The sequence below is a fragment of the Molothrus aeneus genome, chromosome 6 (genome assembly GCF_037042795.1).
Source record: "Molothrus aeneus isolate 106 chromosome 6, BPBGC_Maene_1.0, whole genome shotgun sequence".
Lineage (NCBI taxonomy): Eukaryota > Metazoa > Chordata > Aves > Passeriformes > Icteridae > Molothrus > Molothrus aeneus.
This window is the reverse complement of record NC_089651.1, coordinates 35,836,833-35,971,861: the sequence shown is the minus strand read 5'-3', so window position 1 is coordinate 35,971,861 and position 135,029 is coordinate 35,836,833. Positions and strand designations below refer to the sequence as shown.

The window sequence follows — 135,029 nt, the reverse complement described above, 5'->3', positions numbered from 1 at the left end:
AGAAATGAGAAAGGTGGTTTCAGTAGTTAAATTACCCCAGTTGTATGGTGTATATGGTAGGTCTGTTGAATTTAAATGTAGTATATAAAGAGCTAATAATATTCATGGAGGTCCAGTCTTTTTTGGTGAGCTATTACTTAATAAACATTGCTGGTATTGCAAGACTTTGGAATTCTTGTTTTCTGTAGAAACATTTGTATCTTATGTGCTTTTATTCCTAACATTGATCTTTATATTAATTATTTTCCTAGAAAACTGAGTTCTTAACATCCTTTATACAAAAGCCTGGAGCAGCAGAGAGACAGTTTTTACAATGAGGAGAAATAATCTGCTAGGTGAGTTAAGTGCCAATGTCTGACAACAAACTCTGATCTTTTCATAGGGAAAACAACTGTGAGTTGTAATCCTGAGATGGGCATGTAAATTGAGTAATTTGCTGTGGTTGTAGGTGGTTTTGATATGGTAGATATTTGAACAGGCCTTGGGTGAGGGGAAAAAAGGAGCATTTGTGACTTATACATGTCATTTTCATGCTAAGCAGTGATGAAATTCTACACTTAATCCTACTTTTTTTGGTATGTTTAAAAAATGTGAGGATAGAGATAAATTCTGTGAGTATTGTAGGAGAGAGATAACTGATAAATTGTGAACTTCTATGTACCTAGGCAGAAAAAAATATGTAGAGGTATAATGTGCTATGTATATTTAGATATGCTTGCCATTTTATAGTGTGGTATTTCAGGTAGATTTGAAGTGACAGTTCATGATGATAAATTAAATGTGAATTTATTTTTTTTTGTGAGTAAATTTTACATAAAAATGTATAGAAAGTGGTAAAGGTAACCTTCTGCTCTGTGTTTGATGACAGCCTGCTGAGTACTGAATTATTTACCAGTGCTTTGTATTCTCCATCTACTACTTGAAGGATCACTTTACACTATAATATTGTTACTGCATAGGAAAAACTATGTTCAGCAGTCTTAGTGACCTCTGAAAAGGATAACTTGCTTGGGAGTTTAAAAGATGGTTCACATGTTACCAGAATCTCCCTGACTGTTTTTATTTGTGAAGCCTACAGAATATTCCATTTCATATTTTGAGGCTATTTTATATTTTGAGGCTATATGGCATTTAGATATTGTAGGGGGAAGATATAATTACAAGTATTTTCCATCTTGGTTTACTTATCAACAATGTGGAAGTTCTCAAAATAGTCTGAGAGACAAAAGTAAAACATAGCTTCTTTAGAACTTTGAGTTTTGAAACAATCTTTTCAGGTTTGGGTTTCGGGTTTTTTTTCCAAAAGATATCATTAAAGGTTTGCTCAGCAATGAAATTGTGGAGGCGTTTTATGCCTTGCTTGGCAGTGAGAATACTGAAAGTGTTTGAATAATATGTCAGCATTTATATTTGTGAATATAATTAACAGGAGTTTGTTCATTGTTGGTTGCAGCTTTTGCTGCTCTTTGTTCTTGATAACAAAATCATTGTGTTTGAGGTCAGTTGGTCATTACTTTCAGGTATATGATTAAGGACTAGAAAACTTCACTTCATGCAAAACAAGGTGAAGGAAAATCAGTCCTGATATATTCAGATGTTTATTTAACGTCAGCTGGCATATTACATCAATACCATTATCTCATTTTCAAAAACACTTGCTATTACTAAGAATATCTAAATAAAACTGCTATAATTTCCTTTCTATGTTAGGCTTTCCTTTGAAATTTTAATTTTAGTGAGTCAAACATTAATATTATATATGATGTGATTGTTGATTTTTTATTAACTTTTTTTTTTTTTTCTGTTCAGGTGTTCAAACTTTCGATTTGCCAGATATTAATGAGGAAGAAAACTGATTAATGTAGTTTTGGTAGTTCATTGGATTTTTTTTCATTCTGCACTGTTAGAAGATTTGAGGAAAATTTCAAGGAATGGAGTTAGCTCACAGTTTACTACTTAATGAAGAAGCATATAACCAGCTTGGTGAATTTCAAAAAGCAGAGTTCATTTTTGAATGGTTACAGTTTTTGGAAAAACTTTTACCAGTGACTAGCAGAGTAAGTGTAATAAGACTTGAGAAGAAAAGGCCATCTTTTTATTATTTTGTTTAAAATCAAAGAGCAACCTGCAATGTTATTTGTCTCATGTCTTGTATGTACAAGGAGTAAAAGTATATTCAGTGTTAGCAGGAGCTTTCTAAATGTTATAAGTTCTTGGTCACAGCCCTTCTAGCGACAGAGCCACTTGTCCAATGAAAGGAATTTTAATTATTTTTAATTCCCATTACTACTGCAAGATTTTGCAGACCCAATATGTAGAATGTAAGTAATGCTTCCACCTAGTGTTGCACAATTATTTGATTCTTCTCTACCAAGCAGGAATGTAACATCTTTCTCTTTGGTTTTTTTTTTTTTTTTAATTTTCCTAGTTAAATGATAAAAGATCTATTTCCAGCCAACTCTCCAATTGTTTGATTCACTGTTTAGTATGTATTGAGTAGGTTATGTAGACATGTAAGAATAAACTAACTAACATAATGCTATTTAAGGGTTGTTATTTGTGATGAAAAACAGTGCCAGGTTCTTTTTTTTTTAAAGAGTATTAAAAAATGTATATACGACTGGATAATTGTTTTAAGGAATTTCTTTCTTTTCTAATGCTCAAGTTCTTGAAACTCAGCTTCTTCTTTAAAGTTATTTGCTACTAAACTTACTATATATCTATGAATTCTTTTATGTTAAAGTAGGCATTAAAAAAAGAAAGAAAAGGCGGCTTTGTTGGTGAAAGATTTAAGCATTGACATGCCACAGAGAAAATACACTTGAAACGCTACTAGCAATAATTATGCTCTGAAAAAAGTGTTGGGTTTTTAAGAAGAATAAAATAGTTGTATACTTGAAATGTCTTTTTTTAAGTATAAAAATGCAATAAAATGTTCATTTGTAGTTCAGAATGTCATTGTCAGAATGGTAATAATGAAAAGGAAAGATAATTTGAATTAATTATCTGTAACTAACTTTTAAATTTAACTGAGTTTTAACTGGTTACTCATTTTATTTCCAGGCTGACATAAGGGAAAACCAGAAGAAACTGGTTGAACAATTGACTTCTTTATTAAACAATTCACCAGGACCTCCTACCAGACGGCTTCTTGCCAAGAATTTAGCTGTACTTTATAGCACTGGAGACACTTTTTCTGTTTACCAAACAATTGACAAATGCAATGAACTCATTCGGAGTAAAGATGACTCACCAAGTTATCTGCCTACAAAACTGTAAGTGCTTTTTTACCCTCAAGCTTCAGATCCAGTAGTAATGAGACAGGCTTAAGGGGTGAGATGCATCTGTGTTCACTGTCACAAAATATGTAATAAAACAAAGATTGTGCTGGTAGTCCATGTTGTATATGAGCATCAGGAACCAAAAGGGTAGAAGACACCTGGTGGTCTTCAGCCAGACAAATGAAAATCAGGCCAGGGAGAATACCAACAATGGATAACAGAGTTATGAGATGACAGGTGCTTCAAAAACAAGGAAAAGGTAGTAATAGTGCTGAGAAGAGCAGTAAAACAGACAAGCACAACTGCAGGTATAAACGACAGTTGCTGAGTACATTTCTTAATTCAGGAGGGAAACTGGATATAGTTAAAAACATCTGAGATGTTTGTAACTAAATACTGAAAGACTAATCAACAGAGCAGGGAAACATGAACTGCTACTTCTGAATGTGAAGCCAAATCTTTATGTGCAGAAATGTTATGAATAACCTTCATTCCCAAAATTATGCACATCTCTCACTATAGTGAGGCAAATTAAAGATGGAGGTAATAAAGATGAGATAGAAGGTGGTAAAGATAGATGAACATCCTTTTGCATTAATGATATGGTATTGAAAGCAGAGCAGGATCTCTCTTCCTACTTTACTTTGGATGCTAAACCTGTTTCTGACAACACAAGTAAAGATTCCTGAAAATAGATTTTGCAAGGAGTAAGTTGTATTTTCTTATACCTGTTTTTTTGTTTCCTTCTTGTTCCAGTTGATCTCTTGTACAGTCTTTTGAGTTAGGAATAAGTTTGCTGTAAAAGATCTTAGTCTTGCAAAGTAAATTATTACTATACTACATTCTTAACAATAATATGCATTAACATTAGAGTTGAGTTGTAATGTGGGACAGAGCTCTGCAGGTCTTCCCACTTCAGCTGTGATGTACCACACTGGGTAAAGTGGGTGATGTCAGTACAGCAAGGAGGGATGGGGGATGCCTTTGGCAGTAAAGCAGAAATGGGAGATGATCAAAGCCAGAATGCTGAGTAGTAGCTGAGGGAGAGGGAGAGAGGTGGCAGTGTACACCACCTGTTCCTGGGTATGTAAGCAGTGGTAAGAAGAGGAAGAAAGAGATGGAGAAAAAGGTAATTGTAAAATATGATTTTCTTCAATAAAGTTTTTAAATGGATTTCTGGTAGAACTGACACGGGGACAACAGGCTACAGAAAATAATTGGAACTACAGAACTGTGTGTTGAGTAAAATCTTTCATCCTAGGTTGCAAATATATGAAATACTTGGTGTTCAGTGTAGAAAAACTGCTTTTTTTGTTTTGTTTTGACCTTGATTAAAGCGTTGTCTTTGCCATCTGTCCACATTTAGCATGCATGCCCATGTTGTCTCGTAGCAACACTTCACCGTCAGTGTTCACAATATGTTGATACACCTGGGAACTCCTTTAAATACAGATTCCAGTGAATTGGTCTTTTATCTCATAGATTATCACTTTTGTTCTTTCCTATATGTGGAAGATGAAAATGTTTTAGGCAAGCATTTTAAACAAAACCTTAGTTAGGTGCTCATCTGCTACTAAAACTCAGCTTGATGTGAATGCTCTACCAAATCAAATAAACAGGTCATGCAGCATGAATGCAGCTTATTACTTTATTAAGGAGAGTACCTGTGACCATCAGATGTTTAATTTAGAAGGGAAGTTGGAAAATTGTAATTTCATTCCCAGGCACACCATTAACAAAATTTAAATCGAAATTGTTGGTGTGTACTGAGTTGGATAAAAGCAATAACAAAACTGGGTTTTTCATGAAAGTAATATTGTAGTATGATAAGAGATAAAGGATACTAGGTTTGTTTTTCTTACTGTGCATTTAGGGAATTACTGCAAATATTAAATATATTTTTTAAATTAAGAATGTATTCAGTATGAGAATTTAAAACTATATATGTTGAACTTGAATTCAGTTGGGGAATAAGCAAAATGTTTGTTGAAAGGGATGCTCAGCAATGTCTACGTATTTAAGTAGGTCTGGAAAAGAGTTGAAAGCTGATTAAGCATATAACTATTTTTCTCTTTGTATTCAAGAAATTAATTGGTTTATAGATCTGTTATAGATCTGTCAATACAAAAGCAAAGCATTTTCATTAACTAATTATTCAAAGGATTAGGCACCTCTTTATTTTTTTTTTTCTCAGTATTAGTATTTTTCGCCTTTGCTAAAGGAAAGGCTAGTGAGCACACAGAATCTGTTTGTCAGGTATTTCACCTGAATTAAATGAAATTCTGAATTAAGTTAAATTCAGAATCTGTCTACAATGAAAGGGACGTGGGTTTATAGTTTCATTTCCTTTGAGGTATTTCCTTATTACGTACTATGTTACATAAATGACAGAATTGTAATTACTAGACCATTTGCAGTCTACCATCAACCATCAAATTGTAAATAAACCTGTCCCTGGTGACTTCTGGCAGCATCTGCTGCAGCATGACACAGAGCATGCTTAGTAAGGAATTAATGTTAGGGTTTAAAGGTGGATGTGAGAACTATTCCTGTTGTGAAATGTACTGGAAGATTCTATTACCTGAATTCTTGTATTATCCCAGTTACTTTAGCAACTCTTGTATCTGCATTTCTTCTAGAGGGTGTGTGCCACATACACACCATTTTTTTTTCCTTTTGATGATCCAGTTACATTTTTGGGACATCCTGTTTAGTTATTTTGCTGTTTTCACATTGATTACTTCAGTCGTCTTAATCCCTTTCATCTCTTAGTGCATCCATTTTCACGCGTCTTTGGATTTGCTTTTGTTTTAGTGCTGCGGTGGTATGCTTGGGCTATTTATACAAAAAATTGGGAAGAATTTTGGGAAACAGTTTTACTGACACCGTTGGGAATGTGCTTAAAGCAATGAAGAATGCAGAGGTATTGGAACAGCATGTTTAAAAAATGAAAAAATAAAAGGATTTTTACTGCTGGTAGCTGGACCAATGAATAAGAGAAAATGCATGATACCAAAATACAAAAAAAAAAAATTGTGAAAAGTCAGATAAAAATCAGTGTCTAAATTCTAAAGAAGTACTAGAGTTAATGGATTATGACTATAAAAGGATGGATCACAGCTTTTCTTTATCTGATTTCATTAAAGTACTTGATAAATTAGAAAATTTAATTGCGTTATTAATGAGAACATTTTCTCTATAGCTTTTACTTTTTGTTTTGGGCTTCATACTTGTAATTATTGCTTTTCAATAGAACATAGAATTACTATTTTCATTTGCTTATAGAATTTTGGGGTGAGTTATCTGCTTTAACTTATTTCAGTATAAATAGATCACTAAAAGACTCAGCCATTTTTACCTATTTCAGTAGTTGGCGTTTTGTATTTCCAAGGAACTTAGGGTTACAAAACTTTAACATTTCGCTTTTTCATTTTTCAGTCTCAAGGTCGTTATGAAATCATGCTTAGTTTGCAAAATATATTAAATGGTTTAGGAGCTGCTGCTATCCCCTGTCACAGAGATATTTACAAAGCTGCCCGATCATGTTTGACAGATCGATCCATGGCTGTCCGCTGTGCTGCTGCTAAGGTAAACTGCTCCAATAGCTGTTGAAAGTAGCTCCCTAAAAACATAAAATTCTGTTTTAATGATCAATGAACACAGAAGTATAAATATTTTTTGCCTGTGTGTGTTCCTTTGATATTATTCGGCAGAAAAAATGAAAGTAATTTTAGTATGAAGCAAGGTGCTTATTTTGTTAGGGAGAACTCAGTGTATTATGTAGCAAACTAAAATTTTTACTGACTGCTTTTCCATGTCAAAACACTTTTATTTCCCTTTTTTCGTCTAGTGTCTTCTTGAACTTCAAAATGAAGCAGTATTTATGTGGAGTACGGACCTGGATAGTGTTGTTACCTTATGTTTTAAATCCTTTGAAGGTTCCAATTATGATGTACGATTAGCGGTTTCAAAACTTTTAGGCACAATATTGGCTAGAGCTCTAACATCTAAGCAGATAACAGGTAAAATATGTGCTTTCTTTGCTGATTCCTCATCTGTAAAAGTTTGTCAGATTATAAGAAACTCTCAAGTTCTGTTGAAGCCTGAAGTAAAATCACATTGTAAGCTTCTTCTGACTGCTCATATCTCTAATTTGGTCTTTTTTCTAACTTTTTTCTTGTGAAGTGCTGGTTTTTGGTTGTGTCTGTCTGTCTATCTATCTATCTATCTATCTTTGTAAAATAATAAACAATGGAAAGTAGTTAGTAAAACTTTTTCTCCGCTATGAGGTTGCTGTTGTATGGAGAGAAATTAGTAACCTCAGGAATTGAAAAGCAAGATTAATTTAAGCAGTTTAGAAATAACTAAGATTTGAGGCAGTCTCTCTGTCAGACTAAAAAGTTAAGGATACCTTCAAGCTGTTTCTCTGCAGTAGTCAATACAATATCTGGCTTGTCAGTGGACAGCAGTATAAATATGGTCAGAAGCAGAAATTAGCAGGCAGTTTTGTTCACACAATAGCTATGTAACAGTACTTGAGTTGACTGAAGCATCCTGGCACAAAGTTACCATCTCCAGTACTTTGTGTGATTCAGACTGAGTGGTTTTAGTCTTAGAAGCCCCAAGCTAAATGTCTAATTGTAATCTAAACAATATATAAGAGGATACAGAATAAGTATGATTCAGACTGATTGTTCTGCTTTTAATGACAACAGAGAAGACTTTCAGTGCAACAACCAGCAAATGACAAAATGACATGCCTTTCAGCCCAACTTACTGTCTTTCAAAATACTTGAGGCTGTGTATTTGAGCTGTATACATGGTGTTCTATATACAGGGTGTTCTAAATACATTTGCACTGTAGACTCTGAAGTCTTAGTTTACAAAGTATTTCCCCCAGAAATTTTTGGAGAAAATTACTGTGTTACAGAAAAAAATCAGCTCTTCTCTCAATAAAATAAAAAAAATATTCTGACCTCTTTATAGACGCATTAGTTTCCTTTAATCTATGTAAGCAATGTACTTGTTATTTCTAAGGCTCTAGGATAAGGTTATGTAAGAAGCTTATAAATTATTTGGTTGGCTATTTCAAGGAGTTTTGTCCTTATTTTAGTTATTTTTAGTTATAAAGAAGTTAGAGCTAAGTGGGGCAGAAGCTAGATGGGGACTAGAAGGGGCTGGGGGAGAGGTGGAGGGAGCAGTACATGAAGAAATTTGTACTTCTGAAATTTGTGCATTGCGTCTGATAACCTGCTGATGTTGAGGGGGTTTTGTTAAGTTGTTTTTCTGGACATCTTTATATCCAATCCTCTCATTCCTTTTCTCATTTGAATCCTTGAAAGAGAACGAAAAATGCAGTGAAAATATTAGGACAGTTTGCACAGTGTGCTGTCATTGTGCTAAGTTTACACATACATGTCCCAGCATGGATTTTAAATGAGCTTTCTATCAAGAAATAAAACACTGGAATAGGAATTGCAGATGGATAATTTTCCTAAACACTTGCGAGCATATTTTTTTCCTCACTCTTTTAGAGGACTATCTTAATGCTAAGGTGACTTGATATTTTTTCTAAGAGGACCTGTAGCTGTGTCTTTACCTGGCTAAGTGTAGTAGAGGGGGATCTGCCCTGTCTGAGGTTTGGGATAGAGACTGTGTTTGCTGGTAAGCTGGAATATGTAAGAACCAGGGCTTCCATGAAGCTGTGGGTGGTAAGAGTAGACCTTACAGATCTTTTTTGCAGAAGGAGCATAGACGGTAAATACTGAGGGTGGGTAAATGTAAATATGCATATTAAGTAATGGCTTCAACTACTCAAAGGTAGTTAAAGCAGAAAAACTTGAGAAATATTGTGTTTTGCTGGAGCACTGATAGCTAAACATCCTATTTTCTGTTGTGAAGTTATGCTCAAACAGTATTTGGATTCGACTGTGCTACTGAGTTTGTGCAAATTATTTTTACTAAAATTAAGAGAGTTGAAACTCTACTTGTGAAATATAGCGAGATTTTTGAACTATTCCTCTAAAGATGTACATTTGTTCTTAGCGTCCACCAAGCATAACTTCCGCAGAGTCTCTTTGGAGGATGTGATGGAGCTATTGGGAACTGGATTTCTGCGTGGAAGTTGTGGATTTCTGCGAGCCAGTGGTGATATGTTGAAAGGGACCAGTTCAGTCAGCAGAGATGTTAGAGTTGGAGTCACTCAGGTTTGGATTACATCAGTTATGATTTTCTGAGATTGCCAAACATTTGTATAATTGCTTTGCTCTGTATATATCTCTTCTTTCATCCTTTTTTTGTGTTTGTAATGAAATGTATACATTTCAAAATAAGGATTTATGTCTTGAGTCATGCTAGAAAGAAAAGAAAGACTTCTGATGTTGCATATTGTTTACCCAAGAGTTTGACATTTTAAAAATTAAATACTAAGTACTACTTGTGAAAGCTTCACATGATATGAATTTCAAATGAGTGATATAAATAAATTCCTCAATTTTTAAATTTAAAACTTATTTCATTACATTTGAAAATTAAAGGGGGAAGTTAGAAGAAATGTTTGAACTTGAAATAGTTTTCTTCTGTATAGGGAATTCCAAGTCTAGTTCTGAAAAGATGGTTCTGCTTTGAATAAGTGCATGAAAAGTAAGCAAAACAGAAATAAGTGGAAAAAACCCAGCATCTGTTTTGCTATGTTCCAGGATGCTCAAAACATTGGATCTTGTAAACTGGACAGGACTGAAGCCAGGCGATGTTGTGCCTGCTGGTAAAAACAGTACAAATTTTTCACATATCAGATTGGTTTCATCCTGTAATTATTATCTTAAATGTAAACATGCTGAATTGTAGATATTCAAATGTGAAACTTGTGACTCAAGACTAAAGGTCATGAACATTTATGTATCAAATAGCTGTGATTATTTTAGTATGTTACAGTCCCATAGCTATATGAAAACCACCTTTGCCATTAAGGCAGTTTGTCAGTACATTTCAACTTCTGTGCAAAAGATCTTTAAATTAGCTTGCATTACTGTTACAAGCTGCCAGATTTTGCAGTGAAACAGCTAGAAGGTGCTACAAATTGTCTTCTGTGCTCGGGTCGTGCTGAGTGGAAGCATTAACTTTTGGCAGAGAGAACAGAAAAGCTAGGGAACAATAATACCTTGACAGCCATTTGCCTAGAAAATGCATGCCAGAGATTTCCAGGGTGTTCTATATACATGGTAGTTTTATTAGTTTTCCAGATATATATCAGATATCTCGTTGAATGTTTTGACTATTTGTACTGGTTTTTGGAAGTTGTCTCCTTTTTCATGTGTATCTATGTTAACACAGTAGTACCTGTGCTAGATGGTACACTCAAACTGTACCAGAACAATTGAAATAGTGCAATGTTTCTACAAAAAAAGCTTGAAAAATTATGAATTTATCAGTGCTTGTGAGTAGAAAACATTTGCAGTTAAAAAATGTATTAATTAGTGAGTTGCAGCTTATTATGAATTTAAAAATAAGAAAGGCATTGAAGATGACTTCTTACATATAGAGAATTTAAGATTTGTTCAAGCCAAGTTCAAGACAGAGTTTAAAATGTAGCCATGGCAGTATCACACTTCACAAGTCTTTATCCTGTTAAATTCCTCAGGTTTCAAATCTGTAAAACCAGGGTAATGTACTGATGCGTTATGAAGCCTAAGTAGTATTTGTCAATAAGCTGCTAACAGGATCTAATAGTATAATTATTTTGTCTAAATAGTTCCCTTTCTTTTACATAAGTAATTTTGTTGTGAATGTTAGACACAAGACAAGGTATATATGAGGTAAATACAGAAATTGATTGAAATAAGCAGTAGTTGAAAGTAGATTGATATAAGCAGTAGCAGAAAGTTCCTTTCTTATGAGGAATTTTGTGTGCTCATTTGCATATTCTCATTTTTTGTATTCTGGTTTTTTGATCTATTCATTAAAAACATCCAACATATACACATGGAAGGCAATTGTAGGGGAGCTTATTATGTGGTGAAATAAATGGTCTTGTGGTGATTAGGTTTGTAAAGTGATTCTGCATTCTTTCTCTTTGTGGTGACAGTCTTTTTATGGTACCTCCATTGCAAGGCAAACTATTTAAATTCATTGGGCTGAAGAACAGTGCTTGGGGGCTGCAAATATTCTCTGATTCAGACCCTTTAATAACCAAATTTTCTCTGGGTTATGGGTTATAGTTTTGTAACATAGTAGTTCCCAAAATGCATTCATACATTAAATTTGGGGTTCATGTGCAGAATGTTAAATAGCTGGAAGCTGTTCTTCAGTGAGAACAAACACAATGTTTTACATAACAAGTGCCTGTGCCGGGTAAACTGCTATTTCTCACACTCTGGAATGAGATGACATGGGCAAGCAGCTTGAAATAACTTACAGTCAAAGCAGGCTGCAATATTACTAGTGCAGAATCACAGAATACACTGACTTGGAAGGGACCCATAACAGTTTTGATAGTAATTTAAATTATTTTTAAAAATTAATACATAAATAAAAAAATTGCAGATACCTAAAAGTGAGAAAGTGTGTGATTTATGGATGCATAAATTTATAAATCATTTCAGTTTAGTGTTCTAGTTGTGGCAATGTGAAGATTTAAAAAACAAGCATGTAGGATAGTTAGCAGTGAATTTCCATGTATTTTGCTCTAAAGTATGTTTCTTTTGAAATCTCTTTCAGGCATATGTGGTATTTGTCTCTACATTAGGAGCACAATGGCTTGAAAGGAACTTCTCTGCCTTCCTATCCCATATTCTAGATCTTGTGTCTCAGTCTCACCCTAAGGCTGTTCAGAGTGCCATGGATGCTATCGGCTGTCGCCGCTGTGTTTCATTCATCCTTCGAGCTACAGTAGGAGGCCTGCTTGGGGAAAAGGCTCAGATTGCAGCTGCCAAGGAGATTTGTCAGGCCATCTGGAAACTGAAGAAAGTTGTAGGTATGGGTCTAACAAGATTATCCATTCAGGCCTCTGTTGTTCCTTTTTTAAGTGATTGTCCAACTACCTAATCCAGAATCCACAGAAACAGAATATATAGTGCTGATTTATTACCATTATAATGTAGAGGGCTTTTGATGGACTGCTTTGTTTTTAGCTTGGGCTGGTTATTTGCACATAAGTATATACAGATTTTTTTAACACTCCATTCCTGGCAAATAAAATTTTAACCATTAACAAATGAAATAATTGCAATAATAGTATACAGACAGTATTTTAAAGTAAGTTAGGTTGGCAGATAATGCATGTCTAGTCAGATCCTGCCTTCCTGTTCAGAGCAGTTGACACTACTGAAGGTTCAAAAAAGAAGCATTTGTTCCTAAATGACACATGAGCATTTCTCATGGAGAGAAAAGATCTCTTGCATGATAAGGTCTTGTACACTGCTTCCAGAAAAAGCCTCTGATCTTCCACCATTGTCCTTCTGGAGGAGAAGAAAGAGAATCCTGGACATAACCTGTTGTCCTCTGCTGTACATGTATCTGATTTAAATATCTGAATGTTTTGGATCTAAACAGACATAATGATTTGTGTCTCAAAATATAAACACTCAAAAAACATAATATTTTTCCCTCCTTCTTCATTCCATGTCTCTGCCTTCTCACTTGTTTGATCTTGCAAGATTTCAGTCTTTTCTTCCCTTTCTTTTTCCCTACAATGAAGTAAAATCTGGCCAGTTATATCAAAGTATGTCTTATTCAAGTTACTTTTGGTAGGGCAGACAATAGCACTCTTCTTGCCAGCTACTGTTTCCTATGATGTAAAGATAAGTAGTTTGGTATTTTCCATTTATCCACACTCTTTCCCTCACAGATGTTGCTACACCATCCTTTTAGTAAAAGAAATGTACTTGTCTCAGTGAAGGTAACCCTTTATGAAAACAAAAATAAAAATGGTAAAAGCTCATTTAGTAGTATAAACAACTTCTCTTGGCAAAAACCTTTCTCCCATCTGTTTGTTTGATTTTGGTAATGATTTCATGGTGATTTTCTTGTATTGTGTTATCAGATGCTGCAATAAGTGATGGTAACTTGGAAACAAAAATTAATACAACAGATGTAACAGCGAGTCAGCATGTACTTGTGTGTGCACTTCAGGAACTCGGAAGTCTCATTCATGGCTTAGGAACTACAGCAGCACCATTACTGCAAGACTCCAGTACAGGTACAAGCCCTGAATTATTTTGTGAACCACAGTACAAATCAAATTTATATTTGTTTGTTCGCTGTGATCTTCTTTGATTTCTTATGACTGTTCTTCTCATGCTCAGTCTCCTAACCAGGATTCTCCATAGTTCTTGTATTATTTTCTGTTTTCTTCCAAGAAACTTTAAAAAAAAGGTGGGGGGGGGGGGGGGGGAGGGAAAGTTATCTGCCTTACATGCTGTAGGAAAATTTCAGACATTGCCCAAAGAGTTCTGTATCTTTCCTAACCTGTACAAGTATGTCAGTTTAAAAAAAAAATCTTCATTAAATTTTACTCCATTAAGGGTTGTATTTAAATTGCAACACTTCATAATGTTTATAATAAAACTGATTCAGCTGGGTGCCTTTATTGTTCTTATTTAGCTGCATCCATGGCATGGATTTCTGCTTGCTTACAGAAGCTTACAGATATTTTCTATGTATGTTGAGGGGTAACTGTGCAATATGTTAGGTTTTCTCCATAATGTTGCTTTTCATCTAGGGTAATTTTTTTCTAAAAAGAGCTTAATTATTTACATTTGTTACAATTATTTAAAAATAATAGTACTTTTTCAAGGAAAGTATAGAAATTGGATCATGTTATGTTTGCCAGTCCTGTGTATACATTTTTACTTGTTTGACAATCTGCTTGCCTCTTACTTAAGTGTGTTTGTGCATATTATTTTTCAGGTGTTCTGGAGGCAGTAATTTCTGTCATTCTTCATCCCAGCATTTCAGTTAGACTGACAGCAGCGTGGTGTTTGCGCTGTATTGCTGTAGCCCTGCCCTCTTATGTGTCCCTGCTGTTGGATCGTTGCATTGAACGTCTCAGTGCATTGAAATCCTGCCCAGAAGCAGTAACTGGCTATAGTTTTGCTGTGGCTGCTTTGCTGGGTGCAGTAAAACATTGTCCTTTAGGAATTCCACATGGAAAAGGGAAGGTACGGTCTGAATACTTTTCATATAGTCTGTTCTTGTATTTTTTTGCAGTGGTATTTGCATATTTTCTTAGTGACATGATCACAATACCCAGTGATCCTGATGAGATACTTTGGTTCCTCAAGAAGAGGACTTTGAAGCATACCATGACTCAAATAAGCACATGTTTTTCTCACATGTATGAGGAGCAAAAAATCCTGTTTCTTGGGAATGACTCTCAAGTGTACAGGTTAGTCAGTGCTTACAGCAATAACTGCAGTTATCTTGGAAATCGTTGGTCAAGTCCAACAGATAGACACTTTTGTTTTGTTTTATAGAATATAACAGAAATCAGCTTCTTGCATTGACTCAGTCAAGATGCCAGTCTCCTCAGTAGTGCAGATAGAAAATGCTGTGCTCTGAAGTTTTAAGGATATGCAGCTGTAGAAATAAAGACTGGGGGAAGGAGCTGTTTCCATCTTAATGGGAACTTTATCCACTGAGTTACTCATGTTTGGAAAACTGTGGTGGATCACAAATGTCAGCAGTACATGCTAATTTTTTGCATGATGTAGAAACTTACATTCTTTCTTCTGGAAATAACTGTTTCAGTGTCAGCGGACATTAAGAACATTCTGGACATTCAAAGTCCTGACTGATGAACTTTTCCTTGTGATTGCTGAAAGATCATGCAGAGAGAACAAAATGGATGGTATTTGCCCACTTTTTTAGATAAAAAGTGTCATTCAAATACTATGCACCTAAGCAGAGCTGAAGTTTCTGTTTAACAGAGAAACATAATTCTTAACAAAGATTTCTTTTAGAGGAATATAATAGGATGAAATAGGGCTAGGGAGGAGGTATGGGAGGGCACAACAAAAAATATGGGAGGAACACTGTATTCTATACTAAGCTGGTAGGGGGAAGAAAAGAACAGTTGACAAAAGCCCTTTTCTGCTCTCTCCTAGGAACACTGCCAGATTCCAGACTAGTTCTTCTTCTGAGGAGCAGAAAGAGACCAGTGTTGAATAGAGCAGTTTTGAGAAGGAAATATCAAACATAGACAATAGTGAACTGTAGAGAAGCTGTTCTATATTAATGGATTATCCTTTGAGAGGAGATAGAGTTGCAGGTGGAACCTAAAGAAAAATTAGTGAGCTTATATATATTTAACATTCAGTTCTATTGCTTATAATTCAGTTTTAAAAAATTCTTCAAATATAAGGCATTCCTGCTCGTACACAGAGAAAAATTGTCAGAAATCATTAAATTACATCATTTCTAGCATGTATGGTTTATAGGTAGCATATGTATACTAAGTTTTTAGTGATTTTTTAGTACTAAAATTTAAAAAAGGTACTGTTTTATTTTAGAATAAAATGTATTAACTCTAGCAGGAATCGATACAGATACATTTCTTCTTTTACAACTATCTGGTAGCATTATGGAACTGGGGAAACTAATACTTCAGATTGGAAAAAAGACATCAGGTGAAGTTTTGGAAGTGTAAAAATCTCAAACATTCATGAAGCAAACTTTCATACCATTTTAAGTGTGAAAAGAATTTATATAAGGATATTTTCTGTACTTAAGCTTTTTAATTATACTTTTGATAATGACACTTCTTACTTGGAATACTGACTTATGAGCAGTTTATTTTGGAGACTGGACATAATGCAAGATGTAAGATGTTTTTTAGCAAATGTGAAACATAATTGAAGCAAACAACATGCAGAATACTTACAGCATTTGTAGACATACTGTGGTAATTGTGCATGGGCACAAGGGTGTTCCTCAATGTAAGTTGTAGATACCTCTTGGTGACAAGTGGAGTCACCTTGCTTTTAGCACATGCTGGGCATGTGCAATTATTCTGGAGCAGCTAAAATAGGATTAATTCTAACTATACTATTTTAATTTATTTTTCAGTCATACCATTTGTTGATTTGATAAATATTCAGAGAGAACGATAGACTTTATTCAGCAACAAGGATAAAAAAATAATTACCACTCTCAACCCTTCTTCTGAGCTGTAATTCATAGATGTCATGCATACATTGTGACATAAACAGAATATCAGAAAACTTGTATCCTTCCAATGCATGTTCCTGTGGAAATTATCAGTTGTCATTTTACTGCTGATAAAGGAGAGCATACAGAGCAGCAAAGGAACTTACGAAGTACTCCAGAGAACTCCTGAAGCCGTCCCAGACTAGTACTGAAGTCAGGAATTGCAACTTCATGAGCCTGAGTTTATTGCCATAGTGTAAGAGGAAGATGGAAATCTTCCTCTGGGAGCAAGAGAATAGGATTAAGTATTACACCAAATAGTATTGAAAAAAAATTGATATTTACCAAAATGTGATTCTCTGTTTTTCTCTTTTACTTTGAAGGTAATCATGACAGTAGCAGAGGATTTGTTGCGTTCTGCTTCTCAGAACAGCCGCATTTCACTGCAGCGAATGCAGGCTGGATGGCTCCTGATAGCTGCTCTCATGACATTAGGTAGTAGCTTTCTGCAGTTCTTCTTAATCTACGTTAAGGTGTTCAGTGTTCTGTTTGAGGTTTTGTCTAATTTACTGCTGCAAAATAATTTTTAAAACCCCAAATGTTGAAATATTTAGAAAAACTTTCTGAGATAAAAATGTTATCTCTTTCAAATTTACTATTAATTCACTGGGAGCCGTTTCTGAATAATAGTGATTGGAGTGGGACTGCTATTAATTAAATGTAGATAATAAATTTCAAAGTGAATCTAACCAAGTGTCCTAGTGATCATGAAGAACTTTAAAATATTTGTCACAGCAAAAAATGAGCTAATAATTTGCATTTCCCTCTTGTCAGGCATTTGAAATCTTACAGAACTTTTTAAGATGTATTACTGGTCAGGTTATTGACTGTGGTCAATAAATTTTTAATGAAGAATATATTTTATTTTGGTCATATTTTTAATGTTTTCAGGTATTACTTCTGCCCAACAACTCCCTTTTTTATGTTGTTATACTTGATTTACCTAAAACAAATGTTTGCTTTTCTGAACATTACTATTTATCTTTGCATCTCTTTTATGCTGGTGATCCACAGGGTCTGTACTTTGTAACAAACAGGCATTGTAGTTGGTTTGGTAACGTACTAGTAAATGTGTCAATGGGTATGCAGTTACATATGAAAATGAAGTACCAAAACAGTAAATATTTGAGAAATTACATATGAGAAGGCTGGGAAAGTAGCATCTGGTTTTGTTCACTCCTGCAGAGATTTTGTGAACACAATAAAAAAGAGAAGGAAAGAAAATTTAGTTTTATTAATCCTTGCATTGGCCTGACAACTACCAATCCTTACAGGTCCTGCAGTTGTCCAACATCATCTGCCACGAATCCTGTTACTGTGGAAGTGCATCTTTCCATCATCTCCTAAAGACCTGGAAACAGAGAAGACACGAGGAGATGCGTTTACCTGGCAAGTAACACTGGAAGGTCGTGCTGGTGCCCTCTGTGGTAAGCAGAATTTACTGTCTTTCTCTGCATATTTGTTATATGTTAATTTTAGTTAATTTTATTAGTTAATTTTCTTTCTGAAAGAACAAGAACACTCCATGCTGATTTTTTTTCACTAGATGGTAAAGTCTACATTCCCTCCATATATAACATACATGCTATATAATATATATGCTTATATATCAATAAATATATGCTTATATATCATATATGTTTCATTTTGTGGTGGAAAAAAAACCAAACAAAACCAAAAAAAAAAAACAAACCCAAGAGAGTTTTTCTTCTCCTTCTTCTAATCAGTTGATTTTCAAGCAATAAATGATAATCAGGAAGGTTGCTTCTCTTGTTTAGCAAACAAATCACAACAATGACTGAAGATCCAAAGCAGGCTGTGTTCTCTTGTTTATACAGTCTATTATGTTTGGAAAATAGTGGTTTTGTTTTCTACCAGGTAACTTATTATAAGCAAAACAGAATTGGTGAGTCATTCAAACATGTTTGTGAAAACGGAAGGACTTGGGTAAATATTACAATTAGGTAGTTGCAATCCTCAGCCAGGAAACAGCACTTGGAATGTGGCTGCTTTCTGGTAGGTTGCAGTTTTTTATCATGAAATACTGTGAATTTGGGGTTCCAAGAAATTGCCCCAGTGATCTTCAAATATTTAACACGTTTCAGTCTTGTATTCAAGAGTACTAAAGGGTGCTTTGCGTTCACAGAAATGTGAGTCTTGGTATAGTAAGCACCCTGCTCTCTCACTATTAAGATACATCAGAAGATGTGGAATTCAATAGCAATTTTATTTTAGAAATACCTAAACAATTAACCTTTCAACATTTTTTTCTTTAAATGATAGGTAATATGGTGGATTCTTTAGGTGCTTTTGGAAATTAAACTCAAGTTTATTTTTCTGTAAATTATATACATGCTAATTGGTTCTTAGAGTACAGTAATTGAACTAAATTTTAATGGAAAACTAGTAAAGTAAGCAATAGGTCACTTATCATCTTCCTATTTTCTTTTCATTATTATTATGGAATTACCATGAATTTGAGTTACATACCATCACTTAGTTCATAACAGAATGCAAAAAGTAATTGCATTTATGTATGCAATTAAAAGTCAGGATATGAATGTCCAAGCTGAGACACTGAAACAGTGCATCTGACTTTTTTCATTTCTACTTTTAATCATTATTAGTGATGTAGTAATGTAATTACTTTGCTAACATGATTTTTTTTTCTTCAACTTACCTCACACTAAGTAAATTGAAATCCAATTCCTTTTGTAGCTATTAAAAGCTTTGTTTCCCACTGTGCTGGTCTTCTTACGGATGAAGTTGTTCAGAGACTTCTTCCTCCTCTCCCAAGTGCTGTTGATTTATTGACACAGTAAGTGTGTGTAAAAAACTGTTACTGAAAAGCTTGCATTTGATTAGTGCACTTTCTAAAGAAATTTCTTTTCAAGAGACAAAAATCAGTGTTTCTGTGTTTGCAGATTCCAGTGTTGTGAAAAATCTAAGGAAGATTTTATTGCAGGAGTTTTTTAAGTTCGTTTTTATATACTGCTTTTTTAATAAAACATACACATTTGCATTTATATACCATTATTTTTTATGAATAAGAAACTAAGTTCAAGAATATGCTTTGAAAAGCATGTTTTGGACGTGGATATTTTTTGTACTTAATTTCAGATCCAAGCTGGAAAGGGTTTTATTAAACTTTTGCCTTTTGAATATAGAACAATTTAATGCATTTGGGTTCCAAGCTCTAAGTTAGAGAAATGTATCCACAAAAGTTTGTTGTCGTAAATATAAATAAATAGAAAGCTTGTTTATTTCTCTAGTATAAAATGAAAATAACGCTTGGAGATGGACAACAGACATTTTGTCAGACCATGTGAAATAAATTGGTTTCCTTTTACTGTTATTTGTGCAAATCAAAATGTACTTCTAATATGTACAGATTTTAAAAGCATTCAGTTGAAACTGGGGTGTTACATAAAACTTGGAGTTCCTTCTATCTATGACATGCTTTTTATATTTTAAGGCTTTCTTCAATATACAAGTCATATGGAAATTCCTTAAAAACACCATCAACGGTTTACAGACAGAAACTGTATGAGTTACTAGCAGTACTGCCCCCAAAGGCCTATGAAGGTACGTGTTTCCATGCAAGGAGAAATCCATTAAGAACACTGTGGGCTCGTTTTAAAGTTTTTTGTCCAACACATATTCAGCCAGCAAAAATCAGTTCTGCCTTTTCTAAAAAACAAACTTTATTCCCTCTAAGTTTGATGAATTGTAGCGAAGTCACTGTGAGTTTTTAGAAGCTAAAAACTTCATGACCTTTTTTCCCTTCTAATATCAAAATAGACCTCTGTTACAAATAGACACTTTTCCTCTATTTTTGGTTGATACTTAGTTAGACAATGTTTCAATGATGCCCATTTTACATTTCCATTAAATCCTAATTCCCAGAGATGTAACTTTAGCTTAAACTAATTGGATATAGACCATTGAAAGAATTCAAATTAATTGATTTAATGAAGTAGGTTAGAAATTTTGAACTGCTTTACATTATATTAGAGATATATTAATCTGATCCTGTGCAGATTGTGGATAAAGGGTTTGTATTTAAAGAACAATTTCAACAAAATCTGGGGATGGACTTTTTATAGGGATGGAGCATAACAAAAAGAATCTAGGTCTCTGATTGATTAGCTATGCACTGTAGGTGGATGAGTCCAACTTTCAGCTAAAATATTTAATATCTTTGTTGTCTTTAAATAATTTGTTGTACAGTAGTTTATGGACTGCAGTAAGGAGCCATAGTGTTTTTGTCAGCTGTAAAGAGAAGCAAAGGGTATTCTTCAGGACAGAGACAATATGGTGCAACCATGCTCTAAATTAGCTGTGTCCTCTGTATTTTGGAAGGAATCCTTACTCAAATAATCTGCTCCATCTAGTGGTAACTGCTAAGGGAATTGGGACAAATCCCTGACCTGTGCCTTAAAGCTGTTGTCACATTGGATGTACGTATATAATGAAGCATAGTGTATAATACTCATTTGTGAATGAAAATTACATCTCCAACCCTGAGAGCAAATTATTCCTTTTGTTCTTGTAGTACAAGAGTGACATGTTACAGAATACAAATATTTGGGTGTGGCTGGGTTTGGCAGTTTCTTGGTGTGTTTGGGATTTTTGTGTATGCTCTAACTTAATAGAAAATACAGTGTTTTACAGTGTGACCTGCAAAAGGTACCTCTTGTGAGAGAGTAGCCTAACTGAGGATGCTGCATTCTAGTACAAAAAAAATAAAGAAATAGCTTGAAAAGTTTTTTATAAATAAGTGGACACCCTGCTGAAATCTTTGAAAATAGCCTTAGAATCAAAACAGTAATTTGACAGGTGTAGTCTCAGAGGTATCCACACATGTGTAATACAGCAGTATGAGAGTAGGGAAGGAATGGAAATGCATACATTGCCAGAACTTATTTTTATATATCATAACATACAGTTATGCATCATTTAAAAATGCATTTAAAAGTTTCTAAAGTAAAACTTGAAACAAATACCATTCTTTCCATTTTATTCCAGTATGATAGCTTCATGCAGAAACTGTATGTGTTCATAAATACTGTGAATTTTTAAAATAAATTGTGTGGAGAAACAGTGTCACTATGGAACTCATGATGTTTTTTCAATGTCTACATTTAGTCATTATAAGTAGGAACAATATTAGGAGTACTCTTGTGTTTCATAGCAGGGCTCATTTCACATGGCTCAGAGTGACACACTGATTGAGAAGCTTTCACAAGTTCATGGTTTTATTTCTTTTGTATTTGTTTTCTTCATTCCAGGTAGTTAGCCCATTGATAGAAATCTGTAAGTTGTTTATTTTTGAGAAAATTGATGATAGAAACATTTACCAGGAGTTGTAATTTTAGTATTTGTAAATAATGTGCAAACCTTGTTTTCTTTAGTGCAAGAGGAACAAAACAAAATGGCCAGGAAAATAAACAGTTGAAAACAGACTATTCATATACCCGAGCTTCTTTGTCAATGCATGCCTTTAGATTTCTGAGGCCTGAGATACTATGAGTTGTTTAGGCTCTGCTTGGTCTTTTCCTGCTCACTTTCTGCCTCTTTGATGTTTCTTTTACTGCTGTCATGATTAAAAATCATATCTGCTCAAACAACAGAATGTTACAAAGTTTTACCATGAGTGTGCATGAATCATAATTTATTTTTTGCATTATTTCAGCAGTGGCAGATATGAGAAGAACGTGTTAGATAAACTTGAACATCAGTGGAATACATTTAACATGTTTTAGTTGCTGTCGTCCATTGTGCATGAATGGATAAGACTTGTAATTTATCTGATCCAAAGTATGAACTTGTTAGGCTGAGGAGATCTGGTTCTAAAATGACAAATCATATTTGTGATAATTTTCATGTGTCATTAGTTTTGGATTATAATGTGCTCATGTTTTCAAGGCTAAACATTTATTTCTTGTGAGTTAATACAAAAAGTTTTATACTGTCCAAATGGAAAATTTCACAAAAATAATTTCAATGGCTTGAATTCTATTAGATTTCTTGATGTTTTCTGTTGTCTGAAATTAATATGTTTTATCAGACAACTCATTAGGGTTCTTTTCATACTTCAGCTTTTTGTGCTTGTTATGTTCCATGGTTTAAACCATAAAATTGAATACAGGCATTCCCTTCTCTTTCTTAATAGGATGAGATGAATTGCTAGAATGCTGAAACAGCATTCTGGCATAAAATTTTGAACTGCTTTAGATTGGGGAAATATTGTTTCAAGTGTTGAGGATTGCCAACTGTCCGGGACTAAAATAAACCTTTATTTGGTTGAAAAATGCTGGGATCTCCATGAAATTTTATTTTAAAGGCTGGTATTATTCACAGGAAGGGGATTTAAAAAAAAAATTGTCATGATGATGAGTAATAACAAAAGAACAGTTCCTAGTTGTTAACTATAGTAGTTTTTTAAAGGCTAATTTCTATTCCTTTCACACATTGTACTATATTTGATAGTGCAAACATTTTGCATTTAGATTTGAGTAATGTTTTTTGGAAAAATTACGTACTTGCTTAATTATCCAGGGAGGCAGGCAAAGCACCAGATGCCTGCAGGGGAGACAGGCTGATAGGGCCAGGAGTTTGACAGGTAAGAGAGAGAAAGTCAGCTTCTCAGAATAGGTTCTGTTTCCAGGGAGGGGTAAGTAGCTGATTGCAGCTACCAGCTCTGAGTATGCTAATAACTCTCTTTGTGCTCATGAGGTGCTGAAAACTGGGTTGTCCCACTTTTTGAAACTTCTATATCTTGAAAATTTATAAGCAATTTCAGTGCAAACATGTAATTGTGTGATCAGCTAACATCCAAATTGAATGCAAGGAATTGGATATGTGGTGTTAAGTGCCTGTCTCTCCTCCCTCCCCACATCTTAGTGGTGATAATTCCCAGTTAATGGGGACTTGACTTTTCAATCTTAATGCTCTGGAGGCAAATTCTTAATTAATATTTATATCAAGACCAAGTACATTCTTTAAGATCAGTTCTGCAGTGTTTTTCAAGGCAATTACAAACCAGTCGTTTCTCATCACATGCGATTCAGCATTGGAAATGTTCTCTCTCTACAAAGACTATTTTAATGACCTAAATAGTCTGACTCAAAATGCCCAGTGTTGTTTTTGTATTATGTACAACCTTGTCAAAAACATTATGTGCAACAATATGTGGAATTCCCTTTTAACTACAGGGAAATTTATCATAACCTATCACTCCTACAATAAACTTACAGTAAACTCCTGCTTTGGTTTTTGCATGCAAACTCCTAAAATGGGGGACTGCATTCATCAGCTTTTGTTTATTTATCAAACCTATGGACATTTTAAATTACTTCTGCTTGCCAAGTTCAAGTATTCCTTTGTGATTACATAATACATTCCACAGCATTAATTTTCAGGAAATAGAAGAAAATATGGCTGTATTCATAACTGCCATTTCCCCTCTACTTTATTTGTAAATGTAACTAATTTACTGACCTAGCAGTTGTATGGCATTATGCCTTCTGTAAAGAAAAAGGTCTCTGTTTTTCTGCTTCTAGATTGGTGTGGGAGCTTAGCTTGCTTTTGTCAGGTACTGCTCTGTGGCTTCCCCTCTAACAGAGTCTTTTATAATTAACTATTTGAAGACTAAAGAGAAATGTTATGTGGATGTTACTATTTCAATATAAATGCATTGCTCCCAAAGTTGCTTGTGGCAAGTAACTAACCAATGGTTTTGAATATTTTTTCTTTAATTTAAAGGAGACTTCAGTGCTGTTCTAAAAGAGTTAGTGACTGACTTGACTGTCACAGATAGCCAGATTGATGCCTCTGCATTCTTGCTTCCATCCCTTTGTCATGAGAACGATCTCCTTTTACTGGGTCCCTTACTGCAGGAGACTGACCACCGATTTATTGAAGAGCAGGTACTTTTAGTTCTATTATAAAGGTATTATTGTATTTTTGTACAATTGTAGTTATCTAGGTCAGTGGCCAAAAATATGGCTATCACTCTTTTCCTTCTTACAGCTTCTTTTAGGTAACAGCATAGCTGGTGGCAGCCTGGAGTATGACCCTTACTCAATTTATGAGAAATTTGCAAAAGGGGATTCAGTTCCTAAACCACTACCTCCTGCATTATCTGTTATCAGTGCAGCAAGTCGACTTTTTGGAGTTATGTTTTCCCACATAACAGAATCTCACAGGTAAAGTAGTAACTGTAACTGCTGGGGAATTCAGGAGATCTTGTAAGATGGTCACAGTGTTTGACTCTGAATGCAGAAGAAAACAGTTCTGAAAAAATAATGAATTGCATAAGTGGAGTCTGTAAACCATCTGAATAGCATCAGACCACCAAATGATTGGACTTTTTTCTTTAAAGTTACTGATAACAAGAAGGCACATCCAGCAAGAGGTTATTATCATAGCAAATCTGTGGACCCAGAAAAATAATGGGTTTTTTTGATAGCCAGATAAAAATGGAAGCTATTTTGAGAGATGTTACACATTTTTTGTGGTGCTTAATACATAATACATTCTTTATAAAAAGTGGATGGAGAGAAATGAGTATGTGTGTCAACACAGTTCTGTCAAGGTACAAGAATGCTTGTAAGAGATCAAATACTTCTCTTGAGTTTTTGACTATGTATTTTCTCACTGCATATATGGCATTTTGGTTTTTTTCACATTTATAAGCACACTGATTGCTAAAGCATAAAATTCCTAAAGATTTTTGCATGTAGTTGCTTTTTTTGTGTGCTTCTGTATGGTAATATTTTTGAATGCAGCTTTAGAGCATTTTAAAATTTTTTAAAATTAAATAGCTGATGAATTAAAATAGCTGATGAATTTTTTTAAAATTAAATAGCTTTATATTTTCAAAGCCTGCTATAGTTAGATCTCAATTGTTAGCTCATGATCATTATAGCTGGTGATGGTTTATAATTTCCTATGTGGGATGAATGTTTCATCTTGATGAGTTCTGAGTCTTGATGTCTTCTCAACTTTGAATGTTTGGGGTTTAATGTAGGTTCCAGGCAGGTGTTTGTATATGAGAATACCTGGCAATAAAATTGACAAATGATTTATTTGTTCTTCTGACCTGTCTTTACTTCTTTATTCTCTCTTCATTGACTGCTTTTATTGTGGATTTTTTTTGTTTTTGTTTTTTTTTTTTTTCCTGTCTGTCACCAGCTTTCTGATTGGTTTTTTTCACTTGTTTCTCAAGACATGAATTAATTGTTGCAAATAAATACATTTTCATTTCTTTTTCCTTTGCCTCCTCCTTTCTCATTTGTAAGTTAAAATGCATTATTCCCATATGTGGTTCCTTTTAATAATGTCTGTTCAATGTTACTTAGATATGTGATTATCTGTGAATACATTTAAGTAGACAAATGTGAAAAGTTCATGTTCATATATGGAAATTCATATTCTAATATGGAATACACTTTTTTTTTGTAGTAGACAGGGATGCCAGTTGAATGAAAATGCTCAAGAGTTGATTTATTCCACCATAGATTTTGTTATGGGTTTTAAAATAAATAGTTTGATTCGTTTCCTTAATTTTCAATTATGTGGCTTCTTTTCTGTTTTTGTTTAAGGCTCCAGGTGTTAGAACAATTGTTGAATTCCATAAAGCAAACAAAAGGATCTCGACAACAAATAGTGCAACTACATGTCGTGTCTGCCTTTTCTACTTCCCTAAAGGTAAATCTGCTCTCCCTCTCCTTTGTTTCTCTTTCTCTCTCTGTTACTAAACCACAGCATCTCTTGGTTCAAATAGATCAATTGCTGAGGTTTAAACCCAGCCACGCAGCCACTCACTTGCTCACTCCCCCCACAGTGGGATGGGGGTGAACGAATTGTGAGAGTAAAAGTGAGAAAACTGCTGGGTTGAGATAAAGACAGTTTAATAAGGAAAGTAAAAGCCATGCACACAAGCAAATCTAAACAAGGAATTCACTTCCAACTTCCCATCAGCAGGCAGGTGTTCAGCTGTTTCCAGGAAAGCAAGGCTGTATCATGCCTAACAGTCACTTGGGAAGTCAAAAAACCATCACTCCAAACATTCCCTTGCCTCCTCCCAGCTTTATATGCTGAGCATGATTCCATGTTAAAGGAAGAGCTGCTGCCAGAGCATTGTCACACTGTTGGAGGAGTCACACACAGACCACCTGAGACTTGAACTGCTGGGACAGGAGCCCCTTTGCAGCAGGCAGCCTCGAGAGCAGACAGCTGTCCCCTTTGTCTCTTCATTGTCACATACACTCTCACTGATGTTCGTCCTCCTTCTTCCAGCTTGACTCTGGATTTCCTGTAGCAGAGTGTCAGGCATCAAATCTATAAAACTAAGTTATTTAATAGAATTATACAGCAGCAGGTCAGCTCAAGCTGGGTGCCTCTGGAGAGGTACTCACCACAAAAAAATCCCTAGGCAATTATACCCTTATGATTTATGCATCTACCCTTCATATGCTCTCTACATGCCTTGCATGTGTCTCTGGGCCCAGTGGTGAATTTTGATAAGGAGTCTTCTAATATGTTACTGGGTTCTATCCCTCTGTCTGTGCAGGTAGGTAGTTCTTGAGGTATTGCAGCTTCTGCTGTCATGATCTTCTGGTTTCCATTTCTGATGCATCTGCTCTCTGGCAGAGCATGGAAAACTAAAAAAGCCCTAGATTTACGATAACCATTACCTAGCAACAATCAAAACATCAGCGTGTTATCAATGCTCTTGTGCTAAAGACAAAACACAGCCTTGTACCAGCTGCTAGGAAGATTACTCTGAAAACTAACTCCATTCCAGACAAAAACATCTCTAGACCTAAGTTCAGAGCTATCAGCCTAAGGCTTTATCTAAACCAGCTACTCATGCTGGGCAAACAGTATCCTAAATCACTGAGTATTTTACCTCCATGTAACTTATTCTACTTAAAGCTTATTTATGCTAAACAACTATCTCTTGACTGCCATATGGTATGGAATCTCCCTCTGGTCGATTGCGGCCAGCTTTCCCAGCTGTGTTTCCTTCCAATTCCTTGTGCACCCCCACTCTGCTCACTGGTGGGGTGGCACAAGAAGCAGAAAAGGACTTGGCTCTGTGTAAGCACTGCTCAGCAATAACAAAACATCTCAGTATTGTCAACCCTGTGTTCAGCACAAATCCAAAACATAGCACCATGCTTGCTACTGTGAAGAAAATGAACTCTACCCCAGTCCAAACCTGCACAGTACACAGAAGTTTTTGTTTTGATTAACAATCAAGGTGATCAGTCCTATTTTCTGTAGTAATACATTGTTTTGTGATGTCATAGCTTTCTTGAGTGCAAATGAATCACTGTTTAATTTTTCCCCTTTTTTATTATTAGTTTAAGGGAAACTTGTTCTACACTCTAGTGTACTAGCATCCGTACTAGTGACATTCAAATAAGAGAGATATCGAAAAATTCTGTTTTATATAATTTCTGTCTTTTTCACTGTCTTTCTTACTGGGGTAAGAAAGACATAACATAACATTTTTTTAAATAAAGTGATCTCATAATTATCTGCTATTTGTTCATTTTCCCCAGTGCTTTATCTGTATTTTCCTCTGTTCATGTGCAGTTTTCATTCTTGTATTCTTAGGCAAATGTTTGGGACTGAGGGGTTTTTTTTGTGTGTTTTCTTCTTGATATTACTTCCTAAATTTTATGCTAATGTGTTGGTTTATCTGGTTGCACTACAATTTATCCAATATTTCCTAAAATCATAATGTTGATACTATAGTGTTGTGCTGTGATGTACATTCATGTAGTGTTAAAAGTCTAATGCTCATAACAGCAAATTGAGAGAGATTAATTCCTCACACAGAGGGGAAGAAAATCAAAATCCTTCTGCAGGTCTTGTATTTTTTGCATGACTGACAGAAAAGCACGCTCTGATTACTGTCTAGCTGTTTAATATATTTAATGTCTATTTTTAGCACTTGGCTAACTGCAAGGGAAGTTTAGGTTCAGAAGAAGTTAGAAGATCTGCCCTGATGTTGGTAATGGGTGCCTTGGAAAGCAATAATCCACTTCTAAGATGTGCTGCTGCAGAGTGTTTGGCCAGGTTGGCACAGGTGGTTTCTGACAGTGCCTTCACTGCTGGATTAGCTCAAGTCAGTTTTGACAAGTAAGTTCACAATAAGCATGAAAAGATACTGCTTGTGTTTATAAAAATGTTTGAAAAATCTATCTGACACCTATTATGATAATTTTCAAAAGCTGGTTTCCTTCATGAATTTGAGGTCGCTTCAGAAATTAACAGGAAAAAGCACTGCCTGAGTTCTGTATGCATTTCTTAGTGTAAGACTAACTAAGCAAGCATGTAGACTTTCAAATGAATTGAATTGGCTGCTGTTCTAGCAACACCATTTAAGTGTATCTAAAATATTTTTGGTGCTTTCTTCAGATAAGAGACCATGTATGAACTTAGAATTTTGGCAATATAATAGTGTCTAATACATTTTTTTGCTGATTATATACCAGAAATTTAATTCGTAGATGTACTTATTACATGGTAAGAGTCTTGGTAGTTAAACTAACAGCTTTCTTTCAATTAATAGGCTAAAATCTGCTAGGGATGTGGTATCAAGAACAGGTCATTCTTTGGCTCTGGGATGTCTGTATAGGTACCTAGGAGGAATAAGTTCTACTCAGCACCTGAATGCATGTGTTGGAATCCTTTATACTTTGTCTCAGGACAGTACTTCTCCTGATGTACAGGTACTTGCCACTTACATAAAAATGTTATGTTACAAATTAATTGAATTATATTCTGGAGTTTAAGGTTGTTTTTCTTCTAAGAATAAGACACTTCAACATCTCACAGGTAGCAGCTGGAGCAGCAAAGGCAATGTAGAAGACTGCCCCTGCTCAAAATCCACCTTCAACAACTTCCAAAGCAAGAACTATTATGAGATGTGGGAGATTCTTATTCAGTGTTCTGTGAGACTCATAAGGCTCACTTCAAAAACAGCATCTGATGTTTTAGGGATTGTTTCTTTTCATGTTCACCTATATCTTGACTTGGACTACATAGTACCTAGGATTTTCTGTTTATGAGGGGACTTCTTTTGTTTGTGTCAGTTTTTGTCTCTTTCATGGTGTTAACCTCACAGCATATTTTGTTGAAGGGTCATATAGTAAATAAAAGGGATTTGTAGCCTGAATATTTTAGAACTTGGTGGATATACATCCTTGAATAAGACAAGAAATTTTAAAGACTAATTAATGTTATTTCCCTATGGCTGAAACTGTTATCTATCAGAATAGCTTTAAGAGACATTGAGTGTATTTAAGGTATTTGTCTAAATATCAGTTAAAGAATTTTTAAAGCTTTCCCACAGTATCTTTGCACAAAGAGGAACTGTTTGTTGACATGAAACAGATGTGGCTATTGGTGCAAAGTAACTGTAACTACAACAGTAGGTTATTTTGGAAAGTCTAGTATTTTTTCACAATTTTGTTCTTGCACAAGGAACTGTAAGAAATTTTTAAAATAATAGAATATAATGAAGGAATAATAATCACTGTTAAACTAATTTACTATTACATTCAATTTTTTGTTTATTAACAATGAAAAATTTAAAATGGTTGTTTCATTGCACAACATACAATTCCTTGTAAAATATTCAAAATGGCTTACTCATTGATAAAGTTTCTTTGTATAACCTCTCTATTTGTTCCTTTGGAACCTAAAAGTGCAACTTCTATTGCGTTTCATCACTGAATTTCACTTTTAACTAGCACATTTTTAAAAGGTCTTATGTATATCATACAGAGATTTCATTACTGCTTCTCTTATTTTGCAGGCATGGGCACTGCACTCTCTGTCACTAATAGTAGATCTGGCTGGGCCCCTGTATCATGTGCATGTGGAACCTACCTTATCTCTTGTTCTAATGTTGTTGCTGAGCGTGCCTCCGGCTTACGCTGAAGTCCATCAAAGCCTTGGGCGCTGTTTGAATGCACTCATTACCACTCTGGGCCCTGAGCTGCAAGGTATACAGCACACAAATGTCTCAGCTTCCTTTGCTCTAGCAGCCAAACTGCTAAACATTGAATGTGTGAGGTTGCAATTGTAACAAATAAGCAGATCTAAGTTTCTTTGCATAGTTGTAAGACAGTATTTCATAGGCTATGACTTCATGTAATCAAGATGACATGACTCTAGTTTTCCAAAAATAGTGTCTCTTGACATAATTTCCTTTGTTTGAACTGGTTCTCCGAGCCTTGCCTTGGGCTGAAATTTCTGACATGAATTTTAAGTTTTATGTTTCTTACATTCTTACATCTTTTAATTCTAGCATGAGAACAGGTGTTTGTATTTCAAAAGTTAGGAGCCCTTCTATGTCTTAGTTATGATGGAGACATTTAAAATTTGCATCTAAATAACCAGAGAGCAATGTGATCCCTACTCATGGATATCAAATTATAGCACAGATACAAGGATCATCGTTTAGGAGGATGAACATTATGGCTGGCTTGGGAAAAAGACAGGTTATCATGTTTATTAAAAAGAAATATACATTTTAAAAACAAACAAAAAAATAACCTTTATTCTCAATATAGGCAGCAGTACAGCAGTGTCAGCCTTAAGAACTTCTTGCCTTTTGGGCTGTGCAGTGATGCAAGATAATCCTGACTGCCTTGTTCAAGCTCAAGCCATCTCTTGCCTTCAGCAGCTTCACATGTTTGCTCCTCGACATGTCAACTTGTCTAACCTTGTAAGCTGCCTCTGTGTGAGTATATATTTACTAGTTTATATCCATGTATTTTAAAATTTGTTCTTATTTTTCACAAACACTTAAAAAATGCAGCTGTTTCTTTAAGCAGAGAAACTGATCATTGTGTAGGTGTGTGTAGGCATGAGGTGTTTCATGTTCTCCTACAGGCAAGTATTCTATATATCTTCATTTTTTTCCCTCAGTTTCTCTTCCCCTTTACAAGATGAGCACATTCTATAGAAATCTTGGCCTTCTGAACTGCTTGCAAGTACTTTCTGCTGTTCTTACTAAGGCCAGTTGTCTGGCAGGATATACTATTCATTAAAACTTTTTGCTGGATTTGTACCAGCTGGCTTATGTTGGCCAGTTTTTTCTCTCTGCTGCTTTTTATGCCTTGCTTGAAGGATTGACTTTAAAAATTGTGTGTACTAATTACTGTGAGTTGTTTTGTTTCATTTTGTTTTTTTCATGATGCTGAAAAATTGTAGATTTCTGTGTTTTGTAATTTCTGTAGCATTAATAACCATTAATGGTTCAGAGGTTAATAACCATTAATGTTCAGTGTACTGACATTTTGGCAGTCAGTATAAAAATTTCTAACACACAAGTTATAGTCAAATCAGGTCTTCGGAAGAAATAAAAAAAAAATTTTTCAGCCCTATTTGACAAGAGGCAGGGGAGTTTATTTGTTGGGTGGGGTTTGGTTTTTTTGTTTTATTTTCAACTCAGTATATCTCTGTCTTTGAATAGTTGCTCTTCTGAAGTACTTAGTTCTGTTAAGAAAAAATTCTGGTAGCTATTAGCCTTGGTGGATTTGGGGGGCTAGCTGGGGGACAGGGAGGGTTGGTTGGAGGTTTTTGAGGGGTTTGTTTTGTTTTTTTTTAAATACGATTTTGTCTCACTGTCAGAGAGAAACAAAAGTCCACCACAATGAAGTGTGGTTGGATTTTGTTGTAATCTCATCTATTTCAACACAGTTCTTATTCACACATCTTCCATTGGGTAGCACTTGTGTATCAATGCTAAACAGATAGATTTAGATCTTCATGTTTAGTCTAAACATATAGGTTTAGATTCCTTACATTTTCTTTATTTAGTTTGACTAGAAACATGATTGTGGGAGCTAGGAAAAACTGAGGAAGGTTTTTCTGCCCCACACTGTGATACATATGAATATGCTAGTTGCAGAAGAGCTGCAACTAATGTGAAGTGTTGTTTTAACATACACTAACAATTATTTTCTGTTTGTTGGGTAAAACATAGTTTTTCTTACATTGATAAAATCACAACAAACCATATCAGACAGTCCCTTGCTTGGAGGTGTGATACCTTTTGGGAGCATCTGTAAGTCCATGTGCAGTCTGCTTCAATCTCTCTGTTATTATCAAATACCTACTAATATAGAGGATATCATGACAAAGTTACCTTGTCTACATAATATTACTGATTTTTATTGTTTTTAGAAGTTGTCTCTAGGTACTTTATACAGTGGTTTATGAATTTCATAATACTAAATTAGTCAATTAAGAAGCAGGGGTCATGGCTCGAGTTTGTGTGTTCATGCATCTGAGTTCCCCTCTATCCCAGAAGTGACTGTAGGCTTCCTGGAGAGGAGTCCACCAAAGCAGCAGCCTCACATGGGTGATCTTCTCTTCATGAGCTTGTACAACCAAGGCCAATGCTGCTGGTATTGACAATTCAGTAATGTCAGTGCGTCTCTGAAGAATGTCATAAACAAGGCTTTTTGGGTGTGTGCTTTGCAGGTCTGTGAGAAGATAATTGCACAAGAAGAAGTCTGCATTTGTAAAACTCAACATCCATTCGTGTAGCTTCCACCCACTAAATCACCCTCTCATTAGGGAAGCAGAATAAGTTATTGGATCTGAAATCTGCACCTCACTGTGCTGTTTACTTGCAAGGTGACCCTCAGCTAGTTATTCTTCATGAGTTAAATGTCTGCAGTTTGGAGAACAAGGTGTGATTGTCCTCCTTTGTGTTGCTGTTGACATTTTGAAGTCTTAAGGGAAAGTAGCATGCAAAAGCTAGGCCCTAGACCATGTGGATATCCACCATTGCATTCTTTATTTAGAGAAGAAAAACAGGAGAGGCAGTCAGATATCTGAGTGATATTTCCCCCTCCATCTGTAGAAACATGAATCTTCACTTATAAAATCCTGAAAACTAATATGCAAAATTTTTTTTTTTACTTTTTTTAGTAGCATTTGAACCAACACCCCTCTCCATCCTCTTTGCCCAAGGATTCTGTTAAATGTCTGTGCTTTTGAACTTTCCTTTTTACAGTCCTCATTCTCCTGCCATCCCCCCTCACTTCCTCTTCACCTTGTCTTTTACCTCCCTTCGCTCTCATAACCCTCTGTGTCCTCCTTCTTAATTTCTTTTTTACATCATTAGGCATGCTAAAACAACTTCTTGTGCAGGCAGTAGCAAGCTGCCTCCTCTACCTGTTAAGCCCCTACAGCATGAGATGGCTCAGGTCTCCAGTGTATTTAAACAGTTCAGGTTGTAACTGTGCTACCACTAGTAAAACATGACTTAGGCAACGGACACACTGCTTCACTGGTTCATGTTTTGTGGGGGTTTTGTTTTGTTTTGTTTATATTGTGTACATGTGCTTGTCATTATCTAGCTTCCCTTCTTCAGCTTCTGAGAGTGTTCCCTGTTTGTCAATTGGATCTTTCACGGGGCTTCTAACAATAATGCATACTTGCCCTGCTGTTTGAATTCTTGGCTCCAGCAGAATAGAGATTTACAGAGGTATTCTGTATAGAATACAGAATACAGCAGAATATGCTTTTAATAATGTCTAAAATTAGCTCTGAAACTAACTTAGGTGAGCACAGACTTCTAAAGAGCTTATCTGTGTAAGCTTACGGTGTAGTATTCCTCAACACAGTGAATGCCAGTTTTCAGCTCTAAGATATTAACAGTAAGATCAATATTGAAACACAATAACTATACAATGTTAATAACTATGCTGTGCTGTTGTCTTGGTATTGTTCAAGTATTAATTTTAGTGGCAGTTGGGCTGGAATTTAAGTGTGTTCAGCATGAAAAATAAGAGAAATTAACGAAGCAAATTAGGCTTTTGGTATGTTTGAGATAAGATTCTGAATTTTATTGTATGCTGAGCTTACATGTTACAGTTTCCATGTGTGGTTGATATCACTGTGATATCTATTTTTGGTTTTGTCATGACTGGTTGTCATTTGTTTTTGTGCAGGAAATCTTGTTGGATAATTCTGTGTTGGTAGGTCCCTGTGCCTTGTTAATCCTAAACCTTTGCAGTTTGCAGTGGTGTTTTTATTTCATCTTTTATCTTTCTTTTTAACCATTTTAATGTAATTTCTTTTAGCATGTCAAGTGATATTTTATTGTCATCCTAACCAGAGCCTTCCTAACTTTCTGCAGATGGCAGGAATACATTTCATTTATGTGCCTAGTAAGGGATACTTTTGTTTTTAATGTGTTAAGTACAGAAATTGAACTGTTTTTACATTTAAGTTTTAATGTGATGCTTGCATTTTGTGTCTGTCATTTAGTCCTGTCTCCTGCTTAGAATGTGGGAGAATGAGAGAGATGAAAAATGTGCATCTTGCATTATTTCAGTCGCCTCAGTTGGGCCCTCTGTTTTTTCCCTGTTAAAATGAGCACGGAATTTATGCATGTCCAACTTGAAGTAGAATGTGTAGCTTGCTTGCGTAAATGTTGCATTAAAAGTCTCACCTGTTTCTGAAGTTGCAATTAAAGTACCTTGGAGACATATCTCTTGAGTCAGGTTCCTTGTAGAAGAATTATGCAGAGAGAGTGTATCTTTTTGTGTATAATGTAATTCTGAGTATTGCAGATTCATTTGCATGCATAGAAATTCTGAAGATGAAGCTTAGTTTTGTTAATCTAACAAGGCTAAAATTCTGTATTGCTTATTCTTTTTGTCCTTAAATTGCTTTCTTTAAGCATATGTTAACTAATATATATTAGTCATTTTGACTAACATATATTGGCTTGTTGCTGACAAATGAGCAGCACAGCCTAATGCAAGGTTTTCCTGCAGCAGACACTCAGCTCTGTTTTAAGGATGGTAACAGCTAAGGGTGCACAACTGCTTAGTTGTAGGGAACATTTTTTTTTATGATAACCTAAGCTTCATTTAGAAAAAGATGCATAAATATTGGTGTAGCCATCTTGCCTGACCACAGAGCTAGTTTATCATGTCTTTAGGATTCCCTTCAGGATTGTCTTAAAATTGAAAGAAGCAAATAAAAATCAGAAAGCTCCATTCTAACAAAAAGCCCTTGACACTATGTCTTGGGGTTCTTTTAAGTGTTTCTCCTTGTTCCAGTAATAGTGAATCTATTATCATGTATTTTCCAGTAAAATATCCCACACACTGGCCTGTTGGTGTTAAAATATGATGGTGCTATGAACCTCTTTGCTAGAGACTGCTCAGGAGAGCTGACTTGTCTCAGTGTCATACATTCACCAGTAATTCTCACCTTTTCTCTCACCTTCTCTAAAACATAATTTAATGTAAACTGAGTATATAATTTTATTTTTCCAATGAAACTGCGGCAGTGTTCTCTTTGCCCTTATAAACTTCCTTTCATGCATGTAGTTCTGTTTTACTAAGGCCTGATTGACTCTCTCACCTTTGGTTTCACTGACATTTCTCTAGTTACATCTGATAATGACTTGTTCTGAATTTTCAAGCCCACAGTATGCATATACCCAGTAATCAGAGTTAGTTACCATGATTCACCTGGCATTGAAGTTATTGGCAGTTTTCGTACAATATTGGTTGAGAGGTGGATTCAGCATCAAACCAATATTGTAAGTTGCCTTTGGAGAGAAATGCTAAAAGTTTTGTAAAATTGATTACAGGACTTGCAAAACTTTTCATTTGGGGGTTTAAAAAAAAAAGGCTGACCAAAAAGAGCATCAATTACATGTTTACTGACTTAACAGATTTGCTATAGCTGCAAATGGTCAGAAAATACCAGCCTTACTGAAGTATTGCCACAGAGGTTTGTTAGCCATCTTACTGTATCTCCTTGCATGTTTCAGATGAATCTCTGTAGCTCATACTTATTGCTGAGACGTGCAGTGGTAGCTTGCTTACGTCAGCTTGTGCAGAGAGAAGCTGCTGAAGTGTCAGAATATGCTGTTGCACTAGTGAAAGAGAGCAAAGAAGATTTTACTCCAGGTAATGTATTGAAATTTTGAGATCAAAAAGCTTGGCATATTGACAGTGAATTTTAAATACACTTTGCTAAGAGTGTGAAAACTTTGCAATACTCTTGAAATCTTAAAACATCTTCTACCTCAGTTGTCTGTATAGTAAAAAATTATTATAAAATGAGGAAATGCAAGGGGAGTTGCAGGGAAATCCATGCTCATCTAGCCAGTAGCTGTTGTATTAACTTTTTGCTAAAAGGCCTGAGAGTGATCACTAGTTCATCCTCGTGTGCCTTTCTGTGAGTGGTGTTAAAAATTTTTTTCACTTCAGCTTTCAATTCAAGCTCATTTGGAAATTTTCAGAATAAATAGAATATAGCCATTTTTTAAAACTGCTAATATTGAAAATTTGTAATATTGGTCAAATAAAAATTGGTCATATTAATTTAACAAATTATTTCTATATGTTTGGTTTTGTGCTTTTTTGGAGAATAGTTTTAACTTTCATTTCAAGTTAAAACATTGTTTTAGAATTACCTTATGAAGTAAGGTAAGTGATTTTTTTTTTCAGGATCTAGATGCTGAGGGGATGGAAATGCTGTGAAATTCAGAGTAGGATTCTTATTTCTTGATGGGGTAACTTTCTTCCTGTTGTTACTATCTTTCTGTAAAAGCTCAACATTTGTTTTATATTCATAAGTTAGCTGCAGTGTTAAATTGAAAAATAAAATGGTTTTCAAAAGTATTTCAGGGCTAGTAATTACTTTTTTAAAGATACCCTGTGTGCAACCTTTAGTGGGGTTTCTGTTGTCATTAATCCAGTTTTGTGATGCACAGTACTCAGCTCACAGACTTTGTTCTTAGCAGATGTGAACATCAGAGAAATAGGCCTGGAGGGGGCATTGCTGGGCTTGCTGGACAAAGAATTGGACCCAAGATTGTGCCAAGATATCAAAGAGACCCTGACTCATATGCTTACTTCAATGGCAGTTGAGAAGCTCTCCTTTTGGCTGAAGCTTTGTAAAGATGTTCTTGCTGCCTCTGCTGGTAAGTCTTAATACACTGTAGTTTAGAACACAATCAAAATAAAGCCTGCATCAGTACAATGTGCCACTGAGGGAAAGCATTAAAGTTTCTTGAATGTTTTCCATTTATGAACTGTATAATTGTCATTCATATTGCAAGATTGGATCTTTTAACTTAGTTCCTTCAGAGGAATATGACTTTCTCTCTTCTGATTGCCCTTTCCCCATTGAACAAATTCTTGTAAACATCTTAGGATGTCTTGCCTGTTGATTTAATTATTGATCTTAATTCATTTCCATAGCAGAAATGGAAATATAACATAGGTTTGAGCTTGTGAGTCCTGTGCAATTACCTGCAAGAAAAGTGTTCTGACCAGTTCTTCTATTAGTGATAGAACTAATGGAGGCCTGTTATAGCATAATGGAACTCTTGAGCATACAAAATCAATTACTGTGCTGAATATTAGTGGGGGTGAAGGAAATTCTTTAAACCTGCAGTGCAGGAGGAAAACTTCTTGCATTTAGATTTTTTTTTATTTGGAACAGTACTAGCTTCTAATGTATCACACTAATTTTAAAAGGGTTTTTTTCTTTTCCTTCTTTCAGTGCAGTTCTTAATTTATTTTTGTGGTATTAATCTTGTGTTTCAGCAAGTAATATCAACTAAATGTTGACAGTTTCATTATATTTCAATTCTAGCATTTACTGTAAGGGAGTCACCATGGATTTGAGTTTAGGGATAGATTTGGAAGATATTTCTTTTAGTAGGTTTCAGTTATAGTAAGAAAGAATATTATGTTTGGTTTTTTCCCTTCTGTGTCCAAAATACAGATTTCAATACAGTAGCATCAATAGATACCACTCAAGAAGAGGAAATTGCCAAAGGGGATGATGTATCTGTATTAACATCTGACAGTGATGACAGGTTCCATCCTTTCCGAAATCCACGATGGTCCACCAGAGTTTTTGCTGCAGAGTGCGTTTGCAAAATTATAAGCCAGTGTGAAAATGCAGGGAGTGCACATTTTGATATAACTTTGGCTCAGGAAAGGAAACAACGTGATTCAAGAGGTATGTGTTAAGCACTGGAAGAATTTCATAGAATGCAAAGTATGCTTAAAATAAGTACTAGCTCTTTGCATCTTAATGAAATTAATCATAAATTTGTTGTTTGTAATCAATAAAGCCTCTAATTACTCTGATTGTAAGCCTGTATTCTTTAAGGAGTAGAGAAATTTTTATTTGCTAAAAGAACGGCATCTTACTACAGCATTTACACTCAGTTTCCTGGTTATAGTACCATGGCGTATGTGTAGGAAGCCTTTGTTTCTGTATAAGCACTGGCTGTCACAAGTGATAGCTGGCACCAGCCTACAACATCACAATTTGGTGTCTGGGAGTATGACTGAAAAAAACGCCCTTTTTTTTCTTTCCATAATTTGCATAATCACCAGTAGAAATACAGGGCCATTTTTCAGTACCACTCTGTGTTTATCTGGAGGTGTTTTCCTCAACACTTTTTTAGAAGGTCTCATACATGAAGATATTTATACTTTCTTCTAAGTACTTTTTTTCTACATTTAAATGGAAAGCAGACTTGATCAGCTAACATAAGGTAGCCAAGTAAAATTGATCTATGTGTAAGCTGCCTGAAGTGAATCCTTGATACATATTAAGGTAAAATGTAAAATATGCACTTTGAAAACAGTTGGGAACAGTCTTATAAAACACATTATGTCTGAATTTAAATCTAATAAAACTATTTTCTTTTTTAAATTTCTGTTTTCAGATGACTTTTTGGTACTGCATTTAGCTGACTTGGTCCGTATGGCTTTTATGGCTGCCACAGATCACAGTGATCAACTTCGTCTTTCTGGGCTTCAAATGTTGCAAATTATTGTTCGGAAGTTTGCAGCTGTTCCAGAACCAGAGTTTCCAGGTCACGTAATCCTGGAGCAGTATCAAGCCAATGTAAGCACCATTGATAATAACTTTCAAAAGTTTAGAGTCAATTACTAAAAGAAATTTGCATTTACAGTGTGTAGGTACAGAGCTGGATTTCAGTTACTTTGTTACTGAAGTATTATTAATTTGTTTGGACTTCATTAGAAATCATCTTTTCAGTTGGTGTATAATTTTTTAGCTTCAAAATTTTTCAAGTTTCAGCATTTTTCCCTCTTGAATACAACAAAAACCAAAATTTTGGTTTTTTTGGAAAGCATTGGTTTCAAGAGTGTGAAAGTATTGCAAGAAGTATTAGGAATAACTATAAATTTAAATTCTACTTAGAAATAAGTAGCCTTTGCACAGCAGCTATTACATTTGCAGATCTTGGCCAATAAACAAGCTAGAGAAGTGTGGATTGTACTCTGTTTCTGTTAAGTCTTGGTCTAGATTTAGAGAAAAGATGTCCTAGTCATTTAGCGTTCCATACCACACTTGTGTTAAATATGACAGACAACTGTGTTAAGCCTCATATAGCTTCAATTTCTAGCAGGCACTGAATAGGTCAGATCACTTTCTCTCATGGAATTGGAGAGACACATTGAAGACATCCTGACCTACTTTGATCTTGCTTTTGCCATTATAATTCTTTTTTTTGGCACTCCTTTGTGGGAAGGAAGTTCCTTGGTCTAGTCTAAAGCTGTCAAGGGAAAATAATAAACCATCTGTCCTTGCTGTCCATAACCATCAAGCAGGTCACAAGTAAAGCTAATAATTTTTCTTTTAAGCTTCTGTACCTTTAATGCGTTTCTGCTAATACTGTGCACAGATCTCATTAGCTGTTTAAGAGATAAGTTTAAGGGATGTGAAACTGTTAATCAAGTCTACATTGTCAGATTTTTTTTTCCTAAAAACATCATAATAATCCAGAAAAAGATGGATATAAATCTTCTGGACTTAAGTAATGACTTCCTAACATCTTGTTCTGAAGTTCCATAAATGAAGTCTCAACTTTAGAGGCTCTTAAGACATTGTCATTAATTGCCATTGAAAACAAATTCTTTCACTTCTTTCACAAACATTTATTGTAGTCCTTGCTCTTTGGGATGCACGTGTAGTATGTCAAACTTAAATATGAATTTTCAAACACATGCTAAAGCAGCTAGGGAATCTTTTATTAGACTTTAGTGAAATGGTTTTCAACAGTGAGAGTGGGTAAAACCTCTGCAGCCCTGTAACTTTGTGTTTGTGCTTTTTTTATTAGGTAAATGGGGTTTATGCTCTCCCCACACTTTCTCACTTTCCAAAGTTGACCAGCTTCAGTTAGTTGTTTTCTTAAATCTGTATTTTTTTCTGAGTAAGGAAATGTCACTAGCTAAGTGTCTTGCAAAGTCTTTCATGTTCAGAACATTGCTTTTTTTGGTGGGCTCCTCATCAAGTCAGGCATTCAGGAAGGAAGACATTACTGTTTCTGTTTTAGACTGCACAAGAAAATAGGAGTCAGCCATGAAGACTCCCTCAAAGAGAACAATTGTCTTCAGTGTAGGCAAAACAATAAAAATATGACTGAAACTGTTTCTCTGCTCTTTAACCTCACTGAAACAATATGTGAAAAAAGGACAAAGGAGCTATACTTTATAAAGGAAAATTGTAACAAAGTCTGATTATGAAAAGTAAGTATTTAGTCAATCGTTCACTATGTATTAAATGTTGTATAACTTCTGTTTAGGTTGGAGCAGCACTTAGGCCTGCCTTTGCTCCTGAAACTCCTCCTGATGTCACAGCAAAAGCTTGTCAGGCAAGTGTTGAAAGTCAGAAGTCTCTTAGGTAATAGACCCTCTGAACTTTTTTTTTTTGCTTGATAAGCAACACAAGAAAAAGGAAATAAATCCTCTAACTTTAAATCCTCCATTCACAAAAAATAATGTCACTTATGTTACCTCTATATTGTGACAACTCAAAGATTATTGTCACTTTAAAGTCTTTTGAGAAACTTTGTTGCAGTTGATATTTTTGCCATTTTTTGTGACACCCCACAATGTTTTGGTTTTCACTAGTAAAGTATACTAAACCGGGATGTCCTTCAACATTTGTTATTGTCTGAGAGTAACTCTGTCTTGGTAGAAATTAAATCTGGCTTTCATAATTTTACAGATGGAAAAAAGAGTATGCAGTGGTGTTTTTTTCTTGTTCCTCATTGTTTCTGTTTCACAACACTAGGTGTGCAGTGCCTGGATAGCGAGTGGTGTCGTAAGTGATCTTAATGACCTCCGAAGGGTTCACCAGTTGCTTGTGTCCTCTTTGCTCAAAGTGCAGGCTGGAAAAGAAGCACAAAATGAACAATATAATGAAAGCACCTCAACTATGGAAGTACTGGCTGTCCTTAAGGCTTGGGCAGAGGTTAGTATAACAGCTCTGCAATGTTAGTCTTGTATCGGGTGGGTGAGTTAGAACCTTTTGGACAGAAGTTTCATGAATTTCTCACATGCTTCTTTAAATAGAAGGTGCTGATACTTTGCTGTGTTACCTCTGAAAGTACGTGAACTTTGTAAACTTGACAAAAGCACTGCTCATTAAACAGGTTTTATTATAATATAATAAGAATAATATTACAAGAATAATGTATCATACTTAAAAATATTAATTCCTTAATATATTTGAATAGTTCAATATTGATTTGAAATTGTATGTTACAAATGGTTGATGGTATGTATGGTGATGGTCCACTCAATGTACTATTTTAAACAGGTATAATTTTTCTCATTGCCTATGACATTTCACATCTTGGAAATATATCTTTTGAATTAATATTGTCAGTTCAGTACTGCTTTAGTTTAAATAAAGCCACCTCATGTGAATGCTTGTTTTAATATGTGTAAATGCAAGGTTAAATATTTAAAAGTCAAAAATGTGAACCATGTACACCACCTTCAAAAGATGTGTGTTAGAATGTAGTGATAATGGCCTTGGATGCTGATGGTTGATAACCAGCTAAAGATGAACATGTCATGAAGGTGGATGATATTTCGGTGTACAACCAGGGAGATACTTTGGAGGAGAAAGTAGGCAATAGATAGTTTTTATGTAAACATTTGTAGAAAAATATACCAATGTTTCATGTGCATATTTGAGAACAGATATTGACAAAATAGCAAAGCCCTTGGAGACAAGCTAGCAGGTGGGAATAAAAATCTTGAAAACATGCTTTCACTGAGAGATTTAAAAGATAAAGTACCGTGATAAATTTAAAATCATTACATGAAGAAAAGGTTTTTAATAGCATGTAACAACCTTTCACTGGTCAGAAGCCAGGACAAAATTCAGACTAGATGTGAGACTCAGCTGTCAGAAGTGAAGATCTGTAGACTGTTCTAGCCTATTATTAAGATCACTAGAATTCTTCAAAGGAAACTCTGTAGAATTTCCTATAAGCTTTTGTGAGCTGTAATTTGCAAATATTTCACTTAAGCCCTAGGCAGTTCCTTCTTCCTTAGAGTGTTACCTATTTCTTTTTTACAGAAATTGGAGGAATTACCCCATCCAATTGCTGCAGGGAGGTGTGAGACAAGGGCTTGGTGTGTGTTTAGTTGCTTCTCTGGGACAACCCACTACAGCTAGCAAACATTAAAAAGATGCAGAAATCAAAATTGCAGGGAACTAGTATTCAACAAAGCTGACTTGAGATTCATTGAATCTAAATGTGTCCTTTATAGTTGAGAAGAGCTTCTCTCCAGGGGCATTTTGGAGACACTACAGAGAGTTGTTTTCCTGAAGCTTTTTCAATTTTATCTTTTTGATAACCAGAGAGCTATCTAGGAAAATTACACTGAAATTAATCTATAGATGGTAACACCCAAAGTTTGCCAAGTATGCAAGATTGTACTCTTCATTCTGTACTGCTAACATGAAACAACACATAATTTTGAGAAGTGCCATGTAGCATTTCAGTTTAAAAAATATTTAGGAAGGGGTTAACTGTTGTTTCTGAATCATTATTATAGGTCTATTATTTGATAGTTCTTCAGTGTTGTAGCTGTAACAGGGTTTGATGGTTGGAAGCAAAAACTGGACAAATAATATATTACTTTTTAAGAGCGGGGTACTTAATTGCAGGTAGGAATTCTAGTAGTTTTCCCCTTTTGGGGGATTCTTGCAACATAATTAGCTGGGGAAAGGATTCAGAACATTTAGAGAAAAAGGGCTTATTCAAGCATGCTTACTGGAGTTGAAGCAGAAATAGATTCTAGGAAATCTCGTGCCTGTTCAACAGGCAGTCATGCTAGTGATCGCAGTAGTTTTCCAAGTATTAATATTTGTAACTCTCTATCCAAATATATCAACAGGTTTACATAGTTGCAATTGAAAAGCAGAAAAATCAAAGTGATACACATAAGCACAGTTTAAAAATTGTAAACTCCTCTGAAGAAAGCTACAGAGATGTAACATTTTCGGCCAGTGGTCTTCTGGACTTGGTACAGGCTGATCTTGGAACACTGAGCAAGCTCTGGCTTGCTGCACTTCAGGATTTTGCTCTCTTAACTTTGCCTCCAGATTATGCATCACAACTACCTGCTGAAGGTAAAAAGGCAAATTAGTTATGTTTTTCTAAGTCCCTTGTAAGCAAACTGACTTGTGTTAAGATCATAGTAAGATTAGATGGTATGGAGAATAAGCCTACTTATGGACCTATTTAAAGATCAGTACTGTTTTTGAGAACAGAGGTTTCATGTAGGTGATGAGTGGTATTCTTATTTGTTGGCTCTTTTTATGTTGGAAAGAAGAAATAGGTAATCTATTGCATTCTGTCCAAATAAATCTAAATGAAGTGCCCTTATTGGCCTGAATTTTAATAGCAAACATTAAAAAAAAGTCATACATAGAACACAATCCCATTTTAAGAATGAGAAAATACAGTAGTTGAAAATAAATTACACCTTTAAAACTAATTTCTTTTCTTTTAGGTGGTACATTTTATACAGCAGAGACAATTGAAAATGCCAGACCTCATTACTACAGCTCCTGGGCATTGATACTTTATGCTACAGCTTTATGGCTCACTAGCACAGGTTTCATTGTTGTTGATCCAGATGAAGGAGTTACAAATCTCTCCAGACCTGTTACCCCAACTACCATGTGTCAAGATTCTTCTACCAGACCCTTGGTGAAATCTCCTGAGGATGTGAATACCGACAGATTTCATCTTATCTTGGGTTAGTGAGTGAGTGCATAGTCTGCCTAGATGCTGTAACTCAAAATGTAGATAAAACTGTTAGAAAATAAATTTTTAGTTATTCAAATTTAACTGCATCATTCAGTATTGCATCTTTTGGAAAAACATGCATTCAGAAACATTTTAAGTCCTAGTGAGAAAATTGTAAGGCATTTCCTCAAATGTGGTACAAAAAACACTGTGAGCTAAACAAGCCCTAAACAAATGCTTATTGCTGTGCTCATAAACATGCAAGTTCAAGGGTGGATTTTACAGTGTTTGTATCAGTGCAGTTACAGAGTGTATGGGTTGGTTTCACTGAAGGACAGTTTTACATCACACAATAGTTTATATGTTGGAAGCGACTTGTGGAGATCATTTTGTCCACCCTGCTCAAGCAGGGTGACATAAAGCCAACTGTCCAGGACCATGTCTGAACAGCTTTTGAATATCTGTGTGGATGGAGAATCAACCTCTCTGGGCAGCCTGTCCCTGTGGTCAGTCACCCACACAGTAAAGAAATGTTTCCTTACATTCATATAAAGCTCTGTTAAGCCTCCACTACTGCAGGAGCTAACCAGGTAGTTGAAGTCACTTCCAGTTCTCTAAGTTTACACAATTAGGCATTTCTGGTTATATTTTTTTCTTGGCCTCTCTTTTGTATCTTTCTTTTGTAATCCCTTTTTGGAATGAGTTTGTATGACTTTGTTACATATGTCTTCCTTTGAATCCCAGTCTTTCTGCAGAGAACCAGCTCTCCTTTGAACTCCATTGCTCTCTCAGTTAGAAGTGGGACCTCTGATACAAAAGCTGCTTCTTCTACTGCTTAGTACATCAAATTTCCTGTATTTGACTGTGGGCATATGGCTTGTTTATTCTGCTTTTGAATAAAATAGCATTTTAATTTTCATTCCCTACCAAGAAACTGAAAATTTAAAACTGCTTTTCTGTTGCACAGCTGTTATTTAGTGGACATTGATTGGTTTCACAAGTCATCACACATTTTGGAATTACAGCTGTACAGCTGGGATGAGAATATAGATTGCAGCTTATATGAAGGTTATCTCCAATATTTTGAGGAGTTATGAATTGCTCTGTCTGTTCATTAGACCTCATGTTTTATTCACAAATTGCTGGGGTTTTATTTATGTTAGTAGCCAATTATAATTGGGTCTCATACTGTCTAGAAGGTGAAGTTTCTTTCACAGTTTTGATGGATACAGAGGTCTTGCCCTAAGATATTAGCAATAGGAGATGACTTCATTTAAAATGCTACTTCTATAGTTGCTCGGCCTTCTGTGAGGTTACTTAGTAGTGGAAAAAATCAGTTCTTAAAATTTCAAGTACACAGGGGGGTTTTTTTCTGATGCTTACAGGAATTAGTGTGGAGTTCCTGTGCTCTCCTGGATCAGATGCAGCAATGGAGAACATTATTGCCTGCTTACATGCTCTGCAGGCACTCTTCGATGTTCCGTGGCCAAGGTCCAAAATAGGTGGTGATCAGGTAATGCATAATGACCAAATGCCCCTCAGAATTAAGGCATAGTTTTAGTCTGAACAGTGCCTCTACAGTGTCTTGTATTTCCAGGAATCTTCAACATATAAGTAGTAGGTAAATTATATGCTTCACCCAAATCCAAAGCTGTAGAGGGAGGAGATAAAAAAAGAATACAATGTGGAACCTGTAAGGTGAGGGGCAGAGAATTTGAGGACATTTCATCAGGAAGGAGTAATAAGATTAATAGGATGAGAGCCAGGTAAAGACCAAATTCCAGAAAAGAGGATTCTCTTACTCTCTCTATATCAAGGCATAGTTGAATTAATTCTGTTGTAAAAATCAAAGTCGTTAAAAGAAGACTGGACAAAAGCAGTGATACTAAAGAAGAAAAAAGGCAAAACCAAAAAAAACACCACACACCACAACAGTGATCCTAAAAAGAAGTAGTAAACTGAAATTTCTTTCTTTTTCCCCCCTTTCAATTAAGGTTTACACCATCCTGTATGCCATGCAATTGTCTGACCCAGTGAAAGTGGTTGAGCCTGTGGACATGGCTAAGTTCTGCTGATTGTTGATGCTCTGTCCAAGGAAATGCATAAAGTGTAGGAGGGATACAATGTAGTGTCCCCACCTTCAAGAGTTAAGAAGCCAGAAGATAAAGATTTCCTTGGCTTTTTCAGTTGTTTTAAGTGCCCTATATCTTAAATAACTGTGATAGCTATTTTGTTGGGAGAATTGATAGGGACTGCTGTTACTGGGAGCTAGGAGCTGGATGGTGAAGAAAATGCCAACTCCTGTGATTGTGTCAATTACATTGTGTTCCTTAGTGAGATAAATCAGAGTAACACTGTTGGCTTTAACAAGTATTAACAAGTTCCAAAAACTCCTGCATTAAAATTAAAATATGTTAGATGTTTTTCTTACTGTAGGAGTTGGGTGTAGAGCTGCTGAATGTTTTGCATCGACTGATACTGACCAGAGAGTCACCTGATATTCAGCTTGCTGCCCTTGAAGTGGTTCGCTTGATTCTCTTTGCAGCTCAAGAACATGTGAAGGAAAAGCGGAGAAGTGCAGAAGGTACAGTACGGTGTGAGATGTTTGAATAGCTGTGATCAGGGTTAAAGCAATTCTTTCTTGGAAAACTGGTTTCTGAGATGTGTCTTAATTGAAGTCTTTCACAGTTGGATTCTAATTCTAGTTTACTTAAGACAGTCCAGGTTCCTAAAATAAGAAATTCAGGTGGTATGATAGATAGCAGGTGGTTTAGGTGTTGAACAGAGGGCAGAAAGTGAGGAGAAAAACTGCAGAAACTGCCGCTGGTCAGGGAGGGAGGAGTCCTGGTGAAAAGCTGGGGTCAGCTAAAACTGAGGGATGGACAGACTTGGCACACACAGCTATTACAAGCCAGGTTCCAATAGTTACTCTGGTTGTAACTTCCTCTCATTCATTTTCTAAAAGGAAAAAACTGGGAGTAGACTCAAAGTGCTTGTATCAGGTGACATCATATTGGCTTGGTGCCTCAGGATTTTGTATGTCAAAGTCTATTGTGCAGCCTTTTGTCTTTTGGCAATCACTGCATAGTTTGCTTATTCAGAAGGATGGGTGTTTGCTAGTAGAATTTTGAATACATACCCATGCACATATATATGTGTCAAGATTATAATTTGGTACTGAAACAGTTTTAAGAAGTAAACTTTTTGGAAACAAGTCACAGCCTGCAGACTTCTGCCATATTTCTTGTTTTCCTTTCAGTTGATGATGGTGCTGCAGAAAAGGAAACATTACCAGAATTTGGAGAGGGCAAAGACACAGGGGGACTTGTGCCTGGGAAATCATTAGTCTTCGCAACACTGGAGCTATGTGTTTGTATTCTTGTCAGACAGCTTCCCCAGCTCAACCCTAAATTGACTTGTAGCCCTGCAGTTCCACCTGGAAAACATCTGTTGCTGTCAGAAGATGGAAGTAGACTTGTAGCAGCAGCATTAGTTATTCTCTCTGATGTTCCTGCAATCTGTTCTCCTGAAGGTATGCTATTTCATCACAAGAAAAGATAAATGAAAGACTATTAGGCCCTTCTGTCCCTTTGTTATTACCTGATTTTACGGCTAAGTCTGGCAGCAAGTTTTATTGATTTGCTTGTGACAGCTTCCTTTTCTAATTATTTTTTGACTGTCAAATTGCAAAACAAGTTACAAAACTAAAGCAATTAAATTAGTAGTTTCTCATTTTCTCCCACCCTATAGCAGTGCAATTAATAGATTCATTTTCTACAGGGAAGTATACAACAGCTACATGATTATATGCTACTTGAATTGTCTTTTCTGGAATTTATAATGCAGACATAAATTAAATTTAAAATGATGATGTTAGCTTTCCATCATTTGAACATTAACAAACGGTGGTGAGCAGTTATGGTTGAATTCTCAGATTAGTTGACTTTTACCCATGATTCATTTTGGAGTCACTCCCAACTTTAGGATGGTTCCCCACCACCAAGCTTCAATATCATATTCATACATACATACATATATATATATATATTTAATCTTTCAGTACTGTTACAGCCACACATACAAACCATTTCCGCCCTACTCCTCTGTTGTTCCCACCTTAAGTATTGTTGTTACACCTTACACAAATCTCTGGCATTTACCACCCCTGAAAATTTCTTCTTTTTTAAAAAAAATTGTTCTCTGTTAAATGACTCTTCTATGGAGAATATGATGTTCCAAATGGAATAAATGGAGTGTAACCCTTGCAGTCTTGTAATGTGATGATATGCTTTTCTCATTTCCATCTGCAGCCCGTTATTTATCAGTTTAAAGTGAAAGGAAATAAACATAACATCACCTAGATCTGAGGACAACTATCTTGTATGAAAAATAAGCTGTGATTTTTTCTCACTGTAGTTACTTTTGTCTTTAGCTGTCCATGTTATTCCACAAACACCTTGCAGGATCAGACCACAGGGAACGTTTGCAGTAGAGAAGTTAAGTATTTTGTTCAGGTAAATAAAAAGAGGAGCTTAGGCTTGCTTATATAGTCAGTTGAATAAAGAAGCAGCTTCAAAAGTTTGCTCATAATCAAAGAGATGAGAATTCCTCTGTGGAATTGCATAATTTTTTCCCCTTTAGTAGGTAACTGAAGTTACAGTCCTGTGACTGCCTCTTACTTCAGGCACCTGTCATATGTTTGCATAAAAAAATTTGCAAGTAAATTATGTTCGTGACCTACATTTCCTACTGAATTCCAGCAGTAAATTTTCAAAGACTGACTGTTCAAAAATAGATGTCCTCAGCTTCAGAAAATACTTATGCATAGCCAGAGACTCTCGCTATTCAACAGGTCTCTCATGAACATTAGTATATTAAAATCTTAGAAACATAAGCATTTTGCTGTTTAGGGAATGAGATAAGCATATTAAGCCATATGCTTAACTCTGTCCTTTGCTGAGTCATAACTTAGGACAGGAGCAACACATAAGTATGCAGATTTCTAGGTTACTTCCAATATATGCAGAATTCTGTATTAGTATTAGATTCAAAGACATAAAAATAAGTGAAACTGCTATGCCAAATTATTCCTGTGAATTTTAAAACATTTTTGTGGTCTCTTATTATGACTAGTCAACTATCAGATTCTCAGACAAGAAAATCTTTTTATTAGCCAGTGGAACAATCTGCCTCTCTCCTTAGGTCTTTTCCAAGATGTTTTTGGAGACTTCTATTCAAATTCTAGGGGGTTTTATACATATATTTATTCTGAAGTCCTTATTACTCTTACTAAATTCTTGACTTCAGTGATTTCCTGGAGCAATGGCATCCTTAGCTAACCACATATCATGTGATAGAAGTGTTTCCTCTTGCCAGTTTTGAAATTACCCCCTGTTAATTTCCTTCACTGTATTGTCTTCACATGCAAAATATACTTAGATGCTTGTACTTTGTTTTCTACTCTTCTTTCTATACTGTAGTATATACAAAGAATTTACTATGTACCAGTATGTATACTAGTATATACTGTATACTCTGCTATACTTTGTATACTTCCACGGCTTCTCTTCCCTGAGAACCACCTCCTCTGTGGTTCTGTTCTTACTTTTCTCTGAATATGACATAATTCCACACTTCACATAATAAAACCATCAAGGAAAAGATATACAATGCTTATTTTAAAGGGGAAGAGGTTTAAGTTCACTTAAGCAGTCTGACTCCCTGTTTGCCATAGCAGGCCACATGATATTTCAAATCTTTTCTTCAAATTACCAGTGCCTCTATTCACAGATATGCTTAAAAATTATAAATTATACATTAAAAAGAGAATCCAAGAAAACTGCCTCAATTTTTTAATGTAAAAAGTACCTGCATTTTTTAAAATTTCTGTGAAATTAATTTGCATTGTTTTACAGGAAGTGTTTCAGTTCTTCCTACTATTTTGTACCTAATTATTGGAGTACTTAAAGAGACAGCTGTGAAATTGCGAGATGGCCAGTTACCTCTGACAGTTGCTGCATCTCTACAAGCTCTGAAAGGACTCTTGTCTTCTCCAATGGCTCGAGCAGAGAAGAGTCAGAATGCTTGGACTAATCTTCTACGTAGTGCTTTGGTCACAGTGCTTGACTGTTGGGATCAAGGTAGGCACAGATACTGGCTTTATGAGTTAAAAATGAGAAATGTTTGTGTGAAATGTTGTTTGGTTTTATTTAAATCAAATTCATGCATATCTAAAAAAAGACTTCTCTCTTAGTCACAAGAGAATTAGCTGGTTACCAAGCGCTATTGAAACTATAGTGCAGTCTTGTCCCTACAGTCCATATGAGAAGTCATCATCTATAAAAGTATAAATGTGGGTGTCATGATTTAAGCCCAGCTGGAAATTGGGCACCACGCAGCCACTCGCTGAACCCCCACTCCCTCTTCCCCCCACCCTAGGGGAGTGGGGAGAAGAATCAAAGTAAAACTTGTATGTTGAGGTAAGAACAGTGTAATAATTGAAACTAAGGAAAATAAAGTAATAATGGTAAATTATAATAATAATGATAACAAAAAGAGAAAAACAAGTGATGCACTGTTCAGTTGCTTACCAGTTTCTGACCAATGCCAAACCCCCCTTCCTGAAACCAGATCATCTGCCCTTCCAAGTAACTCCCCCCAGTTTATTTACTGGGCATGATGCTGTATGGTGGGGAGTACCCCTTTGGTCAGTTCAAGACACCCATCCCAGCTATGCTCCCTCCCAGTTTCATTTGCTTATCTTCTCACTGGCACAGCATGAGACTAGGGGAAAAGTCCTTGACTTAGGATAAACAACACAGCTTAGCAAAAACCAAAACATCAGTGTATTATCAACACCATTGTCATTCTGAATCCAAAACACAGCACTGCAACAGCTACTGAGAAGAAATTAGCTGTACCCCAGCTGAAACCAGGACAGTGGGTTTGCAGGCTTACTCCTGTGTTATTTAGTGCCACAGTGTAATTCCATGGATGAAGGCATAAACAGGAGCTATGGCTTCAGTGTACAGCAGAGCATAAAAGCCAGCTGTTCACTGATTGCAGGTTCTCCACTAAGAGCTAGTGTCTCTAGTGAAGCAAAGGGTATTAAAACAGTAGTGCAAAAAAAGAATTTTTTGTCTTGAATCAGTTTGCTGTGTGCTGCTGCTTCAACTTCCTGAGTTCATAGTATTTTCATTGTTCCTTATGTTAATCTCTTACACTGAAATTTGTTGTTAGAACTTCTCTTTACAAAATTGTTTAAAACTTACAGCAGAAGAATATATATTCTAAATGCAAATTTTATATTATTCTCAAATAGATTGCACTCTAATATGTCATACCAGCTCTTCAAAGATATTTATTGTACTTTATGCAAAGAAACAATGGAATAGAAGTATGTTATAATTTCTAAATATTAGAATTCCCATTTTGTCCTTAGCTTTTGTTGCAGTAAAAGTCCATCCCACTGTATCAGAGGATGTCATGTATTTGAAAACTAAAGAAACGTAGACATTGATATTTTTATTCCACCTCTTTGTACCACTTGAACTCGTAGAATTTTTAATGTAAATCTAACAATTTTCTTACTTTATTGATAGTAGATGGCCTTCTCCAAGAACTCGATGAAATCAGCCTTCTAACTGCTATTACAGTATTTGTTATGTCTACCAGCCCAGAAGTTACTACTGTAGAGTGCCTTCAGAAGCGTTGTATGGAGAAGTTTAAAACAACACTTGACTCAAAAGATCCTCTTGTAAGTACTGGTGAAGTTAATAGAATGTCACTACCACACTAAATGAATATTAGCTTATTTTAGTTGTTCCTCTGTGTTGATAGAAGTTCATTCTCTCCTGACTATATCTGTTGTATTTTAAAATAAAGTTTGAACAAGTGAGCAAGAAAAGAACATGTCCAGCAGTGCATTTAATCATTGTTCTGTATGCAATTCTGTATTCCTATTTTTTTACTGCATCAGACTCAGTGCTTTATGCATTGCTAAGTACACAATACAGTTGTGTGGTGTTGCAGGCACTTGTCAAATTTTATTTGTTCATTTTATCTTCAGCACACAGATAGTGTCTTTTGCACAGGAAATCCCTCAGCTGTGAGTCTTTGGGAGCTGGAGCAAGTACCACTACAAAACTTACTGTCCATAAACATCAGCTCCTGGCCGCTGCTGGATGCAGCTTACTGAACTAGATTCATGTTTTGTTCTGACCTAGCATAAATATTTTCATGTAGTGGCATTAGATTATAGTGCCACAATTCATATATTACTATCCTTCACCAAAAGAAATGTATCAGGGAAAAAAAGCATTTATACAAATGGCTTTTTTTTCGCTTTCAAAGTTCGGCTCTGAAAATAACATCCGTTAGATTTTGTATTTGTTAGAATTCTGTGTAAGCTGCTTTTCTTGTATCTCCACTATATCTATTTGTGTAGTAATAGAAAAGTAAAGTTTCATTTACTTGAGAAATAACTGTAAGACAATACTTTTTTATGTATCAGTACATTCCCAGTATTGTAAACTTTGGTTTTCACTGTTAGGAAACTGAAAATGCCAAATATGACTGCAAGGAAATATTAGCATGCATTTGCAAATTTCATCCAAGTATTTAGGCATCAGAGCTGTTCGGGAATTATGTAGGAACTCGGCAGCTTCAGTCCTATTGACCTCCAAAGAGATGCAGCCACTGCATCATTTAAGGCATTTTAAAATGGTACCTACAGTTTGACAGGGATATTGCTTATATTTTAAGTACCACTTTTTTGGTATTGCACTTTTGCTAAGAAGAGAGTATTTTCAAAATAATACTAATCTTCAAATAAAAATGGTATTTTTTCCTTAACTCAAAAATGTCAGAAGATATAAAATTTGATGGAAAGAACAGAATGCATGATCTGGTTTCTATTAATAATTGATTACAAGTTATAATAGTCCTGTAAAGTATTATACATGAGCAACCTACAGCCTGATGAATTTTAAAGTTGTGAAGCACATTTTTCTCTCTCCCAAAAATTTTATCTGACAAGCTGTTAGATTTAGAACACCCAGAGATGTATTTTGAACTATAATGCTTTTTAACTGCAAATTTCATTTTCCCTTTAGGTGCAGTGTAAATGCTACCAGCTTCTGCACTCCATCTTTCAGCATCCAAACAAAACTGTGTCATACCCTTATATCCATTCTTTAGTGCCATCCATTGTAGGGAAACTGCAGGAAACAGAAAAAGCAAAACCTGAAAATGCTGCTGAACTTCAAGTCATTCAGGAGGGAATAAAGGTGGTTACAGCTCTGACTGCTGCTGCTGAGGAACAGCACCGTAAGTTACTTCCATTTCTTGGACCCAAAGCATTACAAAGGCTCAAAGTTGCCATAAATAACAAACTAAAACCAAAATGACCACTAGGAATTCGGTCCTGAACACTAATTGCCAAGAAAATTGCTCACAGGAATGTTGGGTTTTTTACCCTATAGTTCAGCTAACATTTGCAGCTTTACAGTTTGAAATCCATGTTAACTTAGAGAAATACTTCCAGTTAGAATTTGACACTATTTTTAAAAATTGTGTATTTAAGTTCTGTTTTCCATGTTTATAGGTGCTCACTTGGTGGCCTGCTTCCTTCCCATCCTCATTTCCTTTCTTTTGGATGAAAATGCGCTGGTTTCTGCTACAACCTCGGCAAAAAATCTGCATGAGTTTGCTTTGCAAACTCTGATGCAGATTGGTCCACAGTATTCATCAGTTTTTAAAAAACTAATGGCCTCCTCTCCAACTATGAAAGCCAGGCTTGAGTCAGCTATTAAAGGCAATCAAGAAAGCATCAAAGTGAAGACTACTAAACATGCAAAAACTCCTGGGAAAAGTTCAAGCATTCAGCTGAAGACCAATTTTCTTTAAAGCCCCATATTGTCATTTTACGCACTTGGATGTCAACAGCTAAAAAGTCCCTATTAATTTCTAATCAAAGGATTGTCATGAGTTGATATCATGTATTTCAGTTTGTGCTGAAGTATTACAGAGTTTTTAAGAGAAAGCAAGTTTCTAGGTAAAGTTCTCTTAGTGAAAGCCTTCTTAAATATCTCTAAACACTATGAGTAAATGAGAGGCCATCAAAACTGTATTTTTTTATTATTTTGGACTAAAATATCAGAAATGCACATGCCTATGTTAAAAAAAAATATAGTGTACTTTACCATAGATATATTTAAGAGCATCCCACACTTAGCCATTAAGTAAAGTTAAGTTTTTTTAAAAATTAATATTTGTCAAAAATTAGTTACTATAATTGGGTTTTGGATTTAACAGGGACATAAATTTACTTACAGGTTGTAATCTATGCTAATTACTAATTTAACATACTGCATCATTCATTAAACAGATTAAATATCCTTATAAGCCTTATAACAGTTTATTGTTGATCTCAGAAAATTCAACTCCATAAAGGTAATATGGATAGCTTTAATCTTAATAACATCTTGAGCTGGCCAAGATGTACCAAATGCTGTGAAATGCAGCTGTACAGCCCCTCCCTGGGGACCGTGGCTCTTTTCAGAGGGGGACTGCCATGCATATGTAAGGATTGACAGGCTTGGTGCCTTGCTGCTTGACAGAGTCTCACTTTTCAGGATGTGTGCTTTGGTAAGTTTGTGTTAGGGGAGCCAGGCAATAGCTTACATATCCTGTCCAGGACTGGACAGCAATCTTAACATACTGTGCCTCAATTCAGACCTCTGCTCTAAGTGGATGGATGTTCCCTGATCTTTGAATGATCACTGATCTATACATGTTACCTGATTTCTGTATCTCTGCAGTGAGAGATGGAAGTATTTGAAGTCACCTTGTCTTGTGTCTATAAATAGAGTGCAACAAGCTCATAATAAGAAGTATGTAATTAACATTTTTAGGAAGGAACATATTTTAATATAGAAAAATAACTATCAAAACTGCAATGGCTACAAAGTATTTTCTAAGTACAATGTATTGACTTCTTTCTTAATACAGTATTACCTAAACCAAACACTGTCAAACTGAGGATACTATTTCCTTCTTGAATCTAATTGCTTTAAAAGGAAGAAGAAAAAAATATTTACAGAACTGAGAAACACACTGTGACTCAGGAAGAGTGTGATGTACTGTATTTTACTAGAAGTTTTGTATGTAAATATAATTGTAAATTGTACAGAATTAACAATTTGACCAAAGTTCTAACAATTCTTTTTTCTAATTTACATAAATAAAGCTAATTTTCTTCACTTAATATTTGTCTTAGTTATTTTATCCAATAGCAGAGGAACTCAAAGGACTTGTGTATCAGAAAAAATTGTTGTATTCTGTCTCAAGGAAACTAATAATGAATGTTTGGGTTGGTTGCATCAAGGTCTGGGACTTGACATTGCAGGTCTTCCTCTGTTGTGAGTAGCACAATGAGTAAATAAGTAGGACCAGGGAGATTTTTCATGTGTAAATCCCTGGTTTGTGCCAAATGCTGAAATGTGAGAAGATGGCTGAGATTCCATCTTTCCATGGAGAACCACAAGTCCTGTGTTCCACCTCTTCATTGAAGTCAAATCTGTCGTTGCTGGCTGTTAAAAGAGACTTGTGTTAGATTTGGCAGTTACTCATCTTTATCTCATTCTTATTTTTTATCATGTTGCTTTGTCCTTCCAAGTTTACTGGTGGTTTTTTTTCCTTTTGTTTTGTTTCCCAAGGCTGCTTCTGGAAAATCATAGATTCTTAGGAAACTTAACAACATTTAGATTGAAGTCAAGTCATGTTTGTTATCAAAATGGCCAAATATATTGCTGAGAAAGTTAGTTGCTACAAAAGGTATTTATGGCTACTTTTTTGTTTTCTGTCATGTATAGCAATGTACCAACGTTTTTTTAATGTTGAGAAGACAATCTGTTGAAAACCTACTTTCCTCAAAAACTTTTAAGAAGCATACTCAAATTGTAAGAGCACCAAGGAAAGCTGTTAAAAGCCAAAAATTAAAGTTTAGTGCAGCTTAGTCCTAGATTTCTTAGAATGTCTTGTTGCAGTAACTCACAACTGAGTCATTGAGAAGTGCCAATGTGATTTGACATTTCTTGATCACGTCTTGTGGCCACATGTGGAAAACTACCAGTTTCAACATATCTTTGTATTGCAGAAGCAGAAATTATTCCAATAAAGACAACTGCTGTTAATTCTTAATGTCAGTTGTAAATTAGGACAAATGGGTGAGTTTTATTTATCCAGATAATTAATCTATTCACACTGTAAAAATACCTGTGCCCTGAGTTCTGCTTTCTTACATACACATAAAACAATGAGTTGGATCACATGAATGATACTACTCATGTAAAATTTTATAAAAGAATCTTACAGATATTACCTTGTTTCAATTATAAAAAGATTTTGGCCTTTAGATATCAGGTGTCTTTGATGCAGTCTTACAAGGAACTGGCATAGTTCTCTTTTTCCTGAAGAAATAAGTAAGACCACAGAGCAGTTTTGGTTTTAATTCCATTCTCCTTTTTAGGCATTGCTTGACATGCAAGCTCTCATGTTTAGCCAAGCAAAAAGAGCCAAACATATGTTTAGCCATAAACCAGAGCCCCACTTTCAGCACTCCTCCTTCCTCTGTCCCTTGTCTCCTTTCTCATTGTTTTTGTGCCATTTCTCTACAAGAACCAATACTTTTTTCCAGTTAATTGTCTTTGCAATGAAACATGTGGCCTACATGCATGTTTACTTTGTATGTTTCCACTGTTTATACAAGAATTTTAATGGGTTTGTGTGACAAAAGATCCTGTCCATGTCTAACCTCAAGTGCATATATACACATATGAGTACATCATGGAATGTACTATTTAAGTGCTGTGCAAAAATTATTTGCAGACAATTTTCTGTTGACTGCAACAAACCAGAATTGGTCAAAACTGTACAAAGGCATCACACAGCTGGGTTCTAACTGGATACAAGTCTGTAGCACTGCAGCTGAAATAGAAGCTTTTCTGTTAGTATTGCTTAGAGTAGAATAAGTCTGAGAGTGACCTGGTATGTTCCAAGGTGCAGGAGTCACCCTCAGGTGACTGACAGAGGTATCAGTCCAGTGATGCACATACAGCCACCAATTAGGATTATCAAATGCATCGGAAGCATAGCAGATCCTTCTATTAATGAATGTCAGTTACTAATTGGAATTTCCAAGGAGATTTTTTCCCCTCAAGACTGCCTCAGCAGTATCAAAGTGAGTTGTTGCAATTGCAGGAGTGGCGGAGGGATTTGGGATCGTTTGCTGGTTTATCAGAAGTAACAGTAATACTGCTTAATAGAGAATCAGGTGGAAAATTCAGCAGCATTTCAATATACCTTTAATTTGAATAAAGTGGGATGTATCTGTGACAATAACAACATATGAGGGGTCACTGTGACAGTCTCCTCTAAAGCTTCATCCCTAATGTCAACACTAACTATACATGTTTTGTTTTCAGGTTCCTGAAATGTCATTCTCTTATCAGTAGACAGTAAGGCAGAAACAGTTTCCAAGAAAAATATTATCTGTTTCATGACCAGTGCTAGTCTACTAATAAACCACTTGTGGTTCCTGCCAGTGAAAAACCTAGCCAATGATACTTCAGACTAGGCAAGAAAGCAAGAGGGGAAAACCTTCGACAGTTAACACTTTGTTTAGGAAAAACATACATCAAGGTGGATTATTTGTCTGCTTCTCTGCACTGTGGTGTCAAAAACCACTGGAAGAGTCACTCCACTCTGTCTTGAAAGTAGCTTTCCTTGGCCAGCCTGATCCTGTGGGTGTTCCTAGATACTGCTTTTTGCACATGAGAACCTCTAATCCTAAGAACTGGCTAATAAACTGACTTTTCTGCAGCCAGCTGTTAAAGAAGTGCTCAGATTTGTCCACAGCACTCAAGCTGGGGTGACCCTGGAGCTATTGCTGAAGATAACATTTCACAAAGGACTCCCATTCAATTAGCTGAAGTATGTAGCAAGCAGTCCAAGCTCTTTAATGACAGTGGGCTATAGATTCAAAGACATAAAAATTATAAAGCATATTTGGCCACACATGACATGCTCTACCTGCCTCTAACATATTTAAAGTAATGAATACTGAAAGTTGGTTATGCAAAATGAAATGAGCCAGCTGCATTTGATACATGATGTTATCTGCACAAGGGTACCATAAAGATGTCAGTGCTACACCAGCAACTTACCCAAAATGTGTGTTTCTTACTTTGATTTTGATATACAGCTGTAGATTTTTGAAGCTTTTTTTCTTTTTCCTAAAATATTCTCTGGATTCTCCAAGAGAATAAGTGGTTTATTCCATATAACAATAAAAGGGGAAGTTACATCTAAATATAGCAAAAGTAGGGCTGAAGAAACTGTCTGAGAAACAGGTCAGAGCAAAAGCAGGTTTTTAAAACCTCCTGCAGTATCTTGTGGTACATTTACCCAAATTCACTCACTCTGCAGCCAAATATCTGTTTTGGTCTATGGCCCTATGTCACTTCCATGGCCCTGTTTATCTGAAGTGCAAAATCTCATTCTACAAGGAAGAATGTGGCATCAAATCCCCTTCTTCTGTGCTTGCATTCCAGCTGGCGGCACATGCAGGAGGAAACAAGTTGTGAGGATGAGCAGCCAGAGCAGAGCCTGCTGTCCATGTGCATGTTAGTGCCTGTGCCAGTTTGCCTACTTATTGCACAGAAAAACTTATATACATAAAGAGGTTTGCACATGAACAAAATCTGTTTCTAAAAGTTGCTGGTAAGGAGCTAAATTTAGTAATGACAAAGATTGATAAAGTCCCATTCTAAGCTACAGCCTTGTAATCTGCAATTGTGTAGCCTAAAAAAAGCTTTTTTTTTAAACCACTATTAATATTAATGTATTGAAATTTATGTGAACTATCTCACTGCCAGTACTAAGAATCCCTGTTGCTACTAGTGGGAATGTTTTTTTTATTATAAAAAACATTGCCCTTCTCTGGGGACGATTTTGTTTATGGTATTTTTGTAAGCATTTTTTTCTTCCCACTGCATCAGTTCTGTGTCCTTTTCCACGAAAAAAGAAGAAGGTTTTGTATGAGACACATTTTCTGTGGAAGTATGAAGTACAGGCCCCAGGGATTCTGGAAACAATTTTGATTTATATCTAAAAATAGAAATATTATGCAATTTGGAAATACAACCTATCATTATGAAGGCAAATGCTCTTAACCTCATCTTCCCTCATGTAAAATTCATGTCAAACACTAAGAAAAAATTGTCACAGATGTATGCATGTTTTATGAGAAACACAAGGATAACTGGTTCAAGCTGCTGCCACCAAATTAACCTAAAATTCAGTTAGGGGAATAAAAGCATTTGCTTATAAGAAAAAATCAGGTACTTCTTCAAGTGCATTTATTAAATAATCAAGGATGGGATGAAGAGGGGAAATAGAAGAAGGCAGTACAAGTTAATGTATTCTCCCCTCCAGTGTGAGGCACAAGGCAAGCTGATATTCAGCTGCCAGGCCACATAACTTATTTTAAGTCCATTCCTCCCAGTTCCCTTTTGAAACCAACAAATCTGGGTATAATTTACTTTTGTAGATTGAGAATTCTTAAGCTGGTTGGAGAGATAGTCTCAAGAATGAGTGGTCTTGAGTTAGAGCACAGCCAGCTGGAGCACAGCTCTAGGCACTCTCTGTACCATTCAATAAATGTAGATATGATACAGTCAGACCCTTGGGGCTGAAAGACTTGCAGGCTTCTATCCTGATTGCCCCATAGAATTTCGAAGATGTGTCCCCATCTAGGTACAGGGAGGAGAGAAAAGTCAGTGGGCAAGGTATGAACCACCCAAGTAGTTTTCTCTGTGTGAGAGCAGCTGCAGCTGAGGAAGTTATGAGTGATTTTTTGCTGAATTTCAGTTTCCTGCCTTTCCAATAGGTTTCTGTTTCCTACCTGCTCCTCACACAGGCACATGTTCTGGGATGCCACTGGTCCATGCAGCCACAGCTGCTCAGGAGCACACAGGGTTGTGTGTGTGTGCATTGCTCAGTCACTGATGGTGGCCCAGATCTGTACTGAGACTGTTGCTAGTCAAGTACTACCAGACTTTGTGGGTAAATTCAAATTATAATGGAAGGGAGCTGCTCTTCACATTGGTCTGGGCCATAACATAAGCAAGTCTCTCCCTGAGATCTTTCACAGCAGCAGCTGCCGGAGCCTATCAACACTTGTATTTATCCACACAATGTCCTGCTCATTCTCTGCACTTCCAACAACACTCAGAACCATGAATTGCAATGATTTAGGATAAGCAGCAGTCATTCCTAAAGACTTCTGGAGATTTTCCTGGCCAAGACAGAAGAGAAATGGCTGTCGCTTGTACTGGCTGTAGAGCAGAGAGACTGCAGAAGCAACTACTGCTTGTGGAAACCAGCTGTTCCAGGCTGGTTCCATCTTGGCTGGATCAACTTTTCATTTGGTGGTCAGGATTTGAAACTGTATTCTTCACTGCCTTGTTCTGGACTTTACCTAAAGGAATAGCTTTCAATGCCATAATTTTCTCCTTCAGGAGGTAATGAATATATTAACTGTCAGGGCTTCTCTCCAGACCCTCTAGATTAGTGAAAATGTACCCAGGCTACACAGAATTCCCCCAAAACAACTGAATCTTTTTTTTTTTTAACCTTTTTTTTTTATCTCTGTATTTCTGGTAAGTGGAAGGACTTAGGCAGACATACAAGTGTCTAAAATCCAATTCCTCTTCTTGCTAACATCCAAGAACTAGAACTATGTGCAGCTTGCTGTTAGAAATCTTTTCTGGTTGTGTTCCTTGTGTTCAGGTAGCCAACACCCAGCCATGACTTGCTGAGTGACCTCTGCAGGGTCTGAGTGCTAGAGGGCAATGTGCTCCAGTGAACCAGCAGAGATGGCTGTGGACACAGGGCAGCTCAGAGGAAAAAGCAGCAGGAAAGGAGCAAATATAAAGGCTGCTGAGGAAGCAACAACATTCTAGGGAGATTTTTTCAAATCAAAGAAATGCTGAAGGATTAGGACAGGACAGAAGGAATGGGGAAGCAAAACAAGAGACACATGCTTGGGTAGTAAAAGAAGGAAGAGAAAATAATAATTAAATTAGTCACCTTGTTGATTCATTGCTTCAAAACAGACTGTGTGAAATATAACTTGATAGTTACAATATTTATTAGTTTAAAAATATCTTACAGCTTAAACTGCTCTGATTTGTAAAATTCACACAACTTTCTGTTACATGAGATTTTTTTTGTTCTATTTTGTACTACCTGTTATTTAGGAAGAGACTGGCGACTACCCATGTAAATCAAAGCGAAACACTTAGTAGTAGCAGCACAGGATGAGACAAGTTAACAACATTGCTATAAAAAGTAACACAGTTACTTACACACAATGCTGGGAGTCTCTACCTGTTACTAAAATATTCAAAGCTGCCACAACAGGATCACATTCTGTACAGTCTCCAAGTAAAGCACAAAAACAGCCACTGCAATGATGGGAACTTCATCAGAAAGCACTCCTTGTTACACACACACAAAAGGAAAAATTTATATATATATTATGCAAAGTAGGAGGACAAGTTAGCAATGATGTAACTCATCACCTGCAAGAGCAGCCACATGCCCCGGTTTCCATGGCCCTTTCAGGGCTGGTTATAACACTTGTGCATACACGCTTTGCATGTCCACATCTACAGGTTTTGAAATTGCTTATAAGGAGTGAATTGAATGGCAAAATTGTCACCACTCAGATTAGGATTTTGACCTAAATGGTGAAAATCTTCTTTGGAAAAGAAGGCCATTCCTTGGTGGGTGTTCAGAGGAAAGGCAGAGTTGGGAAGTGTCACTGTTCGGTGGCAGAGGAGTTTTTCTAGGGCAGGGAGATGGAAGCACAGTGCACTTACTGGTTCCTGGTTACTGTGATCCCAGGGAACTGCCAGCTGCCTGTAATTGCTGGCAACAGCTCAGTCCCTTCAGGGCAGGGAAGAAAGAATAAATACCTTCAGCCTTTAATTATAGCTTGTTCTTACTCCCCAGTTAAGAAATGGAAGCTGCTGATAACACAGTCTGCACAAAGTAGGCCTGAGTTGGGAGCTGATTTTTAAAAACACAAATAAATGTGCTTGTTGTCCTTTTGGGGAGAGAGAAGCACTGGAAACAAATCATAGGGGTGCCAGAGAAAACATTCTGTGAAGAATAAATATTGCTGTGTCCTTGTTTGTGCCTCCCCATCCCAGCCCCACAGAGGAGGGTCTAGTTACTTGCAAAGTGCCAGCCTTATCAGCCCTGGCAGACATGCACTGGGCCACATGCACCACTGTCATGCAAACAGGTTCTTGCTGAACTGGTTACCTGGTTAACAAGTCCTAATAGCAGCTGGTAGCAAATGCTGTCTAGAAATCAGAGCTTCTGAATTCCTTCACAGCTACAGCAAGGCCAATGAATTGGCACTGATAACAGAGTTGTTCCTTGCCAAAATAATGTTTGTGGGGCAGTCAAGGTTTTTAAACTTTCCCCATTTCAAAATCCAAGATTATCTGTGTCTCAGCTGAGCTGTCAGTGTTGGCTCCTGTTCTACTAACTAGATTGCTGGAACTGGTGAATAAATTCTCAGTAATTAACATTGTACCAAGGTAAACATTGTACCAAGTAAGACAGAATCCTGAAAACAAAATAATCCCAGGAAACCTCCAAAAATTTAATAACAATTTGATAACATTTGTAAACTTGAGAAAATCAACTGTTTATCACTACATGATAAAATGTTTCAGTAAGGTAACATAGGGAAGCTCTTTTTCCTGGTTTGTTTCTGATCTAAAATCACATTACTCCATTTCTTCAAAGTAGATTAGACCCACATGGGATACATTCATGAAAGTGTAGTTGTTGTCATCTTATTGCAGGGGTTCCATACTATGTCTCCTTATCACAAAAGTTCCATACCTTCTCGATGTTTTCTTGTGGGCAGCTCTCAGAGCACTGACTCTTTCTCCTTCACAAAGCAGCCAACTGACCCCAGTTCCCTTCTCAACCAGCCACCCCACTCTTTTATAGCACTCTGCTTCTCACTGGTTACAGCTGTGGCCTGTTAAAGTCAGGCCTGTTCCTAATCTTCGATAATTGGCTCAGCTGCAACCCCTTAGGGGTAAGATTACTTTCTACACTATCTTTATTTTCTTATATTATATCCCCCTACAGGTGGTATGAGATTAATTTAATATTTTTAATTTTAGTATCTGATCAGTCACTGTAATTTCTTGGTTTTCAAGCTGGAGTTTGTGGAACTGTTTAAGTACTGAAACATACAAAAATGTGTTAGCCATTTTTTTTTCTCCTGTAGATCCACCATTTACTGCTTTCTTCAGACATCCTCTGGTGTGATCTGAACTTGGATGTAAGGCTGAGCCTAAGGTTATCCCACAAACAGCACTGAAAGCAACACTTAAGCACAATTTAAAGAAAATCCAAATATTTTGATAGCAAAACCTTGATTTTAAATACTGGAATTTCAATAATTTTGCATGTAAAGTCTGGTCTGGAGTGAAAATGGGAGATAGAGGAAAAAAGATTTAACAGATTGTCAAGGAAAATTTTGAATTTACTGCAAACTGGATTTAGACATGGCATAATTTCTGAGGAGAAAAGAAGTTGTACAGGAGGCTGCTTTTCAGAAATACTATATCAAATACCACTATCAGAGTGGTATTGAACTGGCTTAGAGGTTTTTTTGAGAAGTGTTTGCATTGCCTGTCAGATAAACCCAGCCTTGCTACCCCCATCACCAGGCCTGAAAGAAGGTACCCCCCAAAGGGGTTCCTGCTGGGACAAGATGTGGGTTTGGGGGGCAGAGGACAAAGGACAGGTGTACCAGGAGTGCCTGCAAGGTGCAGGGGCACTGTGGGACTCCCAGCTCCCATCTATCCCTTCTACTTGGTCTTAGTAGAAGAAGTTTATATGTAGGATATGTCTGTCATCTGAAGGATGAGGTGGGAGAGGCCTGTTTGAAAGATGGAAAGCCCAGTGAACCATTTTTTCCACGTAAGTTGTAACTTTGGAAATTTATTTAAGGCACTCTGGAGACCAAAATGTGTTTCCTTAAGAATGCTTTAACCTTCTGTGAGAACTGCACCAAACAGAGAGTTAGTACTAGTGGTATGGGAAAGGGGAGACAGAATGGGAAGCTCTTGCAAAGGAATGCTGGGGCAGGTGCTGCTACAGTCCCAGAAATGCTCTACATCTGACATGAAAGGTCCTGAGGAACAAAATATTTTATCACTTAGGTTTGGTCTCAAATTGATGGTGTCAGATAGCTCTACCAATAGAGGCTACCTGAAAGGAAACCCAGCAGCATCACTGTGAAGTGATACTGAAACTGTCATTTCTATTTACATAATTTATACTAATAAAATTCTAATATTTAAATTGTCAGTCTTATTTATAACTATCTAAGGCCATTAGAAAGAGAATCCTTCTCTGATGCAACTGGGTATTTCAGATCATAGTACAAGATAGTTTAGTTTTGCATGATTGGCTTCACATGACTTTTTATTCTGCTATTCCATTTTTTTTTATAAACCACAACTTGTACTGGCAGGACTGCCCTTTTAATTATTAAGCTTGCTTTTAGTTCTCATCTGTGATTTGTGCTTACTCTTGACAACATAAAGCATCACTGAGCTAAGCCAAGAAGTGTCAGCATACACCAGCCCTGTGTTGGCTCCTGCCAGAGCAAAAAGCTGATTAATTTAGCTACAGAAGCAGAGTGGGGAGAGAAACAAGCCTGGAGTTAATGCAGAGTCAGCACCACCATATTAATGACATACTGACTGAGGGTGCCATTTTCTCTTTTTTTAAGCTTAATATGTAATGTACCTCATGGTACAATTAAAATGAGTTACCTTTTCATTAAAAACAATGAATGCAGAAGTGTGGTAATGGTGGTGGTGTTTTCAAATCCTCTTATTTTGGAATGTCCCTACTATGTTCCTTGTCAACTGTGATTTACAGAATACAGTTGATAATGACACAAACTCTCTCTACCTTTCAAATTCTGCTGCACAACTAAAGCAGCAGGGGTGTCTAAAACTGCTGTGTCAGAGCATAGCATCACCTTAGGTGCAGTTGGGTACAGGTTAGTACTGGAAGGCAGTAAGGAGTTTTAGTTAGTTTATAGCAGACACAAAACGATCATTTTACAGCTGAGAATGGTTTGATGGTTGCATGTCCTAACCATTTTAGGAGACACCAGGGTAGCAGCATCTACCACAACTATTTATCAAGGTACAGAAGAAAAGCAGATAGGGCTACAATCTTGAAGTCTTCACTATCTTTATTATTAAAATATAGGACATTCTGTTGCTCTTTAGTTCTGCTAAAGTATACATGAGGCACCAGACACTGGACACAAAAATCTCATCTTTCTTGCCTACACTGGACACAAAGATCTCATCTTTCTTGCCTAACACCACGGGAAGTCTCTCAAATGTGATTTTGGTTAATTTCTGCCCACATTTACATGCACAAGCACCTACTGATTGAATTTCATACATTGATGGGGTACAATATTGTTATGGAAAAGACAATTTATCTCCAAATGTCAGTCTTAAGCCTGCTTCCTAAGATTACCTGCTTGAGATAACTTGCAAGTATATTTGGATATAATTCTGTGGACAGTAATGAATTGTTTTTTCTCAAAACATTGCTTACTGCTTTCCTATCAAATTGCAAGTAATGCTAAACATTGGGCAACCTTGCCAGCCCTGCCTGTGAGATGGGGCTGGATTTTGGCTTTAGTTTGTTGTCCAAGTTTCCCAGTAAGGAAAGAAGCCCTGAGTTGGTGTGACATCAAGAAGTCCAGCTCCCTTCCAGCTGTGTTTTACCTTTCTTTCCAGTGCTGAGACAGAATCCTTTCCTCTAGGTGCATGTTCCTTGTCTGTGGGTCACCCCTGGACCAGGAAGTGCAGGCTAGCTTGGAGCCATGATCCATATAGAAAGGCAAATGCAGAGCAGCTTCTGGTTTCCTCTTGGCTTTCTTTGCACAACCAATAGAGTTGGGAGGCCACTATTAGGAGTTAAACTACCGAGCATCTTATCAGCATTAATTCTAAGGTGGAGATATCTTTTATCTCATATGTACAGTGAGGCCTGAATCTTCACTGGGGCCTTTCAATATTTAAAATGTCTGCCAGTGACACTGGTCCTCCACTGTGAAATACTTGGAAATCATTAGCAAAAGATTCAGCAGCCCCAGGCTATTCCTTCTCTCATTGGGGTCAGAGTAGCAACTGGGACATAGAGTAGTTGTTGTATGTGAAATGTTATTGCAAAAATGACATAGACAAATGTTTCTCTCCCAGAATAACTGCTGACATTGTCAGTGCACACACCACTTTGAGAACATGTTGTAAGCAGATAACATTTCTCTACCAAAATAACTGTCCAACACTCCCTATAAATTAGCTTACAAGAGGCAATCTCAATGGTGCTTCTCACTGAAATACAAGCAAAAGAAAGATCTATCAGGTCTTTGTACTGTTTTGGTCTGCAACTTGCTGCTTCCTAAATGAACAGAAGAGAACCACCACTAGGTCTGGGTCTCACCTTAAAAAGTCAAGTCAGCTAAGAATCTTGTACAAAACTTTACATTTCTGTAGACAGTTTAGCTAAATTCCTATAATCAGTGCTAGTATTTGATCCCAATTGCATGCTGGCCCAAACTGGTGAGGCCTTACTGACATCTGTAGAATGGCATTTCTTTACAAAGATAATTTGGGCTGCTGATCTAAAAGGTGGCACTGTATGAAAAAATGGGCAGAGTACATTCTTGCTTTGATGCAGACTGACACACAATAATTAATCATTTTAATAAATTACCTCTGTCCACTGAGACCAGCATTTTGTTTACACAGAAATTTTACAGACAGCAAAACCCCAAAGAGCTAATGTTTTACAATACAAAAATATAACCTTATAACACAGAACTGATAGGAAAACCACATGCAGTATGTTTGGATAAGAAAATACTGCTTGTGTCTTACTGCATATAACTAAGAATCAATGCAATGAGAACACTGATATTAAAAGCTTAGCTGCAGCAACTTGGGCTGGATTTGGACTGGAACTACTTTACAGCTGACTTAATTTTTTGAGGTATTGGTACTAGGGGCAGAGAAACTGAAGTATAAAATCCCATGCAGTAGTGGAAGTAATCTGTAACCTGTTAATGGATATTCAATTTACCAGCATAAGTCAATGGGTCCAAAATGAGTAAAATATGGGTACAAAAAGAAAAATGGATATGAATCATTTACCCTAGGCTACTCACTCATCAGGTGGATCTGTGAACTCCTAAGGACTTAAAGCACAGGTGATGAAACTTAAAAATCCACATAAATAACCACACCTTAAAAAAGAAGCAACTTGTAGTTTTCCTTATATTTCTGCTAGATAGTTAACTGAAAGCTCTTAGGCAAATGATCTCATAATTAAACCAATTTTCTTCCATGGCCACTTATTCTCCTACAAAAATGCAGCTGTACCACAAAGGTATCTACTATCAGATAAAAAAAGATCTCCTTAATTGGCCTGGGTCACAGTTTGAAACGTAGTGAGCAAGGATAGTGTTTGGATCCTTCATAACTATTTATCTGTTGTCTTATTGCAAAAGCTCCCATACCTTCTCAATGATTTCTTATGGGCATCTCCTTGCAGCACTGACTCCTTCTTCTTCACAGCACAACCAACAAACTCCAGCTCCCTCCTCACCCAGCTAACCCACTCTTTTGTAGCACTCTTCTTCTTAGTGGACACAGCTGTGGCCTATTAAGGGCAGGCCTGTTCCTAATCTTTGGTGATTAGTGCAGCTGCAACTCCTCAGGTGTGAGACTGCCTTCTGCACTATTCTCTTACATTCTATCCCTCCACATTCATCCACATCTTTTCTCCCACCAGAAGTGCTGTTCAATCCAGTACAGCCTAGTAAAAGGACTCTTGAGACATGAGTTTCTCATTCACAACCTGCTTCTTCTGAGACCTTTCCTAAACAGGAATGTGTTAATTTGTTTTTAATGCCCTTGTTATGTTTCTCATCCTTTTCCTCACATTCAACATAACAGAATGAATTTCAGGGCTTTGATCTTTAGGGGTTATTTCTGGTCTTTTAAAAAATATTTCTGCTAAGGAAGTTAAAAAAAAAATCAACAAAAGGAAAACAAAAGCTAAGAATATAAGAGGAATCCCCACAGCATCATTTACTGCATTCACTAGCAATGGGCAGAGAATGAAAATCAGCCCTGTTGATATGAAAAGTCCCTAATCCATCTTTGCAGAATCAGTTCCCCATTTTCAGCCAGTTCTATCTAATACAGTTTGTAGCCTGGGAGTAAGTTCAAAGGTTACAGTAGAGGGAAAATCCCAATACATGCACAATGTGATCTTCATTTATTAACAAAAATTAATGAAGAGAAAAGTTGGTACATAGTTTATTGCCTGTAGTATATTTCTTAAGGAATGTGCATTCTTTCCTTGCAGAAGTACAGACTTGAGGATCTGCAGAAACCTGGTTTTACATTGCTAGAACAATTCTAAACAAAGTACAGATTTAACTTGTTTGAATGGCACCTTTCATACAAACCCAACAGTCCAAGCTCAATTGAGATTGGAGAGTGCTAACTTTCTGATCAAACCATCAGTGAAGTATACTACTTTCCCATTTTCCCTAAATATCATCACTGGGGCAAGGAAGTTTTCCAACTAATCTAGAAATTCAGATATTAGAAGCTTGAGACTGTTTCTTTATTTGCATGTCAAGGTATTCAATGGTGGTGAATAGGGCATAATTTCATGACAAGAATAGTAAAAGGCATTTGTCAGCTTTTAAATATGTAAAAGTTACAATCTTTTCAATAAAACTCTAAGATGGATTTTTTAACCCCAGAATATAGAAGAATCGTTTTGTGAGAAACACACTTTCTTCTTATTGTAAGTCTTCTTATCAACAAAGATCATTGAAATTAATTCATAATACTTCACTGAAGTTTTGGGAGACACATCAAATGCTTGATAGGATTACATGTGCTTTACTCCTGTAACAACAGAGTAGGACTATGAGGAACAAATACCAAGCCTAATTAACCTCCTGATTCAGAAAGTCCTAACACAGGCTGTGCCATTAAAACAGTCAGAAGTCCTGTGATCTGAGTCACTGATCTTTCCTTGCACTTGTCTTGGCTCAGGATTTATTGCTGTTGCCCATGGTGCTAGTGGACAGGGTAGAGCTAGCAGCCTGAAATAGAGAACTCTTGCCCAAGTTCTGTCTCACTTTCCCCTTGGCAGATGGAGGTAGAAGGGACATGAGTAAGGGCAGCATAAATTTTATTTTCTGTCCAAACTAGTGATATAACTGAAGCTAAACTGAGGCACAAACTGGTTAACTGATACAAAGTTTACTCACTTCTCACTCTTCAGCCTGGAACAGCAAGAAAGTAAATTTGAAATAAAAAGCATTCCACAAACAAACAAACAAACCAACCAACCACCAACCCAAAAACAAAAAAAAACCCCACCAAAAACAAAACCAAAAACTCCACATAAGTGCGTTTACTTAGGAAAAAGCACTTTAATGCATATGATTTTGAGCAATAGTTTCAGAAAGAAGAAAAGGTAGTTTCAGAGTACCGGCAGATGTCTGAAAAACATGCTCTTCTGGAGCCGGCTCTGAGGGTAGCTGAGTGAGGAAGCGGCCTCCAGGAAGCTGAGCAGTGCTGAGGAGGAGCCCACGGGCCGGGCAGTGACTCAGCCCGTACCTCAGTAAACACCAGCGTGTCCCTCGCACATTCATCCCGTCAGCGTCACCCGTGCGCTCACCGCACGGACGCGCAATGGCCAGAGCTGGCCTGCCGAGGAGGAAACCTCTCACCCAGCTCCTGCTGCGGGCTGCGTCAGAGCCACCTCGCAAACACAGCTCGCAAACACACCTCTCGCTGGGCAGCAGCACGGGATTGCTTGCCGAGTGCCAGGGCTGCAAAGGCTGGCACGCACTTCTGGAAAGTCAAGACGCTGACACCGTGTTTGTGCTCCCCAGGCTTGTGCAACAGTGGAGTGGCTAAGAAAAGACTGTGGTAATGTAGGAGGATTTAAATCCAAAAAGCTTTTCACAACTGCTTTTTGTTTATTAAAAAAAATCCATAAGAAAATCTTAACAATGTACTTATATAGCCACATTCTATAAAACTAAATCTTACTTGATATAGCAAGGAAGCTTCAGTAATATGTGACCTTATTGCTTTGAAATGTGTAGTAAACATTTAGTAACTTTTTCTTTGGAAGTATAATATTCATCCAAAAAATGAAATGTATGGAATTATTAAACCTTTGGATTTGGAGGAGTAGGTACCTTCAGTGTTTTCAACTATGTTGGGATGTGGGTGGTAGAGAAAAGAGTGTTAAAGCGAAAGAATAAATAATCCATAAATAACCTAACAGTTTTATTTCATTGGGCACAGCCCTGGTCTTCAGCATAAACTACTCCCTTAAATTGATGGAGGTGTTCAGGGTCTGCCTATATCACCTTCTGATTTATTTACTACAGACGAGTGATATTTTTGGAAACATCAACTTGGCATGTACACTGAAGAGAGCTAACAGAGCTAACAGAGAGCTAACAAAAATATCAGTTATCCTGGCTTCTAGTTGCTGTATCAATTAAAAAAAAAAAAGAAGGAATCTGAGTCTTCTTGTTTTGTTTGAATTGTAGGTGTATTTCAGCTTGATTACAGGTCAGTTTTATATTTTCTGTTACAAGAGCCCAATCATTCCAGTCTGAAGCTTTCAATCCTTACTATCACACAGTAATGTTAAAAGTGCCCAGGACATTCCTTCTGCTACCAACTAAAACCATATAGAAAACACCAGCCTGAATATAATATAAAACCAGTAATAAATGTTATTCTTCTTGGAGCTATAAGTGAAAAATCACTTTGTTTTTTCCCCATCGTGAGAAGATTTTGCAGAATCCTAGCCAAAAGTGACTTATTTTCAAAGAGAATGAAATCCTTTTGAGAACACCTGCAATGTTGAGAAGCTGTCTCAAGTGGGGTGTCCTTTACAACATGTCTCAGAATCTCTCTGTGTCTGGAACCCAATCCCTGATCCTTGCTACTTGCCCTCGTGGCATATTTTACTGTTGTTCATGTGTCCCTGACATTATTCTTGTAATTGTGCTGACATTTTCTCTTTTAAATCCAGGTTTTAATTTTCAGGTAAATACTCAGCAAAAATGATGGTAATTGCTCAATATAACACTTGACAAAGATCAATCTGTGTTGACCCTATGTGGCCTAATTTCCAAAGGCATTGTCAGTCACATGTGTGGTCTGCTTAAGTGTAGTCATAAACATATGGCATTGTTTAAGGCTTAATATAGTAACATGCCTCAGCAACTCACAGTTCCATAAGTGCTAAGACATTTCTGACTCCAGCATTACTATCTTCTTATTTTGTAAAGAGGAGACAGAAACATGCAGTGATTAAGGGATTAGGCCAAGGTCATACACCAAATGCATGCCAGCTAGAGTTAGCATTTGGGTCATTTTCTAACTGAATAAAAACTACGTACCTTGCACAAGCATGGGGAATGGGAGTTGTTTTTGCAAGTTTCACACAATGCTCAGTGTGTGAAAGAATTTCTTCAAGCAGCTACCACAGTCAAGCTCCATTACTTGTCACTTCAATATATTCCATCACTTGCCTTCCCCATCTGGTTGCACTGATCCACATAAAGTTCTCCTCCTTCAGAAGGCTGAGGCCTGGCATTAATGGAATGATGGACATGGGCTGGAAACTTGGGTCTGAACAAACTTTTGCTGGGTGAAAACACAAATGAATGTGAGTAATTCCACACAAATGCGATTCTGATGTCTTTCTTATGTGCTAAGTGCACTCTTATTTGGTAGTGATTTCCTTCTTAGTAAGTATTAAAGAACAGCCACTTTTGAAGAGGCAGTTCTAGTCTGGATCAGTGCTGCACACAGAGGGAGTCTGAAACAGTAACTTCAGGGGTATCACTTGCTGTGTTGTATTTCAATGGAGTACTCTCTGACAAAAAGTGTTGAAAATAATGTGAATGCCATCAGCACAGGCAGTGAAAAAAGTACTAATCAGTCAATGAACAGACATATATTGTAAGAAGTATATAATCAATGAAGCAGAAATTATCTAGTCAGCATTATTTTTCAGATTTGTTCTGGTGAGAAGAAATCCCATAATGAGGAACAGAAATCACTGGCAAACTCCTAAATATTGTATCAGATTGAAAAAAGATTCCGATTCCTGATTGAAGCTGTAATACATTACTCAATGTACTTCTTTGAGTGAAAAAAAAATAATTGATATATGAAATTGGGCAATTCATGCAACAGGACATAGAAGTATTTATGTTTCTCCTTTCAGAAATAACTATGTATCTGAAAGATATATCCAGTATTTAAGTTTTGTACTCCTACTTAATAGTACTTTAAATCCATGATTCATATTCAAGTTCAATTTTTAAAATTTTGATTTTGTTCTAAATTTATCTGTATTTTTATATCCTTATATTGTCCACAAATTACTATGTATCTGTCCGGGCACCTGAACCAGAAACTGCATTCTGTGTGAAAAGAGTGAAATGTTTGTTTGATTTCAATTTTTGGTCTTCAGAAGAAAATAATAATATTTATTTATCTGAAACTTTTCTTCATGAAAAAAGCAAAGGCAACTGTTCTAGCATCATGCAACAGGAGCAAGGTCACTTAGCAGATGCAGGTCTCATAAGTCTGGCATAACTCTGCTGCTTCTGCACTGGTGAAAAGTTAAAGAAGACCAAGTTTCTAAATTAAGAGACTGTACTCAGTCCTTCTACTGCCTTGTGTCTGAACTTTAGGCATATCAGAATCTTCCTGACCTCTGAAGGATAAGCACAGGCTAAGGATACAAATGTAAGTCTCGTCTGAGCTGGAACAAGTCGCAGTTACCAGAGATGTAATATGGTAAGACAGAAATGCTAAGCTCCCTTAGAGATCAGAAACAGAGACAAAAGAACTACCATTCTTGTGTTCTGAATAAAACCTGCACCAAGAAAGATAATGCTTTCTAGACATGTTATTACAACATTGACCAATAAAAATGTCAGCATTCGGCAAGTTTTAACCAAGCATGACTGCTATTGCCTTTTTGTTCAGTGTGTAGTTTTAGCCTCCTAATTACAGGAAATGTCTATGATGTAGGTAGGAGCGACATTCAAATGTACAATAATCTTATTTACTGTACTTATATTAATAGGCTTAAATTCCTTTGCAAAACACGTCATACTACAGAGAATTATTTTGAAAGTCCCTCATTTTAAATTTTCAGCATTTTACTTCCTTTGTCTTTTAATCATATGCAAAGTAGTTGCACAGCATTTTGCAGCACACATGGCAGCGGACCACTCTACTGCAAAAGGTGTCTCAAGCTACACAGCGTAATTGCAGCACTTCAAACTCACTGCTCGGTAAGAGCAAATTAAAACCTTCGCTCTCTAAGACCCAGCACTGCGACGCTCAAATCCGCTCACCAGATCCTTTTTAATGGAGGTTCGGGAGGGGGATCAAAGTGTTTACGAGAGTGGCCCTTGAAAAGTGTAAGACCCGCCGTAAATGTAAAGAATATTATACTGAAGTAAATAACCAGAATATGGCAATAAATAAAATGACCTGTAAACCATAAAAAAAAGGAAAAAATAAAATTCCCCACGTAGCCAGGGGAAGGCCACCCGGGCCCTTCGCCGAGCAGGCCGCGCCTGGGGCTGCCGGGCCCCGGCTCGCAGTTCCGCAGCGGCGGCGCGGGGCGGAGCGGGCCCGCGGGAGCGGCCCCTTCTCCGCCGAGGCTCCGGCAGCGCCCCCAGCGGCCGCTCGGCCGCCTCAGCTCCGCCCCGAGCGCGGCTCCTGCCGCGCCCGCCCACCCCGCAGCGGGCGGAGCGCCATGGATGCCGCTGGCCGCCGCCTGCCGCGGGGCTCGGGCTGCCGCCGCCGCCGCGCCGCCGCTCCGGTCTCGGCGTGGCGCTGAGGAGGGCTCGGCTCCGGCGAGGAGGCTGCGGGAGGCTGAGGTGAGCGGCGGGGGTGGCGCGGGGCCTCTCCGGCCTGCGCTGGGGGACGGCGCCTTTCCCGAGCAGCCAGGCCGGGTCACCCTGCGCGGCCTGCGGCTCGCCGGGAACTCGAGCGTCGCTGCCCGGGCCTGTCGGGCCGAGAGGGAGCGGGCCGGAGCTGCGGGCAGGGGGAGGCGGCGGCTGCCGGAAAGTCTGTGCGAGGGGCCGGGGGCAGAGCGGGGCGGCGCTGCCGGGGAGCCCCTCACGCCGCCGGGTGCCCCGTGCGGGGGCGGCGAGGAGGTGGAGGCGGTGCCTCCCGTGCCCCGGGCGGCGCCGTGTGGGGAAGGGGCCCAAAGCCCCAAGCGCCGCGCGGGCCCGGGGCCCGCCTGGTTTGTGCGAGCAGGCCCGGGCGGCGCGGGGTGAGCTGTGCTGCGGCCTGGCCCCTGCTCCGGGGCGGCTCAGCCCGCGGCTCCGGCCGCTCGCCACGCTCCGGCTTCTGCGCGGTGGCTCCTGTACAGCCCGTCTGGGATGGGAGAACAGCAGGTGCCTGGGTTGAACTTACCCCACTTTCGCTGTCTCTTAATTTTCTTGTTTCTCTCGCTATCACTCATCTCTCCGCTCCCGGAAATAACGATTTAGTGGTATTAAGGAGAGGTAGAATACTTAAAATGCGATCCCACTTTTTCTGTCTGAAAGTAGTTTTATGTAGGATTCGAGCAGGAAATGCAGTCTCTAAACATCTTGGAGAATCATAGGCAGTGTTTAAAACACAGAAAACCAGTTTACTAATATTAAATTAGTTTTTAGAGTAAGATAATATCAAATATATAACTGGTAAGCAGTGGTTGAGGGGTCTGTAATATTATGGTCCTACATTTTATAAAAAATCCTATCTGTTGTACTTCTGTAACATCTCTGAGTTTTAAGCTATTGTGAAAGAGCTGATTCAGTGTGTGTTTCTTCATATAATACTAATTTCTGATTCCCTTTTGTAGACATGCCCTTGATGAGGTTATTTTTTAACTATTAACTCATTAGCAGCAAGTAAACAAGTAGGCAGACTTTGTCCAGATCAAGCTTCTTCCTCCCACATCACCTCCCCCCTGTTTGTGGGGATACTGTCCAGCATTTCATATTTACCTATGAGTTTGATAAACTAGTTCTTCTTCTCTAAACTGTGTTGTGAAAGAGTTTTATTTTTCTTGTATGTCTAATTTGAAGAGATTGGTTTTTAACCCATTAGGTTTTATATGAAAATAGTCATGTGTTCTGTGTTTTTAGGCAAGGGAGGTGAATTTGACTGTTTGTTAAACACAAAGTTTAGGCAAGGGGACTTTTTTGGTCTTCAGCTTGCCTGTACAACTCTGGCATTGGGCCAGCAAATAATGTTGTTTTCCTTATATGTATGTGAATTATTTGAATTATTCACTGGATTTTTTTGAAAGCTATGAATTAAGTATTTTTTTCAAAAACATCCCCAAATAACCCAACAAACCCCTAACTCTTGAAAATGGAAGTGATTTTTAAGTTGTTTTTTTATATCCTTTGACATGAAATGCCTCTTTTCCTTATGTTTGAATGTTGTTTTAAAAGATTAAGGACTTGAACTTTTAAAAGAATTCTGAAAGTCTGTAATTGCACATCTCAGTTTTTATTTTATGGATTTCTGTTTAAAATGTAAAATTCATTATCTTTCTATATTTGAATATTTTCATGAGGAGGTAATGTATCTCTCATAAAGCTGAACACTTTATAATAAAGTGATATTAAAGGAGAGGGTGGTCAGGACATCACTTTCTTTCTCTTAGCTTTAAGAATGCACAAAAGGGTTGAGCACAATTTTTCTAGCTGTAATTTTGAGCTATCCTCAAAACAGAGCAAACTCTTTACTATTTACCTTCTTATAAAGCTTGAAAAAAACCCCATTTGCTGATAAGATATGTGAAAATTTCCTTAATTTCATCCGAAACATATGCTATATGTTTTAGAAAGGAGCAAATACAGGAAGTTCAATGACAAGGTTGTGATGGTGATTACTTTTCTTACTTTTTCTTGCCAGGTGAAAACTGCAAAAGCGTGAGGCTGACTGAAGAGAGAAATTGATTGTGCCGAAGTTAGTCTGGCTTCTACAATTAAAGGATATTTTTGGTACTTTTTAATTGAAGTGGAGGCAGCTTTTTTTTTTTAATAAAAAACCATGGCAGATGTGGATCCAGACACGTTGCTGGAATGGCTGCAGATGGGGCAGGGGGATGAAAGGGATATGCAGCTAATAGCCCTGGAACAGCTCTGCATGCTGCTTCTGATGTCAGACAACGTGGATCGCTGTTTTGAAACGTAAGTACATCTGGCTTTCCTTTTTGCAATGTTATTTTCCCCTTTCTGCAGCTGAATGTAATATTTAACATTCCTAGAAACTTTCAGCCTCAAAAATGTTTTTACAAAGTGAACTTCTGTTTAGATCACTGAAATCAAGTGTTTCTGTTAATGTCACGTGAAGTACCGTTGTCTGATTAAAAATGTAGTGTTTTTTGGGTGATACAGTGCCTTTCTGACACAGGAGCTGGTTGCAACTCTGAATACATTTCTTTCAGTTAAATGATGTGGATTTGTGTGTGTGTATGTGTGGGGTGTTGGTTTTTCTTTTGTTTCTTTGTTTCTTTTTTTCTTTTGGGGGTGGTTATATTTTTGGTTTTTTGTGTGTGTTTTGCTTTGGTTTTGGTTTGTTTTGGTAGAGAAAAACTTTTTTTGCCCTAGGATTATGATCACCTAGATATATTTAAGCATCCATACTGTCACAGTGCTTTTAGCAAGGGATATAGTAGCTTTTTTTTTGAGTTCTGCAAGTCCAAGCAAAAATCACAAACAATAACCACTGTTCCCACAAATATTTTGCCCCCTCTTTGGGGCATGTTGCTGTTCATGCCACCCTCCTTCTCAGCTGCATTTGTACACTTTATATAGCACAGTCCCTGCACTCAATCCTTTTTATATTTCTCACAGCACAAAATGCTGATATAATCACTTCTGTTACTTGAGTGTTGCTGTGCTTGTGTTACACTACTTCCTGTGAGAGTCCACCACTAGTCTGGAAAAGGTGGCAAAAGTGTAAGCAATCACAACTTTTACTTTTTTACTTGGTTTCTTCAGTTTTGATTTTCATCCTCTTGCCTCTCTTCCTTCCCATGGTTTTGTTCATTGCTCTCACTTTCTTTTCATAATAAAATATGGCTAGTGTTTTTGAGATGCATCCTGCTTTTTAGGAGTATGGGTTTAGAAGCACTTGAGAAGGTAGCTGTCTGTTACACTTTAGCTTTGTAGCTCTGGTGGAAACAGTTTTCAGACTTACCTCTTAGAAGTTCTTCTCATGACTGTATTTGTTACAGGAAATGTAAAATTCATACACCTCTAAAATTTGGATTTGTAGTAGTTGCAGAGCATTGAGCACAGCTTTGTACAGTGCTTTAGAAATTGAAGCTGCCTGTTCTTTGCCTTGGTGAGCTTACGGGTAAAATTTTGACTTGGAGAGCCTTACTGTCGTGAGATCCATTCAACTTCCCTGTCTATCCTCATACTGCTGATGAGGGGGAGCTTCAGAATTCACCATTGTAGAAAAAAACTTGGTAGTTAAGAATGAGTTTTTCTGATTAATCTGGGTGAACTGCCTGCTTCAGGATATTCTCTTCTATACTGGTGTAGAACTAGGCATAAGCATTTTTAAGGTTGTCTTCTGGGTATTTGAGAGTCAGGAATGAAATGTCAACTTTAAAAAATACAAACCAGTTGTGGGTTTTATGCATCTTATTTAGAACAGGCTTTTATTTCAATATAAATGAATTAAATAGTCCAAGTGCTTCTTTTTTTCTTAAAGTGTATATAATGAATGCTCTGTGATTGCAGTGTTGTGATTTTAAAATTATTTATGTCTGAAAGAAGAAATATTTAAAATGCCATTTGGCATTTTAATTTTTCTTTTGAGTGTTGATATAGTGTAATTTTACTGGTCTTCTAAGTTCTCTGTTTCTTTTGCTCTTCTAAGTTTTCCTTAAAAAGAAGAGAATGAAAAGTAAGTAGGGGAAGAAGTTACCAAAGGTCTCTGCCTGTTAAAGTGATTTAGCATTAATGTTGAAACTGCTACTTTTTATTGGCTCTGTGAATATACTGAAGTATGTGATCTGGTGCCATGGCATCTGGTGAGCTGACATGGTGCATCATTACCTTCTTCCCATTTATCACCCACCCTTTTTATTCCTCCCAACCATACTCTTCTTCCTGCCACTGTCAGGGCTTACTGGACTCCGAATTCTCTGCATGTGCAAGCTGAAGGAGGTTGTTAGTTTTCTTTCTGTTTCTTTGAACCTGCTGAAGGAGGCTGTTAGTTTTCTGCTGTTACCGTGAGTTACAGCATATAGGGAGGTGTCTGGTGAGCACTGGAGATGGAACTGCATAACTGGAGATATGGGAGAAGCAGAGAAGGGTATACAATCTTCAGTGGAAAACTTCTCAGTGATTGTCTCGTGTGCTTATGTGTGCCTGCATTTCAAGGTGACTTTATTTTGGAACTCTGTAAGGAGCAGATATCTTGAAAAGTATTTTTAAAATCTTTCTAAATGACGATTAAAGTATTGTCTTGTGCTGAGAGGGTATAAATAAAATAATAATGGATAATATTTTATAGTTCCTTTTCAGCTTGCTTTTTAAAGGAATTGCTGCTTGCTGAAATAGATTTACTGTGTGACAGAAGGGCGGCTAAACTCTTTTTTCAGGAAGTAATCTTGAAAATATTTTCAGCATGCCTGATCTAGAATATGGATGTATTTTTCTGTTGGTAAGAAAACCAGTCTCTAGACTTCACAAATTTTTTTCTTCTGCTAAGTAAGAATAGCATTTCCAAGTTTTTGGATGCTGTGCATATGTTATTTGAAGATCCTGGAATTGTTCATTTGTATTAGTTGTATGTTGACAAAACATTAAAGAAAATTTTTCATCTCAACAACTTTGAGATGGACTTTTAACACAGTCAGTTTCTTGGAGAGTGAAATGGGATGTTTTTCACATCTTATTTAGAGTAACTTTAAATATTAAGTATTACTCCACTTTTACATAAGATGTTACTTACTTTTGTGGTGTAAGCTAAGAAAAAGTCCATCATTTTAGTGAAGTACATCTGGTGATTGAAAGCTGGGTATGGTGAGGACTGGCAAAACTGAAACAAGACCACATTAGAAGTATTGACATGAATGCTATGCATCTCTAAAACCACAACACAGTTTCTATACTGCTTTCTTAAGGAGTTAAGTGTAATACACAATCTCACTAAACCAAGAAAGCACAAAGTTGAACAGAAAAAAAAGGTATTGAAATGTTGGATTCAGAATCTTGCACTTCATTTTTGCAAGAGTTACTTGGAGACGTGTTCTGAAGGAAATGATATAGCTAATAATAAAAGTAATAATTTGCTTTTGTACAAGAGTAATGGATAGTGAAACTAGTGTTTCAGGTCAGCTCCAAACTGGAAGCAGGCACACGTGCATGGTGTATTTCATAATGTTCTTGCAGAGTTCTAGCAGCATCACAGCAGATTTCGGGGTATGCAGCTGATTAACAGGTAGTGCTGCCAAATAATTGATGTTTCTTTACTTCTTCCCAGATTTACGTATTACATCCAATTAAATGATTTTGGAAGTTACTCATATGTTAACATTACAAAAATCAGTGGCATATTCATCTTCTGGTGATAATGAGTCACAGACTCTGCTAGTCAGTTGTCATGAAGAATGGCTAACATTTTACCAGCAACAAAAGCCACTAACTTGAAGTACAGAAACTTAATGAATGAGGAGAAATGGTTTTTTAAGTAGTTTAGTTGGAGTAAAGCAGCAAAACTGTTGTGATTATAAGTGTTAGTCCCAAACTAGAGTTAAACTATGCGTTATTAAATCCACTTGAACAGGAGTTTAAGGAATGCATTTAATATGAACTTAATTGAAATTTTGGGGTTTTTTTGTCTTTTAAATTACCTGTAACAGTTTAAATGTATGTAGAGGCTCTTAGTTGCAATCTCACATTATAAATGTAGCTTTTTTCTGAATAGGTGTTTCAATTTATTCTTTTTTCATCTTGTGCGATTGTTTCACTTTTTTGGTGAAATAAAATTAGAGCTCTTCTGGATGGGCTTTCTGTTGCTGTCAGAGTAAAAGTACCTAGCAATTAATTACAATGAAAATTTGTAGATTAAGGCACTGCTATAACAAAGTAAGATCTGCTTAAAACCTTTTTACAGCAGATGAAATAGGCCTTATTAATGCTCAGAAGGAGAAAACATCTTCCTGTTTGGCTGTTCTGTAAGTTACCTCTGTATATTTGGCATTAACAGATTTGGTAAGCAATAAATTATCAGGAGTTATCAGCTCATTTGACAAATGCAAACAAATTGTACAAAGGGTCATATGTTAGGGTTCTAATGTGTAAAATAGAAATCCTTTCAGTTTATTTCTTAGATCAAATATGTTTACTTTAATTCACATGGAACCTTTTTCTTTTCAGAGTATCTATTCACTAGGGAAGAAGTTATATCTTTATATTGTATTTGCTAGCAAGTATAAGAAGAAATTCTAGTGGACCAAAGACTGTTCATGTGAGCTAGTGAGACTGTTAGAGTAATGTGAAACAGTTCAGCTTTACTTCTACCTGCTTAAAACTACATTCTCCTGTCTTTATCAGGATTGCAAAACTCCAGTAAATCAAAATTAGATATATGGACAAAAACAAAGTCCTTTAGAGATAGGGATAGAAATCAAAAATGCTGGTTTTCAGGAATATGTTTACAATCTGGGCTGCCTTTACAAAGCATCTTTGTAACTCAGACAGTAAAGTGCCCTTTAATAGGTCTGATAATTATGGAAAAACTAACAGGCTGAGGGAGCAGTTCTGTTGGTATCAAGGTGGTTTCATGCTTTGTGTCTTATAGATTTGCTTGTTTTGTTATTCTAAGGAAAAAATAATGTCAGATCATTGTTACACTTTTGTGCTGGAGTGCAGCAGTGAGTAAATTAGAGTAAGTATTGCTGTCAACAATAGACTAAGTTTTCATTATTTTTAACCATGCAAAGTATATGTTCTTTGGCTTTTGTTTCTGGTTTGCACTAATGCAGACATCTCCCAAATGAAATTTTGTAACCTTTACAGTGGCAAGTCTCATGTGATTCCTACTAAGCTTTTTTTCTTTTAATGAAGGCAGAGGGTATGGCAGCAGTGAAATACCAGTAATTTACTGTGTGGCCTCCAATACAGTGGGATCTTCATCACCCTATAGAGTGGTTTTCTGAGATGGAAGTAGGGGTGTGCTTTGTATTTTTCCAGTCTTGTTACAACGTAATGTTTAGAATCATTGCTGATTTTAGGGCTGTTTTTTTTGTTGTTGTTTTTGGTTTTCTCTTTTTTTCAGTTACAAGAATTTTAAAAACTAATGTCTTTCTGGTTGCTCTTTGTAAAATGGGAATTCTGGCCTCATTGTCACTGGTATTGTGGAGATTACCCTTGTCTAGTTATTTTGAGAATCTTAATGGTTGCAAAGGTCAGAAGGGAAGATTAAGTCTAAGTTGACACCTTCTTTTCTCTCATGGCCCTTTTATATGGTTATTACTGGATTGAGCATCTTGTTTGATACAAGCATAATGTGTAGCTAATGCTTTTGAGAGGGCATCCTACTTAATTTTACCCTCTCTTTTACTATTAAATCTGCAGCCTAAGTTGTCTTTGTTGTTGAAATTTACTTGCTCTTTTCCATAAGAATTGGCCAGTCAGATGAATTCTGTAGACAGCAGTCAGTCCACCTTGTCCTATGCAGATAAAAAGCCTGCTCTTACTGTAAATGTACCTGCACACAAAGGTTTCATCAGCTCTTGATCTTCCTCCCCTTCTCTAGTTGTTCAGTTTACAAGTTCTTCAGAAATACTTTCCAGTGTTGCCTTCATCCATGCTGTTTATAGTAGTGCCTCTGACTTGCTGTTAACAGTTGAACATGCCAAGTTGTGTTAGATGTTTCCAAAACTTTGTACAGGATGTGTGGTTTTAGTTATCTGTCTTCAGAGTTGCTTTCAAGGATATGAGTGCTTGCTGCTTAGGTATGGCTTGATGTATTACCTAGACTAAAATCTGTAACTTGGCATTTGTGTGTGTCAAAACACATTTTGTTTAAATGTATTCCAGACAAATCATCACATTGTCACTATTTACCTGTCTAGCATTTAAATTTCTTTTTCTAGTGATATCTTCAAGTATTCTTTGTTTTGTTCAGAATTTTGTGTGTGAAATTAAGGTGAAGTGATTCCTGCGAGTACTGTGCAAAAGTTGGGTGCAGGATGTTAAGGCATCAGGTTAATGACTTTTGAAAGTGTCAGCTCCTAACAGATTGGATGAGACCAATAAAAGATGTTACAGGAATTTCAAATTGCAGGGTTCCTTGCATGACTAGTGGTCAAGTGATTTTTAATATTGGCCTCTTAAGAAGAGGTATAGATAGTACAGATGTTAAGTAGATGGCTAATAGGGAAGTGGAAGTTTTCTTGTGTAAGTCAGTTCTTTTTTTGAGCACCTGGGAATCCAAAAGTAGCTAGTGGTTATATGTGCATATTTAGGCATGCACACAAAATCATACTTTTTGTTTAAATTGCTTATTTCCTTTTGAAATGTTGACAGATGTAATATGTACGCAAAGCATTATCTGTTTGCACAATTGAGGTTGCTACTAGTGGAAGTCATAGGCAGAAAGACCTGTAGTTTCACATTCTTTAATTTATTCAGCTATTGTGGACTAAGAGTCTGTAAAATATTTACAAAATGCTGGAGATTGGAGAACAAACATGTGGAATTATTACCCTGAGGTATGGCATAGCTTTTATGAGATGCTGAAAAATGATAAAGGCAGCCTAACATGTCCTTTATAAATTCAGGAATAAAGCAAATGGTAATTTATTTAGAAATACAGAAATTACCTATCCTGTGGAAACTGTTTCCTCATATGGATTTTTCTTATGTTTCATTTTACACAACTGATATTTATTGAATGTGTAGTTGAATACTAAATGTCCAATACTGTCTTCCTTCCTAGTAATGAACTCTCAGAAGAGGGTTCAGCTCTGTCATTTATTTAGCTAAAAGAAAGTTTGAAAGTTTTTTTTAAATGTCAAATTCTAATTCTAAATTATTTTTTCTTATTTAATAAAGTGGAGTTTGTACTGGAATGAATACAGGATGGAATTGTTAATTCCTCAGTTTAATTTTATTGGCCTGGGCTGTGGTTGCAATTAAGAGTAGGGATTCAGAGTTGTGCAAGTTTTAATGTTTTGTAATTCTGGAAAAAATCCCTAAATTGTCAGTTAATTTTTTGCCTTTTCTGTGCACATTTAAAATACAGTATGGTGTGTCTGAAGTCTTATACATAGTGGTGTTTTCTGGACTTAATTTGTATTGTAACAGTGTTATATGAAAACAGTGCAAAATATGTTTTGGTAATGGATCCAGAAGAATACATACAGACAGCGCAGGTGTGTGGGTTTTCTTGTGGATGGTTTGGATTACTCTGCTGTTGGTTTTGGTTCATATGTGAAAACAAAACAGTCTTCCAGTAAAAGAACAATGAAGGGAAAGGCTGAGATCTCTTCCCATAGAAAGAATTACAGAAAGGAAAAACAAATTAATCAAAAATGAATTGAAATGACTTTTGCTTTAAGAAAAATCAGTTGTGCAGGATGTTCTTAAAAGTTTCAGAGTTGTGTGACATGTTGTTGTAAAAGCTTATCTGATATATTTTTCTTCAAAAACTGTTACTAATGGGAGTTAACTTGAGTATTTTAGTTTTTATTTAAAATTATTATATGCTAAGTAGTGTAGACACATATAATTCCCTGTTTTCCCACTTTTAACTGGTTTCAGCAGATGGTATGCATTAAAGATCCAGCAATTGCTGGCAGGCAGCTGAGCTTGGTTTTCTGCCACAAGTCACATGTCTTGGACCAGGCAGCTTCGCTGAAGGCTTCGTCACATGCCAGGGGCTCCACATCGACTGAATCCAGCGGTTACTTTGGAATTGAGTAACACACCCTAATGCTAGCAGCAGTTGTTAACTGTTTTGGGGATGAACTGAACTGGTCTTTTTTCCTTCCTTAAGTTCCTTAAGTGCTTTTTTTTAAGCATGGCAGTAGTGTAGTCTTCACTATTACTCTTTCTGTTTTAGCTGAGGATTTTAAGTGCATTAAAATATGAAATGTAATTACAGAAATGAGTTTACAGTGCCTATTTTTACTTCCTTGGTATCTTTTTACATTGGCAAGCTGTAAAATCAGCTGAGTCACTTCATTAGAGTTTAAGGGATTAGCACTGGCAGGAGCTTACTGCTGTAGCTATTTAAGAATTTTGTATCCGTATGGATATTTCTGTTCCTGAAGAGGTGGGTGTGTGTGTAAATGTTCAGAAGTGTGTCAGCATATGGAGTTGTGCTGATTATAGTGCTGTAAATTCTGTAGTAATTTAATTATACTGACAAATTTTCTTAGTCTTTCTTGACATCAAGATGATTATGGTATTTGGAAAATATTTTTAGATCATGTATATTTTTTGCAGAGAAAGAGTGCATATTAAAGAATTTGTGCTTTATGGTTTTTACACCCTAATAACTCATTTTAACATTGAAAGTATGACTATATTTATTTAAATAGAAATTATACTGAATCAGTACTTTTTAATGTGGTTTACTTCTTACGTCAGTACAGAATGCTCTAGTACCCTAATCTTAATTGATCATAATATAGATGGGAAATATTGACGAGGAATATTACCTATTTTGGACAAACCCATCTTTCAGCAAGATGTTTGAAGCATGGTGGGTGGAAAACTTGGAAGATAGTAACTAACAGCAGCTCTTCTCCTGGAAGTACAGGAATAAAGTTGAGTGGACACTGAGAGCTGCAAGACTTAAAGTAATCAGCAAGAGCTCTAGTGTGGATTGTAGAGTAACCTCATTAACTTGAAGTTGGTCTTTCACTAAGGAGTAACACAGAGTGACCTCATTAATTCACTAAGTAGTCCCTAATCACTCTTCTAAAATACACATTTGAAGCACTTTAGGAAGTGCCTAATGTGGTATTAATACAGCCCCCTAGAAATAACAATCTAAAAATATTTTCCTTTCATTTTCATGTTTATTAAAAGAAGGGCCTAAAAAGAAACCTGAACTTCAGAGGTATCTTTTTGCCATTATTTTCTGATTTGAAAGAATAAACACAATTAAAGAATAGCTTTTTCTGTAGTAAAGAAAACTCATCATCTTTTTGCTAGTTTCACTTCAAATAGTTAATTGTGAACAGTGATTCTTCACCTACAGCTTTAGGAACTTTTCTGTCATAGTTTCTTTTTTTTCTGAGATACTACTTTTAGTTAATATATGGTCTGGATAAAAGCAGCATGTGAACCAGTTTTGATACTGGAATGTTTTAGAAATTATGCACTTAGCCTTTTTTTTCCTTGGTGGGTGTTGATCCTTGCAGTAATGGCAGGTTTATTGGTGTATTTTTCTCTTGGGAATCAAAAGCATCATTTGTCAGTAGATGGAAGTGTACTAAAAGCTGACCATTGGTTGCTATCCTGTCACATCAGTTCATTCAGTGCTGTAGCTTTGATCTCAGTTTCCCTTATGTCCCAGGAAGTTTTGACAGCCTTGTTTTTCTCATGTAGACTGTTTTCTAAAGGTGAGTCCAATGTTCAGCCTGTGTCTGTGTGATGGACACTCCTGGAATGTTTTGTTTTACTACCTGTCAAAATACAATTTAGTTCTGAGCATAGCCTTAGTTGGAACTGAAATAAGGTCAATATTACTATAGGGTCCTAATATTCCTCAGCCAATATTTGAAGCAGTTTTAGGTCCTTTTGATTTGTTTTGGACTACCTAAGAAAGCCAGTAAGGATTTACCTTGGAATTATGGTATAATAGCAATGCATACATAACATGATTTTTCTGATTCACTCTTTGGCTTCTGTTGATGTTGACTGTATTTACTTACTTGGTGCTTCATTAAAAAGAGGAGCTGGTCCTGAGAAGGTGCTGTGCTTGGCCTGTTTGCTAGTATTGGTTCCAGGTAAGCAGGGGATTTCTCTTCCCTCTGCTACCTTTACTTATGCTTTAGTGCCTTTGCTTGGGATTGGATTGAGGGCTTAAGGGCTACTCTGAAAACCCATTTTCACAGTTTTGAGGCATGAAGACCATCCACTGAATAAAAGCAACACTTTCCCTCTCTTTTTTGGTCAAATGCCTGCACAGAGAAAAACCCAGCAGAGCTGCCTCAACAATAGGGATAGGCATACTTTGGGCATTTGCTATATGGCTCTGATGATGTTGTACCTCATCTGTCATTGTGGGCCTGGTGTTGCCACCTAGCCCTGTTAGTTCTTTCTCTCGCACTACTCACACAGGCATATTCTTCTCCCTGAGACAATGCAGAGCTGATGCTTATGGTTTCAACCACAGGAGACCCATGTCATCACTTAAAGCAGATTTGGGGATTAAAGGGGAATCACTGTAAAGCTGCCCTGTGTGCTTTTGTTTGTATGCAATTATTGATAGAGAAGTTAGCTACAGCATCAAGATTGAAGTCCCTCAAAATGACAGCTAGGCAATTTTATACTGTAATTGTTTAGCCACCTGTTTGAGAAGATCATGGCGGGAGCACCAGGGATGTGTTCATATATCCTTCTTGCCTGCTATTACAGGCTGAACCCTTGATCGAGACTGCATGTGAATGACAGAACTGGTCCTTCTAGTCTCTTGTTTTCAGGAACTTTACACACTGGTAAGGCCTGAGGGAACTTCAACAGGCCAAAAGAATCTGAACTTATCTGTATGGTCTGTGTGTGCTTATGAGTGTAATCTGTAGATCTCCAGAGGAGACTCCATAATCTTTCTGTTTGTAATTGCCAAGTCACTCTCCAGGAAAAGTCATTGCAGTCCCAAGTTACTAGAAAAAGAAAATTTTGAAAAGGAAATATTGTACCCATCTGTAAAGGTGGAAAGGAGGACCCTGGAAACTACTGCCCAGTCAGCCTCACCTCTGTGCCTGGGAAGGTCATTGAACAGATCCTCCTTAGCTGTGCTAAGGCACACGGAGGATAGGGAGGTGGTTTGGGACAGCCAACATGGCTTCATCCAGGGCAAGCCCTGCCTGACCAACCCTGTGGCCTTCTGTGATGGGGTGACTGTCAGTGAACAGGAGAAGAGCAACAGATGTCATTTATCAGGACTTCTGCAAAGCCTCTGACAGGCTTCCTCCTAACATCGTTCTCTCTAAATTGGAGAGAGAAGGGTTTACTGTGTGGATAGATAGATACTGTTAGATAGATTAGAAATTGGTTGAATGGTCACATCCAGAGGGTAGAGGTCAATAGCTCAGAGTCCTGATGGACATCAGTGACAAGTGGTGTCCCTCAGTGATCTGTTTTGGGACCAGTGTTATTTAATATCTCTGTTAATGCCATGGACAAAGAGATTGAGTGCACCCTCAGCAAGTTTGCAGATGACACCAAGCTGACTGGTGTGGATGACAGATCTGAGGGGTTGGATACCCTTCAGAGGAATGAACAAGGTTGAGATGTGTGCACTTAGGATTCTCAGGAGTTTTAACAAGACCAGGTGCTGGTGCTGCTCCTGGGTCGGGGCAAGCCCCAGTCTCAGCACAGGCTGGGGATGAACAGCCCCAGAGCAGCCCTGCCCAGAAGGACTTGGGGGTGCTGCTGGCTGAGAGGCTGCACATGAGCCAGCCATGGGCACTGCCAGCCCAGAGAGCCAAACGTGTCCTGGGCTGCATCCAGAGCAGCGTGGGCAGCAGGGCCAGGGAGGGGATTCTGCCCCTCTGCTCTGCTCTGCTGAGACCCCACCTGCAGGGCTGCATCAGCTCTGGCTGCCAGCACAGGAAGGACACGGAGTGAGTCCGAAGGGGGGCTATGATTGGAGGGATGGAGCATCTCTCCTATGAGGAGAGGCTGAGAAAATTGAGATTGTTCAGTGTGAACAGTCTCAGGAGAAGAGAAGGCTCTGGGCTGACCTAATTATGGCCTTCCAGTGGCTGAATTGAGCCTACAAGAAAGCTGGAGAAGGACTTCTTACAAGAGCATGTGGTGACAGGACAAGGTTACTCTAGTGGGTTGACCCTGGCTGGATGCCAGGCACTGAGCAAAGCCACTCTGTTGTTCCCCTCTGCAGCTGGACAGGAGATAGAGAATATGATGAAGGGTTCATGGTTGAGATAAGGTGTGGGAGAGAGATCACTCATTAAATACTGTCATAGGAAAACCAAAGTTGAATTGGGGATATTAACCGAATTTATTGCTAACAAAATCAAAGTAGAATAATGAGATGTAAAGTAGATTGTAAAAACACCTTCTCCCGTACCCTTTATTCCTTCCCAATCTCTACTTCCTTCCCCACCAATAGTGAAGGGAGATGGGGCATGGGGGTTACAGTCAGTTCATCCCTCATTGTTCCTGCTGCTGCTCAGGAAGAGGAGTCCTTCCCCTGCTCCAGTGTGGGGTTCCTCTCATAGGTAACATTCCTCTAGGAACTTCTCCAACGTGAGTCCATCCCATGGGCAACAGTTCCCCCCAGACTGCCATGTGGGTCACTCTTCCATGGGGTGCAGTCCTTCAGGCTCAGCTTGCTTGAGTGTGAGTCCCCTGGGTTGACAACCTTCTCTTGGGCATCCATCTGCTCCAGTTTGGGTCTCCTCCGTGGGCTGCAGGTGGATCGCTGCATCCCCGTGGTTCTTCATGGGCTGCAGGGGAATCTCAGCTCCAGCACTTCCTGCCCCTTCTCCACCTCGGTGTCTGCAGAGCTGTTCCTCTCACATATTCTCACCCTGCTCTTCTCTGGCCACAATTACATCTGTGCAATGACTTTTTTTTTCTTAAATATATTATCAAAGAGGTGTTGCCACCACTCCTGATTGACTCGGGCTTGGTGAGCAGCAGGTCCATCCTGGAGCCACCTGGCACTGGCTCTCCAGGACATGGGGGAAGCTTCTGGCAGCTTCTCACAGAAGTCACCCTTGTAGCTCCCTCTGCTACCAAAACCTGATCACACAAACCCAATATAGTTTCCCAGAGAAGCTGTGGATGCCGCATGCTTGGAAGTGTTCAAGGCAAGTTTGGGTGGAGCTCTGAGCAACCTGGTCTAGTGAGAGGTGCCCCTGCCCATGAGGTCCCTTTCAACTCAGGCCATTCTATGATTCTGTGATGAAGCCTGGTTTTCTTATGGAGAGGTTGGAAATCATTCCTCTAAGTCAGAAAACAAAGAATCAAAACAAAGAAAACAAACAGTCTCCACTGACAGCAAGTGGAGATTGTTCTGTACCCGCTGATTGAAAAAGTGGTCTCTGATTAGTGTAGCTAGAGGTTCTGGCAGAAAGGTCATTTTAAAACACCCTTAATCCTTAAATTTGTGCTAGAGAGCTGTGCTTTTATAAGGACAGCATTGCTGATACAGTGCACTGGCATCTGTATGCTGACAAAGAATTCAGTATAAGTGATATGCTCTTAGTAACTTAGTATTTTACTGTGTCTGCTGGGTAGTTGGCTCTGGTGGATTGGTGATGGAATTTTAATTTTTTAATTTTATTTAAAAAAATACAGCTGAGTTTCTTTTGTGTTGTGCTTTGTAAGCTGTTAAATCATAGAAAAAAATGTAGGTTTTAGATTTGCTAAGTATGGCTTTTAACTTTCTGCAGCTGTGTGGCCATCTAAGAAAAATGCTCTTGCTAGTATTAAAATAAACAGTGGAGCTCACTCCCTTCCAATTGGTAATATATGTGTGGGTTTGGTTTGTTTGGGGCTTTTTAAGATTTGTATTTATTGGATTATTTTCTTGCAATATAGTTTGAAGAACCTTGTTCATAGCAATGTTTTAGTGATCTGTCTGGTGTTGCATAAAATTCAGTATAAAAGATCCAGCACCAAAACCCTTGAATACATTGTCCACTTGTAATTTTATGTACTGAAATGCTTCTTGTGTCATCATATGGTGGTCATCTAATAAGGAGTACAAATTTCAGGCCTTTTATTCCCCCCAGTGGATAATGTCTAAAATGCAAAGTTACTGTTTAAACCCTCCTTAAAGATGTAGAGTTAAATGACAGATTTCTTAAGAACAACAGACAGTATAGGCTGGATAGGCCAATATAAGTTTTACATTTGTGTTTGAGCTTTATTGAAGCTTCACTTATTGATTTGTCATTAAGTATTGTTGGGTAATGTATTTAATTGTCAGACAGCGTTATTAGTTACTTTACACAGCATGGTAAGTTCTTGAAGGAAACTATTAGCATTTTGCTGTCCCAGGATTTAGTGTCTTTGTGTGAGTCACTGCATACCAGATGGGATACTGAATGACCTCTGAGTCTTCAGAATGATTCATCAACAAGTACTTCACCTGTCTTCCAGACTAAAAAATATGTTGTTATTCTTTCTTTTTTGGATTTAGAAAAGTTTTAGGCCATCTTTTTCAAAACCAAAGCCCTACTTGAAGGAAAAGTTGCGATATTTGCTTCCTGTAGATTTAGTCTGTTCTCCTACATCTAGGGTTGAGGTATCCAGCTATTTTGACTACTGTTACAGCATCTATCCCCTTCACTTAATTCCCCATCACCTTGGAAGTGTTTTACCACTGTGGTGAGCCATCATAATGCTGAGTTTTGCTAAATATGCTGCTGGAAGATAAATTGATGTAAAATATAGCTCAGTGTCTTAGAACTTCTGGTCCAAATCAGTCTTAGCCACAGCTGTTCTAATAATGAAAAGTATTATTTCAGTTTATAGTCTGTAATGTTAAGAGGAATAGAAGGAGGACCATTACAGCTTGCTTTTTTGTATTGAAGTTTTGGGGATATTCTTCACCATTCTTACATATGGAAATGAGGCTAACAATAAAGAGGAGAGCCAGAGGCTACTGAGACGTGGATATGGAGAGAAAATGCAGTGGACGCAAAGCTACATTAATTAAATATGTTCTCAGTGTGATTAAGGGGAAAAAATGAGGCAGGGGAGGGGACTGAAATAGGATAAAAAGACAAGGGAAATAACATAGGGAAGAAGGACCACTCAAAATCAAATTATGTATTAAACCCAAAATCTTTGTATATAAAATTTCATGATTAAGTAGCTATTAGTCATCATGAATCTTGAAGCACTTTTAAAGAAACATGCATTCTGTTTGGTGACGTGAGGTTAATTCCTAGAAAAAAATCCCAACAGGATAAATTTTTCTCCTGTATGACTGTAAAATTTCAAGAGTATCTTTTTCTTCTGGATTCTTAAAGCAACATCTTTTCAGATTACCTTGAATTTTCATGTGTGTATGAGATGTAGGGTTCTAAATGAATGTTCTGAACCAACTCTAAACTAGTTGAGCAAATTATGTGTGCACGGAAAGCGTTAATGTGGGAGTGTATTAAATTGCTTAATGTAGAGAAGTGTGCACAACATAGTAATAATAGAGAAGTGTGCACAACATAGTAATAATATGTTGTGGTTTTTTTCCTGCAGATGCCCTCCTCGAACTTTTTTGCCAGCACTGTGCAAAATTTTTCTTGATGAAAGTGCTCCAGACAATGTACTGGAAGTAACAGCTCGTGCCATAACTTATTACCTGGATGTATCGGCTGAATGTACCCGTAGGATTGTGGGAGTGGATGGAGCTATCAAAGCACTTTGTAATCGTTTAGTGGTTGTTGAACTTAACAACAGAACGAGCAGAGATTTGGCTGAGCAATGTGTGAAGGTAAGTATACTTAAGAACCTCTTGTTTTTAAGAAGGAGTTGGATAATTTGCTATTTCCAAAGCGTATCATATTCCAATCCTTTCTTTTATTAAAATGTGATTTAAAATATAGATTATGACAAAAGTGTACATGCTGACACTGCTGCTTATCCTTACTGTCAGTCTGGTGCTCTTCACAGCTCAATTTTTTTTAAAGAAATGTATAGAAAAGGAAACAAAAAATATTAGAAGGAATTTCTTGTTTGTCTTCTGTGACTAGAATGCTAATGGAATGCCAAGGGCTATTTTTATGCTACCAAAGAAATGAAGAATTGCTCCAGATACTGATGGGTTATCTGGTGTAAAGTAATTTTCTACTACCTCTTCAATAGCACTAGATACAGCTCCCCTGCACCCTTGTGAAGTTTTTAGAGAAATTTAGAAGACCTTACAATCTCTCATTTAAAGCATAACTCATGGCCATGTGGTAGCATATAGTTGGAGTTCTTGATTACCATGGCATCAGAATTTATGCAAGTATTTTCTATTTACTGTATCCAGTCAACTCAGAAATGCATCACTGGAGTAATGGTGCTCTTACAAGTTTCAAAACTTTCAGTTGTGTGTTTCTCCCAGGATGAGAATTTATTATCTACTTTCACGAACACTTGTTATGACCATGCCTTTGGGGAATGTTCTTGTATTGGCTTCCATATTTTTGAAGAAAGCTGTAACTGCTAACTACTAGAGTACTTGAGGCTTTGGCCTCTTTTGGATGTTGAGGAAGAGGGTTGTGGTTTTTTTCCTTATTGTTTAATTTTCTTAACCAGTTCTGTAGATGGATATGAGTATCTGACTATGGATATAAATAACTGACTTTTTGTGTGTAGTTTATTAAAATTAAATTTCTTTTTGGCATAGGTGTTAGAATTAATCTGTACACGTGAGTCAGGAGCTGTGTTTGAAGCTGGAGGGTTGAACTGTGTTCTGACATTCATTCGTGACAGTGGACACCTTGTTCATAAAGATACTTTGCATTCAGCTATGGCTGTAGTATCCAGACTCTGTGGCAAAATGGAGCCTCAGGATTCTTCATTAGAGATCTGTGTGGAATCACTGTCTAGTCTATTGAAACATGAAGACCATCAGGTAATGTAATAGTTTGCTCAATGTGCTGTGAATTTAACTTTCAGTATGTTTAATAAAGGAATGACTAGGTAACTTTATACAGCCTCCCTAATGGTATGTTTACATAGGAGTTGTTATATTTGGGTATTATGATCGTTTCCTTTATAGTTGTAATGATAAGAGAATAAAAAACACTCCTTAGTGTTTGGCTCCAAGTGCTGATGTTTGAATATAATCTTATTTAACCTCTGAAAACTGTATTGAAAAATATCTTGTAACTTTTTTCAATACATTTTGAGACAGTTTCTGAAGTAGTTATTGTTCTTTGACTGTACCTCAGTCATTATGAAATTGAGCGTAAGTAAGAGGTAAAAATTTATTTGGTTTGTGTTTCTTTTGCCAAACTAAGAGAAGCAATAAGAACATCCATAGTCAGTGCTAAAGTACTACACTGGAAGCCAGCTTAAATGATACTAGTAGAAATGCTGTTCCACTTCTTTATTTCAGTTTTAACTTACTTCATCTCAAGCCTCTAACATAAGCTGAAGTAGTCCTTGTAAAAAGCTAGAAAATGAATCCCAGAGGAATTATCTTTCTACTAGTAGAATGCTTTTGTGTATGTCATACACAAAATGCTCTGGAATAGCCATTTAGCCAAATTCTTGCTATAGCCTGGCCAGGCTTCTTGTCCAGACTCAGAACTGAGTCCCCATTTTACTCTGACCTCTGTCCTCATTCCTTTCTCTACATGCACAGATCCAGCCTCCAGTCTGGTTTATTAAGCACAGCATATTTGGGAAACTAAATCTCTCTGCCTGTGAGATAATTTTTTAAAATATATTTTTAGATCTTGAAAATTTTCAGGCGGCTGTCATACACTAGGCATTTCAGAACAAGCTATCTTGTTTTTAGCCATTAAATAATTTTATTAGTACTCTAATCATCTGAGGCAAGGTAATCTTGAAATTCAGACCATTAAGTCTGAACTATTTTAACTGTTCACCAATTTATAAGATGTTAGAGAAAAGCACTTGCTGGGGCTGTTGGAGATCTGAATGAGAGTTCAAATTAACTTAATTGTTCAGCAGTTTAGTTTAGAGATAAGCATGCTTATGATGGGACCCAGATGATAGAAAACATATCTGTACTGGTATCCTTGAGAAATAGGTTACTCATGAAACAAGCCTCAGGATTACAGTGGATGTTGGATGTGTATTATGGATTTTCCAGTAATGTCCCTCTTCAAGTTTGTTGCTCCCTACCATGTCCTTTTACACTGCTGGGTTTGGTCACTTTTTGTGCAGGCTGCCAGTTAGTAACACCACTTGATGGATAAGTTCAGGCCAGATGAATGTGGCCCCAAGAGCAGTTTATCTATGATTTTGGGTTTTTAGCCTTTGTTACACTTGCAATTTGGGAGAAGAAATGTAAATACTTTCCAAGTACTCGTTCGCTTTGTAAGTACATTCCAAGTAGTCTTTTACTGATGCCACTAATGCAGTGTGTTAACAAGTGATCTTTTTTGTGTATTTCTGGCAGCTGTTAAGGTACAGACCTATTGAGTACTTGCAATTTACATTAAGATTAGCAGAATTGTTTATCTGTGTTGTCCAAGAACTGGAGCAAGATGCCAGAGGACGAAAACAGCGACCCTTGCACATGAAAGAAAAAATTCAAAAGAGTACTGATAATGCAGAATGTTTGGCATGTACAGACCATACCAGAAGTCAGGAAACTTAATGGAGATTTAAGATTTTTGTCTTCCTGAAGTCTGGCTAATACTCTAATCTTGTTCTGTGTATTGATGAGTGACTGCCTTGAAGTCCTTGATCTGTGATAGCAGACAGTTGTTTTGAAAACAGACTGTGAGTTGACATTTTAGGGAGTAAGAACTATAGCAATTCAGAATTTGATTAGAGAATAGGTATTGTGGGGCTTTTTCTACTATTTCTTGACATCAGTCTGTTTTGCTACTGCACATCTTTAAAGGCCAATGTGCCTGAAGCAAGTTATCTCGATAGGCCGGTGCAAATCTCTTGATCTGAAACACTGAGACACTTCTAGTGTATAGATAGAGAGATGTTAAAGGCAAAATCTTCCTTTAGTATTGACATGAAAAGATGTTGGGTCCTTTCCTGGGCAGTTGGCCAGCAGTATTTTTTGCTGAATTGTTAAGAGGATCACCAGTAAGCCGTGTTTCCACAGTGTCACTGGAGTTTTTAGTGTGCAGTTGGTTGGTTGGATTTTTTTTCCTTCCTTTAGTAGCAATCCTAAATTTGGAGGTTTGTATTTTATTATCACAAAAATTCTTGCATGTCCCTGTGTCAGGTGCACGGTGGATAATCTGCCTTACCCAAGAGCAAAATTTCCTTTTCCCACTTTGTCCTATTTTTAGGCTTGGTAGAATTGAAAACTTTATTGTGCTTAAGAGAAACATGTAGACCTTTAAATAAAACTTGAATGATCAAGCTTCATGGGAAAATCAAGTTCTTGTATGTGGTCTGTATTCTTGTGGCTATCCTGTTAGCACCTTCTCACCTTAAGTAAAAGATATTTCATCGGTTTTTCTTGCACATCTTTCTTAGGTTTCAGATGGAGCTTTGAGATGCTTTGCTTCATTAGCTGACAGATTCACAAGGCGTGGAGTTGACCCAGCCCCATTAGCTAAACATGGATTAACTGAGGAGTTGTTATCTCGCATGGCAGCTGCTGGTGGGACAGCCTCTGGACCATCTTCAGCTTGCAAACCTGGACGGAGTAGCACTGGAGCACCATCTACAGCTGCAGACTCTAAATTAAGTAATCAGGTGTCAACTATTGTAAGCCTGTTGTCAACCCTGTGTAGAGGCTCTCCAGTAGTAACACATGTAAGAAATCCTTTTATGTTATAGCTTTTTGTTTTCATGGGACTTTTCCCTTTGTATACTTCAATATATGCAAGATCTATGTTGGTATTTTATAGATATACATATAAATATTTATAGATCATATTTTTAATAGATATACATATATATATATATATATATATATACACACACACATATGTGCACACATATGTACGTGTAAGTTGCTTTTAAAGAGGGGGAAAAAGGAAACATTTCATATGGAAATGAAACCCAATTCTGATAGTATTTTCTAAAGCCCTGTATATTTTTTATTGTTCAGACTTTTAATTATTTCCAGGATCTCCTAAGATCTGAACTTCCAGATTCTATAGAAAGTGCGTTGCAGGGTGACGAGCGATGTGTGCTGGATACCATGCGGTTAGTAGATCTTCTTTTGGTGCTACTGTTCGAAGGCAGAAAGGCCCTGCCAAAATCTAGTGCTGGATCTACAGGCAGAATCCCGGGATTGCGGAGACTGGATAGTTCTGGAGAACGTTCTCATCGGCAACTGATAGATTGCATCCGCAGTAAGGATACTGATGCACTGATAGATGCAATTGACACAGGAGGTAAGCAAAAATACTCCAAAAAAGAAATGAAATGCTTGGTTTGGCTTTAATTTTTGTAGTCTGAGTTGTCAGAACAAATGCTGAGGTAGTTAATTGAAAATCATTATGTACATGTTGGCTTACTTTGTTAAATACTTAACAGTGTTGTTAGTAATCACACCTATGCCACCTTTTTACTGCAATTCAGAGCATAAATGCTTCCCCAGAATGACTGATGATGCTTAATTTTTTAAGACCTTTTTATTTAAAGAATACTGTTGAACTTTATGGTTGTGGGAACTTTAACTATTTTATTTAATTTTTTCTTTCAGCTTTTGAAGTAAATTTTATGGATGATGTAGGACAAACTCTTTTAAACTGGGCCTCAGCTTTTGGAACTCAGGAAATGGTAAATTAGATTTATAGACCCTTAAGAAGTTGCATTATTTATGTAAAGGAAGATAAAAGAGACTGATTTCCTTTTTCTTATCTAACAGGTAGAATTCCTCTGTGAAAGGGGCGCTGATGTTAACAGAGGTCAGAGGTCATCCTCATTACATTATGCAGCATGTTTTGGAAGACCTCAGGTAGCAAAGGTATGATTTAAGCTGACTCTTAAAAACCATTACCTGCTGACTTTTCATCTTACTCTATTCAAAATATCTTCAATGCAATATGCTGGACACATGCACTCTTAAATATTTACATGTTCTTTATAGTATTTATCAAAACACAGATTTTTTCATTATAGGGCAGTAGGGCAGTAATGAATAAAAGTAGTTTATATTGGCTCTACAGATATAAAAAGCACAAAATACTTACAAACATGAGAACACTGTAGGAGTGATGTATGAAAAGCACATTTGCTACTTTGGAAGAAGAAATGCAATTTTTTTTCATACATAAAAATATTTATTCTTAGACTCTCTTACGACATGGTGCAAATCCTGATTTGAGAGATGAAGATGGGAAAACTCCTCTGGACAAAGCTAGGGAAAGAGGGCACAGTGAAGTAGTAGCTATTCTTCAGTCTCCAGGTGAGTCCAATAATGCTGATATGTGTTAAGTTATGCAGTTATAATAATTCTACTCTATTAAGGTTATTTAAAGAAAATAAATTGTGACTTACCTTCCTTAACCCATAAAGTATTCACAAAAACATTAGTATTTTAAGATGATGTTAAGTGAGGGGAATTACCAAAGAAATAACTGAGCAGGTATGAACTGTGCCAGTTGTCCTGCTCTTCAGCTGTGGGATCAGGCTAGGCTGGGATTTTGTTGTGGATTCCGAGCTTGTCAGCCTTGGTAGCTTCTCTGGTATCCTTTCTGTGTGGGAACTGCACTTTCCCTGTTCCTGAGAATTCTGGTGCCACAGGTGATACTTGCTATTAAATACTTTTATTCAAGAAGTCATGCACATGTAAATTTTCTCTTTTTAGGAATGCATGTTCATGTTCAGGTCCTTGGATGTTAGTAAAGAAAACTTGGATGTTTAGAAGGGTTTTTTTTTTGGTTTGTTGACTTTTGCAATTGAATGTGTTGGGGGAAAAAATTTTCCAGGGGATTGGATGTGTCCTGTCAACAAAGGGGATGAGAAGAAAAAGAAAGATGCAAACAAGGATGAGGAAGAATGCAATGAACCCAAAGGAGATCCAGAAATGGCACCCATATACTTGAAAAGACTATTGCCTGTGTTTGCACAAACATTTCAACAAACTATGTTGCCTTCAATAAGGTAATATTATCATGAGGGACAGTTTCTTAATACGTGCTTAGAAAAGCCAAAGTAAATTTAAAAGTTTAAGTAATGCTCATGACAATATGTATTTGAATAGAAGTGATTGTTTGGGAAGTGTTGCAAGAGTGATTTTTACTTAGCACTTTAAGCAAAATTTTTTCCTTTCTGGTGAAGTGATGTGTTGGAAAAAGCCTGGTTAGTCATGGGAGAGCAGAACATACTCTTGACTGTAGCAGCATGATGAAAGAATGCTATGTTCATACAGTATGTTGTGTACACTGTGCATCAGGATTTGGTTACAGTTGTTTGTAGCCACTGTAATGAAAGCTGTAATTTAGTAGAGGAAAACTAATAAAATAATGTCAAGATGCATTCATTGGAAAACCAGCAAGACTAGAAAAAGCTATTTTAGGTTTTAGGAGACTTACTTAGCAGTGTATTAACTGGACAAGATGCTGCTTCTAATTCTGTTGAATTGCAGAAATGTAATCTAATTTATTACTTCAAAGGGAATACTGTGCATGGCATAATGCTTGTGATAAGTTGCATCTGAGCATAACCTTTTAGCCTTTTATATTACAAATATGACATTGATTCCAATCTCTTATGTTCCCAGTGTTTACAGGTACCTTGGGTGAAAATGCAAGATAAAAAGGCCTCTAGTAGAGACAGACTCCACTTGAGCTGATGATAGAAAGCTTAAACTAGGTTATTTTAAATAAAAGAAATAAGAAACTATATTAACAATCTCTGTGTGATTAATTGTTGTTGCAGATTGTGCAAAGTAGTTGGCTCTCTACTAGAAAGTTACTTTAATGAATCAGACTTTTGGAAGTTGGTCAAAAAAATAATCTTTATCCCTACAGGAGTGATTTCCTTTCATATTAATTATAGTTCTTAGGGTGGAAAACTGCATAATCTAATAGCTTATTTAGAGTTAAAAGATAAAGGGATCTCAAAATATGGGAAATACATGAAAGGCTGAATACCTCTGAGGGTGACACAGTGTGCAGAAGTGAATTGCCAGCACTAAAAGTGGGTAAAGACAGGACGTAGAATAGGTTTACTTAATAAAGGGTTGAGGAGAAAAGTGTATGTCAGACTGATAGTGCTATAAAATCAAAAAATACCAGAGGTGCATTATTCTTAAAGATAATCCAGAACTTAGTAAGAGTAATACAAGAACTGAAACAGATTAAATGTCTTGTGTTTTGAAAACATGCATAAATAGCGTACAAAAGAAGTCTTACCTTGAACCTTTTTGCTTGCTTTATCACTGTAAGAACCTTTTTTTTTTTTCTATGATCTTTAACAGGAAAGCAAGTCTTGCACTCATTAGAAAAATGATACATTTTTGTTCTGAGGCGCTCCTGAAAGAGGTTTGTGACTCTGATGCTGGCCATAACCTGCCCACAATACTGGTTGAGATAACAGCTACAGTGCTTGATCAAGAGGTAGGAAGAATGAAAATGTTATCCTTTGTGAAACTAGTACAGAAAAAGGATTTACACTAATTGATTCCACGTATTTGTTAATAACTAACCCTAAAAATTTTACAGAGTTCATCTGTGACCACATATGGAGTTCAGTGTGTAAAGTAACAAGATCTCCTTTGTTATTTTCTTTTCATCCCAATGTTTTACAGGATGATGATGATGGCCATTTGTTAGCCTTGCAAATCATAAGGGATTTAGTGGATAAAGGTGGTGATCTTTTTCTAGACCAACTGGCTAGACTTGGTGTAATTAGTAAAGTGTCAACTTTGGCGGGGCCATCATCTGATGATGAAAATGAAGAGGAGTCTAAACCTGAGAAGGTAAGTGTATGGAATTGATTTATTTGATTTATTTGTTCCTGTAAAACTGACACTTCCAGCGAAATGTTTATTGTTACAAAAATGGCCAGGGCTAGGGAATTAGGATATTAAATTAATGCTTATTTTATACCACTTGTTTTAATAATTTTCTTCTCTACCTTAATTTTCTGTTGGCATATTATTATCTGCTGAGTTTTCCTATTCATACTTCCCTGTGATCAAGTTATTTGGTGCTTGATTTTGCCTAGTGTTAGGAAAGTGACTGGTAAACAAAATAAATCCTTCCTAAAGTATTTGTGTCAGAAGTGTATCTCTATTGATGTCCATGCATTAAATCGTTTGAGATGTTTTAAATGTTGTTATCAAATATGTTAAATATATAAAAAAGAAAATAATTTTCTGCTTCATGAAAGCCGTGTGTATTGAAGTTGTTTATCAGTTTTCAAGTCTTATTGCCAGTCAGATGAACTGAATGGATAACAGACTTTTTCTGTTACCAATTCAATTAAATTTATAGCTAAATCTTAAGTGTGTAGTTCAACTTTTTTACTGTGGGGTTTGGGTTGTCTGGGATTTCTTGGGGGGGTTCTGGTTTTGTATTTTGGTGGTTAGATGTTAAAAGTCATATGGACATGGTCCTAGATAACCAGTCATATGTGGCTCTGCCTGAGCAGGGGTTTGGACTAGATGGCCTCCAGAGATTTCTTCCAACCTCAATCATTTTGTGCTTCTTTTCTCACAATTCAAGTTTGGCACAGAGGCGGATGTTGCAGGCAGTAGGCCATTGCTATTGTTGAGGAAATAAAACTGTATGTAAAAGGAAACTTCTAAGAAGTATCTTATTCTATTAAAGAATACTTTTAAGGATATGTTTTACGGGCAGAAGTAGTATAGTTCCTACACTTTTGGATTGAATAAGTCTTCTCTCCTAAAGAGAGAGAATCTCCTCTAAAAAATGTCTGGGGTTTTTTTTTGTTTGTTTGTGGGTTTTTTTTTTTATTTGTTTGTTTGGGGTTTTTTTCCCTCTTCTTTAAATGAATTGGAGATTTTTTTTGGTTCTTGTTATTGCTTAATACAATGTTATTGCAGGAGGATGAACCACAGGAGGATGCTAAAGAACTGCAGCAGGGTAAACCGTACCACTGGAGAGACTGGTCAATCATTAGGGGAAGGGACTGCCTGTATATCTGGAGTGATGCTGCAGCCCTGGAGCTATCTAATGGTAGTAATGGATGGTTCAGATTTATCTTGGATGGAAAGCTGGCCACAATGTATTCCAGTGGGAGCCCTGAAGGAGGATCTGACAGCTCAGGTAGACTTTTTGTAATTCAAGTCCAGGTTAAGTTTTGAGACTGTTACATTTGTTTATATAATTTGATTTGAGCTATTTTGTTTTGCAGGAATTGGCTTACTAAATAGTAAAGGATGTAAACAGGTGGAAGGTGGTCAGTTAATTGTGATGCATTTTATCAGATAGCATGTGTCCATAACTTGACTTTCTTGGTGAATTGTGTTAAGTAAACATCTTGCCAGCAAAAGCGTATTAACTTTTTGTTTTGATTCTTCTCCATGCGTACTTAATTTTTTCACCCCAGTCATTAAAAGCACTTTGTAGTGGCCATCCCAGGAAAAGCAGGTTGAAATGGTGATTTGTTGTTTGCTTCTAGCTAGCAGAATGAATTTGCATGTGTTTGAAGACAAAGTAATGGAAAGTTTCTCATCGAGATTGGGAAACAAATTACAGTGTCTTAATTGTTTGTTGGAGAGAGGATAAGGGAACAGACCTTATGCACTGGCAATGCACAGCTGGTTCTGATTTTCTGTACAGAATACACAACTTGTTCTGAATGCAGAAACAACCCTCCTTTTATTGTTTCATCTTTTTTTTGCAGCAGTTCATGCATTTATGAACCTGCAGGCATAAAATGCTTTGCAATATTATGATGTTTTCAATGAGCCGTTGACTGAAATAACAGAACATATTATGATTCAGGATGGAAATGAAGTGCTAATGACTTCATGCATCAAGTTTGGGGCAAGAAGACAAAACACAATATAATGTTTCTGATCATAATGCAGCTGGAAACCACTTGTAGATATATTGGTTTTTTTGGTCAGAAAATGTGACTTTGCATTCTTTTTAATAAGGTTAATGCCTTTAAAGGTAAATAAGTCCTGTGTTGAGATACTTGTTTATCATACAGTACAGTTTTAAGATTCATGAAGATAATTGCTTAAATTCTCATACAATTCTTAAATTCTCATTTGGCATTCCCTGGTGCTGAATTTTTTGGTTTTCGCTTCCCAATGGTCAAGGCAAGGGGATGAGACTATTTCTGTATAAGATGAGTGGAATGGTGAGAGCTCAGATGCATTTGGAGTGAAGAGAACTTAGAGGAAGTCAGTTTGAGCATTTAAGATGTGACTTCAAATCAGTCTTTCAAAAAAGATTGCATAAATCCAAAGTTTTTTAACAAGATACCTAGTCTGAATGTCATGAGGGAAAGGAGCTAAATGTAGGATTAAATGAGGCTTCTTCAAATATGTACTCAAATAGACATCTACTAAGATTGCTGATGTTGCAGTGTAATTTGCCTGAACTTTAACCATGAGCTCTAAGCATGTGCAGCAGCCTTTTTTACTTAAAAAATTAATATTTGTTAACTAAAATGACTACAGTACAGTATAGGCTAGAATGGTATCAAGTCCTGAACTGTACTATATGTTCTGCTGTCCTAAATCATTACTGATCAATCTTGTGGTATACTTTTTAGTAACTTCACAGCTGGCAAGAGTATAGAGGGTTGAGTAGTGACATTTGTTAGTGTGTATTGCATGATGAAAGTTGGGGTGGATGGTCAAATATATATACTGTGAACATTTTGGAAGGTCTGTACTCACCCCTCTCCACATTAACTCTGTACTTGTTTTGTTTGAATTTGTAGAAAAAAAATTCAATGCAAAAATTGAAATTTAATGGTAATTCTGAAGCTTTTAGTAAGTCTCAAAATTTTGTCCAAGGGAACCTGAATTTATTCCCAACCATGTAGAAATATAGTACTTTCAGTGCAATGTGCTATATAATAAATGTATTAAAATGTAATTATGGAAATCTGAAAACATTTAATTAACAGAATTTTCATCTTGCATATCAAATCTCAATTATTTTTATAAGCCTTCTCTGCATATGCTATGAAATTTAAGCAGTAAAGAATGTTGTGCCTCGAGTACATATTTATTTTTGCATTATTTTGTGTTATAACAAAAGGGCATATTTAAAAAGCCTAGAGCTTGTCATTGCAGGAAAAGGCAAACAGAAATAATCTTTAATGAGGTGCTTCCATTTTTACTTTAAATGGAATTTTTGAAGTTATGTACTTAGCATTTTAATGATTAAAATACAAATATATAATTTAATTAAATTTTTCATTAATGATATTATGATATTTTTAAAATTTCTTATTTCTGAAAACCCACTTTCGAGAATAGTTCATGCTCACCATTCTGAGACCCATTTTTCAAAGACTAAAAATTTATTCTGAATTTCTTTGATCTTCCTATTATAATTGTAACAATGAATTAATACATTTCAATTGCATCTCTCAGAAGGAGTTGCATTGTTGCATTGCAGCTTTGATGTGATCATAGAATAAATCACTGTTGAAGTACAGAAATATGCTACACAGAAATTTAGGACACTTTAAGACCCTTAATTTCAAAGTTAATTTTGCATTGAATGTACTCAGTTGTTTTGCTCTTGAAAAAAATTCTGCATAACGATGGAAGCAATTGTTGGAAAAAAACAAATTTGTTTCTTTTTAAATAGAAAGTAGGAGTGAGTTCCTTGAGAAGTTGCAGAGGGCTCGAAGCCAAGTAAAACCATCTACCACAAGCCAGCCAATTTTATCAGCACCAGGGCCAACTAAACTTACTGTAGGAAACTGGTCACTGACCTGTTTAAAGGAAGGAGAAATTGCTATTCACAATTCTGATGGTCAACAAGCTACAATACTGAAAGAAGACCTGCCAGGCTTTGTGTTTGAATCCAACAGAGGAACAAAGCATTCGTTTACAGCTGAAACTTCCTTGGGTAAGTATGTAGGTATGTGTTATGTGCAGGTAGGAACAAGTGTATGTGAGAGAGTTTTATTTGTTGCTTTTCATAGCTATGAGAAAATGCAACTTTTCTAAAATATATGTTGCAGGGTCAGAATTTGTGACTGGCTGGACAGGTAAAAGAGGAAGAAAACTGAAATCTAAACTGGAGAAGACAAAACAAAAGGTTGGTGATCTGTAAATTTTATATTTAGAATTTAATTGAGCTTGTTTTGTATTATAATATTCTTAGGGAGGTGTGGTTTCCTCTTAGAAGATTAAAATCTCTGATTTCAACGAGATACAGTTTTTTGTGAGGCTTGAAGAGGAAAGCATCGACCAGAACAAAGCACTTCTTTGGGTGATTTTATCCAAAAGTCTTAGTAAACTGTGTGCTCCTTTAGAGGAAAATGAATTAAAAACAAAAAATAGTAGGAAAATTCAGTCTTCCTGACTTGCATTAATTCTTTAGGTTTTGTGGTTTGCTTTTTATGTCTTTATGCTACAAGAGAAGATATTAAAATCGATACTACAGTTGTGCCAGAGGCATATAATACTTCTCTTCATCTAGGTACTAATTTCAGACTGGATTTTGTGACAGGGTGCTGGAAGTAACAGTCTACATGGCTAAGAGTTGTGGTAGTGAAGCAAAATGAGTAAAGGCCCTCATTTTAGATATATTTAAAATTCTTCTTTCTCCTCAAAATGAAGGGGAAAAAGGAGGAAATAAGAAATCAAGTATTAAGCTCTTTACAAAAAAACCACAAAATAACAGTACATTTTGTGATCCGCTTATGCCAAGGGCTCAGGCTAATCTTTAGTCTTTATCTGTCTTGCAGTTTCTAACAGTGCAGCCAATATATCCTGTACCTTATATCTGCAGCATTTTAGGACATATATCTTAGGAAATGTGACACTAAATTGAAAGCTGAAATACTGTGTGTGAATGATAATATGTGGGATGATAAAAGAAAGACAGTGTTCTCTTATACCTAAGATTGTACTGTGTAGTTCTGAAGCTTATGTAATGTATTATTGTAGCACATAGAATGATAATAAAAAGGAAAAATTTCTGGGGAAATTTCTTACAAAAGAAAGATGTTGTTTAATCGGAACTAACTTAATCTGTATCTTGTGTGAACCATACTTTGTAGAAAGATTAATTTTTACTAAGAGAGGTTGTATAGGGACTCAGTGTGAATTGGTTTAAGGAATGTTGATAGAGCATTCAGAAACTGTATTAAACCTGCTTAGGTGTACATTTAAAAATACTACCTGATCCATGATACAGTTCTAAAAGAAAAATTGACACATTGAGAATCATACCTATTCCTACTACCCTTTATGCTGTAACCTAATACATGATGGCAAGTTTAATTTCTGTCAGTAAGATTTTGTATATTTCCATTTATTTCTCCTGTACCTTTTTCTTTTCAACCTTAGCATTTTGTGATGCTAAAAACATAGGTTTTTATTCTTCCCTATTTGTCTGCCTGTTGGGACATAAAAATAATGACCAAGGTTGTGGTATCTGGGAGTGTAGTAATGATCTCATGACAGTAAGGTCTGACTTCTGATTATCAAAATCCATTTGTAGGTGCGCACTATGGCAAGAGATTTGTATGATGATCATTTTAAAGCTGTTGAAAGTATGCCTCGAGGAGTAGTTGTAACACTGAGGAACATAGCAACACAGTTAGAGTCTGCATGGGAACTTCATGCAAACAGGCAGGTAAGTGTATCTCCTTTATTTTTAATGTGTGACATCAGTGGAAATCAGATAATGTTCAGACTAGTCTGTCATGATGTGACGCAGAGTCATGAAGCAGAGATAGCATGTCTGACATGGGGGGAGTTTTAATGCATGTATTACCTAGTTAGGTACTTTCCTAGGACGTGATTTTTCAACTGAAGCTAGTGGACAGATTACTTTGTTTCATGATAATGATCTTTTTGTCTTTCAGTGCATTGAGGGAGAAAATACATGGAGAGATTTAATGAAGACTGCTCTGGAAAACTTAATTGTACTGTTGAAGGATGAGAATACTATTTCTCCATATGAAATGTGCAGCAGTGGCTTAGTTCAATCGCTGCTGACAGTTTTAAACAATGTAAGTTTATAGACATAAGTGTTTAAAGAAAAACTTCCTAACAAAATGAAGTTAAGGCATGTGCATAATGTAAAAGATCTGTCATAAATTTGTCTTTTTCTGGTCTTGGTGAAAATTTGGCAGACTTGCTTCAGTTACTGGTCTACCTATTGAAAATAAGAGAGTAGATGACTAGTTTGAATGAAAATAAATCAGCTCTGTTCAGGTCTAATGGCTGGTGATTAGCTTTGGGATTGGGATTTCAGTGAGACTACATAGATGTCTTTGCCTGTCTGTAACTTGGTTTTTTTTTCCTCCTAGAATGTTGATTTGGATGTGAAACAAGACTGTAGTCAACTGGTAGAGAGGATAAACGTTTTCAAAACAGCATTCAGCGAAAATGAGGATGATGAAAGGTAAAAATAATACCAAAACAGGAAAATCCTCTTTGAAATTTTGAAGCAGTATGGTATGTTTAAAATAATTTAAAGAAAAATTACCTGTTCTTTCCATTTCAATGGAATAGAAAATTGATCTTGAAAGACAGCACCTAATATTGAAGTAGAAATTGAAAGTTTTTGTCTCTAAGAGTCAACCCGTAGAATATTGTTGACAAAATGAAGGTGACTTGTTCATCACTGTGCAGATTAGTATCTTTCTCACTTTGCTGTAACCATGTGACTAGAACAGATACCATCAGTAGAAATAGCATGCTGAGATAGTTTCCTCAGGTGGATCCTGTTTTCTGAGATACTGTAAAATTTTTTTCTTTGTTTTGTTTTGTGGTAACATAGTACCTTGTTCTCTTTCACAGTCGTCCAGCAGTTGCATTAATTCGGAAGTTGATAGCAGTGTTAGAATCTATTGAACGGCTACCTCTCCACTTGTATGATACACCAGGATCTACGTACAATCTTCAGGTAATGCACACTGATAACAGCATATCCCACTGAGTGGTGCTCAGCTGAAGGTTATATGTTGCACACCTTGTCTGCAAGAATCACATTCTTGTAGATGTGGGTAGAATTAGGTAAAGACCAACCAAATTTTGGCATCTGTTTCCTCTAGCGCTGAAATGTATGGCTGTTCCTCTACTGTCATTTAAACACTGTGAGGTAAAAGTAAATTTTGATTGAAGAGATAATGTGTTCTTTGTTTTGTCTTCAGGTATTGTCTTTATATAGGAACATGCCCTCTAGTTAAAGGGCATGTTCCTGTGATTACGAGACAATTATTAGTAAGAACGGGAATAGGCTTTAAAGGGTCATGTCTATGGTTCTGTGTTCAACTGATAATGCAAGATGCCTCCAGGCTCAGCAGCTTGTTCTACAGGAAACTTGGCAGTTTGGCTAAAAATATTACTTGTTTTTTCCCAGTTTGTGTGGAGTCTTAATTTTTTCTATTTGAAAGCACAGTTCAGAGTTTTGCAACATAGGTAGGGAAGTATAAATATTTCTGGTTTGATGTTAAATGTCTAGGAAATAGTTGAAAAAAGTTGCAAAACCAATCTTGCTGTTCAGTATTTTTGAAAATAGTTTTCAGTTTCTATATTATTGTATTTGCTAGTCAACAAATAAAAGCTGTGAAGACATAGGAAAAGTGAGAAAATGTTACCTGAGTGTGTAATTGACTTGCATGTTGTCATAGTAAAGAATTGTTTGGATAATTGAAGAAAGGTAGTACTAGGAGATTACTTTTTAAAGCATTTCATTAGAATATAGTGCTTAAGTTAAAGCAACAATGATACATGATAGGCCACTAAAATGGTTGTAGTGAGATACACTGTTTTTATTAAAATCCCAAAACCTAAACAGGAAAGCCTAGATGAATGTTTAGCTATTCTTTCAGATACTGACAAGGCGCTTGAGGTTTCGTTTGGAACGTGCCTCGGGGGAGACGTCTTTGATAGATCGAACTGGTAGAATGCTCAAGATGGAGCCACTGGCAACTGTTGAATCTCTAGAACAGTATCTCCTGAAAATGGTGAGCTGCATAGCACACACAGAGTTCACAGGGAATACTTATATTCTGCTTCTTTAATATTTGACTTTTTTTCTTTCATATATAGGTAGCAAAGCAGTGGTACGACTTTGATAGGGCATCATTTGTTTTTGTACGAAAACTACGGGAAGGTCAGACATTTGTCTTCAGGCATCAACATGATTTTGATGAAAATGGAATTATTTACTGGATTGGAACAAATGCAAAGTGAGTTTTTCAAAGCTAGATGTTTTAAAGCCAGACGTAATAAACTCTAATCCATGAGGCAGGATGGGGATGAGGAATTCATAATGAAATGAAATCTGTTATTTCTTAGAAGTGGGAGATATCTTTTAATCCTTTAATCTTTTATCTTTTAATCTTTTAATCTTTTAATAGAATTAAATTTCTTTTGGATCTGCTTAAATAATAGAAAACTTGAATCACTTGTGTTCAGAATTTGTTTTATGCTTCCCTAAGAAGATGGAGTGGGGAAGTTTGGGTCTTAGTTTTTGGTTGCCATGGTTCTGTTTGATTTTGTTCGTTTGGGTTTGGGTTTTTTTTCTTTGCTATAGTGTTTTAAAAAACACAAAGTGATGCTTGAAACATATCTAAAATTATATTGGTAATTTTGGTGTGATAAACTCAGCTGTTAAATGCAATTTTCAGTAAATGTCAAATATCACTCAAACTAGGTTTTTTTATTTAAGTAATAATTGAACAATATATTTCTCTTTTTAAATACAGAACTGCATATGAGTGGGTAAATCCAGCAGCCTATGGATTAGTAGTGGTTACATCCTCAGAAGGAAGAAATCTGCCTTATGGTCGTTTAGAAGACATCCTGAGCCGTGACAGTTCTGCTCTCAATTGTCACACAAATGATGATAAGAATGCTTGGTTTGCCATAGACCTTGGCCTTTGGGTTATTCCATCAGCCTACACATTACGCCATGCTCGAGGTTATGGACGATCTGCTCTCAGAAATTGGGTTTTCCAGGTATCTAAGGATGGACAGAACTGGACTACTTTGTATACTCATGTTGATGACTGTAGTCTCAATGAACCAGGGTATGTCAGTGTATTTTATTACTTTTCATAAGACTGAGTGCAGTTAAAAAATGTACTTGACTGTAGACTAATTTAGTGTGTACTGTGTTTGTAATAATGTATCTATCTAAAGAAGTGGTAAGTGATACATATTATCAAGGATGGGCTGGAGAAAAGTGATTCACAGGTTTTCTGTGTGGTTCATATAATGGTATTTGTGCTTTTTCATCACTGTAAATTTTGCATTTTGTTTTTTAACAAAATCATAACGCCAACACTCATCTGAAGTTTGCCCTGGTGTTAATAGGTTTATATATCTTGTAGTATGCATACATGATCGGTGTTAAGGTTTTGTTTGCTTTTTTCTTTATTCCTGTTACCTACCAACACCCCTTTCTAATAAACTTAAAGGTCTACAGCAACATGGCCTTTAGATCCTCCAAAAGATGAGAAACAAGGTTGGAGACATGTTAGAATAAAACAGATGGGAAAGAATGCCAGTGGGCAAACACACTACCTCTCCCTGTCTGGATTTGAACTTTATGGCACTGTGAATGGAGTATGTGAAGATCAGCTGGGTAAGAAAAAGAAATGTATATCCTACTTGGTCTTTTGAAATGCTAATGAGTGTACCATATAAAAAAGCAAGTGTGAAAAAGGAGGTTAACTTTTGCAGTTGAACTTGCTTAGAAATAAGCTCAAAATTATTCCCCATTCAATACTTTCAAGTGTTTTCAATTTTTACATGTCTTGTAGGAAAAGCTGCTAAAGAAGCTGAAGCAAATCTGAGAAGGCAGCGACGTCTGGTCCGTTCTCAAGTGTTAAAATACATGGTTCCAGGAGCTCGTGTAATCAGAGGAATTGATTGGAAATGGAGAGATCAGGATGGAAGCCCACAGGGGGAAGGCACTGTTACAGGAGAACTGCATAATGGTGAGCATGAATTGCCTGAATTTATGTTGTTGAATCACATCTGTCACATGATGACATCATGCAGAATGAGTAGCATTAAAGTACTTCCTTTGTAATGCCTTGATAAAGTTGATAAAAGTTCAAATACTGTGGAGGGAAGAAGCTTAAAATACTACAGCTGTTGGGGTCCATTTGGGAAATTCCATTTGAGTGCATGAAAAAAATTCTTGCTGTAAATGAAACTTTTATACAGTTTTGGTTAATAAAATATTAAACTGTTATTCAAATATGAAACTGTTATTTAGACATCTGTTACAAACTATATGAAGGTGAGTGATGCAAAGTAATAAGTTAAGCTTTGGACCTGCAAAATCTATAATTACCTTCCTCATTTCTTCTAGCTGAGCATTTGCAATATTTTTCTTGACTTTTGTTATATCCTGTACCTTTCCTACCTTGCAAGCTTCTTTGGGATCAAGTTTTTGTTTTTGAGTTAAAGCATGAAAATTTATTAACTTAAGGAGCAAAATAAAAACCTGCAACAGCCAGGGAAGTTAGTACTGAGGAAGTTATTGAAGAGGCTCCAGGAGAGGTGGTGATCTTGTCAGCTGAACATGCTTTCCACCATTTCCCTGCTCTTCCCCTTATTTTGAGGTATATAAGGCTTGTCTTGTTTCTGAAGCACCTTCAGCTTTAGGTTCATTTTTAGCTAGACTTGAGAGTTTCTTCTAGTTAGTTGAGTTGTCAGCTCTCAAACATGGAAAAATCTCCCAAGTACAATTCCTTAAAATGATTTGAAACTGAACTTTATTTAAGCTGTTCAATACAGCTTGTTGGGGAAGTCTTCCATCATCCATATATTTTTCTTATCAGATGCAACAGTACCCATAGCTACATTATAACTTTGAAGACTATAGGTATTATTGGTGAGTAGTATTCTACCAAAGCAGTGATTTTATTCCTGTGTTCAAGTAAAACTTCCCCATTTAACCATAGGTAAAATTGAGGTTCGTTTATCAAATGGCGATGCCAACTCATCTCATTCCTGTGACAGCTTTTTTTCATGTAGAATTTTGAAAATAGGGTCTAATTTACTTTCTTGGTTGTTGTTCACAAGTATAGACAAATGTTGTTTAATGGCTGTAATGATGGAGCAGTACAACTTTTGAGTACATAATATGTACTGAAAACTTGTTCAGATTTAAAACTGCTTGTAATTAATATTTTAGGGAAAGAAACTATACAAACCAGAACCAGTTATTTAGTTATGCTTTGAAAAAAATACCTGGTTCAGATATTCATAAAGGGGAAAAGTTATACTGTTGAGCTCCAGTATGGAGCTTTTTGTGTTTGATAAAAAAGGCAAATCATGGAAGAAAAAAAATTCAGATTAGCTTCACAACTTTACCCTTCAAAGGTTTAGTGGCATGAAGCTACTCAACTATAGCTTGTGAAGAAGGAATAAAATCATATAAGAATAACGTGATCTAAACCTGCTCATTTGGAGACGAGATGTCTACTTATCATATCTGAAAACTTTATCCTTTTTTAGCTACTTTTCCTCCAGAATGATATTTGTAAATAGCAAATTGCCTGTGATCATCTGTTTCAGTCCAGGAGTGATGATTTTTGAAGAGTTAAAAGCTGAAGGTGTACATGACAGTAATAAAAAGAATATTTTACTTGATATTAGCTCTTTCCTGTTTTAATAAAGAAATATATGTGTTTATCTGGACCTGATATTTGTTTTGACTTTGTCTGAGATTGGAGAAGATAACTAAGCTTTAGAAATTTCATTTTTGGATGAAATGGGTTTCAATTAAAGTAGTTACAACAGTATTTGCTGCAGTTAAGATACAGTGAGAAATATTAGAGGGAATTTTATAGGTGATTCGTAGATTGTGGTACATATTTAGACAAGTAAAAATTAAAACATTTTGTCCCCATTTCTGTCCTAGTTAGCTAAATTTTGTGTGTTACCCTCATTATTGCAGATTTATTATATTTAGCTGTTAAAAAATTTTGCTACTGAAAATAATAATTTAATAAAGGAACTTAAGAGTAGCATCTCTTTGGAGTTTTGTTCTTGTCCCAGGATAGTTTTTTTCTATGAATCATATTCTCTTAGCAACCCTTGCAAAGGGTTTATGTAGCCTTTACCTGATTGTCATAAGATTTTTTAATGAGTAGGGAATGTTTGAGTATTTGGAACTTAATGAACTAAAAAGCTGGGTATCTATAAATTAGTTCTTTCAATTTAAGAATAAGAAATCTCAAACTAAGCAGTTTCATGACATGTCATCTGTTGGGTAAATATGCTTATCCACAAGCATCCAACAAAGAAAAATATTATTGAACGTCCATGTAATAATTACAGCTTCTTGACAGATGCTAGTAAAGTTATCATACATTTTAATGTACATTTTTGTTACTAGAGATTCCAGTTTTGATAGATGTGAATAAAATTTTGAGAGATTCTAGTACATCAGGTCCCTTCCTGAAGGAAACTTTATTTTTGGCTGTATTCTGTGGCCCTGAAGATTAAGGTGGCAAGAATGAGCAGCCTCTAAATTGACAACATTACGAAATCCTAAATTGTTTAGATTTAAGCACTTCCTTTTTAATTGGCATTAAGGGTTACTTAGTGGTTTCATTGATTCAGACATACAGCCCTTATGAGAAGCTGATCCCGCATTGTGGAGCTACTGTCTGACACGCCTCCTGTCTGCTTTCTGCTGGATCTCACAAACTCCTGTCCCTTTCCAGGCTGGATTGATGTCACCTGGGATGCTGGTGGCTCTAACTCTTACCGTATGGGCGCAGAAGGAAAGTTTGACCTCAAGCTTGCACCAGGGTACGACCCTGATTCAGCGGCATCACCCAAACCTGTTTCATCCACTGTTTCAGGCACAACGCAGTCATGGAGCAGCTTGGTGAAAAACAACTGTCCAGACAAGACGACTGCTGCTGCAGGCTCCTCAAGTAGAAAAGGAAGCAGCAGTTCTGTGTGTAGCGTGGCAAGTAGCAGCGACATCAGCTTGGGTTCGACCAAAATGGAGCGGAGATCAGAAAGTGTATTGGAGCAAAATATAGTTTCAGGCACTGACGTCCATGAACCAATTGTTGTTCTGTCTTCTGCTGACAGTGTGCCTCAGGCTGACATAGGGTCATCTTCCAGTGCGAGCACCAGCACCTTAACAGCGGACATGGGAAACGAAAATGCAGAGAGGAAGTTAGGTCCTGATAACTCAATACGTACTCCTGGGGAGTCCAGTGCTATATCCATGGGAATTGTTAGTGTAAGCTCTCCTGATGTGAGTTCAGTCTCTGAACTGACTAATAAAGAAGCAGCTTCCCAACGACCCCTAAGCTCTTCAGCGAGTAACAGACTCTCAGTCAGTTCTTTGTTGGCTGCTGGGGCACCCATGAGCTCCAGTGCAAGTGTTCCGAACTTATCATCTCGAGAAACTTCCAGCCTGGAGTCCTTTGTACGCAGAGTGGCAAACATAGCACGGACCAATGCCACAAACAACATGAATTTAAGCCGGAGTAGCAGTGATAACAATACTAATACTTTGGGAAGAAATGTTGTGAGTACTGCAAGTAAGTAAGCTTTTTTTATTTTTAGTTGATGATTTTGTTGTCTCTTTGGCTTTCGTTACACTTGAGTTTGGGTTGTGTTGGCTTAATTGAGAAATGTATTTAGAGCAGCCTTGACCTTGTGTAGGCCTGTAGAACTTATGAAGGACTCATAGAGTTCCTGTCAGCTGGAAAGTGTTACATTGCCCTGTAATGTCAGATCACAGGTACCCATCAAACAGAAAGGAATTTGAAATTGATGATTGAAATTGATGTCGATTATATGTTTAAGGAGAGAGTATGAATTAGACCAAGAGGACGGAAGTCTAGCAACAGTAGCTAATGTCAGGTACTTAGGCTTTCTGACCTGTGTAGATTTTGCATATTTCTGTTATTTTTCCATTTTCTCAGGAAGGGCAGTTTGTGCATATTGTGAAGTGTCTGAGCATATGAGCTAAGAACAAAGTACGAAGGAAAAAGAACTACGGTATAATGAAATGTTAGCAGATTGCTGATTTTGTCAAACTGCATAACATAATGTACTCTAATACTGAGTGTGTTTTCTAGAGATTGTTAAGATTAAGGTTAAGGCTTAGATTTGGTGAACTGTTCAGGAATATTAAATGTAGGGAAGTTTGTAGTTAACAGTGTTTTAAATGACATTATATACATGCTTTAACCATTTGCATGTTATTAGATTATATGTAGGAGCAAGGTATTAGCAAGGTAAGTTGTAAACCTGCTTCTTGTGAGTTCACTCTTTTTTTGAGCATGCTCTCATCAAAGTTGTTGCTTGTTGGGTATTTTGTTCTCTGATGGTCATAGTACTTTAAACAGAGAACTGTATTTCATAGGCTAGGCAAGTTAGAAAAAGTGAAATTACCCAAGCTAGAAAAAAGCATAAATTTCTTGTAAAGGTTTCATTCTTGTCATGATTGGCAGTGAAGCTGGTGAAAGGGGTCTGGAGCAGCTATGAGGTGTTTAGCCTGGAGAAAAGGAGGCTCAGGAGAGATATAGTTGCTCTCTGCAGCTACCTGAAAGGAGATGTAGTGAGGTGGGGGCAGCCTCTTTTCACAGGTAGGAAGTTACAGGGGAGGTTTAGATTAGATAATAGGAAGAATTTCATTGAAATTTCATTCACCCTTTCATTGAAAGGGTGGTCAAGCACTGGAATGGGTGGCTCAGGGAGGTTGATTCTCCATCCCTCAAAGTATTCAGAGGTTGTGTGGAAGTGGCACCTGGAACATGGTTTAGCAGTGAACGTGGCAGTGCTGGCCTAACATCTGGACTCAGTCTTTGAGGTCTCTTCCAAACTTAACAATTCTATGACTCTGTGCTTCCTTATTTAGAAATGCGGTGCTTGCTTTTAGCATTTTAAAAGATTTTTAAATACTGAATGTTTTCTTTTTTGATGGGGAGATTTTTTTAATGTATCCTTATATTCATGTTGTGATACTGGGGATGGGGCTGAAGTCTAACTTGCAATAAAAATGTAAGTAAGATACTCAAAGAAAGCTTTCCAGGAATTGATCCTCTTATAGATAGATAGTGGCTCTGGTTCTGAAGTAGTTTTATATTGAGGGGAGGAAAAAGAGACCACCTTTAAAAAACATGGTAAAATACTTCAACAGCTTATTTAAAATTTCATGAATGTTTGGTACTATACACTGCAAAAGTTAAAAATAAGAATGGGGCATCTTAAAAATTTAATTCTGTGATAAAAATAGTCATACTTTATATTATCTGTCATGTAGGAGTTATTTTGGTTTATGTTTTTTATATGATTAGAAACTGTAAATGGTAAGTCACGTTCCTAAAAGAGATCAGAGATTAAATTTGAGCAATCTCACCAGAGCTCAATTAGAGCATTGTAAAAAGCTTGATTTGTTAAAATTTTTTTTTTTATTATTTTTTGGGTTTTTTAGCCTGTTCAGGTTAAAAAAACCCAACCAACCAAACTAAAGACCAGCCAAACCAAACAAAAACCCCCATCATCAAACAAACCACCCACAGCAACCCAACACCCCAAAAGTCAAGACTGAAATCATGGTTAGTGAGAGAAGTCTTTCTGGAGTTTCTGTACTGGTTGCATTGAAAACATCAGTATTTGCCAGAAGCTAAGTGGTGTCTAGAGTAGCCAATTTCCATTTGCTATTGAATTCAGAGCAAACAAAATGCTGATGCTTAATGGCTTTTTCTGTTTACTGTAACAGCAAAGAGTTTGCTGTTATTAATTAGCAGAGGGTAAAAGATGTGAATACTGAACAACTTATTTTCAAGCTCTTGAGCAACAAAAGAAAAACTCTGGTTTTTCACTTCCATGCTTTCATAGAGAAGAACATAAACTTTGACAACCCTAAATTTAAAATTTGCACTTTCCCTCATCATTCCCCAATCATGCTATGATTTCACACCCCTCTGCATTGTTATATTTTTATTTGCAAAATGTTAGCTATGTTCTTAAGGGGCAGGGATGTATGTAGTAACTGTATGTAACAGAGGAGGAAAGCAGAGATAGTAACTTTTCTTTCGCCCCCTCCAAAAAACTACCAAATTCACTGAGGGGAAGCAGCTTTGTTATATCCTTTGTCCAGGGTAGTAATGTTTGCAAATAATGAAACTTCTTCTTTTAAAACTGAAAAACTTGCATTTGATAAAGTTCAGAAAAAGTAGATTGAAAAACTTAAGACTTAAATTCTTAGTATAGATGACCCTTCAACTTTTTTTTCTCCAAACAGTGAATTTAGTTTTTTTACTGAATTTAGTGAGTCTAGATTTTTTACTGAATTTAGTGAGTTTAGGTTTTTTATTGAATTAGTGAGTCTACAGTGAATTCGGGTTTTTTTTCAGTTGTTCACTAAAATGCATTTGCTGTTTTATTTGAATGTACATTAAGGTAACTTTTTAGTTGTTACTGGCTTATTCTGAAAATTATAAATCATCTAACATATGACTTATATTTCAGAGTAGCATCAGTTCAGGCGTGTTGACTGTGATGAACATATATCTTAGTACTTGTTTGAAAAATAACAAATTTACAACAAATAGAGCTAATTTAAGAACCTTAGAAAAATGCACAGAAATCACAAGTTTCACATTTGTTTTAACATGTTCTGTTCCCAATTCTCTTATATATAATTAACTTGTTTGCACTATATAATATTGTTATTTAGATGTTAAATTTCATTTTAGGCTTACAGACAGATTACAATGTTGGAGTAACAGATTTCAGAAATTCTTTACATATATTGAAAATGAAATTAAGTAATTTCAGGTTTATAGTGGGATTTGGGGGATTTATTTGATAAAATTATTTATTTAAAATGTTTGCAAGGGAATAGGCTCAGAAGTGGGCATACATGTTGTAAGGTGTACTTTTGCCTTGGGAAACCCTTCCCCTTTATAGTCTGTTGTTCTTTATTATAAAATAACACACTGATAATCTTTCAACCCCAAATATATTTTTCAACACAGGAGTCATGCATGTAAGTTGTACTCTTCAAGTCATCAAATCATTTATTTTATCCATATCTTTATCTATAGCTTCTCCTCTTATGGGTGCCCAAAGTTTTCCTAATCTGACTACAACTGGTACCACATCAACAGTGACCATGTCTACATCCAGTGTTACTAGCAGCAGCAATGTAGCTACAGCAACTACAGTTTTATCTGTTGGTCAGTCGCTTAGTAATACTCTAACTACTAGCCTAACATCAACATCTAGTGAGAGCGATACAGGGCAGGAGGCAGAATATTCTTTATATGGTAAGTTTCATTTTTAAATGAACATAAGCATTAGACTTCCCATTAATGACTTTCCCTTTTATCCTGTTGTTATGATTTTCTCATATAGTAGTTTATTTACTGAAAAGCATTTGAAAGTTGAGCTGTTTGTATGTTACTTGTTCTGTAAGGCAGTAAGTAAAACAATGTAGTAGTATTTCCTTGTGTTTTCAAATCTTTATTTTCAGCACTTTCTATCCCATGTTACTATTATTTATGGTATAGTTTATCTGAGCACTTGAATATTTTCTGTCATCAAGTTTAGTTCCTAATGTAGTTTGCATATGTACTTCTAATTACAATCAAAATTTTTGTTTGTTTGTTTTGTTGTATAGGCATGCTACATGCAAAGTCTGATGTACCTTGTATTACTCTGATTAAAAAGCATCCACCATTAGGCACATTGTACCCTTAAAATAACTTCCAGGTATCTCAATACCATAATAGTAATTTCAAAAAATTGGAAAAAACACAAAAATTGACAGGAGGAAAGAAATTACATGATTTGACAAACAGATCCAGAGTTGTGTGCACACTATAACCTAGAAACAGACATCAGGACAGAGGTTACTTGAGACATATGAATACAGGGAAAGAAGATTTAGATCATTCGGTCAGTAATACACAGGAATCAAGCTGATAAAATGAAGTCAAGAAAAACCTGGGTTGTATATTGGAAAATACTTCCTAATGTAAAGTTTATTCATTTGTGAGATATTCTTGGAAGATGCTTGATTTATTGAAAATATTGTTGGATTAAGATTGTGTTATATTTTGTTGCCTATTGAAATTGCTTGAAAAATTTCTGGTCATTTCAATAGGTATTGGAATTGAACTGCTTGGAGGCAGTTTATTAATATATCCGCATATACCATTTCTCTTTACTCTTTTAATTAAGTCTAATTTGATACTTTGATTGGGTGACATGTCTTAAGATATATCACCAACAACTGAGCAAGTAGAGTGCATTCACGTATCACTAGGGGTGATAGCAACAATAGGAAAGGTGCTTGGGAGGTATAGATGGTTTCTGTGTGCATAGAAAAATGTAAAAGTTCAAAGCTTCATCCCAGTCCACTTGGATTGCTGTGAACTTCTTTTCTGGTTTTGGGAGGTTGTTTTTTAAATCTTAGTATTAAGTGAGTAAAATGGAACTTTGCCTTCAACTTCTTATTACAGTAATTAATTAGCAATTGAATCTTTAAGATATTACTCGTAAATGTTTATCTTATATGTCCTTTACATTGTAAGTTAAGGTCTAAACTACACGTTTTAGTGGAAATTACATCACTCACCTGTTTTTCAATTATTGAGATGCAGAAACAGACATATGCATTTATACACCATTTTCTGGTGATCTTTTGTAATCTCCTATAAGTCTAATTATAAAATTTTATAATCAAATGAGGAACAGATCACTCTTGCTGATCACTGTCAATTGTACCAATAGTAAGTGCTTCTATAGTTATGCTGTTGACTAGATCCATGGACTTTTTACCAGGTGTATGCTTTTATCACAGATTTTATATTCCTGTTCTGCAGTAAGTAATGTTTTCTTTTTCTGGTTTAAGTTTAAGTGAGATTTGTTTTTTCACTCTTCCCAATTCTTCTGTTCTTTATTTAAAAAATTCTGCTTTAAAAGTTACTCTTGTCTTTTGTCCTGTATGTAAATATATATATGTGTGTTATAGATTTTCTTGATAGCTGCCGAGCTAGTACTCTGTTGGCAGAGTTAGATGATGATGAGGATCTTCCTGAGCCAGATGAAGAAGATGATGAAAATGAAGATGATAACCAAGAAGATCAAGAATATGAAGAAGTTATGGTATGGTATAGTTAGCATTGATGGTATCTTAATTGACTAACAGGTGCTTTAAAAATCCACAGATTTTATTTGGCAATAGGAAGTCCTAGGTACAATATTTCCATTAGTTAAAACAAGTTTATTTAGATTCATTTAGTTTCTTGCCTATGGTCAAAACCACAAGTGTTTTTAAACACTAGCATACCCAAGAACCTTACAGGTCAGAGTTAATGTCTTAAACCAGGCTAGGAAGAAGTTGACAGACATTAGAAATTATGGATCACTAGTTCACAGGCTCATGAAATGGTATAACTGTGGATATATAATGCATACTGCTGTGTTTGTAGTGATTCAGTTTGGGGTGTGTTTAACTGTAGGCCTGTATGAAGCAAAAAATTTGCCAGAGGAAATCACTCTCTTCTAAAAAATACCCCAGCAGAAAAATCAACGGGGTGGCGTCTAGACAAACCCAGCATGGTAGTTCACATGGTTCTTGCTTAGACTATCAGGAGTTCTGGCTTTTCATTTGGTTGTTCTTAACTGGTATGAATAGTGCTTGGTCTTCTACTATCACTGAAGTGATCAGAATGAATATTGCAGAATCTAAGAGGAAAAATAGAAGGCTTCACTAATGCTAATTTAATATTTTACAGAATAAATAGAAATATTGTTTTATGGAATTATAGAAACTTCATCTTGTAATTAATATGCAAGTATTTATTTCATTTGAACCAATATATGTAGCATTTTAACTTACTGTGTTTATGGTTTTAATAGAAACTCAGGTACCTGACTAAACATCTTGTTGTTTCACCTTCTGCACAAAGATACAAAGTTAGGAAAAAAATCAAGCCAGTACAACTTAAGTGGATCTACAATGCAGACAGTAACTTCAGTTTGTAGAATGTTGATCCATTTAAAAAAATATTAAATGGCGCTACTATTATTTAAAAGTATAATATATTATATTTATAAATTTATAAATTATATTTATAAATTTATAAATTATATTTATAAAAATATAATAATATTATTTTAAAATGATTAAATGGAGTTACCACAGTGTGTCATATGGTCCAGCCTCCTTGCTCAGTTGGGGTCATCCTGGAGCACATGGCACAGGATTGTGTCTTGATGGTTCTTGAATATCTCCAGGTTGGCCCACAACCGTCTCAGTGTGTGTTTGCTCACACAGTAAAGTTCTTCCTCGTGTTCAGGTGGAACTTCTGTGCGTCAGTTTCTGTTTCTTGTCCTGTTGCTTGGCACCACTGAGAAGAGCCTGGATCCATCTTTTTAACACTGTGTCATCAGATACTGACAGACATTGATGAGGTCCCCTCTCATTTGCCTCTTCAGGAGGCCTCCCCAGGAGCTTCACACCTTCCTGACTGAGGAGCCCAGAACTAGATACAGCACTCCATATGCAGCCTTACCAGAGCTGAGTAGAGTTGCAGTTTAGTGTGTGACTGCTGTATTCATGAGCTCTCAATTTTTTAATCAAATTATTCTCTTTAGCAGAATCAGAAAAACAGCTAGGGTTTTTTGTTTTGTTTTTAATTTGCCCTTTTTTTTTATTAGGAAGAAGAGGAGTATGAAACCAAAGGAGGCCGTAGGAGAACATGGGATGATGATTATGTGTTGAAACGACAGTTTTCTGCATTGGTTCCTGCTTTTGACCCCAGACCTGGTCGTACTAATGTGCAACAGACAACTGACCTAGAAATCCCTCCACCAGGTATGCTGACAACGTATGTGATGCTTAATCTGGCTTTAGGATGGAGATTCACTGTTAAGTGCCCACTGGATCTGGGGATGCTGTCACTATTAATCAGTACAACATGCTCTTGTGGCTGTGTAGCTTTTCTCTGTTTGAATGAGAGTTTAATCTACCTCTGCAGATCTAAGCATTATTGAGGGAAGAGTAAATTAAGTACTGTGTAAAATAAGCATATTTAGGAATTTAACTAGGATCATCTCCTACCATGTTAAATAATAAAATTTCTTGGTACTTTAAAGATGTGCTAAAGATGCCTGGTTTGACTTGCAGGGACTTAACTGTGTTAAAGCTACCCAGAATAGTTTTGATTGGAGAGGGTGTGCTGAAACAGTGCAAAGCTGAGGCAGGGACAAGGTAATGCAGTGATGGAGCAGTGTGTACAGTCAACAGCACAGCACCTGATCTTGCTCCTTGCCTCCTTAGTTCATTCTTGTTCAAGCACAGTGGATGTACTCAAGAATTCATTACAGAGAGGAATAAGTAGGTTTTAGCATAGATGGAAATAAGCCACTGCTTATTCTGAGGAACTGAAAGGCAGGTACTGTGTAAGAAAAGTTGCATGTGCTATGATAATATATGTTACCAAGATACAGGCATCAGTAGGGATTTCAGAAATTTCTGTTAGTTTTATTCCCATAAAGAAATGGTTCAGCCATAATTTAGTTCATAGTTAGAACTCTGTCTCATCTCATGTGTGCAGTAAATACCATTACACTTCCTTATTGAACCATGTTATTGACATTTAGGCCACCTTGTCATGCACTATGTATTTTGTGCTAAGGGTTCTCAAATGATTTTTGCAGGTACACCTCATTCAGAACTCTTGGAAGAGGTTGAGTGCATGCCTTCACCACGTTTAGCACTTACCTTGAAAGTTTCGGGTCTTGGAACAACTCGAGAAGTAGAACTACCCCTAACAAACTTTCGATCCACCATCTTTTACTATGTACAGAAATTGTTACAGCTTTCCTGTAATGGCAGCGTGAAATCAGACAAACTTAGACGGATTTGGGAGCCAACATACACGTAAGCTCACCACTTCATTATTCTGTGTAGAGAACGCTGTGGCTGATTAGGAAATGGATGTTAATTTTTTAACTCCTCCTCTGTAATAAGCAATGCTAGAATTAGATTTTTTTTTGTATTTATGTCAGGATGTTATTACTGGTTTTAAAACTACTGCTGTGCCTGCAAAACCAGGGGAAAAAAATCATAACCTTTAGGGATCTGCTTGGGAAAATCTCATGTTGTTATAATCCTAGCAAAAAATCAACCAGGAGAGTTGGTTGATTTTTTTCAAGGATCGCTTTCCAGACTTAAGAACAGCCTATCCCAATATGTAGAAAGTCAGACAGAGTCAGTAGGAGAACTGCATGGATTAACAAAAAAGCATGAAAGGGAAGCATGCAAGGAGTGGAAGAAGGGTCAGGTGATCTAGGAGGAATCCTAGTTGTCCCTTGAAGGCAGAGCATTAGGAAAGCCAGAGCACATCTGGAATTGAATCTGGTGATATGTGAATGGCAAAAGGTTAGTGAACACTTTTATACAAGTCCATGGGACCCAATGGAATGTACCCATAGGAGCTGGCCATTCTCTGTTACCTTTGGAAGGTCATGAGGGTTGGAGATACTTCTGAGGACCGGAGAAAAGGAAGTGTCATTCCAGCCTCCCTCAAAGACAGGAAAGATCTAGGGAATGACAAACTGGTCAGTCTTTCATCCCTGGAAAGGTGATGGAGATAGTCCTGGAAACCATTTTCAAATGATGAAGGATAAGGAGGTGGTTGGAAGTAGGTGGAATGGATTTATGAAGAGAAAATCATGCTTAACCAGCCTTATAGCCTTCTACTATATGCCTAGCTCAGTGGATGAGAAGAAAGCAGCAGATATTATTTTCCTCAGCTTTGGGAAGGCTTTCATTGCTTTCTCTCTCAGTGACAAACTTAGAGAGCATGGACTAGATAGTGTGTCAAAAATGTCTGAACTGTTGGGCTCGGATGGTTGTGGTCCTTGGTGTAAAGGCCAGCTGGTGTACCCCAAGGGTTGATGTGAGTCCAGGACTGTTTAAACATCTACATTAGTGGACTGTATGATGGGACAGAGCAGACCCTTAGCTTCGAGACAAAACAAAACTGGGGAGGAGTCACTGTTGGACCAGATGGTTGTGCTGCCATTCTAAGAGACCTCATCATGATGGAGAAATGGGGAGACAGGAGCTTTGTGACATTTCACAAAGGGAGATGTGAAGTATGTCAGCTGGGGAAAACAGCTCTGCGTGTTACGGCTCAGGCTGGGGGACAGCTGCCTGGAAAGGAGGTTGGTGAAAAAGGCCTTGTGAGTCCAGGTGGACATAAAGCTAAACATGAACTAGCTGTGGAGCCCAGTAGCAAAGAAGATCAGCAGCACCCTGGGCTGCATTAGGAAAATTGGGTGAGGTGATCATCCCCATTTGCTCAGCACTGGTGAGTCACACCTGCAGTGCTCTGTCCCAGTTCAGGGCTCCTCAGTACCAGAGGGACATGAACACTGGAGTGAGTCTAGCAAGGGGCTGCTAGGATGATTAAAAGGCTGATTGCTTCTGTCATACAAAGAGTCTGAGAGATCTGTATCTGTCTAGCCTGGAGGAAAAAGGACTTGTGGGCTCTTACTGATGTGTATCAATACCTGATGGAGAACATAAGGAAGCCAGACTGTGGACTTTTCTTTGTTGTGACATTTGAGAGGGCAAGAATTAAAAAGGGCTCAAACTGAAATACAGGAAGTTCTATTTAAACGTGATATTTGAGGGCCCTTCCTACCTCAGTTATTTTCTCAATGTTAATTTGACCTTAATAGCTTTATAGTAATAGACAGAAATTGTAAGACTATGTGGTGGGGAGTGTTTTCCATTTACTACCTTAATCAATGTAACTTCTGTCATATTAGAAGAGTGATGTATATAGGAGTGACAACTGCAGTAAGGAGGGGTGCAGTATTTTTAACTGTAGTTCAGATTTTATCAGTGCTTTTCTGTTGTGCCTATTTTCTGAGTTGTCTTCTGTCAAAAATTGCATGCTGTAACAAACTGGTTTTTTGTTAGAAATAGTTGAGAAACATGAGAAATAATTGTAAATGTGCATGTCTTCTAAGTTAATGCACAGCAAGCTTCTCTAGGATTTCAAAATTTTAAAGAGTTGGTGCACGTGAAAAATCTAAAGTTGATTTGGGAAATTGGCACAATGAAGGTTGTTTTATTACTCCAGTCTCACTTAAAGAAACATAAATACTTTGCAAGATAGATACCAACATCATGAAAATAGAGCTTGAGAAATTTGCTGCCTCAGGGTATCTCAGATGTTTAGTGCAGCAAAGAACAGCTGCTGTTGCTGTTTTACATTACAGTATCTAAATGTCACTGATACCTAACAAGTTGATGTATAACCTCAGAATTTAGAGGATGTGCTGTAAGTATGAAGTATTAATTTATTGTTTTGATGTCTAGAATCATGTACAGAGAAATGAAGGATTCTGATAAGGAGAAAGAAAGTGGAAAAATGGTAAGACCTACTTCTGCGTCTTTGTTTTATGGCTGTTTAATAAAAGCAAAAGAATATTGTTGCAGTTTTTGAAATGCTACATTAAAAAAAACTAACAGTTTTCAATTACTTAAAGAGTATTAGTGAGTGTATTTGTAAATGCATGCTCCCTTAAAAAAAAAAAAAAAATTACATGTTGCATGTGAAATCTTGAAGACTTTACAATCAGGAAAAACCAACATTTGGTGGTTCCTGTTGTAGGGTTGCTGGTCAGTAGAGCATGTGGAGCAGTACCTTGGCACTGATGAATTACCAAAGAATGACTTGATAACCTACCTGCAGAAGAATGCAGACTCAGCTTTCCTGCGCCACTGGAAATTAACCGGCACTAATAAAAGTATTAGGAAAAACAGAAATTGTTCCCAGCTCATAGCTGCATACAAGGTATATGTCTGCATCCAAACTTTTTTTATTATGAATGGCTATGTGCTTTGTTTTGCAGCTTTAAAGATTCTTGTTGAGGGAGAGCCATGGTATTTATAGGGAAGTTGAATGTTCAAAAGCCAGTTTCAAGTTTAGGTTTTGCTGCTCTTGCCTTTTCATTTTAATGTCTTCCGTTAAACATAGTTGTGTTAAAATGCATTTGGATCATGATTTGCACCATGCACAGTTTGATTAAGTGTTAAGTTTGAACACAGTAACTGTTTTGATTTTTTTTCAAATCAATTTGGAATACAGTCCTAAAGAGAGTAAAACACACAGTTTTCATTCTTAACCATTCTCTTTTTTACAGGACTTTTGTGAACATGGATCAAAATCTGGATTGAGTCAAGGGGCCATTTCTACTCTTCAAAATTCTGATATCCTTAGTTTGGCCAAGGAGCAACCTCAGGCCAAAGCTGGCAGTGGACAAAACTCCTGTGGAGTAGAAGATGTTCTGCAGTTACTTAGAATTTTGTATATAGTTGCCAGTGACCCTTACACAACACGGACTTCTCAAGAAGGTAACTTAGTTAATTGGCAGAGCTTCTGAAATACTTAAATGAAAAGAAATAAAGGAAAACTTTTCTCTTGATTATTTTCAGAAGGAGATGAGCATCCTCAGTTTAACTTTCCACCAGATGAATTCACAAGTAAAAAAATTACTACAAAGATTCTGCAACAGATTGAGGTATTACACTAATACATTATATGCAGTGTATATCTGTAGTATTGTTTTTAGGACTCTGTTATTCTCTTCCTTACCTTGACTGTTGGAAATTATTGGGGTTTTTGCCATTTTTGATTTTTGAATTGTTTCATACATGTTTTATTCCATGCATTAAACTACAGGAACCATTGGCACTAGCAAGTGGAGCTTTGCCAGACTGGTGTGAGCAACTAACAAGCAAGTGTCCTTTCTTAATTCCGTTTGAAACAAGACAGTTGTACTTCACATGTACAGCATTTGGAGCATCAAGGTAAAAAAAATAAAATACAAGAAGTATGATTGCTTCCTTTTCATTTTTTACATATAACAGTTTCTAAATTGCTGATTTCCAGAAGGACCTTAATCCTAATGAGACAAATTTTTCTTGCCAAATGTGAATAATTTTGGGTGATGGAAGGAAGGAGATGGAAAAACTCAGAATGACAAGGAATTTCATTTTGTAACTTCAGCTGAAGACTTGCTTGTGTACTTACATAAGCCAGGTTTTCCTATTGGCCAATTTGTCTGGGTTACAGTTCATTGCATAAAGGACTACAAAATAGGAAACGTTTGGAGAATCATATGAACTAGAAGTTTTTTAGAAACATGTACATTTTTATTGTTCCAGCAACTTGTGATTGTTTGATTCATTTATTTTTAATTTATTAATGTTTTAACAAAACAGAAAAAAACGAAAAAAAATAGGCTATTTTGAAAGTTACTGTAAGCTGCATAATGAAACTGGAACAAAATCAGACTTTAAAACATACAAGGGTATCCTCTAGAGTTATTTGTTACCTCAGAATCATTAATAGTTTTATTGCAGCAGTCATAATTTTTAGAGTATGTAGACAGTGTAAACCTTTTTGCTGGTATACTTTTTATTTGTAACAAGAAGGGAAAAGTAGGTTTTCTTGGCTGTTGCTACACTTTATTTTCCAAATCAGAGGGTAGAGAGAGAATTGCCAAAATTACGGTTTTTTCTTACATGCAGTAGAGGTGCATTATGAGGAATGCAAAATGAGGTATTTAGAAAGAAAAAGGAAGAGAAGAAAAGGTATTAACTTGCAAGGCATCAGTTTATATCTTTTTATTGTGTAAAAATTTTAACTTCTGCAGAAAGATGGTCCGTATGTTGTGGTCTTTTGTTTTGTTTTGGAAAAAGGTAGTTTTTAGAGAAGCTGCATTTTTAAGAGATGCCTCAGGAAACATTGCATGTTAGTTACTTTGTAAGTAAAGAGCTTTCTTAAGCTCTTAAAATACTGAAGTAGTTCTTGAAACTCATCTATTCTGTATGAACTCTGTGTACACTCTCTGTGTCTGTCATGACGCTTGGCTGTTTTTTCAAAACAATCAACAAATGGTAGCTGTGAAGATAGTTTATTGCTGCATAAATGATAATACATACAAAAATTTGGAAATTTGACTTTGTGTAAGTACTGCTATTAAAATGTAGCATTTCTTCGCTGATGGGTCAATTTGTCTATGACTGCACTTGAACTTTGGTTCTGTGTTGCTCTAAGGAGTGTGTAAATAAATAACTGCAAAACTTGGTCAGTATCAATGGGGTGATGTGCAACTGCCTTACAGTATATAATGAAAGGTGTCATATGTGTCTATAACAGTTTTGAGCATCTGTGATTAAAAATTCAACAGTAAATGCTACCTTTTGTTCTTTCCACTGTAGTGTAAAAACTACAGGAATTCAGATCAAGAATTGTATATTTTCATTGGTGCCATCATCAGAATCTGGCACTTAGATTAAAAATTATTTTGTTTTCTGACTTCATAAAATATGAAGCAACCCATATTTTGGGGCATTTCAGGCTGATAAATAGTTTAGTTTGGTTTATACCTAAAAAAAATTAGGAGGCAATTAGTACTTAAGCAAGTCACTTTTTATTGGTGACTACTTTCAAGTTTTGATGCATGGAAGACATGGAAGTTTTAAACAGCTGGTGTTTGGTTTTTTTCCAGAGCGATTGTATGGCTGCAGAACAGACGTGAAGCCACTGTGGAACGGACAAGGACCACGAGCACAGTGCGACGGGATGATCCAGGGGAATTCAGAGTTGGACGCCTCAAACATGAAAGAGTGAAAGTTCCGCGAGGTGAATCCTTGATGGAATGGGCAGAAAATGTCATGCAGATTCATGCAGACAGAAAATCTGTTCTAGAGGTAAAGCATATCTGCCTAGCAGAGCGAGGTTAGATAGCTGTTTCTAGTGTACTGGACAGGATATTGAATATCCTGTTCCATTACCAACGCTGAACATTTCACTAGGATTTTCTTTTACTATTAACTTTCCTTATGTTTTTCTAGGTTGAGTTTTTAGGGGAGGAAGGAACAGGCCTGGGTCCCACCTTGGAATTTTATGCATTGGTGGCAGCAGAATTTCAGAGGACAGATTTGGGAGCTTGGCTTTGTGATGATGATTTTCCAGATGATGAGTCCCGACAGGTACATTTTAATTTGTATTTTAAACTGAGTACTTGTGTAAAAAAAATGGAAAGCAAGCTAGACATCCAGGTAGGAAGAACACATGTTCATACAGCAGCTGGTAATCATGGTCAAGAATGATTACTCTGGTCCACAGCTTGTTTTTTTAATTATTCCCTTTTTAAAGGAGCAGTAGGGTATAAGAAGTTAGTGCAGATATCTAATGAAATCCACCTTTAACCATGTCTGCTTTTTTTGTCTCTCTCTTAAATCAGGTTGATATCGGTGGTGGATTGAAACCACCTGGCTACTATGTACAGAGATCATGTGGACTGTTTACAGCACCATTCCCACAAGATAGTGATGAACTTGAAAGAATAACCAAACTCTTTCATTTCCTTGGAATTTTCTTGGCTAAATGCATTCAAGACAATAGACTTGTGGATTTACCCATTTCTAAGCCTTTTTTTAAACTCATGTGTATGGGGGACATTAAAAGTAACATGAGTAAGTTGATATATGAATCACGGGGTGACAGAGACTTGCACTGTACTGAAAGTCAGTCAGAGGCTTCCACAGAAGAAGGACATGATTCCTTGTCAGTAGGAAGTCTGGAAGAAGACTCCAAATCAGAATTTATTCTTGATCCACCAAAACCAAAGCCTCCTGCCTGGTTTAATGGAATTTTGACATGGGAAGACTTTGAATTAGTAAACCCACATAGAGCTAGGTTTCTAAAAGAAATTAAGGACCTTGCAATTAAAAGACGTCAAATTCTAAGCAACAAAAATCTGTCAGAAGATGAAAAGAACACCAAACTGCAGGAATTAATGCTGAAGAATCCGTCAGGTTCAGGGCCTCCTCTAAGCATAGAGGACTTGGGGTAAGTTTTCATATTTATTTATAGGTAGGCAAACAATCTTGTGTTAGAGAAAGAAGCCAACACATAGCTACGAATTAATTAATAATAAAGCTTAGTTTTTAAATAGCATCATTGCAAGGGGGAACCCATAGAGATGCAGCCATATTATTTTTCTTTGGTTTGAGGATTTTTTCTTCTCACTTGCTCAGTTTCCTGATCTTAAATGTGGCTATGTTGCAATGATGTATGACTCTGGAGACATAAATACTTGTAAAAACAGCTGCTTGTAAAATCACAGCTTTTAAAAAAAGGGTGATTCAGTAATTTCTTTGCTCTGATTACTTGAAATTTATCAAGTGTTTTGGAGAGCTTTTAAAGAGGACAGATTGACATCTCAGATTGTATTCCTAGTACAGTGTATAAATCCATGTTAAACAGAGCCTGTGTTGACTTCTAGCGACTGTAAAAGATGAAATGCTCCTACCTATGTAAACCCATGTCAGGATGTCATCCTCCCTGGTTTTAAATACTTCCTTTGAAACAATAGTTTTTCTACCATTATATTATAATCATATTGTGCCACAAAAATTGTGTAGTGTCAGAGTTCAGTAATTACTTAAGGCTTTGGAATCATAGACTGTCCTGAGCTGGAAGGAACCCCCAAGGATCTTCCTGCACAGCACCATCCCCAAGAGTCACACTCTGTGCCTGAGAGCATTGTCCAAAACACTTCTTGAACTCCCCCAGGCTGATGCTGTGACCCCTTCCCTGAGGAGCCTGTTCCAGTGCCCAAGCACCCTCGGGAGGAAGAAGATTTTTCTAATACCCAACCTAAACCTCCCCTGACACAGCTTGAGGCCATTCCCTCGTGTCCTGTCACTGTCACGATAGAGATCAGTGCCTGCCTCTCCCCTGTAACTGCAGTGAGGTCTCTTCTCAGTCTCCTTCAGGCTGAATAGACCAAGTGACCTCAGCCACTTGTATGCCTTCCTCTCTAGACCCTTCCCCATCTTGGTAGCCCTTCTGTCAGTGATCTCTAATAGCTTTATGTCCTCAAAGGGCTTGTGGAATTTAGCCTGGCTTGTTATAGAGAGAAGGCAAGTATCACTGTTGAAGAGCCTAAATGCCTAACAGTTCAAATGGCTCTGTAATTGCTATTGCTGGAATTTAATGGAAATTGTTTTTCTGAATTTGTAAACTAAATTAAATGATTTGAGTAGTTTTGAAGCTGATAGCTCTAAAAAAGCTGATAGTTCTAAAATTTCAATTTATGAAATTTTCAGTGGTTATCAAATCCAAGTAAATAGAGAATAAGAATATGCATTTGCATACCATATGTTTGAAACACATATTATCTGTGTAGTCCATTACTGTTTGTAGTTTTGTGCTTTTGTATATACATGAACAGTGGTTCAAAGTGATCCACTCACAATGGTTTGAAATCCAGTGAGGTGCTTTTGGGTGTGACAGGTTGTAAATCTGGTGTGTTTACAAAAGCAGTAGCAGACTTGTTTTCAGTTATTAACTACCTTTGTATTTTGAAGTTTAAATTTTCAGTTTTGCCCTTCGTCCAAAGTATATGGGTTTACGGCTGTGGATCTCAAACCAGGTGGTGAAGATGAGGTAAGAAAATAACCTACCTTTACAATTTAACCAGCAGTTCAAATTTTATGGTCTCAATAATAACTTTAATGAACAGTGAATTCTTAGAGTATCTATCTACTGTCTTTGCAGACTGTAACAATGGATAATGCAGAGGAGTATGTAGATCTCATGTTTGACTTCTGCATGCATACTGGTATACAGAAACAAATGGAGGCCTTCAGAGGTAATTGTAAATATAACCATGTATGTGAGGTTAGGTGGAATAATGGGTGTTTAGGGGATGCTGGTTTGAAGTGGTGGCATAGAATGGCTTTCAAAAATAAACTTTTTACTTAAGAATGCAATAGGTAAGATACTAATTTCAGAATACCTTTGCATTAGTTATGCTGTTTTTAACTGTGAAGATGTTCCACTTACCTTAATTAAGAAACTATTGATTGATTCTGGTTTGACTAAAATACAACTTAAATGCTGAGATTATTTTATAAACATTATTTGGACTCAAGTTTATGACTGTATCTTGTGTAAATTAAAGATGGCTTCAATAGAGTCTTTCCAATGGAGAAGCTGAGTTCCTTCAGCCATGAAGAGGTTCAGATGATTCTGTGTGGAAATCAATCACCTTCTTGGGCAGCTGAGGATATCATCAATTACACCGAACCCAAACTGGGATATACAAGAGATAGGTACTTTTATTCTGAGTGATTTTAAAATAGTAACTAAAGGAAAGTGTTAAGTGATAGAATGTCCAGGATATTCATTAGATGAAGTTGCCAAATTAGATGAAACCGGTAGTTACTGAAGAGCAGGTGATTGTATCACATTGTTTCATGCAATTTTAGACAACAGATAGGTTAGAAAGTACTTGATAGTTTTTTGATGAGAGAAGATTAAAAATTATTCAAAGACAGGTAACTAATGAAAACATAATGGCAGCTAATGCAGATTACTAAAATTAGATTTTAGAGTTTTTATTCTCATATTTGAGAGTAGTTATAATTTTTTTATGACCGTGCACATTTGTTACTTTGCCCATATTTCTTATTCCTTTCTCTTGAGGTGTAGTTAGAAAGTGTACTATGTAGGGGACAAATACACTTACTGGTGTTGGCTATCAGAAGGTGGTCTTGATGTTTTTGGGTTTGTTGGGGTTGGTTTTGGGTTTCACTGTTTGTCATGTTTGGTAGCAATAACATAAAAATCACTTCTGGAGCTGTGTTAGAATAAGCCTGCTGAAATGTTTGAGCTCTACTTCTCTACTCAGTAATATGCATTCAAATGCAAGGTACCCAAATAACACGCCAAGATAAGTATGTACCTATAGTTTTTTGTCTAAGAGATTAAAGACTCTGCAAGGAGATTAAAGACTATTTTTTTGGATTTAAGGATGTTTTATTCTTAATACTCAACAGGCCCTAGAATCTTACAATCTCTGCTTAAACATGACTAAAGATTTTAACTCTACTGTGTCAAGTTAAGAGAAATTTTAGAACTCCCCACGCTCTCTTCTAGTGCTATCAGAACTAATTGCTTTACTTTCTTTTAAGCCCTGGCTTCCTTCGATTTGTGAGAGTCTTGTGTGGAATGTCTTCAGATGAGAGGAAGGCTTTCCTGCAGTTCACCACGGGTTGTTCGACGCTCCCACCAGGGGGGCTGGCAAACCTCCACCCCCGGCTCACTGTTGTGCGCAAGGTACGGCTCTCCCGGCCACCCTTGGAGCTGCTTTGGCTGGCACTGCAGGGCTTTCTAATTAACAATGATGGGTTTTATTTTGGTTATTCAATTTCTGGCAGTATGCTACGGTTTTAGTACTAACCTCTTGTTTCAGGTCTGCTCTCTGATACCTTTTTTTTTTTTCATGTATACTTAATGTATTTAAATATCAAAGTATTAATGTGCATATAAAGCAAGTATATTTATAAATTGGCCTGTAGCTTTGCTGATGCTGTTGTTTCTTGACAACTGGTGTTAGGTCGCAGCAAGTGCCATGACTTAGAGGACTTTACAGCTTTTAACTTCCATACTGAGTGCTGTCAACAACTGCTGTAAAATTCTTTTTTTTCCTCAGGTTGATGCTACAGATGCAAGTTACCCATCTGTGAATACATGTGTGCATTACCTAAAGTTGCCTGAGTATTCTTCCGAGGAGATTATGAGGGAGCGTCTGCTAGCTGCTACCATGGAGAAAGGCTTCCATCTCAACTGAGCCGCTGAGCGCAGCCTGCGACATGGAAGTGTTTTTGATACTAGCGAAGCCTCTTGTGTTTGTGTGCAAAAATACGATCTCCACGCTGTGCTCTGATGAGACTTGCCTTTTTTCACCTGTGAGGCTTTAGGAAAATGTGGAATGTTTGTTAGCTGCTAATGACAAAATAAATCCTTGTAACTACACAGCCAGCAAGAAATTGGCACAGAACACTGTGTGATGCTTCAAGGGCTTGCACAACTGGAAATTAAGGTGTTTCTGTTTGACTGTTCCAAAGAACAGATCATCAGATTTTCAGTGTTCACTGATACAAATTTCTAACAGTGTATTGTGTAAAGTTTGTCTTTTAATACCCTGTACACTACGGTTGCCATCACTGATCCCTGTTTTGCTGGCTTTAAGCTAACTGGTCAGAAACTTGCTTCCTTTAAAATTTAGACTTAATGGGCATCTCCAGCCTTTTCTTTTTTAATGGTGCCTGCACTATTGGAGTATTTTAGTGGGTTTTTGCGTATAATCATGCACAACCATTTTTTTTTTCTTCTTTTTCTTTCAAGTGGGAATATATTTTGATTTCTCAAATGCCCTGCTATAAAGATCAAATCCTTAAGTGTGTTTGTGCAGCTCAACAATAAAGCTAATAAAAAACACTGGTTCCTAGTGCAAGGCACACTTAAAGCAAGTTTTACTTTCAGTTGTATTTTCTTTGTATATTATAAACATTTATTTAACTTGTTGCAGTTTGAAGTTAAAAAAAAAAGCACCCAATGTGTAAGCTCAAAAGTAATCATTAAAATGTTTGCAACATATAAAAATGTCTCTTCTGAATACTTCATTAGTACTTGCTAAATCTCTGGACACATTCTGAACAATGTGCCATGCTTTTTTAAAGGTTTCAAAGAACTACATAAGAGAACCACTGATCTCACAAATTCATCTCTGTGTTCAAATCTTTTCAGAGTAAGTGGAAATTCTTAAGAGTGATCTGGCAGTGATCACCTGCATGTGGCAGGTTTTGGTGCTCTTCAGTGAGCCCATGTGACTTGAGACTATAGCTCTTTATTGCACTGGAATAAAATCTGGGTCAGATGATACAGCTGATTCAGCTTTACATGAGCTGGACTGGCTGTCTTGGTGTTAGCATGTGATGTTTATTGGAAGAAAAGTAGCTTACAGTAAGATAAAGCAAGATAGGGTTTTAAAGATTTTCAAGTAGTTGATACAAAAAAAAAAATCTATTGTGGTTGAACGGATGTAATAAGTTTTGCTTTGTTGTCTTTGGTAACAGCTTCTTCTCAGGCTACTGCTGAGAGGGGCTTGCCAAAAGATTCTGCCTTGCACATACACATCAGGCTGGTGCCAGATTTCTTTTCATGGCATTGTTTTTTAGATTTTTCCTAATGCAGAATTGGAGGGGAATATCCACCATCCTGCCCACTCCTGTGCCTGACGTGCTTCAGACAAACAGCTGTGCCCAGGTTCATGCAA

General features: G+C 36.7%; 2 protein-coding genes across 9 annotated transcripts; both read left to right on the top strand.

Moving 5' to 3' along the window:
- Nucleotides 1-294: 294 nt before the first annotated feature.
- Nucleotides 295-55,867, top strand: HEATR5A (HEAT repeat containing 5A). Its single transcript, XM_066552176.1, has 37 exons — nucleotides 295-335; nucleotides 1,810-2,057; nucleotides 3,064-3,275; nucleotides 6,096-6,204; nucleotides 6,720-6,869; nucleotides 7,132-7,303; nucleotides 9,327-9,487; nucleotides 11,997-12,252; nucleotides 13,321-13,476; nucleotides 14,187-14,437; nucleotides 16,808-16,919; nucleotides 17,759-17,911; nucleotides 19,203-19,302; nucleotides 19,960-20,069; nucleotides 24,252-24,415; nucleotides 24,519-24,694; nucleotides 26,093-26,198; nucleotides 28,453-28,643; nucleotides 29,077-29,236; nucleotides 30,325-30,514; nucleotides 31,085-31,254; nucleotides 34,481-34,507; nucleotides 36,322-36,460; nucleotides 37,300-37,479; nucleotides 38,289-38,528; nucleotides 39,247-39,428; nucleotides 41,131-41,199; nucleotides 41,622-41,801; nucleotides 43,745-43,979; nucleotides 44,363-44,611; nucleotides 45,987-46,114; nucleotides 47,038-47,185; nucleotides 47,861-48,133; nucleotides 50,517-50,741; nucleotides 52,203-52,357; nucleotides 53,715-53,928; nucleotides 54,206-55,867. The coding sequence occupies exons 2-37, from the start codon at nucleotides 1,932-1,934 to the stop codon at nucleotides 54,505-54,507; spliced, it is 6,171 nt and encodes a 2,056-aa protein (XP_066408273.1). The 5' UTR covers nucleotides 295-335; nucleotides 1,810-1,931; the 3' UTR covers nucleotides 54,508-55,867.
- Nucleotides 55,868-74,656: 18,789 nt separating this feature from the next.
- On the top strand, nucleotides 74,657-134,356 carry HECTD1 (HECT domain E3 ubiquitin protein ligase 1). Of its 8 annotated transcripts, none has more exons than XM_066553034.1 (42): nucleotides 74,657-74,764; nucleotides 76,803-77,080; nucleotides 92,327-92,561; nucleotides 93,462-93,689; nucleotides 96,254-96,535; nucleotides 96,852-97,122; nucleotides 97,434-97,510; nucleotides 97,599-97,697; nucleotides 98,024-98,138; nucleotides 98,662-98,836; nucleotides 100,155-100,293; nucleotides 100,485-100,655; nucleotides 101,745-101,967; nucleotides 104,482-104,745; nucleotides 104,861-104,937; nucleotides 106,348-106,482; nucleotides 106,715-106,861; nucleotides 107,162-107,256; nucleotides 107,655-107,760; nucleotides 108,689-108,823; nucleotides 108,909-109,048; nucleotides 109,568-109,891; nucleotides 110,282-110,448; nucleotides 110,627-110,803; nucleotides 113,690-114,385; nucleotides 117,905-118,126; nucleotides 119,836-119,969; nucleotides 121,527-121,683; nucleotides 122,529-122,751; nucleotides 125,206-125,260; nucleotides 125,501-125,683; nucleotides 126,033-126,243; nucleotides 126,325-126,410; nucleotides 126,572-126,699; nucleotides 128,406-128,607; nucleotides 128,752-128,889; nucleotides 129,144-129,751; nucleotides 131,275-131,353; nucleotides 131,465-131,558; nucleotides 131,871-132,021; nucleotides 132,883-133,027; nucleotides 133,404-134,356. In XM_066553034.1, exons 2-42 carry the CDS (start codon nucleotides 76,941-76,943, stop codon nucleotides 133,539-133,541), a joined length of 7,572 nt encoding a protein of 2,523 aa, XP_066409131.1. In that variant the 5' UTR covers nucleotides 74,657-74,764; nucleotides 76,803-76,940; the 3' UTR covers nucleotides 133,542-134,356. The 8 variants fall into 8 exon arrangements, with proteins under 8 accessions (XP_066409131.1, XP_066409128.1, XP_066409127.1 ...); XM_066553031.1 differs by having other exon boundaries at nucleotides 113,549-114,385; XM_066553030.1 differs by having other exon boundaries at nucleotides 104,482-104,757; nucleotides 113,549-114,385.
- The last annotated feature ends 673 nt before the right edge of the window (nucleotides 134,357-135,029 follow it).

What these genes read in the sequence shown, in the direction of transcription:
- HEATR5A (XM_066552176.1), top strand. Translation starts at nt 1,932, where the DNA reads ATGGAGTTAGCTCACAGTTTACTACTTAATGAAGAAGCATATAACCAG. An exon ending in CACATAACAGAATCTCACAG is followed by an intron (nt 24,695 to 26,092) that starts GTAAAGTAGTAA and finishes TTTTTGTTTAAG; the next exon opens with GCTCCAGGTGTTAGAACAAT. An exon ending in TCACAGCAAAAGCTTGTCAG is followed by an intron (nt 41,200 to 41,621) that starts GCAAGTGTTGAA and finishes TCACAACACTAG; the next exon opens with GTGTGCAGTGCCTGGATAGC.
- HECTD1 (XM_066553029.1), top strand. Translation starts at nt 76,941, where the DNA reads ATGGCAGATGTGGATCCAGACACGTTGCTGGAATGGCTGCAGATGGGG. An exon ending in CTACAGTGCTTGATCAAGAG is followed by an intron (nt 100,294 to 100,484) that starts GTAGGAAGAATG and finishes AATGTTTTACAG; the next exon opens with GATGATGATGATGGCCATTT. An exon ending in GGCAGAATATTCTTTATATG is followed by an intron (nt 118,127 to 119,835) that starts GTAAGTTTCATT and finishes TGTGTGTTATAG; the next exon opens with ATTTTCTTGATAGCTGCCGA.